Source organism: Pipistrellus hanaki (assembly GCF_964339955.1).
Source record: "Pipistrellus hanaki genome assembly, chromosome: 5".
Lineage (NCBI taxonomy): Eukaryota > Metazoa > Chordata > Mammalia > Chiroptera > Vespertilionidae > Pipistrellus > Pipistrellus hanaki.
Genome location: NC_140507.1, coordinates 47,315,813 through 47,459,991, shown reverse-complemented (window position 1 = coordinate 47,459,991; position 144,179 = coordinate 47,315,813). Strand labels below are relative to the sequence as shown.

The 144,179-nt window shown below is 41.7% G+C and overlaps 3 protein-coding genes across 6 annotated transcripts in view; all 3 read right to left on the bottom strand.

Annotated features, from left to right (window-relative positions):
• LOC311623284 (uncharacterized protein C4orf51) overlaps positions 1 to 8,793 on the bottom strand; it is a gene marked incomplete at both ends in the record, with an annotated part of 16,862 nt that extends 8,069 nt beyond the window's left edge. The window contains 3 exons of the mRNA XM_084885298.1: positions 4,908 to 4,984; positions 6,413 to 6,487; positions 8,561 to 8,793. Of these exons, the coding sequence (XP_084741424.1) occupies positions 4,908 to 4,984; positions 6,413 to 6,487; positions 8,561 to 8,793 (385 nt within the window). The remainder of the gene's footprint in view (positions 1 to 4,907; positions 4,985 to 6,412; positions 6,488 to 8,560) is intronic.
• A 6,246-nt stretch (positions 8,794 to 15,039) lies between these two features.
• On the bottom strand, positions 15,040 to 36,155 carry MMAA (metabolism of cobalamin associated A). 4 transcript variants are annotated; one of them, XM_084883916.1, is made up of 8 exons: positions 36,097 to 36,143; positions 31,650 to 31,781; positions 28,358 to 28,857; positions 24,322 to 24,444; positions 21,333 to 21,503; positions 18,520 to 18,605; positions 16,535 to 16,684; positions 15,040 to 15,394 (listed from the first exon to the last, which is right to left on the bottom strand). In XM_084883916.1, the coding sequence occupies exons 3-8, from the start codon at positions 28,797 to 28,799 to the stop codon at positions 15,098 to 15,100; spliced, it is 1,269 nt and encodes a 422-aa protein (XP_084740042.1). In that variant the 5' UTR covers positions 28,800 to 28,857; positions 31,650 to 31,781; positions 36,097 to 36,143; the 3' UTR covers positions 15,040 to 15,097. The 4 variants fall into 4 exon arrangements, with proteins under 4 accessions (XP_084740042.1, XP_084740041.1, XP_084740044.1 ...); XM_084883915.1 differs by lacking the exon at positions 31,650 to 31,781 and having other exon boundaries at positions 36,097 to 36,155; XM_084883918.1 differs by lacking the exon at positions 31,650 to 31,781 and having other exon boundaries at positions 18,520 to 18,536; positions 36,097 to 36,155.
• Positions 36,156 to 65,828: 29,673 nt separating this feature from the next.
• On the bottom strand, positions 65,829 to 137,943 carry SMAD1 (SMAD family member 1). The gene is made up of 7 exons (XM_084884281.1): positions 137,688 to 137,943; positions 107,382 to 107,968; positions 83,031 to 83,288; positions 79,986 to 80,102; positions 76,382 to 76,603; positions 70,592 to 70,848; positions 65,829 to 67,243 (listed from the first exon to the last, which is right to left on the bottom strand). Exons 2-7 carry the CDS (start codon positions 107,779 to 107,781, stop codon positions 67,100 to 67,102), a joined length of 1,398 nt encoding a protein of 465 aa, XP_084740407.1. The 5' UTR covers positions 107,782 to 107,968; positions 137,688 to 137,943; the 3' UTR covers positions 65,829 to 67,099.
• Positions 137,944 to 144,179: the final 6,236 nt, after the last annotated feature.

Genomic DNA, 144,179 nt, shown 5'->3' with positions numbered 1-144,179 from the left:
GGCAGACACAGGACCTGTTCACACAAGCCCACTGAAGTCACTGTGCTGCCCACCTCGGCGCTCCCTCAAGTGCCCGGGGAAGGGGCCATATGTAATACTTTCTACAGTAAGAATTTTTTTTTTTTTTTAAGATGCTCATCTTCGATTATAAAAGATATGGCAAAACTAAATTATTTTTTTTTTTAAAGAGAAAGTTCACATGCAAAGCACACGCAGCCACCTCCCTAGCAGAAGTGATGCTTGAACAGTAACGCGCTCACGGGAACAGATGGCATCTGGTGACCTTCTTAACAACAGGCTCGGCTGCCAGTGTCCCCTTGTGTCCAGTCTCTGCAGGGGATTTGGGAATGTTGCCTTAGACTTGGATATTTTCTGGCAAACACATTTAACCATTTATTAGATGGTTTCCCCTAATTCAAAATAGAGATTGCAAAACCAAGTTCCCAACCCCTGAGAGGGAGGTTGGTATTCCTGGGTCGGGGGGTTGAGGGGTTGCTTCTGGAATTCTCCGGAGCCTGCTGGCGGTCATCCGGCATACCTGTCACTTTAACGGGGTGAGGACCTCCGTCTCAGGCTGTTTATCAGGATTTCTAGATGTACTGGTGGCCAGTGGGAGCTTTCATTTTTTTTTTCCTGTTGTTTAAAAGAAATATATGCACTTCCCACAGCAAGGCAGGCACATTAGTCAGAAAACAAACTGAAGCCAGCATCCGAAGGTCCCTCCGCTGTGACAGCCCCCACGCCAGCAGTGACAGTGGGAACCCCAGGGCGAGTGGGGCTTATTCTAAGTCACCTTGTTCCCTCGCTGCATAGCCCGGCCGGCCACGATGCGTGTCAGTAGGAGGGAGGGGTGGGAGGGGGAGGGATGAGGACACGATCCCGTGAGGGCACTGGCCCATCTGGCCTCCCTCGTCCACAGTCATCCCACAGGAGCAGCTTTCCTCGGTGAGCAGTGGAAGGCAAACCAGTGTGGCCCTGGGAACAGACAGCGAAGGCACACATGCCGAAGCCTGGAGAGTTCTCTTCTGCCCTCACCAGAGCGCACTGGGAAGGCCTGGGCCAGAGGAGGTGGCACAGTCAGTGCCCACCAGGCAGCGGGTGTGGGAGGTGGCGGAGAAAGGGCAGGAATGTCCCTGACCCCCGGCATGTGGTGGGAGTGGGAAGTGTGGAGCCTCAAGGGAGAAACAACTCAGCTGACAGTGTGGAGTCACACACACACACACACACACACACACACACACACACACAGATGGATGACAGCTAGGTTTCTGTTTTGGGGGGAAGCGTCCATTTGGGGTCTTCCCTGGTCTCTGTGGAAGAGGTGAGTCTTTCCTGGTGACCCCACTTTTAGGCTTCATTTTCAAGTTATTAAAAGAAGCCACTGGAACCGGAACTGGAACAGAGTGAGTAGAAGGGAGGAAAGGCGCAACATGAGCCTGGGAAGGTCGGCAGGTCACATTCCCCAAAGGCCTGCAAGGCCGTGCTGAGGAGTAAGGGTTGATGGCAAGTGCAACAGGACACACAGAAGCCACATGGACGTGGCCAGGCCTTAAGATCCCCCTGTGTGAAGGCATAATTTCCGGGGTGGTCTGGCGAGCTCTTTTTGCTTTGAGAAGGCTTTCGAGGTTTGGAGAAGGCTCCACAGAGAAATAAAGAGTGGGGATAAAGGGAGGGAAGGAAAGGGATATTAGAAATGGACACAAATGCTCTTGAAGTGACAATGCAAACCATATTGATGCTGCCTCCTAGAATCTTGCTTGGTTCTCGTCCACATCCTCCTATCACTGTCATCCTTGTAAAAGGGTATATGCCGAGAAAACAGCTCCAGGGAGCTGCTTCAGACCCTTGGTTACCTGTAGTCAGGGACTCTCCCAAGGAGATCTTACACGTATTGTCATACGATTTCAAACCTCTTCCCCGGCACATACTACATCTCCTGGACCCACAAGAATAAAAGAGGCCCATGTATCCCCTTTGCAAGGGAAAACAGGGCTCGTCTGAGCGGGGTGCTGGCGTGAGACACAGGGATAGCGCTACGCACAAGAGAAGAGACGGGGTGGGCCAGTGAGTGCTGCCCCAGCTCCGCCACAGCCTGCATTGAGCCGCGCTCTTCATAAATTGCTCCTGCTGGAGAGAAGCTTTGGAAGCGAACACAATTTGCTAGAATCTATTTTTGCAATAGTGTAAATGGAAAGTTGAATGGTTTATCAATTTCTGTTTGTTGTACTACAGTTTTACGACACTTGGTTTTTATCGTTATTAGCTATGGCTTCATTCTTCTTTGAATATAAGAGATGAGCATGTGCTGGGGCCATAGGAGGGGAAAGCCACAAACAAATAAAAAAAAACTGGAAAGAAATCGATGGGATGCAAAAGGAAAGCCACCTTCATGGAGGCAGAACAAATATTACTGATTGTCTGGAAGGCAGTTGTGAGAAGGAATTTGAGAACTTTTTGCTATGATAACCTCGAGAATCAAACATAAGCCCTGCTCATCTGATTTGCATATCTATAGGAATAGAAACATTTCTACAAAGAGACCAGCAACAGACCACTTTCCACCAGTGGTTAGCAGATTTATAAAGTTGGCCTGTATTGATAATTTGACCCTTGGCTTCATGCTTTAACTCCTTTCATTAGATTCAAGTTGATCATCCAAACATTAAACAATGAAAATTGAAAAGAAGGTCAAGGAGCCCAGCCAGTGTGACTCAGTGGTTGAGCATTGACCTATGAACCAGGAGATCATGGTTAGATTCCTGATCAGGGCACATGCCTGGGTTGTAGGCTCAGCCCTCAGTGGTTGGAATATAGGAGGTAACCAATCAATGATTCTCTTTCATCATGGATGTTTCTCTCTCTCTCTCCTTTTCCCTTCTTCTCTGAAATCAATAAAAATGTGGTTTTTTGTTTTTTTTTTTAAAGAAAGGAAACAAACAAAAGAAGCACAAGGAGAAGTTATCTTGTGGCCAAATGACATAATTCTGCCTTGATACATGGTCACCTCTTAATGAAACGAGTACAGTAAGTCCTCACTTAAGTCTGTGGATATAGGGTCTGAACCTTTAAGTAAAACGATGTATAACAAAACCAAGTTTGCTGAAGGCTGATTCATATAAGCAAGAGTAAGTTCCTGCAGCATCTCATCAACGTTATAAGGAAACGACATTGACCGAAACATTATTTCAGGACCTGCTGTAGCTATCATTTAAGTCAAAATGACCATTTGAAGAGAGTGAAAAAAGTGATATGGGAGAAATCTATTAAGAAGTCACCATTATGAATATATACACTTATGTCATTTCCTCCTACCAACACTTCACCATAAAATCGGGAGAGGAGAGGAAAACGAAGTCATTCCTGTCATAGAGTGGTAAATTACTGCTTGTGTGACTACCCTTCTAATACTCTCCTCCTTCCCCCATCTGACTGTGGGACTCAGTTCCCAGGGCTCAGGTGATCAGCAGGTTAATCAGAATTCTGAAGGGCACAAATAGAATATAAATGTAATAGGATTGTACTTGGCGCTACTCGGATCAGATGCGCTGTCACCTCGGCTTACAATGAATGATGTGACCGGGCTGTTTAATTTCCTGGACCCCAGCTCAGTCTTGTCTCTCAACGATGTAGTGTGTTCCAATTTTATGTTCATTACCGCAAAGGGGAGGAAGTAAGTCTTTCCTGATTTTAACAACTGCACAAATGGTTAGCTGTCCTGTCCTTTCTTTTTTTTTTTTTTTTTTTTTTTTTGCCTCAACAAACCACAGAGGAATGCATAAAACCCATCTCAAACATGCTAGTCTCCTAAAGTCCCATCTCATTAGGAAAGCCAGCAGAACAATAGCCATCCCAGGCAGCCACTATAAACCTTCATCTCCATTACTTGAGAAAACCCCATAGGCTGCAGGGTAGCTCTTTCACACTCTCACCTCTCCCAGCACACACATACCTCTTCAAGCTTTAAATACTACAGCAAAAAAAAAAAAAAAAAAAAAAAAAAAAAATATATATATATATATATATATATATATATATATATATATATATTTCCAGAAAATTTCCTAAAGTGCTACACAATCCTCATTTGAAATGACTTTAGTCTTATTAAACCTTCAAAGATGTAACCCTGAGAGACGGAAGCTATATGAGAAAAGCCTCTTCCTCAGAATCAGAGTGTGTAGCGGGATGGCCAGCTGTTTCTGTGCGGTGTGTGTAGCTGGTATCAGGAGGCGCTGCCGAGGGAGGAATCCATTTCTGAAGTCCTTGGCATCTAGGATGAGCCGCTGACTACTTGTCCCATTGGAGTGTGAGTGAGAGATGCATGCCACTTCTACCTGCCAGCGAGAGACAAAGGACTCTGGGGCCCCAGGGGATGGTGGGACCCCAAGATGAATGAAGTCTGTACCCTCAAATCACCACGTGGAAGATCTGCCTGCAAAACCTCCACATTTGCCTTTAAGTAAAGAAAACAATATATTTTCTTGTTTTAGTCCCTGGAATTTGGAGGTTTACCTATTACAGCAGCCAGCATTACCCTAATTTAACTAAGATAGGGTGGAGGTGGTTATAAATGAGCAAATATCATTTACTAGCTGGTGGTGTATAGCTTTGGTTTCTCTTTTCCGTTCTCTGATGCAGCCAGGAAAGCTCAGATTACATTACCTAGAGCTCCATGCTCTGGCACAGTTACATTTGGGGACTAATTGGAGGAGGAAAAGGTTTCCCTAAAGTAACTGCCATTGTTTTAAGAGTGACAGACCCAGAGTAGAATACATTCGTTTTCCTTCTGAAGACACCTTGTCTGTCATCAGCAAATGGAAACCACATGGACTCAAATCAAGAACCTAGAAGTTACAATGAGAGCAGCCCTGTCCCAGGCTCTGCTCAGACTGATGGGCTGCACCTACCTTTACCACCTGCAGTGTCTTGGGGACCATCCCTGCCGAGTTTGGGACCGTAGGCAGAGGCCCTTGGCAATGATATCCTGAAGAAAGCAAATAGAAGAAACAAGTTGTAAGTTTATGGATTTATAAGTCACAGCCTATGGACTGAAAAGGGATTCCCACTCATCTTTTCATTTAATTTCTGAAACTTTTGCTTCCTCTCATCCCCTTTCCACACTCCCAACCATAATCCTGCATTCCTCTTAGGTCAACCCAAGTTTGACTTTTGTTACACAGGTTCACTGGTGCCTCATAATCAGAATTTCTAAAGGGAGTGGCTTAAAAGTCATCATTTTCAACAAATAGATCATTCTCATGATCAAACATGTGTAGGAACCATTATTCTCAAGAACTATTAAGGGGATGAGAGTGGTCAAGTTTCTATGCCAAAATCCCTGCTGTTTTTACCAAAGTTTTGCAGATTTCCTTGAAAACAGTCCTCAGATTGTTGCACACCTTTGGTTAATCTTTTTAAATTTCTTTATTGATTATGGTATCACATAATTGTCCTCATCCCCCCATCCCCATCCCAAACACTTCGCCACGTATTCCCCCACCCTCCCGTTGTCCGTGACCATTTTGGTTAATTTTGAAAGAGATGATTTTGACAATATTTTTTCCAAAGTTTTTCTGCTTTTATGGAGGATTACATTCTGGAAGTCCTGTTTTTCACAAGTTATTATTATTATTATTATTATTACTATTATTATTATTATTATAAAATGAACATAACATAAAACTTACCATTTTAGCCACCTTTAAATGTACAATTTAGTGGCATTAAGCACATTCGCAGTGTTGTGCAACCATTACTACTACCATCTGCAGAACTTTTTCATCATCCTCAACCGAAACTCTGTGCCCCTTGAATGATAATTTCCTGTTCCCTCCTTTCCAGCAGCCCCTGGTGACCTGTATTCTACTTTCTGTCTATATGCATGTGCCTCCTCTAGGTCCCTCCTACAAGTAGAAGCATACGAAATTTGTCTTCTGTGTCTGGTTCTTTCCTTTAGCATAATGTTCTTAAGGTTCTATAAACATGCAAGTGTAGGGTTTTGTGCAGACAGAATTTTACAAATCAGCGAAGTAAATGCCTAGGAGCAAGACTGCCAGATCTTACAGTGCGCCTGTGCGGTTTTGTGAGAAACTGCCACCCCTCTTCTATTTTTTAAAAAAATATATTTTTATTGAGTTTTTACAGAGAGGAAGATAGAGGGATAGAGAGTTAGAAACATCAATGAGAGGGAAATATCGATCAGCTGCCTCTTGCACACCCACCACAGGGGATGTGCCCTCAACCAAGGTACATGCCCTTGACTGGAATTGAACCTGGGACCTTTCAGTCGGCAGGCCGATGCTCTATCCACTGAGCCAAACTGGTTTCGGCCCCTCTTCTATTTTTAACCAATGTCCCCATTCTTTTCCCTCAAAGCACATGCGGTGTGTTTACCTGGTGGGTGCTCCCTCACCAGACTGTAAACTCCATGAAGACAAGGGCCATGGATGTTGTCATCACAGCCCCAGCCCCAGCCCCAGCATCCAGCCTAAAAGACCATACACAAATGTAGGATCTTAAAGAATATTTGATTTATGAATGAATAAATGAATAATTTAATAAAAAAGCATCAAGGCCTAAAAATTGATCCTGGTGCCATCCTTTTGTCTTAGGAATTCCAAAAGGCAACTTTTCCCTCATTTTAACCTCAGCAGACAACTAGAATCCATACCAATATTCCATAGCAGCATAAGTTTTGTACCACACTCACCTCCATGCTCCCAAAAAGCAGGAGCTATTTTTCCCCCTGCATGGTTATGAATTTTACATATTTGCTGTAAAAACTGGTTCAGAACCAAATGACCACCTTTCCTCCTTCTTGCACAATATGGGTATTCAATGTATGTGATGAAAGAAATAAAGTATTATGTATTGTATACTTTAATATATTCCTGACCTGACATTTTAAATGATCAGTCACTTCATATTTTATTCAGTAATCCCCCTTGGACCATTTGATTTTATAGCAGTGTAAAAATGTCTCTTCACGGCCTTCCCAAATTTTAATCAAACAGCTTTTGCTCCTAACTTAAGACATTTGTCTTTGGGTCTAAAATTAACCAAGAGAAAGATAAAAAAAAAAAAAAAAAAAAAAAAAAAAAAGCAAATTTAAATTATAACCAGCACTTTCCCAAATGAGCTGAATCTGCCCTCCATCTTCATTCATAACCTTGCCGTGGCTTAGCCTGTAACAGAATAAGCAGCCATGCTGCAAAGGATATATTTACATTTCTGAGGTTCCAAAAACAAATAAACCTCGTGAGCTTGTGTTCTTTGTGGTGTGCAATGTCACAGGGCACCTTGGTTGGAATGATTTACATAATGATCTCACTCTCAATAAGAAAGAAGTTCCAAGTTCTGGACATTTTCACCAGCTACTTCTGCATTTTTTTCTATTTATTAACTATTTCTCTCCTATTCTGATACCAGCTTTCAAACTACTTATTTTCAGAGAGGACCCCAGCAGTACTAAAAAGATTCCCTAATCTAGCCAAGAGATGCCTTGAAATTCATAGTTAGTCAAGGTGCTTCCCAAATTAATTGAAGTATTAACATACTTGAGAGCTACCGTATTAGAGACGCAGAGACTGTGGAATAAACCAGACAAGGACCCCAATCAGAAAGCATTTCTGAGACATCTGAGCTTTAAGCGTTGTTTTGATCATTTGAAGAGCCCTGGACGGCAATATCACTAATATTTATTAGGGGATTATGTGAGTGAGTCCTCACATCTCAAGTCCGAGCCAATAACCCAACTGATTTTTCAAATAGATTTCCAGAATTTGGACAAGAGAGCTGACAACACACAGAGGGTCATCTTTCATCATGAGTCCTCGTGTTTTCCCACATGTCCATGTGCGTTTCCTGCAGCTCTGATTACACTGGGGATTGAACACTCCTTACCCTCTGCCACCTTCCCTCTAGCAAATGCTTTCCCCACTTTCCAGACCAGCTCAGCGGAAACCTGCTTCACTGAGATCTTTCTCGCAACAGCCCCTCACTGATAGCATCTCCCTCCCATGTGCTAGTTACTAATCTCTGTGGTTTCAGTTACCATATTAAACTGAATATACTTCTATTTATTTATTTATTTATTTATTTATTTATTTATTTATTTATTTGTGGGCCTCAACATAGGGCTTGATTTATAGCAAACATTTGGAAACTGTGTTTTGGGCCCTCAACACTGCAATTACTGGTAGACGTTAGCAAGTGGAGAGCAAAGGAGGATTAGTCAACTTTCTTCCTGCTCTGGGGGAATTCTCAGCTAAAAGTGGTAGAACTAAGCACCTCTTTGCTGAGCACAGGACACTGTCTACAGTTTAATAAAATACTTATACTTTTATGTTTTCAAGAGTACATAGTAATAATTTTACAAGCACTAAGCTGAAGACAATCATCATTTCAGCTGATAACTGACATTTAGGCTCTTCTCCCCACTGACATTTACAGCAGGAAAATATGCAGAAGTTTCTCCCGGGTTTACAATACCCTCTTTTTCTAACAGTATTCTTGTCTATTGTAGTGACATATTCAGGTGCAAATTACAAAGAAATCTTACTGGCGACACTCAGGCCTCTGCTTTCCTGCTTCCGAACAAAATTGGCCGCTTGCGAATTTATCCAGTTCTTTCCTCCGGTAACTGCCCTTGTAGGTTGTCAGAGAAGAATCTGACCATTTCATTTCCTTCTGCCAAGATGCTCCAGCCTTGCGTCTGATCAGGTCAAACTCCTGAGAAGTAAGAGGGCTAAAGGGCAGAAGGACTTGTGGAGTCAAGTAGAGAAAGTGCGACATGGCTACGGATGGCCTGCTCTGGGTGACTTTTCAGGCCCTCTGCATTACGAGGAGTTAATTTCCTTTTAGTGGCAAGAGGTAATTGACTGGGCTCCTCAAAAGTTGCCAAGCAACAGATTCCACAGACACTCCTGCCCTCATGCCCCCCAATTTTAACTAGCAAATTTGTAAGTTATTTAACTTTCTGGCCTTTGTTCTTCCAAGCAATATATATCGCTGTAAAGTATGGCAAAAAAAAACCAAAAACAAACAAACAAAAAAAAAAAAACGGTGGCAACCACTTTTATAAATAGAACGGTAAATCTTAAAGCTGGTGCTGGAAGAGGTGGGAACAAGAGATCATAGGGCAGTGCCAAGCATTCATTTCTTCTAACGGGTCTGGAAGCAAACATGAACTGCTTGTGATGTAACAATAGCAGGTGACTCTAACTGTTTGTGTCACAGTGCGATGTGGTGCTTAGGCTGGCTGCACACAAGGTCGACCCAGGAGCTGTTAAGATAAGCAGCAGCTCAGGCCTCACCTCTTCCCAACCCTGAAGATTCTGATCTAATTGGTCTGGAGTAGGACCCTGGCATTGGTATTTTTTAAAAGCTCACTCCTGGAGGATTCTGAAGGACAGCCAGGGTTAAGAATTCAGGTCATTGAGATGTCACTGTGAACCTTTCTTAGGTAGAGAGGTCATGCCATTCAATCTTGTATTCACATGATTTCCTGTATCCATCATGAATAATTACTCTAAATTTGGTTAATATGTTTGCCTATCTTTCTCCACATTCACAAACAATCCACTGGCAAATAGGGCCTCCCTTCTTTAACCATCTCTTGGAGCAGCTCTCAACCTTTGTATTTATTCACGTAACCGGTGGAATTCTTATAAAGACAGATGTCCTGCCTCCCCTCAATCAGCCACTCTGAGCAGATCCGTCATCAGTGCTAAGAACAAAGAATCTCCATTGGGGATTGGATCAGCACCTACGGGGCACCTTACACATTTTGAGGATCATGTTACACATTTTGAGGACCGAGCCCTACCTTCACAAACCACAGGTCTGAGGAAAAGCCCAAAAACCAGCATATTTATATTGTTACACGTTCTGATGCAACTGATCTCTGAATATGAGGAATACTGCTCCAGGAGCTGAATCTAAACAGCCTTCCACAGAGAGGCTGACACACCATAGGGCATGTTTCTTTGAGAATAGCATTATTTGCAAATAATTGCTAGTATTTAAAATGAGGGCCGGAGCCGGTTTGGCTTAGTGGATAGAGCGTCAGCCTGTGGACTGAAGGGTCCCAGGTTTGATTCTGGTCAAGGGCACGTACTGGGGTTGTGGGCTTGATCCCCAATATGAGGCGTGCAGGAGGCAGCTGCCCAACGATTCTCTCATCATTGATGTTTCTCTCTCCCTCTCCCTTCCTCTCTGAAATCAATAAAAATATAATTTAAAAAATAAAATAAAATGGGTGCACTTTGTGTAAATTTTTTTTTAATAGGAATTTATTTCCTCAACTTTGAAGTTTGGCCCATGGCATCTTTGCCCTAGTAGGATTAGGTAGGTGTTGGCACGCCCAGCTGCATTTGCTGGTAGAGTTGAAGGCAGGGATTTCTTTAGAGATCTCTTGGAGGAATCTAGACGTAACGAGAAGAAGATGAAGAGTGAAAGAGGAACGAAATGGACTGATCTCTCTTTTTGGCCCACCCATTGTTAGGTAGCAACTGCTTGTGTGCTTAAACCTTTAGCCATTCGGGCAAAAATAATGGTTTTAAAGAAATCTCTTCTAGTGATATATATTGTTTTGAGTCAGGAAAATAAATAGAATACATTATGTAAGATTATTTGTAGAAAATATTTTAAAACTTTTTTTTCTTATATTGTGAGGTAGTTTATAAAAATATGTAGTGTAATAAGCTCTTTACAAAACAAATAACTGTACTTTACTATAACTTACCACATTTCTGGTGCTTTATATTATTTTTATTTCTTTTCCCCAAATCAATTACAATATCCTTTTTACAATTATAACCTCAAGAATCAAGAGTAGTAAAATGTAACAATTTAAGTGACAATGTCTAATATTGGGTGTGGATGGAATTATAGCTCGGCTCATCAGTCTATTAGATATTGAACAAGTCTATTGAAATGACTTACTTAGACTTCAAATTAGAGAACAGAACAGACTAAATTTATTTTCATAGGTATTTACTTTAGAATGTCCTAGAATGCTAAAGGCCTTTGTAAGTATATCATAGTTATTTACTCTAGAACATCCAAGAATTCTGAAGGCCTTTGCACTCATTCTTGGCTCTCATTCGATCAAATGCTTCTCTTCCTTGTCTTGGGCACTGGTATTCAGCGCTGATTCATATGGTCTGACTTCCAGGTTGAGAGTTTGCACTAGAAACTTTCTTTTGTAACTGAATATGGCAAGTTATGTTGCTGAGTCCCTGGTACGTTAAGTTTGGGGGGAAAAAATCTAATAAAGAACTCTGTATTGTGAGTACATTTAGTGAAAATAGAAGTTTTCAGAGTGAGTGACCTCATACCCAATACCACCAGCAGGTGGCGTACATATCACCTGATTGGGAGGAGGGGCCGGCAGGCCTTGACCAGGCTTCTGTCTAAACTCAAGGCAATTACACTAATACAGTGTTAAGAGATATTAATTAAAAGAGTGTCGGGGTTAAGTTTTAGACAGTTGGAATACACATGTTTCTTTGCTATGGGACTTACAGTCTTTACTATTTCAATGTTCACGGTCTTTTGAAGGGACCTAAAAAGTGCATCATTTCCTAAACTTACTGGACCACACACCCCTTTTGTGGGGTAGGGAGCATCTTGGGGTATTGCTGTTCTATGGAACAGTCCATGAACTGAAAAGGCTAGAGGTTTCTACCACTAGGACAAGGGCTGGTATGTCATCTATGGAATTTACTAGGTCTTGACCAGATCTCCAGCCATAACCACTGACAGCCTGGCAAGAGGTTGGATCAAACAGTATTCTTTTTTTTTTTTTTAACTGAGACGTAACATCAAACAGTAAAGTACACAATTACACTGATTACATGTGTGTACATCCATGTAACTATTACCCAGATGTATCATTCTGGTCCCTTTCCAGTCAAAACAGCATGTACACACACACACACACACACACACACACACACACACACACACACAAACACACTATTTCAGTTTCTATCACCACAGACTGGACAGTTCAGGCTGCAAGCTGTGGAGGCATAAAAGATTATGGTCATCAGGCAATACATTTTCTTTAAGAGCTGGTTTCTAATCCATGTAATAGATCACTAAGCAAAGAGTTAGGAGAAGTAGGCTTGAGTCCAAGTCACACTGGCTGCTTAAGCAAATCACTTCACCGCTCTGAAACCCACTTACCCACCCAGTAATTTGTTCTGTGGTGGAAATATACGTCATGCCTGCCTCACCCAGGAACCTGAAGAAACTTGACCCTACAAACTGCTCCTGCAGTATAAACTGTATTTATACTTCACTTACCCCCTGAAACAGCCCACCACAGATTTCCCTTAGTGACCTCTGTTGCTTCCCAAAAATAAACAGACCCATCCTATTTCTGTCATGAATTTGAAATTGGGAACCAAGAAACTATGAAGTATTGAAGTGCAAACTGGAGTTGTACAATATGGGACAAAATTGGAGCTGGGAAGGCCCTCATGACTTGTGTGTTTTGGTACATATTACCAACAATTAGGTTAATAATTAGTCAACCCTTTCTCCGAAGTTCACTTTTTTTAGTATGACAGTGATTTTTAACTGGTGTGCTGCAATGCAATCCCTGACTACTTAGTCAGGGGCCCTGACCTCTTTACCCTTAGGTTGGCAAATAAAAAAATGACAAAAACCAACACAACAATAGACATCCGGTGTGAATAAATACCTATTCTCCTTGTCAGATCAGCAAAAAACGTATTTTTTGGTGTGCCACAGAATTTTGGCAATTAGTTTATGTGTGTTTTGAGCTGAAAAAGATTGAAAATCGCTGGTATAACACATCAGTAACACCTATTTATTTATACCTTACCTTATTTCAAGTATTTGGAGATTAAAGTATTTGCAGTAGACGTTTGTTTTGCCTGCCTGGCATTCTACTCTATTCTGTGACTGACACCCCACCTATTTTGAAGACTGGGTCCTTCCCCAGCTCCAAGTGTTTCCTGTCAATCACAGCACCCCACACGCCGGCGGGGTGTGGAGACGGGCCTGTGACCTTTTCAGGCAGACCAATCGAGTGCTTCCCCGGCTGTGAGCTTACTTGTGAACCAGTGAAGAACCTCTGGAGCTTCCAAAAATACTTGGGAGAGGACTTTCCAGGGGACCGGGACCCTTTGTAATGTGAGGGAATCCCAAGCCAGCCAAATGTGGGTGTAAAAGCTAATGTGACTTTATTCTTAAGAAGAACGTGTTGATCATTGGGTTCCATATGTAGCAGGATTTGGTACCTGAGTATGAGCCTAATAAATAACTGTCGTGTCATCCATCATGAGATATCGCACTATAGAATTCTAAGATAAGCCAGAGCTCTGAGAATGCAATCATACAATGTCCTCTGTGTTAGTTAAAAGCAACAATAATAAGAATTTAGACTTGCTGAGAGTAGAATAGTTTATTGGTTTACATGTGCCCTCACCTCTTTCCATCAAGATGCTGAGGTCGCTAAGGAAAATAAAATACCCCAAGATTGCCTTTATGTACCAAAGTTTCAGGTATGTATTAACGTACTTTGACTCACACTAGCATCATTTACATTTTACAGTACAAAGTTCACTATTTTCTGGGGGAGGGGGAGAAACTCAATATTTTAGAACTACTTTTGTACCAACTCTAATATTTTGTCAGACTTACCACTAGTGCCAAAAAAGTAAACTTATATATGCCTATGGGTCAGGATTATCACCAAGCATTTATGTCAAATGGGTTTTAAAAAGTTCATAAATTTAGTAACCAATTAACCAAAATACTATTGTGGAAGCAAAGAAAGACAAATAGGCTAAAATTTCTTTCAGATTGTTCCTTTTTAAGAAAAATTTCAACTTCATCATTTTTCATTTTCCTTGCATGACATGCTACAACCACGAGTTCCCCAGCTTTTGTCTTCAGTGTAGCCAGGGCAATGGCTACAGAGCTCAGGGGAGGAGGTGAGCAGCCACACCTAGAGCAATGACGAAGAGAAAGTTCCTTGGAAGGCTGTATGGTGATCGCTAACGTTCCCGGCAGCAGTAACCATACAAGGAACAGTAGTCACTTTAATGGAATTTGGTATGGTTTTTAGCAACATGCCTGACAATTCTGGAGCTCAGTTTGGAACATAGCATATTTCTGCCTACCTACCTAAATTGGTGGTAATTATGCTTTTGACAAAGGCGAAGTCAACCTATGAGGTTTTCTTCAGAAAAGAATTATCCTTCTAAGCTGGAGGGAGACTAATTCATTTATCCTCACCATTGGTAGGGACTATTGGTAAATATTAATTTAGCACTATGTTATTTAGCATTATGTTAAATAAAATAGTCCTTTCAAAAACTCTGGGTGGACACTGTTGTCAACCCCATTTACCAACGAGGGAAGTGAGACACAGGGCGATTAAGCAGTTTGCCCAAACTAAAATTAAATGGTGCCAGTCTGTATTATAGGACAGAGACCTGGCAGGGGTGTCCAAGTGTAATATTTCTAGCAACACCTACCAATTATTGAGAGCTAACCATTTTATAATTTCTCCTTTAGTTATTCCAATAACCCTATAAAGTAGCTTTTCTTACCCTCATTTTCAGATAAGGAAACCTGAACGTTGTGCTCACATCACAGCACATTCCAACTGCTTTGTCATGCGTGTACATGGCCATTTCAGAAATGCTTGGAGCAGTCACTCATGATTTTCGGCTCTTAGAAACCCTCTGTGTATCGTTCTGGCCTCAGAAATGTGGTGACTCTTTGCTTCCAGATTCTCTTGAAATTCCCAGAGAACACAGAATCAAAGGAGGTACTTTAAGGTACACGATCTACCACTCAGCTTTCTCTGCTCCTGACTGATGAGAAGAAACTATTTTACAGGCCACCGTGCCGGGTACAAGAATAGAAGGGAATAGAAAAAAATGGAAATCAGTAAAATAGGCACCTTACGAACACTGTCCGACCACCTGACCTTGGCCATCCACATCTAACATTCTTCAGTTTTCAAGCACGGTTCACAAATAGGGAGGCCGAGGGCACCACAGAAGCATCACTTTTAATATTCATGACATGATATGTACAATTACCGTGTAGCCTACATCTCATTAGTCTCTGCTTTAAAAGCTTTCAGCAACAAGTCTGCTGCTAGCCCTGGGGAGAGGGCCCCGCTGAGCACCTTCCTTTCCAGGAGAGGAATCTGGCCCCGCACGGTGGGGTGGGTCCTGAAGTGTTCTAGCACGCTCTCCTGAATGAGGTTCCACATCCAGATTTTCTGCTGCTTCTGTCGTTTGGATGTCAGCTCTCCGCTGGCAAGCATCAGTTCCTGGAATTCTCTCATTTTATCCCACATCTCAGCGATCCCCTCTCCAGTTCTGGAAGAAATACGAACTACCTATTGAAAAGGGAAAAACCAGAACTGTGTTACTTAAAATGATAGACCACACTTTCATGGGACTCCAACACTTGCCAATTCATTCTTACAGTCTAAGGACCTAGGCAATGGCAAGGAGACATTTTATTGATGTCAAAGTTAATATACTGGGAAATACACCAAGGTAACTTACTAGGATTCCTGTGCACAGCAAAAATGAATTACTGATTCAAGGTCAAGTTTTCTAGCCCAGAGATTTATTTGGATATAGGATTGCTCAGATGATCTTCAGAGGCATCCTGGGAAACTGTGAGAGGTTCGCAAGGATGAGAAAGGCCTTGCTAGGTAGGTTTCTTTGAGGCCTGAGTGCCAGGAAATGAAACCCAGTTGAGCAACTCTGTCCAAGCTACCTGACTCAGCAAATGTTTAAGAGCAGAACATCCAGCACCTGACTGCTCTGGACCAACACACACGTGACTGGGGGAGGCTGGGAGCTAAAGGTAGCTATGTCATCACTGCTCTCACTACAGTGATTACAGCTCAGTCTTTTTTTCAATCCTCACCTGAGGATATGTTTTTATTGATTTTTAGGGAGAGAGAGAGAAACATTGATGGATTGTCTCCCGTATGCACCCTGACTGGGGATCAATCCTGAAACCTTTTGGTGTGCTGGACTTTGCTCCAACCAACTGAGCCACTTGGCGAGGGCTAGTTTAGTCTTTAATAACAGAATCCTCCTGCAGATAAAGCTGCCCACGTCAATATTATTGCATCACTTATTACAGGATTTCCCTTTTTCTTTTCCCTTATTGAAAACAGAACCCACCAAGCATAACGGGAAGTTATCACTTCAAAAGCCTTTTCTGTCGTACTCAAACTCTATTATAGATCATCAAATCATTAATTACTCCATAATCTTAAGGATAGTTCCTTTCGGAATGGATCTGCTATCACTTCCAAATGGCTCAGGTCAAGCATTAAGCAATCCAATCTATTACCTCACATCTAGTTGTTGGCATCTAGTGGTTAAGGAATTATATTTAAAATCATGACTACAGACTAATAATTTTACATACAAGCAAAGATTGATTATATGTCTAGCTGGGAGCTTCCAACCTCTAACATGCCCAGTGAAAAATGCAGAATGGAGTATAAGCTCACCCTTGGTCTCCAGACTTCTGAACGCTTGCGGAGTAATTTCAGTGCACTCACATACTCTGCTTGTATCCTCCGAGCTGGCACAACCAAGTCTCCATCAGACTTGGTGATAGCTACCAGATCTGCCATCTCAATAATACCTCTTTTGATACCCTGGAAAGGAGAAGAAAGTGATTTATCACAAGTATTTAATTTAACTGTAGCAAACAAATGGGACACCTATGGGTACTAAGGTTTTGAAAGTCCTACACTTCATTAACTAATGTCTTCTCTGCATCTTCCCAAGCCCTGGGTACCAGGAATCACATTTATTGACAGAAATTACTCAAAAGCATCACCTCTGGAATATGAAAGTCATCTGTAATGCCTCTCTTCAGTTTAGAGCCTCACCTGCTGAAATGCATTCAGAATTAGAGTAGATATGTCATCAAGACACATGGCAGGAGACAGGCACATTGTCTCGTGAAGGATTCTTCTCATGTGCTAATAATGCAAGATGCAAAAGCACCCATCATTGAGGTGCTTGAACAGAAAACACCTGTCACCACATCTGTTTCTGGAAACAAAGTCTGTGAAGTTTTCCTTAAATGTACACAGCGTTGTTGTTTTTTCTAATTTGCTGTTGAGGAAAAATAACCTGATGACTAAAAATGCCTCAATCTCTTTATTTAAATTACATTGCATAAAAACACTGGAAATCTAAGGCCAAACCTTATTTGAAAAATGTAGATTTTTCTATCTAATATCAATATTTCTTTTCAAATATTTTTAAATGTAAATTTCAATTATTAAATCTAAGTTAATGTTTCTAGTTTGCAGCATCCATAGTCTGCTGTCACTGTTTTTTAAAATTATACAATTCGGAGGGAGGTACTGTATAATAAAGAATTTATCTGTTCTTTGTCCAAGGTTCCTGAGAAGTAACCTCTAAGCCCTGGGAATTTCCTGAGTGACAGGCGTGTCTGTATTATTCCATGGGTGCCTGGACTATTCCTGAGTTCAGAATGGGAGCTGCCCACACGGGAAAGGGCAATCTTGTGATGAGAGGGTTGGGCCCTTGGGCCTGACCTCTGGGGAAGGATGGGGGTGGGGAAGGGCCTGGGGACTGAGATCAGTCATGTGGACAATGACTCGGTGAGTGGCGTGCAACTATATTAAAAAAAAACCCTGATAAGAACTCCAGACACCTGATGCACAGGTGAACTCCCTGGCAGGAGATACGCATTAATGTGCCAGAAGGGAATGTGTCCTGAGGACAGAGAAGCTTCAAGTCTGGGGACCCTTCCAGACCCCTCTCTGTGTCTCTTCGTTTGGCTGCTCCTGATTTGTATCATCATAGAACTGTGACTGTCATACAGTGCTTCCCTGAGTTCTGTGAGTCATGCTAGTTAATCATCAAACTGTGAGAAACCCCCCCTCCCCCCTATTTGTGGCCAGTTGGTCAGAGCCATGGGTGGGCCGGGAAACCCAAGCCTGCTGCTGGTGTCTGGAGTGAGGGCGTCTTCTGGAGGACAGTGCCCTCCACCTGGTAGGCTGCCAGCTCCAGGTGGTCAGTGCCGGATTGCATTGCAGCAGGAAAGCAAGAATCCTATTTTATAATCCATAAACCATGGTAGCGGGATCCCGATAAAAATCAAAGTGGTACCTCAGGAGGAACTTCTGAGCCAACTGTACTGCAAACACCATGTCACAGCGGTCCCTTCCTGTCGGAGCTGCCCATATACTACCTCACTCCCACGTTCCATGTGAAAACATCCACGTTACATCATTAGCTCAAGGTCATAAATTCTATTACTATGGTTGGGAAGAATGTACAGAATCTGCCTTTGACATGTATTTCAGCCAATGTGGATGCTGCTGTTTCTTTCCCCACACTAATATCAACTTAATTTACAAAAATAAAAATTAAAAAAAAATCCACAGTTGAAACTTGCACTTTCAGAGAGGTGAGCTTTGTGTTTTGGGGAGGAAAAAGTCAAAACAATTACCTGCAATTCATCCCCTCCTGCTGGTGGCAGCAGTAAAACAAACATGTCAACCATATCAGCAACGGCAAATTCCGATTGACCCACACCTGAAATTTTAAATCACAACCATACACTAAAATGTTCACAGTAATTTGACTTTTTCAACTACACTGACCATCATTTCCATTCTGCTTCATTCACTCATTCAATCAACCTCTCAACCCGATCCCCCTTAAACACCCACTTCTGCAGGACTTATTACACTCTCACCCTACAGCACACCTGTCGTCCTTCCGTTCTCCTGTCCTTCCCGTTAGTCTTAGTCTCTAAAAGAATGGGGAACCCCGAGGCCTCCACTCCCTCCTCACTCCTGTGGATCTCTCCTGGTTTCCCTTCACCAGTGAGCAGCTCGATCACTGTGATTCTAACCTGCACTGTGCCTACCAACACATTTTCTTGCCTTCTCATCTTTCTGCACCAGCCCTACAAACCCCTACCCGGGGTCCGTGCGGTTATCTGGCCTCTATGGCACGCTGGAGAAGCTGCTCAAGTGAGGATCTAAAGCACCACTCTAAGTTCATGGGTTCCAATGGCTCCTGCAGATTCCTACGGCCCTGTAAAAGCAATGCTCCTAAAAACCCTCAGTCAGCTCCTTCCCATTTCTCACAGTGGCCATACAGTGTCCCATAATCTCTCCATGTGATGACGACCCTCGCACCTACTGCACAGTGAAACGGCAGCAAGAACTTCCTCAGCTTCTCCCTCTCCCCTCCAGCTTCTGGCCTTCCCCTCCAGCTTCTGCCCCTTCCCCTCCAGCTTTTCAAACTTCCCCTCCAGCTTCTCCCTCTCACCCTCCAGCTTTTTCCTCCCTCCTCCAGCTACTCCCTCTCACCCTCCAGCTGCTCCCTCTCCCACTCCACAAATAAGCATATGTGAAACAAACTCTGCCTCCTGCTTCCTCTCCATTCCCAGCATTACAAGCACTGGCTGATAGGACCCTCTTTTCTGCCCTCCTCTGGGGTCACTCTGCTTTGTCTCTAACCCTGCCTATCCCTCTGCAGGAGCCTGTCCCTCAGCACATCATGTAAATTGTACTCAAGTCTTTCTCATTGGAAAACAAAACCAAACCAAACAAAAACAGACCAAATCTCTCAAACTCCTCCAATCATCACCAGATTTCCCACCTTCTCTATAGAGCTAAATTTCAAGGAGAAAAAAGAAGCAATACATGCTCATTGTCTTCATCTGACTACTTCACATTAATCTCAATCCACTTACATGGGATTTTCACATCCCCTGCTCCACTGAACTCCTCTCAAAACTCTCTCCTTCCTCAATGTGGCAGAGACTTGCAGTTGCCCATTCAGCATTTATTCTTCCCTACTTCCTGGCCCCAGTGTTACTAGGAGACCATGCACTTGGTGAGAGACCATATTCTCTCTCCAGACCCCCTTTCAGCTACAGGTGATAAACGTGCGGAAGCAAATCATTAGATGGGGTTTCCAGGAAGGTGTACATTCTTCTGCCTGCCTTCTCCCTTCCTTATCGCCTTTCCCCTTCCTTCTACTGGGAACATGGATGTGACAGCTAGTGCTTCATCAGCCATCTTTGAACCGTGAACAAGTGCTAAGAATGGGGCATTGAGAGCACAGTAGAGCCCCCACATCTGCTCAGAACACCTGCCTCCAAGCTTCTTTTATTTGCAAAAGAAATACAACTCTTTCTCATTTGAATCACAGTTATTTTGAGTCTAGGACAAGCAGCAAAATGCAACTTCAAGGTTTGGGTTTGTTTGTTTTTTTAAATATATTTTTATTGATTTTAGAGAGAGAAAGGGAGGTAGATAGAAATATTGATGAGAGAGAAACAATGATTTGTCAACCCCTGCATTCCCCCCACCCACCCCCCACCCCACAGGGGATAGAGCCTACAACCCAGGCATGTGCCCTGACTGGGAATTGAACCGTAACCTCCTGGTTCATGGTCCAATTCTCAACTACTGAGCCACACTGACTGGGAATTTTAGGGTCCTCTTCTCTCTGGATTCTCCGGTTACCACCAGGGCAACTTTCCCTCCATCCAGCCTCAGACGGTAGAGTTCCTAGCCTAGAGCCCCATCTCTAGTCACATCCAGTCTTCATTCACGCTGCTCTAAGCATCCTGAGCACACTTCCGTCCTCTGAATGGGCCACGTTCCCTGGCTCCTCTATCTTTGCAAACGCCCTTTAGCCCATACTTTATGTAACTCCAATCCTTTCTTCAAGATTGAGTTCAACAGTCACCTCCTCTGGAAGTCTTACTTGATACCCCAAATCTAAATCAGGTTGTGTCACAAACATTTGTCATACAGTAACATAATAGATGGTCTCTCCATAAGAATGTTAATTCCTTGGGTTTCTATTTCAGTATTTTCATCACATAAAATTATGCAATAGGGATATAAAAATGAAATAACCATGGCTCTGTATTCAACAGCCACCCAATTATAATAACTTTGTTAGTGGACATTGCAGACATCTGAAATGTGCTTAAACAAAATAGGTGTCATGTTAAAGTACAGTTTCTGTAGGTCATCCTGACACTTACAGGTCTTCTCTGACACTCATAGCCCATCAACTGTGCAACAGTTATTCAGATACATGGCTTATTTCTCTTTTCTCTAAGGGCAGGATTATAGCCTATATATTCATATCTCTATACAGTCTGAGATATCTTGAATTTAATTTTGCTTTTAGTAAATATCTGCTGAATAACCAATGAAATTAGTTGTCACTCATCTTTATACAGAGTTCAATGGAACAGAATTTTGTTAGGAAACAGAAAATCACACTCACCTACAGTTTCAATAAGAATGATGTCATATCCCCCTCCTTCACACAACAGAATAGCTTCATTAGTAGTCCTTGTCACGCCTCCCAAAGTTCCTCTAGTAGGAGATGGTCTGATGTATGCATTCATATCTCTTGATAACTCAGTCATTCGGGTTTTATCCCCCAAGAGTGATCCTAAAACACAGTTACAATCATGGAACACCTATAAGGGACAGTGATCAATGAGCCAAATGTTTTATGACGTTTCTCCCAAACCCTCAAATTGTATTTCATATCATTGAGCTTTCCCCCCACATAGTGTATACAATGCTCCCTTATTTATTTATTTATTTATTTATTTATTTAGCATTTCTAGCTCCTCAAAACCTATAATGACTAGAGCAGGGGTGGGAAACCTTTTTCTGCCCAGGTCCATTTGGATATTTATAACATCATTCCAGGGCCATACAAAATTCTCAATTTAAAAATTAGCCTGCTGTATGTGATCAAACATTTAATTAGCCCACCCCTAATGCCCTGGCAGGGCCAGACCAAATGATTTTGCGGACCGTATGCAAGCCGGACATTCCCTACCCCTGGATTAGAGGTTCAAATCCAGGTTCTCCAGCCTGACACGGCCTGTCCTATTTCAGCTTCCACTAGGCCCCAAACCAATCTTGCATTCCAGCCAGGGTGGTTTCTTTACTGTCATCTTAACATTATGCTTATGATTCTCCACTGGGGGTGATTTTGCCCCAGAGGAAATTTGGCAATACCTAAAGATATTTTTACTTGTCACAACCGGGGGTTAGGGTGCTGGTGGCACAGGGTGGGTAGAGACCAGGATATTGCTAAGCATCCTGCAACACAGGATAGCTGCTGACACCAGGAATTTCAGTGCCACGGTGGAGCAGCCTGGCTGTAAAGTCAGCTCCCTGCCCACAGGAGCATGTCTTACATATTTTGTATGCTGAATGCTTGTTCACAGGAGGCAATTAACTTAACTGCTACGGTGATTTACTGCAGTATTTTGGCAAACATCAATATTTGCAAATTCTGCAGGACAGAAAGCTCTGGAAGTACAGAAATCACCTTGAACATCTTTCTTTTAGCCACATATGAACATCTGAGAATGCAGTGCTGTTCTAATCTGAATTTTAATTTTCACTCTGCCTAAGAGCTAACTTTCCCACATAAAGTTGATGCTAAACATTAAGCACTTGCTGAAAAAACATGATCTTTTCCCTTATGGTCCCAGTGTAGAGTTCTCATAGGTTCTAATTCTGGAGCACAGACTCACCACATGTCTCAACTACCTTATTTACTGCACATGAAACTTCTTTCTAAAGTAATTTTCTGCATGAAATCCTCTCTGTAAGTCAACAATCTGCCAAAGCTATACCCGAAATCACTAGCCTATGGATCCTAACACACTGAACTCCACATTATGAAATTACTCTCCCATGTAATTGTCTTTGCCAGTGAATCCAAAACTGTGGGGTGCAGGCCCTTAGGAAGGTCTCAAAGCTACTGCAGGAGGTACATGAATGCAAAGCACCAGGTTTGCTTCTCAAATGTACATACTGTTGTAGTAATGAGGTAGAAATCTGTACTTATAGTATACTGTATATCTGTTTATTTATTTTTTCTTTCAACGTCTATATTTTGTTTTTGTGTTTGACAAAGGTCAGGTTATGCAACTTGGATCAGACTATTTTATGTCACCATTTCTGCTAGTATTTCCCCAAACTATTATTTTCTTCTGCTATTGTACGTATTCTAGAGTATTATTGGGGGGGAGGGGGAGGAGGAAGGGTAGCCTTCTCACCTATATGGAAATGAGGGCCACTCTAAAAAATTCTTCATTCAGGTATATACCTTTAACAAAGTTCTTAGACTGTAAAGAAGACACTACACTGATATGAATTTTATCTTAACCTCGTGAACATAAATTCTATTTTATAATTAACCTTTTATTATAGTGAATCAAAAACTGAATGTTCTCAGCCAAATTTCTCAATGGGTGGTAACATGAATTGTTGTCAACCTCTCTATTAATACAAAGCCCCAGAAATATGACTATATTCTCTTTACTTTTTAGCATTAGAACCACAGAATACAAAGCAAACAATTCCACACAAAGCACACGGTACTTCCTCATTCACAACACACACTACTTTGTAATGGCCTGTGTTTCTCTCATAAGAAATAAAGCTCCATAAAGCCAAGAGGACTGTCTTATTCACTGTTAGATGATACAGTACTTCCTTGCATAATGCCTCACCTAGAGGAGGCACTAAAATACTTGTTCTGTGGGTAACTATAATGTGAAAAGCTTAAATCATCAAGGGGTAAGAGAAGAAAAACCTTTCCTATTTATATAGAACGCTTTATGTTTTCCTTAAATGATCCTTTGCAGAACTACCTTTATTCATTTATCTCTGATGAGCTGCAAATTAAACTGAGTGACTGCATGACCTCGAGTCAGTAAGTAACTGCTGAGCGAGCACCCTGTGCAGTGCACTATGCTAAGTGCCGTAGCGGGACAGCGGGATACCACATGGGCCCTCTAAGAGCTTTCTGTTCAACTGAACATGTCATGTAAACAGGTGACAAGTTATAAAGCTATAAGGTGTGTTTTGTTTGTTTGTTTGTTTGTTTGTTTTACACTTGAGATGTTACAACAATAAGAGGAAAATAACAAATGAGGAAGGACCCATTTTCTAAATTGTGTAGAAGCTGATGCAGCCAGGAAAAGCAGGAGGGAAGCGGGAGCCTAGCCTCAGGCGTGATCAACACTAGTCTCTAAGTGCCCAGACCACTCCTGGCCTAACCTGGTCTACAGAGCCCAGTACCTCCTTCAGTCTCCACCTCACCCCCAGAACTCCCTTCCTTCAGTGAGGCCAAACTCAGCTAGAGGGTAGAAGTCACCTGACTGCCAATTCCCACTAACTTATAACAGGGAGCCCCCAAGCTCCTGCTCTGCAATTTAAGAAGAGTTGGCAATACTCACCACCGCTGGTACAAGAAGAAGGGTCCACAGCCAGCACAGACAATTTGTGCCCTCTCTCAGTAAGCATCTTTCCAAAATATTCTATAAAGGTTGATTTTCCAGCACCAGGGGGCCCAGACAGTCCTACAGTGAAAGAGATCTTCTGATTTAATAAAATAAATGATTTATATTAAAATGTTAACTTCCTTCTGTTTCTAATTTATTAAAACCTAATTTATTAATAAATTTATTGTATTTTAACATTTCCGAAAGCCGTAAACAAAAATCCATTTAACTATCTAGTTCCTAAGTAATAGAGATATGGGAAGGAAACCATTCTGAGTTCCCTATGTTCACCAAATTTGCTTTTTAAAATTTCAAAATGTGATCTCCTTTTTACTATAATGTAGATCTTTGGGACAGACTTCATCACCTATGTTATTAATTTGCTGAACTTCTACATCTGCCTACCTCTCATTATGATCAGTAGTTATTCCACCTACTTATCTTCCTATTAGAAAAAAATACCTCATTACTCTAGAAATTGCTAGTGATTGAGAAAATAATTTTCTACTTATAAATTTTTCCCATTTCGCCCATAATTCAAAGAATCCTATATAATAAAAGGCCAATATGCAAATTGACCGAACAGCAGAATGACCGGTCACTGTGATGCACATTGACCACCAGGGGGCAGACGCTCAGTGCATGAGCTGCCCCCTGATTGTTAGTGCACCAGAAGCTGGGCTCACAGCTAGCAAGGCAGCGGCAGCAGTGGGAGCTCCCACCTCTGCAGCAGTGCTATGGATGTCCAACTGCCAGTGGGGAGCAGGCCTAAGCCCTCAGTCAGACATCCCTCAAGGGCTCCCAGACTACGAGAGGTTGCAGGCCAGACTAAGGGACCCCCTCCCCCAACCCTGCGCTCAAGTGCACAAATTTCGTGCACCAGACCTATAGCATAATAAAAACTGAATCCTGAAAATTATTTGTCTTAAGAAAGGCAGATGGTATTATGCTAATTAAGTAAGTCAGGCAGAAAAAGACAAACACTATATGGTTTCATTTATATATGGAATCTTTAAAAATAAAAGTACAACAAAAAACATACACAAAACAAAAAAAACAAAACAAAACAAAACAGACTCATAGAAACAGAGACCAAAGGGATGGTTGGTTGCCAGAGGATGGGGGAATGAGTGAAAAGGGAAAGGGGAATACAGTCATTAATGTTGTGATAAGTTTACACGATGACAAATGATTACTAGAATTAAAGGGGTGATCACACTGTAAGGTATAAAATTATTGAATCACTACATTGAAACTAATATAACTACTATAAGATTGTAAACCAACTACATTTAAATAAAAATATATATTTATTGAATAAAAGGAAGAGAGGGAGAAAGGGAAGGAGGGAGGGAGAAAACCCCCCTACTTGCAGAGTTAGTAAAGCATGGCAGGTAAGAGCACAAACTCAGGAGCCACTGGGCCAGTTCTCTTTCTAGTTCTGCCTTTGATGAGCGAGGTAATCTTGGGTAAGTTACTTAACCCTTCTGTACCTAAGGATGTGCTGCAATAAAATGGATATAATAGCACCTATCTCTTCAGGTTGTTATAAGGACTAGATGAGTTAATATTGACAATATGTTTAAAACAGCTCATGGCATGAAGTAAAAGATATATAAGAGGATGTTCAATGAAGTATATAAAACAAACATTTAATTGTAACTATATTCAAAAGTATGTATGGCATATATAGCATGCTTGGTTCAGGGCAAGTTTCTGTCCTAAACCTCTATGGGTGCTCAATAAATGTTTGTTGCTTTTATTTATAATGGGAATAAAGTAACTGCAACAAAGACACAGGTTTATTGGGCTCATAAGGGCAAAATGGAAGAACCCAAAAGGCACTGAGAAATGGCAAGCTGCCAGTCACCTGTGAGTTACTGGTTAACACCAGATATTTCTGGGACATTTTTTCTTCAAAGACTCTTTAAAGCCTAAGAGATAAATACTTTGTCGTCACTAAAATTTCTTTAGGAGTTTGCTAGTTTGTCTGCATAAAGATTATTAACACCCTGTGTAGTATTCTCAAAGAAAGAGCTCCCTCAGTGAGGGCAGAAGAATAAGATGTAAGATGTGTGAAAAGTAACATTCTTTTTAAAATTATCTTTAAAGCATTTATGCCGTTACCCTAAAAGTTAAAAGGTTTTAATCCCCATATTGCCAATAAATTGAAACATAAAAGTGTAATGTAATGTCAGTCAATTTTTATGTATACTTAACTCATTCCTCACAAAATATCTGCACTTTGCCCACCACTGTAAATTATTTTTAGTGAGAGGGTTGGTTGGAATCACCTAGTTTGCCATCATGAACAGCTCTCGTGCCACCCAAAACTGACTTGCTTAAATCCTGATAAACATATCTAAATTGTTTTTAAAATGCATAATTTCAAAAATACAATGGGCTTATGTGCAATTACAGGAACAAGTGAACTATTCAAGAAATCAAATGAACATTTACTATTTTTAGACTGCAAATAAATATGGTCTCCCCTTTAAAATACATTTTGGTAATGAGATGGCTGTGCTTGGAGCCAAACCACTCCCAGAAACTCTAACAAAAGTACCTGAGAGAAGTGAGACTTTCCTAAAGAAAGACTAATGAAACATCTAAGAAGTATTGTAGAATTTTAAAATGTGACAAGGATGATTATAATTGATATAACCACAAAAATTGGGAATTCACTCTACACTAGTAAGCTGAAGGATTACCAAGACTAAATAAACTAGTTAACAGTTCTTCCTATTCATATTTCTATCTGGGAGACAAAACAAAATTTTGCTAATAGAAAACTTATATTATTATTATTTCTTTTTTTTTTTTTTTTTTTAGGAGAGAAAGAGAAACACGGATGTGAGAGAGACATTAATTGGTTGCCTCCCCTACTCACCCTGGCTGGGGATCAAACCTGCAACCTGGTATGTGCTCTGACTGAAAATTGAATCCACCACCTTTCGTTGTACGGGATCATGCTCCAACCAACTGAGCCACCTGGCCAGGGCCTTATGTTATTCTTTTAAAATACAGAGACTGGTTCAAATGACCAGAAATCTTTCTTCAATATACCAAGGCTAATATTTACAGTGCAAAAACATTTAAAATTCCTAACATCAAAACAACGAGATACCATCTCACACCTGTCAGAATGGCTATCATCAACAAATCAACAACCAACAAGTGCTGGCGAGGATGTGGAGAAAAAAGAATCCTCAGGCACTGCTGGTGAGAATGCAGACTGGTGCAGCCACTGTGGAAGACAGTATGGAGTTTCCTCAAAAAGTTAAAAATGGAACTCCCACTTGACCCAGTAATCCCACTTCTAGGACTATATCCCAAGAAACCGGAAACACCAATCAGAAAGGATATATGCACCCCTATGTTCATAGCAACACAATTTACAATAGCTAAGATTTGGAAACAACTTACATGCCCATCAGCAGATGAGTGGATTAAAAAAACTGTGGTATATCTACACAATGGAATACTACGCCACTATAAAAAAGGAGGAACTTTTACCATTCGCAACAGCACGGATGGACCTGGAGAGCATTATGCTAAGCGAAATAAGCCAGTTGGAGAAAGATAAATATCACATGATCTCACTCATATGTGGGATATAATGATCAACATAATTTGATGAATAAGAAAAGATGCAGAGACAATTGGCATGGGGGGGAGGGGGGTGTTAGAGAGCAACCAAAGGACTTTTATGCATGCATATTAGTATAACCAATGGACACAGACACTGGGGCGGTTGGGTCTTGCCCAGGGTGGGAATGGCTGGGGGGCGGGGGGTAGAGAGGGGTGTCAAGCGGGGGAAAAAGGAGACATATATAAAACTTTAGATAACAACAACAACAAAAATTCCTAACAAAATTCTGAAAAGAAAAATCCCCATTAGAACACAAATTATTTAGACTTTTTTTTTTTTTTTTAATATAAAACTGAGAAAAATATTTCCTGGACAGGTTAAGGAAAAGAAAAGACTGACCCACTCGAAATGCCCGTGGCTTTCCTTTATTTAATTGTTCTTGTTCTTTGTGGTAGGCCAATACTTTCTGAAGAAGCACCTGGGCCAGCTCTTTTTTCCTGTGGTGAGTTGATTCTATAAGAGTTATGGCCTCTGCTAAACAGGCCCTTTGCCCTTGGGTTAGACCAGTATAAAGTTTATCCACAAGTCTTTGTTCTTTATCAGAAAGTCCTTCTGTGTGTTCCTTTAAGGTTGTCTGTACACATAATTGTCTCTTTAAACCATTTGACAGCAGCATCCACTTTGTACAAGGAAGTCCAAGAGAATCAGATGGCCGAGCACATGGGCCTCCTAATCCGAGATGAGTTCTTGAGTGCAAGATGAAGTGGTAACGTCGGAAAGGTGTTCGCAAAAGGCCTTTCAGGAAGCACTGGTGAGGATGTAGCAGCACCGGGATATTCATTTTGTTTGCAGCTGAAGAAAACACTGGACTTTTTTGGCTCAATGTGATTTGAAACACCCTAAAAACAACAACAACATATTTTTGCCAGTTCAACATACAATTAAGATGCTCAAGTGAAATTACAAGGTTTAGTGTTTTTGCTATATTCTAAAACACACAAATCAGGGTTCTTGGTAGTACAAATGGGTGAAAGTTTCTTACCAATCTTGAGAGAAGATCCCTCCTTGCCTACAGTGAATATTCTGAATAACCCAAATCATGGAACTACTGCTATATGGTGAAGGGCAATGTACATACATATTTTATTTTAAACAGAAAACAAATTCATACACACACACACACACACACACACACACACACAAAAAAAAAAAAAAAAAAAAAAACAAACAAACAAAAAAAAAAAACACTTTAGGGCAGAAATTTTACATCATGCTTATTTTCTTCTGACTACAGATCTTATATTCACCTTAACAATTTTCTCAGATCATACCCTGTTCTGAAGGTTATTCAAAATATTATATTTTTAATTTTTTTGTTTGGATTTCTTTTTAGAAAGAGAGAGGGGGGGAAAAAAACACATCAAAGTGAGAAAGAAACATCCCTGACTGGGATGGAACTTGCAATGTGGGCATGTGCCCTGACATGGAATCTAAGAGGTGACTTTGAAGCGTGGGACAATGCTGAACCAAGCCACACCAGCCAGGGCCAAAGTGTTTTCTTAAAAAAATCCCTCTGATGAGAACTAGTCTCAACACAATATAGGTGACTAGTACTGCAGGCACTTGAGGTATAAATTTAGATAGAGTATGTATTTAATAGACTCACTCTGTAACACAGATATTTGCAAAAGATGGCCTAACATACACACACAAGACAAGCCTTCATGTGAAGTGAGCTGTGAGGACTATTCCAACCAGATCAGTGTATCTCAAAGTATAGTCAGAACCTCCTGGGTGCTTATTTAAAATGCACGTTCTCAGCCCCACAAATCAGAATCTCTTTACGTAAGCACACTATGGGATTAGTTGAGGATCCTTAAATTTACTGACCTTCTCCACTTCAAAGCTCAGCATGCTGAGAGTCAGGAAAATGCAGAAGTTGTGAACCTCAGTAACCGAGTCTCTGCCACTTACGCTATTATGATCTTGGGCATCTTAATTAACCACTCTGTGCCTCAACTTTCTCATAAGAGAAGAGGTAAGAGAATAGGATGGCTGTGAGAAGGGAACAAGTTCATGTAAAAAGCTTGGAACAGTGCCTAGCACACAGTAAGAGGTCAATAAATGTTAGCTTTTATTATTATTATACCAATTTACAAAACTTTAGTAAAAAATTAGGCCATAGACCAAGTTTGCAGTGGCAAACAAAAACTTATAGATTGCCTACCAAATTTGGGTTTATGATTATTTGAAAATTTTGGTTTTTAAGTACCTTATGGCACAATGAAATAAATTACTTTATTTTATTTCTGTATTTCAAAGTACCTCTAAATTGTATTTCAAGGCCAATCAACACAAAAAATAATTTTAGCTAAATAACATTCTATTGGGAAAAGAGAGAAATGTTTTACGTTTGTTTATTTGAACAAAAACTGCTCAACATTCTTTTGTTTGGGTGGGAGAAAAAATAATGTCTTCTGTTTGTATAAAATTAGTTTTATTTTAAAGGAATTATGTATTAAAAATGTGTAAAAATGTTTCTTAAAAACAATTTTAAAACAGTCATTACTACCCTTGACACAAACACTCAAAAGGACATTTAAAACAAACAAAATATAGTTATTTTAATAAAACTCTTTAAGATAAAATTTAGAATTTTTATAATTTTAATGAGAAATATTTAATAACTATTCATGACTCAATTTTTATCTTTGCCATCACATAACTTTCTTCATTCTGCATTTATATTTCTTCATTATATGAAAATCAAACTTGATGAGTCCCTAATTTAACCAGTTATTGTGACCATCAGTATCCAATCAAAGTATATTTATATGACATTTTCTAAATTAGATATAAATTAGCCTATATACTCAAACACCTAGTAAAAAGAAATACGTGCAAAGTTCAAAAAAGTGATAATCATGTTTTAGCTATGTCTCTATACACAGAGGTTCTATCAGAATCATTATCTTAACGGCTAGTAACCATTTTAAACCATGGTATTGGTTTTTTGTGTGTGTGTTTTTTTAACTATATGCTACAACAAAAATAGATGTCGGGGAATGCATATCTTCTACTTTCTTGCCTGCCAAATTTCTACCTAGTTCAAATATCACCTCTCCTAAAATAGTCTTCCCCACCTTACCTAGGCATCAATGCTCCAAAGCCTTTACTCACATCTCAGGTAGAGTATCTGTCATCTTGTGTCCTAATTTACCTATTTATAGATCTCTCTCACCAAATCTCATCCCTCATCCCAGCTGATAATCCTCCCAGAGAAAGGACAAGATCTTCTTGATTTCCTCGGGATCTAGCACAATGCTTGGCGCATGGTAACTGGTTAATAATTTTTGTTAAAAGGTTTGTGAACAGATATTCTATCTACTTTATGTTGATCTACTGTACCACAAAGAAAAATTTGAGTAATAATCTTAACCTGAGAATCTTGACTAAAAATATTCTACTGTCTAAATTCCCTGTTTTGAATCAAGGTATCTTTTACATTAGTTTTCCAAAATAGAAAGACAGGTTTATAAGGAAGAAAGTTCAACAAGAGCTTTACCAGGTGAAAATATGCCCACTTATGATAATGCAAGCAAATAACATTCCCTAAGTAAATGGGGCAAATAAAAAGCATTTAATGAATAGTATATAGATTGCTCTAACATTTAAGATAGTGATTTCTTACAATTTAATTGCAACCTTTGTCAGAAAAATCTGTCAGCCATCTGGCAAGTTCATGGTTTATACTGAAGAGTTTATCATAGTTTGGGATAGTAAAGTTCTCTGCCCTTTGATGCCAACACAAATCTTAAAAGGCCTGTAAGTGAAAAGAGACAGGAAAAGGATGATATCATTTTTTTTAAAAAAAAGTTTAATATTACAGTCCTAAAAATATGGAATACTTCAATTTGCATGTCATGAGCAGTGGCTATGCTAATCTTTCCTGAGGATGATACCATTTTACTCCATTCTTTTGCCCAAACCAAAAAGCTATCCAGATGTATTATATATAGTTCTAGGTTTTTTATACCTTCCAATCTCTCCCTGGGGACTGATTTTCTTGGTGCCCCCAAATCTGTGGACCATCTGAATGGCAGAGCAGCAGCTGCTGCCTTTTACTGAATGTGTGTTATGTGTGCGACATTGTGCATGCATTTCCTCAGCTAAGCTCACTACACAGGTGAGATTCTGTTTCACCGGGGAGGCTCAGGAAGGTCACACTGACTGACCAAGGCCTCTCAACTAATGGCAGAACTTGGGAAAAATCATGGATTTCAACTCAAGATTGTTGTATAAAAAAAGGAGTGGTGTCACATCACATCAAATAACCCTTTCCCTTTGAATATGGAATGATGATGGCAGGCTGTTTACATTTTCTGTGTAAACCTTATCAGTAGGAGATCTCAATAATATATTAGATGACAGAACGGGCCAAGTTTCTAAAAAATGTTGTGTTTTTTGCTCCACGAAGAGTAATTCACACTGATAACTAAGAGCATAACATATTTGAACCAATTAACCAATCAGACTTTGAAGGAGTCTATAATTTTTTTAAAAGCCAATTTAACTCAGCCTATATGAGCAATTTTCTAGCCTTATATATACATCACAGGCACAGCAGACTAAGTCTACTGGAGTGGCAAAATCATAGAGGTAGGGAGAAGGACTTCCCACCCGCTTGTGTAACTAAGCATCTATTCCTGCTTCCTTATAGGAACAAATCAAAGAACTTGGCCAATAATCAAATCAATCTGTTTCAATGAATTTCCAGGATCCCTGGGAATATAATTTCATCCTACCTGAGCACTACCAAAATACAAGAGAAATTCTGTAGCATTTACAACATTCAGTAAGACACCTCAAAGCTCTGCCATTCCTAATAAACCAGAATGTGAATGTATTAATACACAATAGAAAGCATCAAGTGGGCAAAAATAATGAAATGGGTTGGTAAGCGCAGCCTCTTCCCCTACAAGAGGGTTCTCTTGGACAGCAGCGTTTTAAGATTCACATTTGTTCTCCCCCAAAATATCTTTTATATCCATTCCCTTCTCTCCAACCTCATTCCCACATTTCTCTACTATAGTGGCTTTTAAACTTTGACCATAGTCCATAGCGAGAAATACACTCACATCAGTCAACAGAGAGTCATATAACTGAAACAAGTTTCACAAAACTTCACATACCCCTATTACATGTAACACACCTTGTCTTTTTTCTACTCTACTTTTTAAATGTAGACTGCAACCTGCCAATGGGCACAACCCAATCTACTACAGCCATCTTTACGACCGTTATTAACTCACCTTCCATACTAGCACTCCTCTACAGCAGTTCCCTGGCTCCTTTTTATGCCACTTCAGTTGTCACTCCTGTCTCCTGTCACCAAGTACCGGTCACATCCCTCTATTATACCGTAGCAATGATCTCACTATTTTGTGATCATTTTAAAAAAATCAGCCTTGCCTAGCTGCTCACTGAATGAATGAATGTATGCTATAATTTTGTACAGGTCAATAATTCCATTATGTTAATTATTCAGTCAACTGATGTCTGAATACATACATTTTTTTTCCTAGACTTTAAAGTAAATATATATTTATTCTAAGAACTTCCTTTTTAAAGTCTGGTTTCAATATATGGATATTTTCCTTCATTAAAAATTTGCTCAGCAGCAGCCAGTCTGACTTGGGATATTTGTCTTGAAAGGGATCCAATGAATATTTTCAATTCCAATAACTACTCTGGCAAGTCAAAGCATACAGGATTTCCAAAATCAATACATTAGGTCAGTGTCCGAGGCACAGCACAGTTCATACAGGCAATGCAGTGTTATACCATGTGTTTCCATTTCTCAATGCTAATCACTTTTGATTTGAAGATAAGCTGCCAGATGCCATTAATCTATTCAGCATCTCCCACCACCTCCAAAGAAGGCTCAAAGAAGGCTTTACTTTCTCCTTTTCATATAATTTCAGGAAATGTTAGTAGGGCAAGATGACTTTTTAAATAAGCAACTTTTAAATAGGTTATTGTTATATAATAAGAGTAACACAGGACACACACTGAACTCATGCAGGGAACATTCTCAAGTTCCCTGTCTATTTTACCTTTATCACTTTTCCCAATTTTTACTTTTAGGTTTCAATCTACTTGGGAAGTCTGTTTTTCTAAATTCCATCACCATTTAAATGTTTTCGTTTCTGCTGCTACTACCTTAGTCCAAAACTGAACTAGTTTTAGGGAGCTCCTAGATTAGCCTAGGCAACCTGGGCAACCTCTACCGCTCTCCACATGAAAATATCAAGATGAACACATCAAGATCACAGTGAGTATCACATGAAATAGTGTGCATGAGAGAGCCTGGCACCAAACAGGCTCTAACTAACTGTAAGGAACCTTCTCTCTCTCTCTCTCTCTTTCTCTCTCTCTCTCTCTCTCTCATCTCATCTCATCTCATCTCATCTCATCTCATCTCATCTCATCTCCAGGCTCCTGTGTTAGACTTCACAGTAAGATTCATATTGAACCATGAATGTGATGGATCTTATAATCCACATAAAATTCCTCCAAAGGTTCCCACGCCCTGGGAAGTCGTTCTCAAAGTGTGGTCCCAGACCAGCAGCATCTGCATCAACTGAGAACTGATGAGAAAGGGAAACCCTCAGGCCCTACCCCAGACCTTCTCAATCAGAAATTCTCCAAGTGGGGGTCTGCAATCTCTTTGCCTTCCAGATGATTCTGATGTATGTTCAAATGTGAGAAGCGCTGACCTAGAATAAAGTCCAATCTGGCACTGTAGTTTCCCAAACCAGTTTTCTTCCAGTTTTCTGTACTTGCTTTCTCAGACCTATTCCAAGGAAAGTTTACTCATTATCTCTACTTACTTTCCCAACTGAGATTTTACTCACTTTTTATGTCCTCTCCCCTCTAAGACACCTCTGCTGTCTGACCCAACTTAAATCCCACTGTTTTCTTAAATCCTTACCTGATCATCCATTTCAAGGAATTTTTTTCTTCGTTCAATACCAATTATTTCTGAATACTCTGGTGATAATCTACAAAGTCACAAATTGCCTGTTCCTGGCTCATAAAGGGGGTGTGAGTAAATTGATTGCCAATAACATTTTTTAAAAATTTTAATTACATAGGAATATATACTTTCAGCCTGTGTTGGGGATTGCACCCACATGGCAACCATCAGCTGAGAGGCAAATGTTTCAAGCACTCACCACCACTTCCCAAGGCAAGCACAGGTGTTCTTTAGGCAACGTTGAATATCTCAAACCATGATTCCCTTTTCTTATTGGTCATGTAACTTTTCACATGTTTATTTTTGTTTCTAATAGAATACAAGCCTTCAAAGAACTGAACTGTTTGTTTTTCTTTTCTTTCTTTTTTTTTTTTAATTCTTATTGCGTTAAACAAAAAATGATGTGACGTGCTTATTACATAGAAGAATATTCTGGGCATCCTGGACGACCCCAAAATGATTTAGAACCTGCACAGACACCTTCAGGAAACGTTTCGTTTTTCTATCTTCTTGAGAAAGAGATAACCTTTCTTTAATTTTGTTTTCTAAAAGTATGTGTACGAGGGCACAACTCTTAAGAAAGGTTTTAAAGAAATATCATTTGGCACAGGTGGTCTTTCCATTCCTAATGAGAAATGCAAATTATCTGACTACAGTATGCTTGCTGGAAGAGACTTAGCCCTGTTATGTTATATCCTGGATTTCACTTCTTACAAGATGAGTTTTCATTTTACCTCTGGCAGTAGCTACACTGGACTAGGGTGCTTTTCGTGGACTCATGCTACAGTCAACCCCTCGCCGGGTTCGGCAGCGGCAAGGAGCGAGGTTTGTGGCACCATGATAACTATAAACTCACAGACCTGCCCCAGGGATGAAAACCTGTGCACTGTGGTCAGAGCTCGTCCTTCTTAAGGAGAAACGGGGAACCTTCCCTTCGAGCGCACTTTGCCGACGCCTGCCGGTCCATACACCCGCACCCTCCCCACACCACCCCATTCAATAGCCATCTCTTCCTTCCCCGACCCCAGATCCTCCAGGGGGCGCCCCCGAAGCCGACTGGGCACCCTCCGGCCGCGCACAGCCCCCGCCCCATACTCACCCACCAAGGCCGCGGAAGTGCAGCCCCGCCCCGGCCCCGCCTCTTCCGCCGGCCCGGCTCGCCCCGCCCCTCGCTCTCCGCGGCGCGCAGGCGCAGCGCCCACTGCCGGGCGCCGGGGAGCGAGGGGCAGGACGGGGCGTGGCCGGGTCCCGGCGGACGTGGCCGCGGGCTGCCGGCGTGCGGCGGGGACGTGTGACGTGACGTCCCGCGGGACAGCGGCGCTAGTTGTCGCTGAGTGGGGCGGGGGCGGCGGCTGACGGCCTCTCCGGGGGCTTTTGCTTTGCTGCGAGCGCAGGTTGGCTCGGTTTCCTGCGGGGCTCCGGGGGCACGTTCATCCCTCCCCTCCGGGCCTTGGCGCGTCGCGGGGCCGGGGACACCGAGCCGGAGTCCGGCCCGGGCTTCCCGGACGCAGACCCCCGCCTCCCGCTTCCCAGAACCTTCACGTTCGGGGTCGAGGGAGGGACGTAGGACGTTGGGCTAGCGGATGAGCTTTTAAGAAGACTTAGACTCCGCAAAGCAATTTCCAGCCTGTTGGAAAAATCCTCAACGTGCCGCCGAAGTATAACTTAAACTTTTTTTTTTTTTTTAACCCTGGAGTGGTTTTTAAAGGGTTTCTGAAAGCCTCAGTTTTTTTCTTTTAAAAGTCACCCATTCGTATAGACTAAATGTCTTAACTTGCACCAAAAGCAAGGACCCGCGCTCACTTCCTTCGGATAGTCATCTGGGAGGAGGGGGGAGGAGGCTCTCTCGCCTGAAATGGAGATGAAAAGGAACATACTTAACATATTTGCTACCTCCCCGCGGGGTATAATGGTAACTAATATTTTGAAAACCTATTAGATGACGTAATGAGTAGTAAAACCTGAGTTTTACCTGAGTTCTGGGATTTTTAAGGAACACTGATGTCTCCAGAATGTTTGGTGTAATGTCACCATGACAGCACCCATGGGCAATAGAAAAGGTCATAAGTGGCGGCTATCTTATAATTAGTATCTGGAACCGAGACCCCCGTCTTCACATGATTTGCATAGTTGTATACATTTGTGAGGAGTTAGGCCTTCGTCAATTATTTGATATAGGTTGATTTTTATTGAATATCCTATCTAATAAAGAGGGAATAAGCTAATTGACCATCACTGCATACAAAGATGGCTGCACCCACACCTGAGGCCAAGTTCCCATAAGCAGCCTTAGGAGCAATCAGCAGAGACCTGAGGTTACTCCCTCCCCAGCCCCCGTGAGGTTTGACAGGGGACCTCAGGCCACACACCCGCTGCCCCAGCACCAGGCCAGGGGACCTGAGGCTGTGCCCGCCTGCCTAGCTGGGCTTGACAGAGGACCTCGGGCCATGTATCTCACCTGGCGGGGCTTGACAAGGACCTCAAGGCACGCCCCCCTCACCCCAATCTGGACTGGGGGACCTCAGGCCGTGCCCCCTGCCCTGTAGGGCTTGACACCGGTGGGTCTGGATCTAGCCCAATGGGGGAAAGGAGCAGCCCGGTCTGGGTCTCACAGGATTTTGAGGTGCATGTGGGTGGGGACTTGACATTGGATCCTGTGGTGAGCCCCAGACTCTGACAGGAAGAAGGTTTTTATATACATTTTACTAATTTTCTTTCATCTCTGACACTTCTATTATAGAGAAAGGGCAAATAGCAAAATTAAATTATTTTCTCTAATCCCCTTTTTTAATTTTTTTAATGTAAAAAAACAGTTTATTTCCTCATGTCATAATGACCAGTTAAAAGAAATAATTGCAAAGAAAATTTTAGAGGAAACTATTGAGAGAGGTTTGGTTTGTCAGTATTAAGTCATAGTGTATAATGCTCAAATAAAGGCAGGCCAATCAATAAAATGGCATATTAAAAAATACAAATAGCTCAGTGAGTTGGACTGTTGTCCCCATACACAAAATGATTTCGGCTTCAATCCCATCAGAGCATATATAGGAGGCAACCAATTGATATTTCCCTCTTACATCTATCATGTTTCTCTTTCTCTCTCTTTCTCTCTCTCCCCCTCTCTTTTTAACCCCCTTTTAATGTGGACGAATTCCGTGCACCGGGTCACTAGTAGAACAATAAAATGATTTCTTAGTGTCTTCATTATTATTTAGATTAAAAGACCACCACCTTTATCCCAGAGTAATTGTAGCACCAAGAATAGTCCATTGTGCCCCTGAGTCCATTGGCTCAGTGGTTGAGTGTGGACCCATGAACTAAGAGGTCACTGGTTGGATTCCAGTCAGGCCACATGTCCAGTTGTGGGCCCCTCCCCAGTGGGGGCATGCAGGAGGCAGCCTCATTGACATTTCTATCTTTCCCTCTCCCTTCCTCTCTTTGAAAATCAATAAAAACATTTAAAAATAGTCAATTATAAAAAAATTAAGTCCAAATGAAGCAGAGAGTCTAATGGCAAGAACATGGAAGCAATCAGACATGCTTTCAAATCTCAGCTCCTGCACACAGAAAATATAAAAAGGATAGAATTTGGGGAAAGTTAATTTCCCCTAAGTTGGGATTGCTTATCTGTACAATTGGATTGTTGTTGGTTTGTGGTGTGTGTATGTGTGTGTGTGTGTGTGTAAGTTTTGTGGAAGCTCGGTTTGATTTTTAATCATTACTTGCTTTTTAGTCTACAAACTCTTAAACACTTCAGTGCATTTACCTTTTTTTTTCTTGTACAGGTGTTCCCTTAACTATGTTCCACAGAACAGTAGTCCTTTGAAAAATGTTATTAAGTGTTTCATGGGAAATTTTTCTAGCATCAAAAATGGGGAAAACACAAACCTGTTGCTGTGAGTTAATTGGAAGTACACCTACGTAGCATTCTTGCCAAAAACGTTTAGTCTGAATCTGTAAGGAAACAAATAATTTTTTAAAAGATTTTTAAAATTGAGTTTAGAAAGAGAGTAAAGGAAAGAGAGAGAAAAAAAAAAAACAAACAGTGTGGAGCAAAACATTTATCAGCTTGCACATCCCCTACTGGAGATCAAGACCACAACCTGGTCATTTGCCTTGATCGGCAATCAAACCAGCAACCTTTTGGGTGTGCGGGACCACACCCAACCAAATGAGGCCAGGGCACTCAGATAAACTTAGAATGTGATTTGTTTGGACTTTTCAATAATGTCAATATCATGGAAGACAACAAAAAAAGATAGGACTCATCCATTAAGGCAACTGTGAGCTGTATAGGATTATGAATTCTGCAGGACAATCTGTGGACAATGGGAAAATTTGAACATAAAAGCATAATAGATATATTGATGACTTACATTTCTCGGATATAATAATGATATTGTGGTTATTTTAGAAGAATGCTGTTGTTCTTAGTTCTTAGGAGATGTATGCTCAAGTGTTCAGGGGTGAAGTCATGATACTTGCAGACAGCTTTCAGATAGTAAAAAAAAAAAAGTGTGTATGTAGAGAGAAAATATGGTGCTATTTTAATTGTGGTTCTGCGTGAATAATACAGTTGACTCTTGAACAAGGCCCCTGCATAGTCAAAAAACCCCGGAGTAACTTTTGACTCCCCCAAAACCTAACTGCTAATAGCCCACTGTTGACCAGAAGCCTCACTGGTAACACAAACAATCAATTAACACATATTTAATATTGATTTCTTCCAGGCCCAAAGGTACCTATATTATGTTTTGTTTCATGGGATGGGCAAAGTTTTACAACTTCCAAGGTCATCATTCTTGCCCTTTAAGGAGGCTAGAAACCCATTTCTGCCTCCCAGCAGGTGGCAGCAAACCAATACTCCATAAGGTGCAGTGAACTTGTAATTTTTGTGTCCTGGTAAATGTTCTGCAGGTTACAGATTGTGGCTTTCCTCAGCTAGAAGAGCAAAAAGAATACTGCTGCCAGCATGTAGGAATGTATATCAACTTATCAACTAGTTGGGAGAGTGTATTTAATTTATGTGACTAAATTTTATTACATAGTTTTATTAATATTGTTCTTCATTGCTTGCCTCTCACAGAACCAAAAATCCATTTGTAAGAAATTCTGTTGGTTAAGAAAAAAATGCTCACTTGTTATCTCCATAGATAAACAAACAATACTCTTTATAGCCATTCTTTGGTTAATATCCATTAACACACAGCATTTCAAAATTTATGGGATACAGATAGAGTATTCTTAGAGGAGAATTTATAGCTTTTTCATTCCTTTGTTAGAAAAGAAGAGTTGCTGGGGTGGTGTGGGTCAGTGGTTGAGCATAGACCCAAGAACCTGGAGATCATAGTTCAGTTCTTTGTCAGGGCATGTGCCTAGGTTGTGGGCTCAATCCTCAGTAGGGGGCTTCCAGGAGGCAGACAATCAATGATTCTCTCTCATCATTGATGTTTCTATCTCTCTATGCCTTTTCCTTCCTCTCTGAAATCAATAAAGATTTTTTTTTTTTTTAAAGAATAATCAGTGATCTTAGTCAAAGTTAGCAAGATGATCCATGGGCCACATATGGGCCATAGCCTGCTTTTGTTTACTCTACAAAGCTCTTAACAAAACTAATTTAAAAATAAACAGATGACATACCAGTATCTGGAATGAAAGCTCACTACAGATTCCACAGACATTAAAACAGTGGTTCTCAACCGGAGGCGTTATGTCCCCAAGGAACATTTGGCAATGTCTAAAGACATTTTTAGTCGTCAGGATTGGGGAGGCTGCTATCAGCATCTAGTGGGAAGAGGCTGGGACGCTGCTATTCTACAGTGCACACAGTCCCCCACAGCAGTTTTCTGAGGTTGAAAGATTCTAATTAAAACCATAAAAAGAGTCCTAACCGGTTTGGATCAGTGCATAGAGCATAAGCCTACGGACTCAAGGGTCCCAGGTTTGATTCTGGTCAAGGACAAAGGTTGTGGGCACATACCCAGTAAGGAGTGTGCAGGAGACAGCTGATCGATGTTTCTCTCTCACCGATGTTTCTGACTCTCCATTCCTCTCCTTTCCTCTCTGTAAAAAATCAATGAAATATATATTTTTAAAAACCATAAAAAGAAAATGTTAAATTTAGGTCAATAAGATTTGATAACTTTAAAGAAATGAACAAATTCTTTGAAAAACAAAACCTACCAAAATTGAGTAAAGAAGAAATATAAAATCTGAGTTGTACATATATTACAGAATTTGAATTTATAATAAAAAATAAAACACAACATTTTACAAAGAAAAGTCCAGGACTTCACTGGTGACTTCTATCAACATTTAAAGAACACATAATGTCAATTTTATAGAAACTGAGAAAACTGAGGAGGAGAGAATATTATACAACTAATTTTGTAACAGCACTAGAGGCCTGGTTCACGAAATTCATGCAAGAGGCTTGGTCCTCGCAGCCCCAGCTGCTTTGTGGTGAAATATTCAATTCTAGAAAGTAAGAATGCCTACTCTTCTATTTAACTTTGCATCAGAGGTTGTAAATAGTGCAGTAGGCAAAAATTAAAGTAAAAGGTGTAAATATTGGAAAGGAAGAGTAAAGCTGTGTACTCACAGTTGTCTATATACAAAGTCTTTTAAAAAAGAACTTTTAATTGCCTTTTGATGAATAAATTGTCCATGTAGAAAAAATTTTAAATTTACTAGAATTAATCCTTGAAATTAGTGAGTTCATAGGATGAAAGATCAGTATATATATAAGAATCAATATTTTATAGTATTAGCAAGTAGCAATTAGGAAATGAAATTTTAAAATATATCTATAATAGTATTATAAATATTTAGGGATGAAGGAGCTATACTGAAAACTCCAAAGCATTGCTGGAATGAAAAATTAAGTAAATGGAGAGATATACCACATTCATGTACATAGAACATATGCCAAGAAAGACCACACTGGGCTAGAAAACAAGTCTCTATACAAAATATATTCTCTGACCACAATGAAATAAAAATAGAAATCCATAAGGGATGTCTGGGAAATCCCCAAATATCAATAATTAAGGGTATAGATTGTTTAGACTGTTGGCCTGAGAAGTTCAGGTTGACACTGAATACATTTTTCTTCTCTGCAGAGCCAGTTGACTCACATAGGAATTGATTATGGACATGTTAATGCCACATCCTAACCAACTGCACTAACCTGGCATCGCACAAGATTGGGGTATGCTGTGAGCAATCACAGATGGCTGTTATGTAGTTGAATATTGCACTGAAACAGTTATAGCATGTTTGAAATTCATTAAATCATGCCCCCCCCCCCCCCTTCTTTTCCCCCTATCACATTCTGAAAATACTGATGAAAAAATCTGGGAACAAGACTGGGTGTAGTTGACAAAACAGAAAATCTGTTCCTGGACAGCTTTTGATGAATTTAATAAGTAGAAAGATAATGAGCATAGACTACATTTGCATAATGGCATAACAAAAATTCATTGAACGATGCTAACTGTCTGGGGAAATACAGTTTGGAAACTGAATGTAAGATTCTGGTTCTGGCAAGATTACCCATTCCATCTAATGAAGATGCATGGTTTTAGAGGGGATAAATAACCCCACATGCTTTATTTTCACTGATTTTATTATAAATACCTTCTCATTCTATTTCTCTAAGAAAATCATTAAAATTCATTTTCAAATAGAAAAATTTCTACCAGATTTGTCCAACCTACAGCTCTTTCAAGGACTTTGCTCTTTAATAGACCTTTGAAAGAATTTGGCACTATCAACATTTTTTAAAATATATATTTTATTGATTTTTTACAGAGAGGAAGAGAGAGTTAGAAACGTCTGTTGGGAGCCATCAGAGTTGAGACAAGCAACTCCGTCTTAAGGAAATAGAATTAAGTTCCTTCTAGCAGAAGTTATGCGGTGCCCTGAGGGTTTGGCCAGAAGATAAGATTAACCTGCCGCTTAACATCTTTGCAACTTCCCCTTCCTGATCCTCCCCCATAGCTAGCCCAGCCTTGGAATGTTACACCTTGGAATGTTACGCCGCCCTGGCAGTTAGCCAATCCTGTGTTGCCAGATACCTTACCACCTTGCCACTCAGTGCCTAAACCAATTATACACTGCCAAAGACCCCTCTGCATAGGCAACCCTGCCCCCCTTTGTTTCTGCTGTATATATACAGCCATTTCAAAAAATAAAGTTGAGGCTTGATCAGAACCTTGTCTTGCCTCCATTCTTTTGCGTTCCTTGTTTGTTTCATTCTCTTAGGTGGTTCCTGCGTACCCCCGTTGTTGCCCCACGGGCTGGGACAAACGTCAATGAGAGAGAAACATCGACCAGCTGCCTTTTGCACACTCCCTACCGGGGATGTGCCCGCAACCAATGTACATGCCCTTGACTGGAATCGAACCTGGGACCTTTCAGTCCGCAGACCGATGCTCTACCACTAAGCCAAACCGGTTTCGGCACTATCAACATTTTTAATATTAAAAAGTTTATTCCACCCTCAAAAAAGATTATAAATTATCATCTCCCATAATTACTTATTTGCCTGTCAATTGTGGTTAATTTAGCCAGAGATTTTCAAATTTCATTTTGTAAGTAGTTTAGAAAACCATTCTTTCCAGAAGTTTTCTTCCTTTTTTCTAAAAGCAAAACAACAACAACAAAAAAACAAAACAATTAGCATTTTAAGTGTTTTTTCAAAGTCTACTTTTGGCAGGTTCTTTTTTAGCTACATGCTGCTTCTGATCATTCTGAAAACAATTTATCATTTTGGTATAATTTTATAAATCCACAGGGGATGTCTGCTCTGATAGTCTTTCTATTCTGGATTTGAACATAAAAGGAAAACCAAATATGATGGTTTGTTAACAGTTAATCATAGCTGATATTATGGAACTATTTGATGGCCATTGTGCTATGATCATGCAATTAATCGTTCCTCTCAACATGCCTGGGAGATAGATTTTCCTGGTATCCTTGTATTTATGAGGAAACTGGGCTCAAGGATATTTACCAATGTGCCCAAGTTATATAAATAAGTGGGAGAGCCATGGTTTGAGTTCATTCATGTAACCAAACACCAGTGTCCATGTATTTAATCACTGGTGTTTACTAGCCCCCATTTCGCTGTGCAGTTACCAAAGTAGTCGGATTATTTCAGATTCCCCAACTTTGTATGACCTCTCCAATTTCATTTTTAATCAGGGGTATGGGAAGAGTTTGGTGGGGGTATGTATTGCACCAGAGTTTGGTGGGAATATGCACTGCACTGTGCTTAGCTACGCCTAATTCTACGTTCTCATGAGTATAAGGGATACTCAATTATAGAAGGGGTACACATATGTCAAAGGTTTGGGAAACATGATTGTATAAAATGTGATATCATGGCAGCCTGCCTTAAATATGCAGCCATTTTCCAATGTGATACACAATTTTACCACATGATGGTGCCAATGAGGTGAGAAGCCCTGTGCTTCTAGTATTTGACATTGGCCTCAAACCTAAATATAAATGTCAACAGAATGTAATTAGAAGTGTTAAAAAATAAAATGTTTTTTTTTAAGCAGCCATAAAAAATTACAATCTAGAGGGTCTTTCTTTAAAAACATATAAAATTAAAAGATCACAACTACAAAAAGGGGAAGATTAATTGACTAATAAAAGTTAAAAATAAAAGATAAAAGATGAGACTTTGTGTTCATAAAGAAGTATGTGGGACAGATGTCAGAGACTTCCCACAGGAAGGAAAGCACCAAATGAAATGAATTAAATGAGAGCAGGTAATGTATAAAAAAAAAAAAAAAGAAAAGAAAAGAAAAAAAAGAAAAAGAAAAAAAGAAAAAGAAAGAGCAAGAGAGAGAAAGTGAGACCAGCTGTGTAGTGATGTAGTTCCAGGGTCAAATGGATATCAGGGTAAGTGTTTCAGTAAGATTCCCCAGTAAGTACAAATGGGTTAGCTACAAGCCAGTTACTAAAAGATTGTAGAGAACATTTTAGTAGACATCATTGTTTCCTTTCAAACCAGGATAAGCATCACTGTTTCTTTACCCTGCAATAGCAAAGGCATAAACTACTATGAAAGGAAAAAGCATCATTTTTCAGAAACAAAATTCTAGAAAAAAATAGAAGGAAACAAGCAAAACTGGTTAATAGCAATTGCTTGGAGTTATGAAATTAGAGCAACCTTTTTTTCCTATCCCATATAATAAAGAGGTAATATGCAAATTGACCATCACTCCAACATTCAAGATGGCCACCCCCATGTGGACACAAGATGGCCACTACAAGATGGCTGGCAGGGGAGGGCAGTTAGGGGCGACCAGGCTGGCAAGGGAGGGAAGTTAAGGGTGACCAGGCCATCAGGGGAGGGCAGTTGGGGATGACCAGGCCTGCAGGGGAGGGCAGTTAGGGGCAATCGGGCTGGTAGGGGAGCAGTGAGGAGGTAATAAGCCTGCAGGCAGAAGTGGTTAGGGGCAATCAGGCAGGTCCCTGGTGTGGGATCAGGCCTAAACAGGCAGTGAGACATCCAGATTGGAAAGGGTGCAAACCGGGCTGAGGGACAGCCCTTGCAGCCCCCGTGCGCCCCCCCCCCCCCCCCCCCCCCGCCCCATGCATGAATTTCCTGCACCAGGCCTCTAGTTTCTTTATAATGCAGATGATGTGTTTTCAAATTTTCCATGAGGAGCTACTTTACTCCTATTAAAAAATGTATTTGTTTATATGAAACTCAAATTTAAGTAGCCACTGTTTTGTCTGCCAACCTAACCAAACAATTAACATTGGAATGTCTAGGATTTTGATGATTACATTACCATAATTCGTTTTTAGGACACTAGTTCTTAACTTTGCTGGCAGATTATAATCAACTAGGAAGCTAGAATCTCAGGTGGGTACCAGGCATCAATATTTTTTATAAAATATATTTTTATTGATTTTAGAGAGGTAAGGAGAAAGAGAGAGAGATAGAAACATCAATGATGAGAGAGGATCACCGATTGGCTGCCTCCTGCATGGCCCCCACTGGATCGAGCCCTTGGCTACAGGCCAATGCTCTATCCACTGAGCCAAACCAGCTAGGGCAAGACATAAATATTTTTTAAATTGACCCTTCCCTCTCTCTCTACTGTCCACCACTGTCCCAACCAGTGATTAAAATGTGAGGTCAAAGTTTAGGGGAAAATATCAATATTTTCAGGTATTTAAATATTCTCCAGCTTATACAGAGCTCCATAAAATTAAAAAAATTAATTTTCAAAGTAATTACCATAATATAATCTGATGTCTCTAAACACATTGTCTTACCTTGACAGTAATATGTGCAATATATCTGCCATGACCATATTTCTTTAGAGGTACCCTGTGTTTTGCTATATTTCTTCAGAAATGTTATGCTTCCTTTTCTCTTATTAAAGAGAAAATTTGCTAAGGATGATGGCATAAAAGCAAGCAAAAGCTGTTTTCTAAACTGAAATGAAAAGCAATGCAATGTATTTTCTTAGATTGTATTTGGTGATGGACTTTTATTTCAAAACTAGAGGCCCAGTTTTCATACACTGCAGGGGGAGAGAGGGTCCCCTCAACTCAGCCTGCACCCTCTCCAATCTGGGACCCCTCAAGGAATGTCTGACTCCTGGTTTCAGACATCCCTCTCACAATCCAGGACTGCTGGCTCCCAACCTGCCTGCATGCCTGATTGCCCCTAACAGCTTCTGCCTGTCAGCCTGATCACCCTCTAACCACTACCCTGCCGGCCGATTGATGCCTAACTGCTCCCCTGCCTCCCCAATCACCCCCAACTGTCCTCCCCTGCTGGCCTGTTTGCCCCCAACTGCCCTCCCTGCTGGCCATCTTGTGATGACATGAGGGCAGCCATCCTGTACAATGGTGTGATTATCAATTTGCATATTATCTCTTTATTATATAGGATAGAAAGAAAGAAATTTTAGGGAAAAAGGCAGATATTAAAGTATGACCAGTTGCCTTGAAGCATAATTCAATATTCATCAAATTCTGTATTTCTGCTGAATTTGGAAAAAGCTTTGGGCTCAGATGACCAATAGTCAATTGTTTATGATAAATATTCTTAGTCTATTTAAATAAAATTCAAATATGTTTCTTTCTTTTCAGCTTCATAAGAAAGGGAGACAAGACTGAACAGTTGAATGATGTTCTTTGATCTTCCATATTATTTCTACTTCTTAAGATGAATGAGAAATGTCTGTTTATTTAAGTGGAAGAACTTCATTGACTGTGTTAGCCTGTGTCCCTACTGATAGAATCAGAAGTTGTGAGTTCAATTGCCCCTACATTTTTCCAGTCTATTTTGACAGCTCTTTGGAATATCAGTGAATTTTTTAAATGGTTTATTATAAACCTTGAAATAACCATTTTCTACCTCACATTCTAAATTGTTTTATTTCTAGGAATAGTTGATGAAGTGCCTCCCAGATACCTCATCATTATTAATCAATGAAAATTACTGATTAGAAAGAGAATTTACCCTAAAGCTGATAGTTTTAAGGGGAAAGCCTGCTGGTCACTCTGACAGGAGTTCTGGGGGCAGTACCTGGGGGCTGATCGCTCCATCCAGAGCCAGCCTTTAGCTACGCAGGCTTGATTTATAACTTCTCAGGTAAAGACTCATGTTAAACACACTCTTAGAGACTAATATGTGTGACCAGATACCAATTTATTGGTTGTTTATAAAAATATAACATATACTTATCAATAATTTCCTGTGTAGGTAAATTTCCACTTAAGTCTTAAGGCCAAAATATCAATCAGAAGAGAAGATGATACTAATGGCTGGTGTGATCAATCTATAATACCTGACACACCAGCTCCATTTTAGGCTTTTATATCTTGTACATTGCTGATTACCAGTTGTGATTCATACCAGTTGTTTTTTCACATAGGAGAAAACATTCAATCAGATTATAGTCAAGAATTATTGGGCAAAGGTGTATTTCTTATCCTCATGTTGCTCTTGCATCACTGATGAAATTACACTGCATAAGCTTTTTAAATAGTTTACTCCAGGGTTTATCTATGTTTTTCTCTCTCATGGTTGGAGGAACATCAGCAGAACAATAGCTGCTTGAGAACAGAAATCTTATCTGTCTCATTCACAATGGTACCCAGAGCCTAGAACAGTGCCTGAAACATAGTAAGCACTAACAATATTAGAATGAAAGAAAAAAATGGATGTTGTCTTAAGGCCTTCCTATACTACACAAATGTTATTAGAAAAAAGAATATATGCTAAGAACCCATGAATTATTCCCCTTTTTGAGGATATAAAAGGAAGTTGTTCACAAAGCCCTGACCTTTGACCCACCAGTTTAAATTAGATGTCCCCACCTCCACCCACCACTTTATTATGCCTCTCATCTTTGTTTTCCTTCAGCATTTTCACAGCTGGTAATTTGCAGTTTATTTATTTAAGGTCTGCTTTCTGAGCTCCAAGGGGGCAGCTGTGTCTATTTTATATACAGACAATACCTACAGCCTACCTGTATGCTGTGAGCTTCAGGATATTTAATGAAATTCACCTTGAAATTTATGAGCCAGAGCTATCTTGAAGTCATAGAAGGAATGCCTAATGACATGGGGACTTTAGGTATCAGGCTAGTTGGACGATGAGTTATATTGGACAGTAGGCAACTGTCATCCCGACACCCCAAAATCACACCCAATGGGGCTTCCTGCTCACAGGCAAACCCGGGATCATCGGTGTAACCAAGGCTATCTGTAGCACGAAGGAGCAAGAAAACAATTTAAGTTCATGTTCATTTTTAAATTGGAAAGTTTAGATTAATTCACTGTATTTTATAGAAATCTAGTTGCATATTTGATAATCACTATGTTCCTTAGAAGTTGTCTATCTCAGCGAACATTCAGTTAATGGTTCACTTGGCCTTGACTCTTGAGTTTTATATATAGAAATGCTATATACGTCTGTTAATATGACATTTTTTTATTGTGTGTTAGGCTAGCCAACTCGGAGAAATAAATCAGGTGCTTACAGGTAGTTAAATAAAGTGTAAAATGGTCATGTGACTATCATAGATCAACACTGTAAATGTAAACCGTGAACAGGAGTCCAGTGTAGATATTGCATGTGAAGCTGTGTGCTAGACCCAGTGAATCCTGATGAATATGTGAAAATTGGATTTTATCAGACCAGCAATCAATTTGCCTCTAGTTTCTATTGCATTGTCTCTTACAAAACTTTGTTAAAGAATGGCAGGAAGCCACCGGAGCTTTTGCATTGCTTTCAAAGGACCGTGACCTTTCTGATAAGCCAATTGAGTTTTTCCTGAACAAGCAAAAAATAATGCTTCCTAATATGAAATTGATAAATGTTGTCATTTAAAGGTGGAGAAGAGACCAAAACTAAAGAAACACTAGTCAAAGTGTTTCATGCATGCACGCGCACACACAGACACACAAAATACAAGTCACCCTATTGCTAAAAGTTTATAAATCCAGCTATAAGGTTAATGAATAATTACCATGCTCAGGAAGAAACTTTAGCCACTAGGAGTTTCATAATCAATGTGGACTGTTGTTCATCATATAATATTAATGGCACACAGCACAGAAGGGCAATGTCTATCATGAGTGCATGCTAGCAGATATTTGGCTTACATGTGGAAAGAATCACAGATGTGCACAGTATCAGTCCACACTTGGCAGACATGTGCAGGAATAGACAATAAGGAAATGCTCAGTGACTTATTGGTCAGTGTGTAGCTCCACCCCCACGCTAAAGGAGATTCCCCCCGTGGTTAGCAATTATTTTCTGAGCCATGAGGTAGGTTGCAAAGACGGACTCCTTCACTGCATGCAGTGAAGGAGTATTTACTTATTTGGGAAAAAAATCCTGTCCCTTCTCCCATGGTCTCATCATCCCCAGAACATTGTTGGTGAAAGTAGTTTATATGTTCAAACTGTGGTCAACAATCGCGTGTTTATCTTTGAAGCATGCTTTGTGAAGAAACTGGCAGGAAGAACAAGCCTTCTAGTCCACACAGAAGTAAACTGTTTATCGAGGTGAAAGTGGTTAACAAGTTTTTAAAATTAGGGAATGAGATAAAAGCATTTCTTCATGACACTAGCAAAGCCAAATTTGTAAAAAAGTTGTTTTTTCAAATAGCATATTTCAATTATATATTCTGTATTTTGGTATCCTCTGTCTATCATGTCAAAGTATAAATTTTGTTATTTTAAATATTGTGGCTATTAGAATTTCTTAAGACCAAACTATGGTTTAAATATATGAATCAACAAAGTTGATTTTAACACTTGATTTTTTTTCCTTCATTGTAGGAACCCAAGACATTATGGAACATACTTCTATGTCATGTTTCCCTCCTCCCCGCCCCCGCCTCCGCCTCAAAAGATAAGAGAAATGAATACAAATGCTGTCCCCAAAACTGGAGAAGCACTTTCCAAAGCCAATTAAATAAAAACGGAGTAGGACCCATTTACATAATCTCTGAGATTGAAACATTCCACGTATTGTGATATGTACCTATTTTTTAACCTAGTGCCTGACTTAATGTGGAGAGAGAACTGGGTACATGTTTGAGCCATATATTTAGAATTATTAGACATAGTCCTAAACAACTTTCCCAATCCTGATGACCAATGATCATGATTAGGACTTTCTGTTTCAGCAGAAATCAAGAGAAGAAACTCAACCTGTCTGTCCCGTGGAGTTACAGAAACCTTGGTGAAAGATTACAAACAGCATCATCTCTTTCACAGATATGACATATTAATAATTATTATTAATTGAAAACTATTTTGGATGAACCTGGAAAGCATTATGCTAGCTGAAATAAGCCTGACACAAAAGGACAAATATTGTATGATTCCACTTATATGAATTACCTAGAATATTCAACTTCATAGAGACAGAGTAAAACAGAATTTACCAGAAAGGTTAGGGTAGGGTACATTCTTGAGGGACTGAGCTCTTAACCTGTGGGATCTGACTCCTTCTCAGGTAGTATCAGAATGCAATTAAATTATGGGACAGCCAGCTGGTATCCGAGAATTGCTCAGTGGTGGGGGAAACCCTACACATTGGACTTGGTATCAGAATGAAAGGAACCCTTTATATTATTATTTTTTTCTCCTTACTCATGTTTTATGTGATCAGTGAAGGTTAGCAGTGGCTCAGTTGCTGCCAAGTGACCTTAACACTTTTTGTTATATTAAAGTAACATTTATTATTTTTCTTATTAGAAAATACAGTCAGCTAAAGGAGTAAAACAAAACACCCATGATCATCCTACTGTCTAGGATAATCACTGTTAATAACTTCTAGATATCAATTTAGCTCCCTTTCTTCATTTAAAAAATATATATTTTTATTGATTTCAGACAGGAAGGGAGAGGGAGAAAAACATCAATGATGAGAGAGAATCATTGATCAGCTGCCTCCTGCACGCCCCACACTGGGGATTGAACCCACAACCCGGGTATGTGCCCTGATCAGGACTCAAGCCATGACCTCCAGGTTCATAGGTCAACGCTCAACCACTGAGCCATGCCAGCTGGGCTGCTCTTTTCTTATTATAAATTATACACATGTATTTACTACAAAAAGACCATTCAATACACATTGTTTTTTTAATCTAATTTTAAGTTGTCTACCACAATCTTCTTCCCATGCCAATAAGAATTCATCCATAGTCTAATTTTTAATAGCTAAAAATTCCTTATTTGTAGATATGCATGTATAATGTTAAAACGCAGTCCTGAATTATTGGCATAGACTCTGCAGATTCAGGAAATACATCGATGTCTTCATTTTATCTCTTCTGAGTTGCACTTTAATGTAATTTTTCAAAAAGGATTTGGTCAGCCTTTCCTAATCCCTCCACAGCTGCATTTTGAGTCTTTAGATGTAGCCACAGCTGATCAAGGCTATGTGTGTTGTTCACATATTTGCCTGTAATACATATAGCTCCTAGTCAAATCTCGAAAAAGGGCTATAATTTCTAGACAGCTGTTAGCCACTCACCTGGGCTTATTTATTCATTGACTGTCATCTCATTGTGTGCTCTGGACTATAAATGGTGGTTACCAACTGAAATGCAAAGTTTAATATAGAAAATGGAGAAGGCACAAAACTTTTTCCAAGGAAGGAATTTGGCTTTTAATTGAAATCTGTAGAGAACACCACTCTTTTCCTCAGATGATGCGACCTAAGTATTTCCATGTGCCTCCCACAACCCGATTTGTAATGAGGTTCCTATATCAAAGGCCCTTGGAGATCAAAAGGGGTTGAGGGCTGCATCCTGCTGGCAGAACCACTGTTCCTCGGGGAGGAAAGAACGTGTTGGTGAAATGGAGACATTTCTCCTCAAGCCTTTCTCCCCGACCCCAATGAGGCTCCCACCAGCCTGTTGGTCATGTCTCCTTACTGCCTCCGTATCATCCAAAGTAGAGCAGCATTTCCTGTGAGTTTAGCTAAACACCTAATTTCTTACCCTGTCCATGATGAGAGGGACTGCTCCTCTAGTGAAATAACAAACTCCCTTAAATTTGAAGACCCAGTGGGTCACTGGTGCAAAGCTCCTGAAGGCTGGAGAGTTGATTTCAAAGGAGGAATTTAAAGTATGAATATAATCAAGGATACTTATGAAAATAAACTAAAATAAAAGATGGATGTCCATATTTTTATTTTTTAAATATATAGGCAATTGATTCACTTAGAGGTATGACAGTTGTCAAACCAAACCCATTTCTAATCAAGTATAAGAATAATCACAAGCTGGAAAACAAAGGACTGAAGATGACACACTTTGAGAAAAAGAGCTGGTAAAATTCTTACACCGATGTTGGTTTAGTGATCATGTATACGGTTCCCCTTTCAATTTGTCAAATCGCTCAGACCATTTCTAAGGATATTTATATGGATTTAGAAAACAGACCTTGTGTTTTTTCCAAAAGAGGGCTTTGCTAAAAATAAATGAACTATACACTCTGAGATATATTAGCTAAAAGAAGATAGTATAACCATAAAATAAGAATAGAATCCTATAAAAAGATATACATTCAAGAAACAATAGTTCTTGGAAATTGAAGCATGCTATCTGAAATAAAGCGTTCAACTAAAGGAATGGATGATAAATATGAATACATCTCACAAAAAAAATCTGTATTGGTTTCCTATTGCCACTCTAACAAGTTATCACAAATTTAGTGTCTTAAAGCAACACAAATTGATTGTCTTAACAGTTCTGGAAATCAGGAATCCAAAATGGGTCTTCCTGACAAAAGATCCCAAAAGCTTTCAGTGGAAAAAACAACAACAGGTCATAAAAAACTTATAGGTTGGCATCAGTTTTTCACCAGTAATCCTACATAGCAAAAAAATAACAATCAGTACCTTCAAAGTTTTTGGCACAAATTATATTCAACCTGGAATTCTGTACCCAAACTATTCCTCAAGGGGGACAGCAAAATGTAAAGCATTTTTTCAAAGTTAACCTTCATTTTTCTAATAATATATTTTTTTATTGATTTCAGAGAGGAAGGGAGAGGGAGAGATAGAAACATCAATGATGAGAGAAAATCATTGATTGGTTGCCTCCTCACAACCCCTATTGGGGATCCCACAGCCCCAGCATGTGCCCTGACCAGAAACAAACCACAACTTCCTGGTTCATAGGTTGATGTTCAACCACTGAGACACACCAGCCAGGATAACTTTCATTTTTTGATTAATTAACTATTTTGTGGATATTTTTCCATTGATTTTTTTCAGAGAGAGTGGAAGGGAGGAGGAGAAGCAGAGAGAGAGAAACATTAATGTGAGAGAGACACATCAATTAGTTGCCTCCCATATGTGCTCCAACCAGGCCTGGGCATCAAGCCTGCAACCAGGGTACACTCCCTTGACCAGAATTGAACCCAGAATCGAACCTGGGAGCCTTTAGTCCGAGGGCCGATGCTGTATCTACTGAGCCAAACCAGCTAGGACTAACCTTCTTTTCTTCTAAAAGGAAGTAACTTTTAGCTGCACTCTGACAAAATGAGGACCTAAACCAACAAAGAGGATGATATAGAATCCAGGAAGTAGAAGTTTGCTCTATGAGAGCAGAGAAGGTAAAGTCCTGGGAGAGTGCCTGTTCAGGCCTGGAGAGTGACTTCTGTAGATTGGAGGGAAGGGGAACAGCTCCATGAGGGAAGGCTCCAGAAAAAAAAATGTATGATGAAGACATTGGTAAAAGTTGAAAATGTAATAAAGAGACAGAAGAGTTGAAGGAGAAAATCAGAACCAGTTAGAGATGATAGAAGATAGATAAGTAGATAGATAGATAGATAGATAATAGGTAGATAGATAGATAATAGCTAGGATGATTGCTTTGTTACAAGGAATTGGTTCACATGACTATGGGGGCTGACTCTTGCAAGTCTAAGATCAATAGGCGAGGTTATCAGAGGTTGGCACGCTAGACCCCACAGGCACAGGCTCAAGCTGTAATATACAAGACAAATTTTTCCTTTTTCTTTGAGGAACACTTCAGCCCACCCAGTTTAATTAGCCTTACTTAGAATCAGCTGATTAGGAACTTTAAATCTTCAAAATCCTCTTACAGCAACACTAGAGTTTAGGAACAGGTCTCTCCCTAGCAAGTTGACATATCAAAAAACTCACTGCATGCAGACAAAAGAAGAGGAATCAGAAACTACAAGAAAAAAAAAATCCCATTGTCAGGGAGTTGGAAAGGAAACTAAAGTTAAATGTAATTTTGATGTCATGGTAGAACCCACAACAGGAGAATCCACTTAAACTTTACTCTCAAATCATCTTCCATCGAAGGACACAGCTGTGATTGTGCACCACAGAAGAGGCTGGGTGACCCGAGCTCACCAACTGGCTCTAGATAGACATCATTGTAAATGCATATTTATGATCATATAAATGGAGTATATTGACTTGGACTACTTAGAATCAACCTGTGGGCCCATCACAGGAGACTTGACTCTATGAAATACAGTGTAAATGCCAGGAACTTCAACATTATACAAACAGAGGTTCAGGCTACAAGGTTGGGAGAAGTTGAGGGCAAATTGATAGAAGCAGGAATCCCTGTGTAGAGGCGTGAAGGGGATGTCAGAAGAGGGAATCAACAATATGAGGCCTAACATAGACAAGTCAAGAAACAGAAGAAGCTTGTTATTTAGAGCTGTGGAGGTGGCCACCAAAGCAAACCCAATAACAGCAGATGGAACAATAGCTGCCTCAGGGCAACAAAATTAATAGAGTCCAGGATTTTTGCTTTGTAATTTTATGATTTTCTCTTTTCTTTAACTGTTAATTAATCATGTGCATGTTGCCTTTGTAAAAAAAAAAGTTAAACAATTGTATTTGTAAGCAAAAATCTTAAAAACAAAGGACCCTGGGAGATATGTAAAAGATGAAAGTCAGACAAAAGAGAGCACTGTAGGAATCATGTTGTTTCCAATGAGAATGCAGGATTACCACCCAGACTTCTGCCTGTGTTCTCAATGAAGGCCCCAAGGTAGCACACACAGCTGGCTTGGAGACTGGGGAAGAACGGTGGAAAATGGGTCAAGAATAATGAAATAACGCAACGACCAACTCCTGATCAATATCACAGGGCATTTCTCCAATTGCCTGGCATCCAATTGTCCACTCACACATACAGTCTAGTCTGTTCAGATGAAACAGCCGGCTTGACAACCATGGGAAGGAGCCTGGGGAAAGGGTGCCACGGAGCCAGTGACCCCAATTCTATTAGGATGGAACCGCACACTGCAGGTGATTAAGGCTCTTGGAACGGTCCCAGGTTTCACTTTCTCATCGCCATTTCCTGGCAGCCCTGCTCCAAGGCTAGATAGATGAAGTCATAACTCTTGCCAGAAGCCATTCTCAATGAACGTTAGCTGAACAAACGCTCTCATACATGAATGAATGATTGGAAGCTAGAGGAATACGTTTCCAAGGGGAGCTTGGAGGGGCAGGGCAGCAAATGGGTACCTTGGGTATCTTTGCAGGTGCAGGATGAGCTGAGGAGTGTCCAGTGGGAGAGTGGGGAGCGGAGGGCAGACAGCAGAAAGCTGGCTGCCCCTCCCATTCTTCCTGGTCCTCTTTCGCCATCAGCTCTGAACCCTCCTGCTGCTCCTCTGCCCTGTGTTGCTTTGCCCTTGGTCTGGGCTTTCATGCCTCCTTCAAGCCTGCTCCTGCTCCCCTGGGTTCTATTCTGCATTGACCGTGTGCATACATTTGTCCCTACTGTGTACACAATGCCAGTGCTTTAGTTCTCCGAATTTATATCATGTGTCTAGCATTTTCCTTCTGGCCTTTCTTCCTCTGTACGAGCTAGTCTTTTTTAGGAAATCCTAGAGAGGGACAGGTCTCAACTCCCCATCCAATACCCCCTCTCCCCCCACCCCCCCTCCAACTCAGCAGTCTCATAATGATAGTGATACATGCCACTGAGCTCTTCTGCAACTGGGAGCTTCCTCCCCTCACCCCCGCCATTGAACACTCCAGATGAGGCTTTTTCAGCAACAACCCCAAGCTTTACGTAGAATCACCATCACCCTAGGCAGCTGTGCGGCCTTGGAAGAACCTCCTGCTCCCCTTCAGTATTATTTAAGAGCCAAGAAAACAATCCTGGATGAGAGACTGTTCCTGTCACGTTTGTCAGCAATTGCATGAAGGCATGAACTGAAGAGGAATGAGTTCCACAAGAAACAGAAACAGAAACAGCCCCTCTTTCTCACTCTTCCAAACCAAAGGGCCTGAGAAGCATAAAAATGGAGTCAAAATAAGAATTTTTCCAAGGAACTCAGTCATTTCCAATAGAGAAAACAAAGTTACAAATTACATAGACCCTTTAAAGGAGTTCAATAACTTGGCTGATCTATAATAATAATAAAAGTGTAATATGCTAATTAGACTAGACAGCCAAATAGGCTTCTGGATGTCATTCCAGATGTCCTTCCGGACAAAGCTGCAGCAGCAGCGTGTTGAGGCAGAGGTGGTTAGGGACGATCAGGAAGGCAGGCAGAGGGTAAGCAGGCAGAGGGGTTAGGGGCAATCAGGCAAGCAAGCAAGCAGTTAGGGGCATCAGGCAGGCAGGCAGAGTGGTTAGGGGCAACCAGGCGAGTGGTTAGGGGCAATGAGACAGGCAGGCAGAGTGGTTAGTGGCAATTGATCAGGCAGACAGGCAGACGAATAGTTAGGAACCAAAGGTCCTGGATTGCGAGAGGATGCAGGCCGGGCAGAGGGACACTTCTTCCCCCAACTCCGACCCCTGAGCATAAATTTTGTGCACTGGGCCTCTAATGTAAAAATAAAGCAAGTCATGACCATTTTAGAAATGAAGAACCTACAAAACTGCAATTTTAAAAGCTCCAGCACAGCTCAGTAATTTTATTATAAAATGTGCATTCTGACCTGCAGTACAAATTTAAACTAAATTCAGAGGTGTTTTGGAGTGTGTGTGGAGCAAAAAAATGAAAAGTATCAAACAGCATTTCATTGTAGCAGTTACGTAATCTGGTGTAAAACGGAGATCAAATGCAATACGCATATTACTCACCCCGGTTCTGAAAGGGTACCCTTTGATATGATGTTTAATTTAGGACATATGGAACGCTGCCATCAGTTTAAGAAGCCTTTCTGAGGAAACTGCCAGAAGCATCAGGCTTCTCTGATGGGTGGCAACTGGGCCACGCCGGGGAAAGATCCCTGGGAACTGGGTGCTAGACACAGGCCACCCAACCGCCCAGGCCTCAGTGTTCTTCGTAAAAGCAAGGGTTGATCCTGGGCTACATCTTAACCTTTTATTGTTCTCAGGTGGTTTTCAGGCTTTAATGAAAGCTATGGCCCATCCACCCCCAGGGAAAACACACCTCAATACTTAGATAAAGCATGTTTCGTGCCATTACAGGGGCTCAGCCCCCCGCCCCTAAAGCCCATGCACAGACCATCGAGGACCTGTGGGCTGCGTGTTCCCCCTGGTCCCTCCAGTTCTCTCCTCCACAGCTGTCTGCTCAGCCACATCCTCCGCTCTCGGAAGCCCCATTGTAGCATTATGTCCCACATAGCCTGCATAAACCTCATTGAATTTAACGTACGTAAATATCCACCTGCCATCACGCATCACCTGCGTTTTTACTGAGCAATATTGTGAAGAAGTGGAACCTACGTCTACGAGGAAAGAAAGTCCAGGTCTCACATTCCGGCTCAGAGTGAGCCTCCTCTATGGAAAAAGTGAATTGTGTCCAGCTCTAAAATGGTAAAAGTGATACTTAAAATTGCAGTTTCTGGATATCAGTTTACCCCAGCAAGAAGAGTTATGAAGCTTTAGAGTCATTCCTTCGTTCACTCAGACCAGCATTTTACCGGGTGCCTATCCACTGCAAGCCCGCGGGTATACAGCAGATCCTAAGATAAATGAGTTTCAGTCCTGTAACAAACAGCTGCTGCTTGAATGGAGGCAAAGAACAAGAAAAACTAGACTAGAAATGATTATGGCTTACCATGGGGGTATGTGGAGAGTGCTGTGGAAGCATGATGAAGGGGACACCCCGAGCTGCCTGAGACAGACATCGGGAGGCTACCCAGAACAGGTGATGCCGCAAACACGTTTTATGAAGCTAGAATTTTCTAGGCCACAGCGGAAGGGCCTCTCAGAAGAAGGCTGTGTGAGGCCCAGTGGTTGATGTGGGTAAGGACGACAGGTTTTCCAGTGTGACTGGAGGTTGGGGCCTGTGTAGGGACACACTAGGAGACAGGCAGCCATGTCACATATGCTGGTAAGGACTTACTGAGGGGTTTTCATCAGGGTTGAGGAATAGGATGGTATTTTAGAAAGAGGGTGTAGGATGCATTAGAGGGGACAGAGGGGGGAGGCAGGTTAATTAACACTCTTTACACATCTCCCTTTGTATGATATACTAGTATATGCTCTCTAGATAAAAGTTTATCTAGTATATACTAGTATATATAACCTATATATACTAATATATATATTCTAGCATAGTATATAGTATATGCTTTTATACCATTTTTTTGAAGTTTTTTTTTGTTTTTGTTTTTTTTAATTGGCTTCAGAGAGAGGGAGAGGGAGAGAGAGACAGAAACATCTATATATATAAAAGGCTAATATGCAAACTGCCCCCTCAGGAGTTCGACCAGGAGACCTGGAGTTTGAACACTCACTATGATCTTTGTTGGCCACCAGGGGGCAGCACAGAACATGGTGGGCAACCAGAGGCGGTGGTGGTGGTGGGATGCTGAGGGAGCTAGGTTAGGAGGGGGCGAGGAGGCAGGGGGTGGGGGGTGGAGGGGAACCAGATGGGCCCTGATTGCCTGCCAGGCCTAGGGACCCTACCCATGCATGAATTTTGTGCAGAGCCTCTAGTCAATGATAAGAGAAAACCATTAATTGGCTGCCTCCTGCACGCCTCCTACTGGGGATCAAGCCTGCAATCTGGGCATATGCCCTGACCGGGAATTGAACTCTGACCTCCTGGTTCTTGGGTCAATGCTAAACCACAGAGTCACACTGGCTGGGTTTATATGCCAATTTTTGATGCTGATAATTTGTTTTTTTAGTAACCAACGTTTGCTGGGAGTCATCTGATCTTTTATTATGATGTTTCTTTTTAGCCCCAATTTGAGCTGTTAACCGCCACCCCAAATGCCAACATTAGACTCTAACTAAAAATACCTCACCTAATTGGAAAAGAAGAGCTTGTCAAATATTGTCAATGTTACTTTCGGTCAGCACTAATCTGCAGTCTCTGAAATGGTGAGTATGGGTACCACCCATATTGGTTCAAATATCAAAACATTTGATTTCATAATGCAACTATTGCCAGTTTTACATGCTCTCGCATTAGGAATGTTATTTACATATTAGCACCAAGACGCTTTACCTGGCCTCACCGTACCCATTCTTTCTTTCCATGGATTGGAGAATGGAGGCAGGAGCCTTGGGGGGTGGGGGCCTGGAAGAGAGAGGGCAGCAGGAGGGAGCCAGGGCGCCAGTACTTACTCCAGCAAGAGGAGCACTGACGTCTCACATCCATTTGAATGGGGCTCCTTAATGATGGATGATGACATTGGTTTTGGCTTATGGACCCAATTTTTGGAACAAATTGTACTCATTTGTCAAAGCAGGAGGATGTACTTCTTCATGAATTTCAAACTATTTCCCAGGGCGTATGATGATCATAACAATGATACAAAAGTAGTAATTAATGTTTGGATTAAGGACAGGCCACATAGTGTTCTCATAAAAAAAAAAAAAAAAAAAAAAACCTACAGACGAAGTCCATTAATCAGTATTTATCGGTCACCTTCAGAATACGCACTGAGGCTTTTCAGCTTTAAAAAGCCACTTTTATATTTTCCTAAGGGAATTCGATAGATTCCATTTTTCTAAATTAAAAATAAAATTTAGTTTTATTGAGATATAACTTTCACACCATGCACCTTTAATGTCTTTGAATTTGAAGGCAGTTGTGATGACTTCTCAAATAGACATATGTTAATTAAAAAATAAATCACCGTGCCAGCTTGACCAAACATAATAATGGCAACCACTATGTATTGGGCATCAACTCAGCTGACAGCTGGCACTTTACGTAATGGTTCCTCATCTTCACATCCTGCCTGAAGACTGTCTCCCATTTTACCATGAGAAAATCCGGCCTCGCGGGATCTGGAGAGTCACAGAGATCATGTGGGCAGGAGTTCAGGGCCTGGAATATGGACGCAGGTCTCTGACTCCGAGCCTTCCTGTCTTCCTTCCTTCATCTCACTCCCAGTCTCCAGAAAGACAGAAGCTAGGGTCTGGAATGTATATAAACACCCCCTCCCCCCGCCCCAATTTTAAAGGTAGAGCAATGTCACAACCCATTGGGATTGGGGTTTTTTAGTTTTATTTTATTTTTTCAATTACAGTTGACATTCAATATTATTTTGTATTAGTTTCAGGTGTCAGGCTTACTTGTTAGACAGTTGTATTATTATTACAAAGTGACCCCCCTGATGTTTCCAGTACTCACCTGGCAACATGCAGAGTTATTACAGCATTATTGACTGTATTCCCTATGCTGTACTTTACATCCCGGTGACTATTGTGTAACTACCAATCTGTACTGCTCAATCCCTTCACCTTTCTCACCCAGCCCCCCAGCCCCACCTCCCATCTGGCAACCATCAGTCTGTTCTCTGTATCTATCAGTATGTTTCTGTTTGTCCATTTAAATTGTTTTTTACATTCCTCCTATAAGTGAAATCATGCTGTATTTGTTTTGCTCTGACTGGTTCTCTATCTCCCCCCCCCCTCCCCCCCCACTTACTATAATACCCTCTAGGTCCACCTTTTTTTTTTTTTTTTATGGCCGAGTAGGGATTGGAATCCCTATGGTTCAAATTTTAAGGCATTTTACTGTCCTATGGGGATTAGCTCAGAAATAGTTCTTAGTGGTGTTACATTTAATGCCTTATGTTTAAGCAGAATTACATATCCTATAAAGATTAAGTGGGCTTTTCTTGTCTCCTTCCTCTCAAAAGTACCTATGCTAATTAAAGTTCCTAAGTATATTCAGGCAAATGCAGGGGTGGAGTAGGAAAATTGGTAGGGATGTGAGTTAATGGCTTTTACTAGATACAAATGAGTGATTAATATGTGATGACGTGTAATAGTAGAATCTGCTGTGTTTTAGGCAGACGCCCAGGGCAGAATGGCTGCCAGGTCACCTAGTATGTCCAAGTCCTGACCAGAGGAGAGAAAACTACGCTGCCCAGTGAATCCTCGCCTGCAAAGAGATAAACAAGAATTTGGAATGTGGATTTACACAAAAAGACAACAGCTAACGTTGTGGCGAAGGCATACCCTGCGTGAGAATTTCCAGTGGGGTGTCCTTTCCCCAGATGAAGTCAAATGAAGAACTGGAAAATAGCTGGGATCCTTTGGGGTTAATAGCACTCTAAGACTGGTGTTGGGTGCTGGTCCGGGTCTGGGATCAAGTGTGGCAAACATCCAAGGTAGAGTAACCCATGATGGAAACAGGAATAAGTGAATTATTTTACTTCCGGAAATCACAAGGGTAAGAGCAGCTAGTCTATAAATTAGAGGTGGCTTAGGGAGTAAATGAAAAAAACAAACCACAAACAAACAAACAAACAAAAAAACACTCTATATTTATAAGCCCCCCTAAAAGCATAAGTACTTAGTAAATAGGATAAAACTTGTAATACAATCCAACCAAGATTCTTCATTAAGGAGCTGCAGAGGGGACTCTTGTTGGAAGCATCTGGGGAAATGGACAAGGCTTATGTTTTATTACCATTTGCTAGGCTGCACCCTGAGCACTGCTTGTTTGTTTTTTGCTTGTTTGTGTGTGTGTGTTTATTTGTTTTTGCCCAACTCACTACATTTTTCTTTTCTGAATTGACTATCATTGCTGTGGGGGTTTAAAACATTCTTACTGGGTTTTGAATCATCTACCATATCTATCCAACGTTACTGAGGATCCTTCCACCTCTGTTCATTGGAAGGTCACTAGACCTGTATTTCTTAAGCCCTCTTGGTAATCATCATTGCAACCAAGCCACTATTAAGTGCTTGGCTCTGTGGCAAGGATTTCGTACGCAGCACACCATTACACACCTAGGAGAGCGTGATTGTATTTTCTCACTTTGCAGGTAATGAGACTAAAGCTCACACATTAATTCACTTGCCTCAGATGACACACCTAAAAAGTGATGAGCCGGCGTGAAAAACAAGTCTGGATGACATGTACCCAGACTCTTTTAACTATCACACCAGCACGGCATGAAAATGCAGTGGAGATGACTCTGTTCTAGTCTCCACCTGACCCACAGCCAAAGGAAAGAAAAAACATTCCTCTCATGCTCCCACGGCTGGTGTCTAGACGTAAAGGGTCACAGTTTCCTATTTTTCCCTTTTAAAACTTACTCTAACTTTATGGATAATAGGAGCTGTGTTACTCTATTTCTTTTTGGATCAAGGGGAGGAATTTGCAAATTGCCTGATCTTTACGAAGGATTTCTTAGAGAAGTCCCTCCCAAGCCTGTGACTACAATAGGGCCCTGGCTTTTACTTATCATGCTATCGATACATTCAGACCCAAATATATTGGGGCCTCCCAGGCACGGGCACTGAGCTTTCAGATCCATCCAAGGTTCTCCGTTCCAGGGCTTGGACCCGGTCTGAGGTCTCCCAGCAGCACCCTCCGAGGGGACAACAGCCTTAAGAACCAGGTGACAGTTATACAACTGACCCCGCTACACAGTCACCAGACCCAATAAAAAACGGGCTTTTCAGTAAACGGCCTATAATTTGTACCATCCCCAATTCTCCCCAAACAAGAAATGTATTTGTAGCAAAGAAACCAATTAACCACACGGCCCCTCCCTCTGCGCCCCCCACTTCCCTCCTCCCGTCTGCCGGAGGCCCCACCGCGGCAGCTCCCAGGGCTTGGCAGAGGCTGGGAGAAGGAAGCTCTTCACCTTTCACATTCTGCCTGGTACACATCTTCCCCCTCCCGTCCCTTGCCTGTAAGATTCCTAGTTAGCACACTAACCCTTAGCCCTGAAGTCTTCCCTTCCTCTTCTGGTCTGGTTTAAGTTCCCTTCTGGGCCCTTGCGGACAAACAGCAACGTGTCACTGTCTAGTCTCATGAGAGCGCAGGCTCCTTGAGGGCGGGTCTGAGGAGTTCTCACTTTTATCACCTTGCATAGTGGCTGGCATGGGACTGGTGCCAACAACTGCTTAACCAACGGAGCTACTAAGGCTGACCTTTGGACCCGAATTTCCTACAGCACACCAAATATCTACACTAAGTTGTCATAATCACCTGGTTCAAGGATAAACTGATCGTAGAAGATTAGTACAGGTGGCTTTTAATTTCTTCTTTTGGTTTTTCCTGGACTTTAAAAATCTTTAGTAAGCGAGTATTGTTTTGATTAAAAGAAAATTATCTGTAGACATTATCTATATGGAGTCATAAGATAGGCTTTATTGCCTCTAGTTTCACAGATGAGGAAACAGGTGCAGAAAAGTCATGAAACTTGTTCGAGGTCAACTACTACTAGCTGACAAAGTGAGGCCAGGGTGGCTCTAGAACTCTCCACTTCTTAACATTCTGTCATTTATTAGTGGCTGATAATACATGTGCTATGAAACAGTTCACAGTGCTTGGTTTTGTTTGAGCTAGCTTTTTTTTTTTTTTTTTTTTTTTCCCCTCAAAAAGTTGCTCTTTTTCATTCCTTTAATTGAAAACTTCCAGACTTAATGGCCTCCTATAGCTGATGACAAAAGTCTTCACTAAGATCTTACCACATATACAAATAATTGCCTTTGAGCATAAAGGGCTGATTTATGTGCCATGCTGTAAGCTCCTAAGGCTCAATCTATTATGTTTCAATCTACTGGATGATCTTGGAGTTTATCTGGTAGATCTATAAGCTACCAGCATTGCCACATGCCATTAACTGGCATCACTATCCCATCAAGGTCGGTGAAATAGCTGTTCACTAGGGAAAGGGTGAGAAATCTTCACCTGAGCTCTTTATTTTTAGACAATTTCCAGTTACACTTAATTCCAATAGTCTTAATTTATAGATTCTTCTTTTATTATATCTCACTAATCACCACCATCGAACCATATCCCCTGTAGCAGGTAAGTGGGAAAACAGAGTACAGGGGAGGGTTCAAGAAAAAAGTGACCCCTATACTTACATGCAACTGTATTTCCAACGTATTTCCACACATATTTTCCTTCCAGCAGATCCTCACTTCAACTTTGTGGTAAGAACACAGCATCGTCTCCATTTTACAAATGAGGAAAACGGAGGTTTACGGGCACTGAGTGACCCAGCAGAGACACGCATGTGTTATAATGTAGGTCTTCTATTCAGGCTTTTCTCCATTTGCACCATGATGTTTTCGTAGACAGTAAGATGCAGTGGACATTTCTACCGAGTCACAGTTTAGGGAATAAGGGGGGGGGGGGGGGGGGCTAGTTATAATTCTGGGAAAGAGACATAAAAATGCCAGGGACAACAAGTTACATCTATATGGCCAAAGAATAATTGAAGTCTTCACATCTGTAACCTTTGTAGGCAAACTCTGTTTAGGGGGGTGAGGTGGAGGATGGGAGAGAGAGGATCCCAGGGCAAGTAGATTGCAAAAGTACAAGTCCTCACTTCATGTCAATAAGTCCTGTGATGTCAAGCAAAGTGGCATAAGATGAACACAATTTTACCAGAGATTAATTGACATAAACAAAAGTTAGATTCCTATAGCATTGCATCAACATTATAACAAAGCGACGTGAACAAAATGACGCTGAGGACCCACTGTGATCATTTTGGTTTGTTGCTGTGTTGGCCCTCATTCCTCCCCAGTGTTACCTATGTCCTTTCACAGCCACCTTTGCATTTCACCTGAAGTTTAGAAATTGGGAATACTATTGGTTGACTGAATGGCATCCACCCATAATTGCTGCTGCTATAATTCCTCACATAAAAAAGTTTATACATTTAGATTAGGAATTCCAGGTTTTGCTAATTTGTCTTTCTTAATTTTTAAAGTTCCACAGGTCCTCTCTTTTCTGATTTAAAGCAACTCTGTTCTCTTCATGATTCAATATCCCTGTCTCCATGGCAGTGATTTAGTTTGTTATGTTTGACAAAGAATCTTTGAAAAAAATCCCTCCAAAGAGTAGTGAATCTTATGGATCGTAAAATCTAGTGTGTGAAAAAAGGAAACAACAAATGTTTAATCAAAGTAAGCAATAATGACAGGTTTATTTAAAATTTCCAGTAGAGAAAACCCACTAGTTTTGGAATAAAAGTACTCAATGTACGAGAGCATAGTGAATATAAAAGATTAGCAGAAGGAAATAAAACCAAACATAGTACAAAAAAGTTTTAAAAGTCTAACATGGATTTAAGCAGGGATATTCTTTAAATCTTCTAAATAGTTAACAGAGTTACTAGGTTTGGCAAATAATTCGCTTGAGAATTAAAGCCTATTTTTGAACTGTAAACTCCATAAAAACTGTTTATTAAATTCAAGCATTCCATACAATTGGTATTGAAACATTTTTGCAGTCAATTTCAGAATAGCAGGAATTATTCATTTGCTCTCACAATTATATGAATTAACCAGCTGCATAACTGTTTTTTGGAGCAAATGAACTAGAAGATGAAAAAAAAAAAAAAAAAAAAAAAAGAGAGAGAGAGAGAGAGAGAGAGAGAGAAAAAGAAAGTAGGATAAAAATCTCTAAAAAATTGAAACACAGCAAAATTCAGATATCAGTTTGTTTCTATAAAGCAACAAACTGAATTTTTATAGTATATTCTACATCTGTAGTTGTCATTTCCCTCGCCCCCGCCCCCTCCAATACTCCTAAAGCCACTAGTCTAATCAATTCTTAGCTTCCAAATATTCTGTACATATATATTTAGCAAAGAGCATATGCCTAATATTATTCTGACAGCAGTATGGTCAGCATACAATTTTAGAAAGATTACTATGTATATCATCAAGATTAACCATTACTTTAAAAAAAATTACTAAACAAGTATTTTTAAAATGTTATGAAAACCCATGAAAAGAAGACTCCACATGGGCTCTAAACCTGATAAAAACACACTTCAGAAAGACTATTAATGCTAATCTTCTGCCGAACGATGACCTTAAAGTGCCAAACACAAAAGAATCTCTTAGGACCAGTTTTCCAATTGATTTGTCCCGGGCTTGGCCATCTCTCCTTTAACTATACACAAAGTCCTGCTAAAAGTATGCATTTTAGGTGATTTTTACAACAGAATGTTACAATGTAAACTAAACAGATTCTTGATATCAACAGTATATTACCAAGGTGTGTTTTTTTTTTGTTGTTGTTGTTGTTTTAATTTCTGAATCCAACAGTTGGTCATAGAGGTCAAGTATTATCGAGGCTCCTTTGTCAGTTGTCAATCGTGTCTGACTCACCCATCCTTCAAGTACATGCAAGGCTCAACAGTTTTCAAAGAGGCAGAAGCCTGAGGCCGTTTAAGACACAGATGAAATAGGATTGTGAGGTGAACCCATTTGGGTGAGAACTTTATCCAGCCACTGGAGGGGGCCGTGCAGGTGGATCTCAATCCAGCAGGGGGTGCTAGTAACATCTTGGCGGTGGTATTCTGCTCCCCAACCCTAGAAACAACATGTGGGAGGTCATTTAACTTGCTTAACTCAGTGGTTAAACGGATTAAGTAAAAAGAGCTCACATAACCAGACAAAAATTCGGGTGCTTTCCACAGGACAAATGCTTGGGCACACAAACACACACACAACTTAGCAGGCACTGTCAGGGAATGGGTGTGTTCCCAGCTCCCCATAACCCATCCGTAGATTCTGGATTAATAAGTCGTGGTCTTGGGGAATAAAAGTTTTAGAATACATTATAAGGCTGTTTTAATAAGTTAGTGTTAACTTTCATTTTCATTGCCCATTATATTACTAATAGTATTGTAATAGATATTAAATTCTCACTTTATTGCCCCCCCGCCCCCCCCAAAAAAATAAGAGGTAGTATGTGACAGACTGACATTCTGTTCCTTCTTATTCAACCCCTGGAGGTCCTCCTATCGACACAGGGCGCTTGAGCCTTTAATCTCTAAGCAAAACTGGCGGGAGCATGTAAGTATCCAAAAGCTATTATTGAAACCTAATCATTGCCTTGAATGTATGGATTTTCATTTTCAATTGTACAGGAAGGGATCTTGTCAGATATCTTCAGGATTACTGCACCAGGACACTAAGGCTGCAAAGAAGAAAGTCACTCTGCAGAAGGGAAAAGTGTTTTGCTGTTGCAGAGGTGAGTGACTCACTGGTGTGGTGGCCAACAGAATGTGACATTCGGATAAACCCTGGTTTCCTGAGGAACAGCAGAAGAGCCTGGGTTCTGTCTTTGAAGGTGGGAACAGATCTTACTTATCTTCTGTGTCAAATACCCATCAAGTGATTGGCACAAAGCAAAAGCTCTAGAGTAGGGGTGTCGAACTCAATCAGAGAAGGGGCCAAAATCTAAAATCCAGCCTAAATCGCGGGCCGAATGGTTTACTGAACAGTCATAAACTGACAATGTCATAAACTGACAGCGGAGTGCAGTGATGACAGCGCGGTGCGGGCCACATTGCAAGGCCTGGCGGGCTGGATTTGGCCCGCGGGCCTTGTGTTTGACATATGTGCTCTAGAGAAACACCTGTTCACCTGAGTGAACTTGGATTTTTTAGATATGGGGAATTTACTATGCAAACAACTTATAAAAAAAAAAACACACATGTTTTGTGTAAAGTCCAAAACTGGTCACCTTAGAAATAGTACAAGACTGGCTATTGATATTAGCAAAATGTCCCATTTCATTCCCCTAAGATGCTAAGTGTGAGAGGGCAAAGTACACTGTCCTTATGATGATAAAGAACAAGGTAGTGAACATTTTTGTTGTTGTTGTCGCTCATATATAAGCAGCTGCCCTTTATCATGTCAGCAGGAGTTCTGAAACAAGATTTATTTATCCTTAACTCTCCAAATCCAGATTCCCAGTTATGTCCATTATACTTGTATAACTCTCCATTCCAGCACTTACCACATTATAATTAAACAGACACCAGGCCATAACCATCTGGAAGCTAGAGACTTTAGGTACTTTTCCATCTCTGTGTTAATTCTCTGGATAAATGTTCAGAGTATTTGCTAGATGAATAAATTCTAATGTATTTTTAAGCCATACCCTGTGTTATAACACTTTTTATTAGTGTGAAGGTTGTTTTGACATGTGTAAAGAAAATAATTAAAAACATGTAAAAGTAAAATAATTAAAATTGATTGGGTAATCAACATGAAATGAGTTTTGGGGAAAAGTCAATTGAACAAGAGAGTCATAAATTCTTAAAGAGTGATCCTTCAGTAATAACAGACTCATCCAGGGACCTCAGCAATGACTGCCACAATGCCCGACTCCATGCGCCCATTTTAAAGATGAGGACCATGAAGATCAGAAAGAAAAAAAAATCCCTGTGCCTGAACCATGTCGTTAAAGTGGCAGACGGAGCTAGAATGCAGATCGTCTCCACTCGAGAGGGATTCTTTCCTCCATGTCAACGAAAACATTAAGCGAAAAGCACTGCCCTCATTTCAAAATTCATTTTCTAAGAAATAATATAACAAAGTCTCTTAAAACTCAGTAGCAGGGTGCAGCGATTTTATTCCAGTAAGTGTTTAAAAAGGTAAAAAACAAACAAACAACCTCTTTTAATACTAAAAAGGCACCAGAATTAAGTGCTGTGGAATTGTTTCAAAAAAAAAGAAAAAACACCAAGAGAACACACTGAAAGTCTGTGAATATAACTCGAAGAAGTAGGAAAAGAGATATTTGGGGAAGGCTATCTGTGATCCACAGGATGATTACCACAGTCAGGTTCGCAAATTGCCCTCTGTAATAAACACATTACAGAACAGGTTTAACAACAAGTTAGATGAGCTTCTGAAGAGAGGACATGAAAGGTGGTTGCCTCACCCAAATATATAATTAATTTTGTTTCTCAGGGTAACAGAGGATAAAAATTTATCTTTGAGAATTCAACAACAAGGCAGGCAGAATAAGTATTGACTCATGAAATTGAATCAGATACGTAAATGTTTTACATTTCAATGGCATCTGAATTTTTTTTTTATTTCTCGGAGGTAAAGAGGAGGCAGCAAAGAGATCAATTATTGTGAGCAATGTCCTAACCTTCTCCCTCCTCCTACCTTACAATACGGTCTTAAAGCCAAGGCATCTATTTATCTTTGGGCACAGGCCTTGTTAACTTTTGAATTAAAAGAAAATGCACAGGGTTCACTGGAACCACTAAAAAAAAACTGACCAACCGAAAATAAATCCCAATGTGATGAACTTTTACTTTTACAGAAACACTGCTTGCTTATTGTTAAAACAAAAGCAAGAGGTGTTACCATCATAAAAAACATAGAATGAAAAGTAAAAGAAGGAGGTGTGTTGATTGAACTGATCTTATAAGAATACCAAGCATTTAAACTATGTACATTAAGTATAATACATAACATACTAACAGTATTACGACAGGTAAAATAGTGTTATTCAAATAAGAAAAAGGTGTTAAAGCCTGTTACTATTGACATATAACACACATACACACACACACACACACACACACACACACACACACACTCCTATAATCCAATGATACAGGCAGTCCTCTCTTAATGTTCTGTGACTTTAAGTGAAATGACCAATTTTTCATAGGGTTAATTGATATAAATAAGAATTAAGTTTCTATGGTGTCTTGTCAATACCATAACAAAATTACGTTGAATGAAACGACATTATTCGAGGACCTGCTGTACTCTCCTAATAACTGACACCCTTGTTTAAGTCTAAAAATGCCTAGATAACAAGTTGGGCTCTTTGGACATGCGTGGAGAAGAGACAGACTGATACACTGGGGGAGAGCACAGCACAGGTGGAATCAGAGCTCTCACCTTCACAAAGCTCATGCGTATAGTACACATTTTTGTGAGCTCATAGACGGTCTCGAAGCCATGGTTCACAGACTGTGCCAGTAGCTGAGCGAATTCCTGGTTATTGAAAATCTTCAAACTGCACCCACTCGGGATCTTGCAGACAGTCGTGGGATGGAACCCGTGATGGTAGTTGCAGTTCCGGCTTTGCACAAAGATGCTGCTGTCGCTGAGGCATTCGGCATATACCTCCCCTCCAACGTAGTAAAGGTGGACTCCTGAGGGGAGACAAAGCACGGAGGCCATTGTTATAGCTGAAAAGCATGTGAATTTATGCAACATATGAATACAGGTGGGTGTGAACTTTGGCTAATGAGATAAATAGGTATTCTCCAAGTCTTGCACAACTGATAGAATCTTAGTTAACTATATTAGTCAATATAGTGCCCATACGTCAACATGCCAAACGTCTAGGTTTCTAAGAAATAATATAACATAGTCTCTTAAAACTCAGTAGCAGGGTGCAGCGATTTCATTCTAGTGTTTAATGCCCTGTTTGGCCATGGATTGAAAGCACAACCCTGCTTTAAAAATATAGCACAATAAAGCTGGACTTTATTACAGGATCCTGCACAGATTCACCACACCAGCTTGTTAGCATTTGTTTTGCAGCTGAACTGTTTGAAAATGTTGAGGGTAGGAGAAGGGAGGATGGAGACATAAAAGAACTAGGAAGCCACAGGTGGAGGAAGTATGGCTGAGAGCTGTAAGATGTAAGGTCCCGGAAAACACACACACACACACACACACACACACACACACACACACACGAAAAATAATCCAAACTGTGTGGAATCTGATCTCACTGAATTACCATCTGCTCCAAACCTTTTCCTGTGAGATCCAGAGTGCCAGGAGTGTAGGAAATTGATCTTACCCAGCCTCGAAAAAAAAAGGAAAGGGGGGGGGAAAACCATCTGACGAAGCCCCACACAGGTTAGGGAGATGATGACCGGCCACCCAGAGAACAGAGTCCCATCCCAGGTGGTTTTAAGTGATCTAGCTGCCTTGCAGGTAACTCTTGCATGGTTTAGTCAATGCTAAAACTGCCGTCTCACGGGAATTATTGTGTGTTGTGTGTACATGTGCACACAACGGCTAAGACTTCTTGCAACAATTCAATAGCGGCTGGAGCAAAAGTCCATTTTTCTGTCTGATGCAGAGAAAATTTAAGTGGGTGTTCTGTGGGTTTGTTGTTTTTTCTTTTCTTTTTTTCCCTTGATTATAAAAGTGACAAATATTAATTTTAGAAAATTTAGAAAGACAAAATATAAAGCAGACGATAGTTTCATTTCTTTAGTGACCCAGACACAAGGATCGTGTGACACACTGTATGAGGGTTTTAGGCTCATTAAACTTCCTTTGCAGACATGAAGTATCTACATGACTGTAGGGATACAATCATTTCATGATTCTCCCATTACTGGACCACTGTGTTCACACTAATTTTCTGCTATTATAAGAATGCTATGATAAATGTCTCTGGATCGTTTTTATAATATCCTTAGGAGAGAATCCTAGAAGTTAAATCATTGGATTGAAAACTTTGGATTCACTGTGCCAAATGAGTTTCCAGAATGCTTCCATCAATTTACACCTTGCTCACCCGCAGTGTATGGGACCTTTCTCGTCTCACCCGTGCCAGGAATGTCCGAGTTTAAAACAAAAACAAAACTTCCCTAATTAAGAACTGAAAGACAATATTGTTTTAATTTACACGTGACGCTGATATGATGATTTCATATGTTTATTAGCCACTTATGTTTCTCTTATGAATTTACTGTTCATATTTCTCGTCTATTTATCCTGCCAGGGCTCTAGTATTTTTATTTTTTATGAACTGCACATATAACTTAATTGTTTCCCCATTAGTCCTTTGCCTTTTAATTTTGTCTATGTTTATTTTTTTTTTTAACCTACGGAAGTTTGAAGTCTTTAAGTAGTCAAACCTCTTGTCGTCTTTTCTGTTGCTTTATATGCTTAGAAAATTTCTCTCTCTCTGATCAAATATATTTTCTCCTAACTTTTTCATAGTCTGTCCTTAAAAAAAAAAAAAAAAAAAAAAAAAAGTTCAGCACATTAATCTATTTGCATATATGGAATGAGGTCAGAGTTTCTCCCTCCAGCCTCACCCCAAAGTTAGCATTGTTAGTGCAGGCCCATTAGAAGAATACTCTGCTGAACTTAACATACATTAAATTTTAAAATACTGTGTAGCCTGAGTTTAATTTATTCCACTGTTTTGTCTACACACTGATTTAATTGTAGTTTCATAATGTTTTATTAACCCTAATATCAAGTATATTTTCTTTACTCTTCCACTAAAAAAAAAAATTAGCTATTTTCACATATTTATAATATTCAGAAAATATTTTCCAACTTTCAAAAAACATTACATTGTGATTCTGACATAGATTGTTTTAAAGTATAAATTAAATTAGGAAGAATGAATATCCTCAAAATATTTTCACAATATTAGGCCTTTTCTTTAAGGAACACAGAATGCCTACTTATTTGTTCAAATTTTCTTTCTCTTGCAATAACATTTGATTTTCTTAACATAAATCTCATATATTGCTGGTTAAGATTATTCCAAAAAATGTGTGTTTTCTGTTGCTATTGGAAATGTCATTTCACCCTCTAATGTATTTTTTAACTGATTATTGTCAGATTAAAGGAAACTGACATATAATTTCTAAAAACAGATTTATTGGAAGTTTCTAGATAAACAATCATATCATTTGAATTGACACAATGATCATAAGTAATACTGACAAACGGGCAAAGGAGGAAAGGCACTCATTAACTTATGGTTCAAGTGGAGATTAATAAAAGATTCCTGGAATGTAATTTAGCAAAGTATATCGAGTTTATGACCTCCTAATTTACTTCAAGAATTTATCCCCCCAAATCTATCCTAAGAATATCAGCAATCAATTAATTAATCATATCATCTGCAAATAATGATCATTTTGGTTTATTGCCATGATCTGTAATTCCACAATAGTCAAGGCATCTGGAACAATTTTAAATAACAGCATTCCCAGAATTCTCATCTTCTTCCTAATTTTTAATAGGAATGTCCCAGAGTTCAATGGCTTTTTACTACTTTGGGGCAATGGCCAACTTTACAACATAATGAAAACTATGTCCCTCTAACACAAATGTATGCTAAATTGTGTTTGTGTTTATCTACAATCTTAGAGGTTTACAGACCATAGAAAAGAATTTGTATGCTAAGTTCTAGCATTTCATCATTACATGTGTAGCTTAGGGTATCTTATCCCTTAAGGAACTATCTATCAATTCCTGCTTTGAGAGTTGTTGCTTTTTTGGGGGGGGGGGGGGGGGATTGAATGTTAAACTTTATCTCAAATGTCTTTTAAGCATCTATTAAATAACCTTTTAGTTTTATCCACTGTTCTAAATTTTATAGGTCATTTAAAAAAACTTTTACTTTGGAAATAATTTCAAATGTATAAAAATAAAAAAAATAAAAAAACAGATCAAAGAACAGCCATATAGCCATCATCCAGATTTATCTATTGTGACAATTTACTCCACATGCTTTATCATCTGTATGTCCCTCCATTCTATTCTTCTTTATATACCTACTCATACATACATGCATACATACATACATACATATACATACATAAATATATGTATTCTAGCATAGGACTGTTTTAGATCGATACTATACACAGAATAAGGCAAAAAGTAAGTTTACAGTTATGAGTAAAAGTTTATTCTTATATTATTGTTTTTTAATTATTGTTGTATTTAATTGTATTACCAAGGTAAACCTACTTTTGCTGTATCGTGTGTGTGTGTGTGTGTGTGTGTGTGTGTGTGTGTGTGTGAGAGAGAGAGAGAGAGAGAGAGAGAGAGAGAGAGAGATGTGTGTGTAAATAAAACTTCTTCCTGAGCTTTCTATTTCATCATGGCCCTTTACACCTAAATACCTAAGTGTGCATTTCCCCAGCATAGGGATATTCTCCTACACAGGCACAATACATTAGCAATGCCAGCACATTTAACACTGATACACTACTTTAATCTACCACTCATATTCTAATTTTGTCTGCTGATCCCCATAATGTCCTTTATAATATGTTTTCCCTGGATGGTACAGGATCACATCCAGGGTCAGGTTATAACATTGAGCTATCGTGTGTCCCTTTAACCTCTTTTAATTTGGACCATTCTCACACCTTTGTCTTTTGACATTGATATTTTGGGAGAATACAGTCCCTCCTCACCCTTTTAACAGGATGTTCCTTATGTGGGATTTGTCTGACATTTCCTGATTATTAGATGCAGATTTGCAGTCTCAGCTGGAACTCTGCATAGGTGAGGTTTCCTTCTTAGGGTATCACATCTGGAGGTAAATGACACCCATCTGTCTCTCACTGGTGATGATCATTCTGATCTTCCCATTCAAGATGTTGTCCAATTCCTCCACTCTGTAATCACTGATCTTTATTTTCCCTCGAAACAAATGTCTGTGGGGAAACACTTTAAGACCATACATATACCCTGATTCTCATTTTAAAAATTCTCTCTATGGATGATTGTTACCTGATGGCTACCAAATGGTGACTGTGCAACTCTTAGCACTCAGTCTACATTTACCAGTCAGCCTTCCCCGTTCATTCATTGATTCATTACTGGCATGGATTTCTGGATTACTATTGCTTTTCAGTGGATTAAAACTCATTACTGTACTTGTTATTTTGGTGCTCAAATTATTCCTAGAGTTGGCTCCTGTGACATGCGCCCATCATCTTCATCAGCATTTCTTTACTTTCTGACACAACAAAATATCCCAGGCTCACTTGGTGCCTGTCTGTTCCAGCCTTGGAGTCAGCCCTTTCTCCAAGGAGCCTTGGTTCCTCCTAGTAGGAAATGGTGTAAGAGGTGTCTCACTAGATGTGTTTATCGCTCCTGGGTATCTTTGCCTCTTGGTCCTTTCAGCAGACAGGTTAAAAACTATCTGCATGTACAGATGCACACACTCACACATACATAAATGAGATCATAAACATCATGAACACATATATACACACATAACGAAAATCATGATTTCACACTGATACTTCCACAGGGTCCATTTCTTTGCCATCCTCCACACGTATATGTCTCTTATTTCCCAGTGAAAACCCAGGCTCTCAATATCACACAATCAGTATTAATCTTATAATCGGATCTGAAAGTTTCAGAACTGTTTTATTCATACTGCTACTAAATGATCAAGTCTACTACAAACAGTTCAGAGTTTTCTTACAATCACGCTACCCTACCTGGCCCAGACTGAGGACATATAGCTAGGTACTACATATTCATAAGTTTTTAAGGATTATTTCATTCTTTTCATTTCCTCAGTGAGTTACAGTATTCGTCTGAAATACATTAGGTTTACCCTTTTTAATTTGCATTTCGTTTCAGGTGGTAAGTAATTTTTTTTTTTAACAGCGATCCTATTCTGCAGCAAAACACAAGATAGACCAGTGCTCCCGAACAGCAAATCACCATTTCTGCTAGTGACAACTAATTACCATGCGTTGGTCGGCCACAGAAACCGCTGACTGGAAGGTGGACTTCCTGGTGATGCGCGTTGGGAAAATATTTACAAACCGAAGCAAGTACACATTACCCGGCGTTGCTACACTAGTTTTGCCACAGGAAAAACTACGCGGTTCTGGGGGGACAGGAACACAAAAGACAAAAGAGGTTAAAGTGGACACTCACCTTTTCCAATGTGCCGCCTCGTGTTTTCAATGGTGGAATTCCGATTAACGTTGGAGAGCAGCCCAAGGCAGAAACGGTTCTTGTTGTTGGAAGGGTCGGTGAAACCGTCCACCAGCACACTGGTGGAGGAGGCATGGAACGCTTCTCCCACGCGGTTATTGAGCTCATAGTAGACAATAGAGCACCAGTGTTTTGGCTCCTCATAAGCAACTGCCTGAACATCTGTGAGAAAGAAAAGCTCATAGTCAACTGAGGTGAGTGCCCCGGGCTCTCAAAAAAACTGAAACTGTGTTGTAACATTGGCTCAGGACCATGGAATGAAGATATGGAAGAGCAACTGCAATTTTAGGGCATGGGTTGTATCTATGATGTCTTAGTATTCCTCACTGAGTCCAACTTTATCCTTTCGCTGGAAAATAATTTTCTCTAATTGCTGTTGGATAACCAAAATGCCAGCTAAGCAGGCATACCCACAGTGTGCGCGGAACACTCACAATATGCTCTGTAATATGCCAAAATGGAAATTACCCCCATTACAGACCCTGGCTCGCCATCTAAAGAAAGGCAACAAGTGGTAAGTGAGCTGAAAAAAAAAAAACAGGGGGGAGAGAACAACAGAGGATGGGAAATATGCCAAAGGTGCTGGCACGAAAAGGAATTACTTTCAACCAAGCCTTAGCATGCCGATGATTTTTCGGAGCAATGGAAATCAGTTTCTAATTATTGATAAGAAGTTCCTTTACTTCACGTTAAGTTGCCAATAATCATCACAGCTACAGCTCTGCTCCCGTCCTCAAACTCAGGAAGAAACCGTGCCAGCTGGCCAACTCGCACAGAATGAATCATATCTCTCTCATCCAGATTTCATGCTAACTTCCTTATATTTGCTTTAAGTCATGCAGAGCAGGTGTGTTTTGTCTCTCCATTCCCAGAATGGGCCAACAATGGAAATTACCCAACTTTACTGACAGGATGCAGCTTGTTAAGTCAAATCTCTTAAGACTAACAAATCTCCAAACAGAACATGCTTCTAAATATTTGCAACTAGAAGGTTCTAAAGATAAGTTCCTTCTGTAGTAAAACCTCTTATACCACTGCGCTACAGATTCCAGGAATACAAACCATAGATAGCCAGCATGCCAGTACGTAATGCTCTGAGGTTTATGGTCTTGAATATATAATCATTTTTTTAAAAAAAAGGAAAGAAAATCTGAATTGGAGGCAAGCACTTCTGTGTTCTTAACATCAACCTCCATAATATTAAAATGCACTTTACTTTAGAATTCGGTATAAAAAACAAGGAAAATGATCATTAAGAAACCACTCAGCCACAGAAAAGAGGAAATACTGCCATCTGTGACAACATGGATACACCTTGAGAATATCATGCTAAAGCAAAATAAATCAGACAAAAATGTTAAGAACCATATGACTTCATTCTTGTGCAATATAAAACTATAAGCAACAAATGAACGAACAAACAAAAACTCATAGACAACAGTATACTTGAAATTTATATAATTTTATTAACCAACGTCACCACAATAAATTTAGTAAAAAAGAAAACCACACAAACATTAACTGCTTTATACATTGAAGCAGGTGAGCCAAAAACATATTCCGTCTTCCCTGTTTGCTAAGCAACTATCCCTTGTCAATTTGCTATATTTCAAAGAGCAAAATTCTAGTGATTTATAAGTGTTAAATCTTAAACAGGGCTGCAACATCATTAACAGAAGGCTTTATCAACTAATATCAGTGTTGTTCAAAATACATTCATCTAAGTTGGAGATTGACGATTTTTTCCCCCCTATAAAAGGCCAGAAGTTTTGTAAGGCAGGTGATCTCTATGGCAACTACTTAACAGTACCCTAGTAGTGCAACAGCGGCAACAGATAATATGAAATGAATGGAGACAGTGTGTCCTAATAAAACTTTATTTATGAAACAGGAAGAGTCTGAATTAACCTGTAGAATGCAGTGTGCTGCTCTAGGAAAACCATCCCAAATTAAACAACAACAACAAAAAGGCCAATGTTCCTTCCTCATGAAAATATTAACTATAAACTTATTCTAATGGGGAAAATGTTTAAAGCTATTTAAAGGAAAAACTTTTAAAACAACTTAAAGTCCAGTTTCCTGAAATCAGACATTTTAGACTTAACAATAACATTTACAGGTCAGCATGCTCCTAACTGTATATGCCACCCTTTCCTGCAATCCTGTTCCCCAAATAAAAACCCCAAAGATGTGTGAGACAAAAGTTTTTTTCTCCAACCAGAACCTTTGTTGGCCCATCATCCTAAGTCTGTGAGGACGTTCTGGAGATCATCAGAGCCAACAAAAAAAGGTGTACATTCCAGCTCATCACACTGCATATCTAAGAAAGGTTGAGTTCATCACCAAATTTTAAGAACTTCAAAAAATACAAACAAGTCTGACAAAGTGTGAGCTGTCCTCAAGTTTAATATAAAAGTTGATGAGAATGATCTAAGACATTAATCTAGTCATCGAACTGCATTTCCACTTTAATTTGTGTAAAGTCTGCACAAATTCGACGACCCAGGCCATGTGCCGAGTGCACCTTGCAGCAGTGTCCTCTATGAGAAGTTGTGGAAGCGGCTTGACTCAACAGCGTGGCCGTGACGACTTACTGATGCTCGGAGATTCTCCCAGCACTCCTTGTCCTGGGCTCCCTGCTCCCTTAAGCCACTCAGCCCTGGAGGAAGGATGGCCTCCCCTCCATCATGGCCACGAAGTACTCAGAGCTGCACACAGACCCGCCCTCTACCAGAGAGGGAAAGAACACTCGTTCTGCTCAGAGCTGTTCCGGGCGAGGACAGGAAAGACATGCGCCTCAACTCCTCTGAGCAGCGAGGTTAGAAACAGACGCAAACAGCAAGCCAGAAACAAGAGCGCTGCCCCTGTGCCAGCTGCCCCTGTGCATGGAGGAGGGTTGGGAAATAGATGCGGTTGATCACTATCTACCCTAGCTACAAAAGAACCTTCTTCTCCAGAGCCTTGTGACATGAACTTACAACTTTGGAAATCACCCGTGGAAATTCCACTTTGGTACTGTTATGGTCGTCATTTCTCAATGCCCCTTTGTCCTTTGCTTTAAAATATTTTTTCCCCCCACCAATTCAGAATTACTAAGTATGGAAGCTCTAAACAGACGATTGCTCAATTACATGTAGGCCTTCATTAGTTAAATCAGTGTGTTTGTTCTTCACGGAAAATACTTATCTGTAACCCAAGGAATTGTTTCTACAGAGCTTCTTATTGTGCTTTATCTTCCTCAAATAGCTTTTTTAAAAATATATATTTTATTGATTTTTTACAGAGAGGAAGGGAGAGGAACAGAGAATTAGAAACATCAATGAGAGAGAAACTGCTTCCTGCATACCTCCTCCTGAGGATGTGCCCGCAACCAAGGTCCATGCCCTTGCCTGGAATCGAACTTGGGATCCTTGAGTCCACGGGCCAATGCTCTATCCACTGAACCAAGCCAGTTAGGGCAAATAGCTATACTTTGTGAGAGAAAGCCACGTTTGGGCAGATAAACCTGAGACCCTCACAAGGGAATCAGTGGCAATTCATTTACCTCCTCTGTGGATTTCGGGGGGCAGTGAAGGCGCCATCATGTTTGTGTCCATTGGCTGAGAGCCATCCTGGGTCATGGGGTCTTCAGGAGGCAGGTAAGCAGGTGGGGGCGTATCAGCTACAAAGTAAAAAACAAACAAACAAAAAAAGAAACCAAAAAACACGAATTTTAAATCCTTAATAAACACACGTAAAATATATATATCCTCTTCTGTCCTAAAATGCGTGAGAGATTAAGTTGCTGTTTCCACCTCCCTTTCCAAAGATTGGAGGCTCCAGACACTGGACTGCTGTGCACTTTCTGAAGATTACTACCCATGTTTCCCGGAAGATAAGACCTACTTACAGGTTTCCTTCTGAGTGAAATATAAGGCATCCCCCCAAAAATAAGGCCCCCCCCTAGGCTAAACATGAGAGATTTGGTCCACTGATTCTGGAAGAAATGGAGTCACAAGAAATTCACCAGGAAATTCAGGAATTGGATTGTTATGATGATGTTCCAGAAGATGATGACATGATTGTCATTGAATAAATGAGTAAATTCTTGATACTGTAGGATTCAGTTTGTCTGGTTTGTGTTGACAACTACCATACTACCGTACCGTATACAGGTAATAAATTTCCTTTATTTTCATTTAACAATAAATGTGTACCGTATTCTTCTTCATGGAAAAATAAGACATCCCCTGAAAATAAGACCTAGCACATCTTTGGGAGCAAAAATTAATATAAGACACTGACTTATTTTCGGGGAAACAGGGTACCATCTTGTGATCTTACACAAGTTTAGTCAAAACTCCAGGGGAGGAAAAGCACTAAGTGCCAGTTCCAGAAGTGGCCTGCCAGCCCGGGACGGTGCCACTGTAACACAATCGGATGAGCATTGTACAACGCGAGCTGAGAGGACCTCCGCATTCCCCTTGCGCCGGTGGATCGAAACCCTCTCAAAGCTCCAGACGACTTCTCAACAAAAGGGGCTTCGAGGTCTCCTGCAGGAAACCTGTGGGCTCTTAGGAATCACCACTGAGTTTCATTACTCAACTTCCAGACTTAAACTTACTTTCTCAAGACTTTAGGTGACCTGTCAGGACTACCTTCTCCCCACCCTCTTCAATAATCACTAATTTTAAGATCCCTAATAGTGGAAGAGGAAACAAATCAGTTTATCGCAGCTATCTTTTATTTCAGAATTTACATACATGTTTCCTCTGGAAAATCAAAGCCAACTGGCAAAGAAGAGGCAGCAAACAATGTTGACTTCGGAAACAATGACCCTGACACAGGTGTTCTGTATTCTTAAATAAAATAAAGAGCATGGTTTCCCCCAAAAACAAGTTGCTCCCTGTCTTGCATGAGCCCATGGGGCACGCAGGGCAGAGCAGGAACGAAGTCTCACCCTACGGAAGCACGCTAACTTAGGTAAGTCCCCTCGACCACTCAGGCAACCATCAAACGCAAGTACTAACTGGGCTCCACCACAGTTCTGTAGCGATTTCCAAGAGTGACTGTTCAAGATTGAATCACCGCATCTAGTGACTTCCCACGGGCCAGCTGTTAACGAGCAAGGGCTCGAAGCACAAAGACAGGGCTGTGGGGACCTTATCCGGCTGCCTTTTTCACCCTTCTCCGGCTTCTTTTAATCCGGCTTCTTCCCTGCACCTGGAACACAGGCTTGGCTTTACTTCCACTCAGGAAGGAAGACAAAGAGCCTCCTCTGAGACCAAAGACAACACATTTCTTCACATTCACAGGTGAAAACGCCATGGGCAACCCATGGCATCAGCACCACCGAGAGGAACCAGATACCACCGGTGGTGCCCACCATTCCCACAAGTCCCTCCTCCCACCTCCTCTCCGTCATGTTTCCCCTCCCGGGCCTGAGGCTTAGTCCCCTGGCCACCGGGAAAGAAGTGTCCATTCAAGTCATCACCTTCAGGCTTTTCACCCTTGGGCCCACCCCGGTTTGCCGCTGCTCAAAAGCCTTCCGAAGTGATCTCCTCCCTGTTGTCTGGTTCATCACACACAAAGGGTCTGAAAGGGAGTGGACAGGAAGTCCACCGGAGGATATTGGCTTGATTTTTAAACGAGTCAATCTCCCACCCTCATCTGAAACAGTTTTGGATTGAAAAACAAGCAACCAGGCTTAAAATAAAAGGGAGCAACAGATACACAAACTAAAGAGAGCAACATCAAGTGTGGACACTTTTCAGTTTTTGAGGACATATCCGCACTGATGTCGATTTCAAGTTTACTTTTAAAAAAATTTCAGTGGCCCGATGAACATGCTTGCCCACTCGTTCACAGAGGCCAAGTAAACAGACGCCGAGGATATCTTTATTTAGACCGTGTTTCTTGAGGTCTACTGGCATGAAATTTGTTAGTAATCATTTTTGTTCTCTGAGGTGCTGGCTTATTAACCTATTAACTTGACAAACAAAATGTCCTAATTAATCATTTATTCTGATAAATATTACACCATCAGTTAAGTCTGAAAGGAGGATAATTGCTTTCTGTCTTTGCTAGGTTAAACAAGCAGATGGTTTCCAGTACATCTGTTGCAATTCCTTTGTTGTTAAAGTATATGTTTCTTGGGATTACATCACCCGTTAAATGAATTTAATTAAGAAGGGGACTGCGATCCCTCAGGAAATATCTTTTCTGAGGTTGCACTTGTAGCAGGGGTTTTTATTCCACGTATGAAACAATGCTGATGGAGGAGGCTGTGTTTCTCCCAAAGCAAATGTGTGCAACACACTATTTTCTCTTTCTTTTATCAACGACTGTTAACAATGATGCCACACCCAGAAAGATGCAGCTGTTTCGAAGCCCTTCAGAATTAAAACATCTGTGTTTGGCGAATAAAACAAGACATGTGCCTATTGCTTAGCTACGAGGTCTTCTTCCAACCGGTCCAGTCCTGAGCCCTGGAGCACAGGGCCGCATACCAGAGCGGACACACTCTCCCTCCAGGCACCCCAGCTTCTCCCCACACCATGGTAACACCCTGGGAACTGACCGCAGAACAGCCCCCAGCGGTCCAACCTACCTGGCATCTGGAAAGGGCTTCCTGGGTCCGAGCTGGTGGGAGAGTGAGGGTAGGTGCTACTGCTGCTTCCGGGGGAGTTGGGGTAGCTGCTGTTGGGGGAGTGAGGGAACGGGTGGCTGTTGGGTTGCTGGAAAGAATCCGGGAAAGTGGCGTTGAGTGGCATGTGAGGCTCATTCTGTCCCAAGTTGCGGAACTGAGCTAAGAGGCTGTGCTGAGGGTTATATTCGCTGTGTCTTGGGACCAGCACCGGAGGAAGAACTGGGGGGAAAAAATAAGAAAAAGACAAGAATGAGAATGATGGAAATCTGTAAAAACATTGCAATAAAGTCTCAGCATAACCTGTACGCAACAAATTATCTGAACCCTGCCCTGCTGCCAACTCAAAAGCGGCATCCAAGTGAAAAGCCATTTTTCACTCAGGAACAAATCGGGTAAAAAAAAATAAAAATAAAAATCCGTCCCTTTAGAATCACTGGAGACTTATGCTGAAGATGAGCGGCAGTGACAGATTGCCCAGGGAAAGTCTGCAAAATACGTCCACATAGGTTAACAAGTTATGGCTCCTCTATTCTCAATTGTTTCATTTACTAAGCACAATTAAGAGCACACATACGTCATCACTGATGAGTTGACTTTATAGCCCTGGCTGATGAGATTTGACATTTAAGAGTTAATAATACCTATTAATGATATGAATTATTCACCATACATGTTTTAAATGGGCCCAACTCTCTTTAAACCAAAAGGAAGTGGATAAAGGTGAGAGGGTAAACGCAGTGAACAGTATAAACCCAAATGCCAATGTAGACAGTTAATTGGACAAAACAGGATATTTTGTGGGACAGACTTTATGTTGTGTCCTCCTAGTCACATAGTCACATGCCGCTTAATAACAGGAAACACTGTAATGGCATGTGCATTAATATGACTGGCAGCCCAGTAGGTTTGTTGACACCAGCATCATTACAAACATGCGAGGAATGCGTTTTGCTACCACATCACGACCACTGTGATGTCACTAGATGACAGGAAGTTTTCATCTCCATTATAATCTTACACTAGAGGCCTGGTGCACAAAATTAGTGCACTCAGTGGGGGTGGGAGGGCGTCCCTCAGCCAGCCTACACTCTCTCGCAGTCCGGGAGCCCTTGGGGGATGCTGGACATCCTTAGCACTGCTGCAGAGGTGGGAAAGGCTCCCAACACCGCTGTTGCGCTCACTAGCCATGAGCCCAGCTGAGCGGTGCTCCCTGATGTGGGACCGCACTGACCACTAGGGGGCAGCTCCTGTGTTGAGTGTTTGCCCCCTGGTAGTCAGTGTGCATCATAACGACCAGTAGTTCCACCATTTGGCTGATTTGCCTATTAGCCTTTTATTACCGTGTTTCCCCGAAAATAAGACATCCTCCAAAAATAAAGGCTAGCGCATGGAAAGATAAGACATCCCCTGAAAATAAGACCTAGCGCAACTTTGGGAGAAAAAATTAATATAAGACACTGTCTTATTTTCGGGGAAACAGGGTATATAGGATATGCGTGATCTGTTGTTGACCAAATATGTTGTGATACATGACTTGTACCTTAGGAACATCTTTTCTCTAAGGATCTTCATGTATTTACCTATTTATCAGTTATCCTATTCACTACCTGGTAAGTTAAAAAAAGAAAGACATTTTATGCAATCCACATTTTGCTAGGTGAATACTTAAGACCAAAACTGTTTATGCCAGTAGAGAAGGAAAGAAAACAAGCCATGCCTCAAGGCTCTGTGTGTGAGGAGCCTAAGGAGTTAATAATTAGCAGCAGAGCCTGTACAGTGCAAGGAGAGTCCAGGGGAAGGGCTGGCAAGCAGAGCCCTCACCAGGGTTAGAGCCTAGCTTCCTGCCAGGGTCACCAGATGGCTCTCCCCAGTAACAAAGGCCCTTGGAATCCCTGCTGCTCCGTGGCCTTGGCTAGGAAGACAAAAACAACCCATTTGGTAAACTACATGGGAGGGGAGAGGAAGACATTTAAAATCTGTTATTGTTGCTGGGAGTTAGGATTCAGAATTTATTTTCCCAATGAAACAATACTTAGAGGCTTTAGGAATTAAGTAGATTTTTGAGGGCTTTCCAGGGAATTTATCCATAATTTCTAACATTTGTACAGGGTGGGGGGAAAAAAAAAGTGCTCTTAACACTTGGATCATCACTTATTCATGAGCTGAAAAATGTTAAAAGTTTCTCATACGCTGCATCTTAAATTTTACATCATCCTGTAGCAATGTGATTCCCCTTAGAAACAAACCTTGTTAATACATGTATTTTCTTTTAATCACAGCGATGGAATCTGCCCAAACCAAGTCATTAAAAGAAAAATTCCTCCTTTTGCCTTTCAATAGCCACCTGAAGTGTCATCTACTTTTGTTTTGTTGAAAAACAAAAAATTTCCATAGTCTTAAAGACTCCCCCTACACCAAAAGAAATCTACATTCCAAAATAAACTCATGCTACGAAATAGTGTACTGCCTTATGCAATCAAACATTCTCTTTTTCTTTTAGTTGCTGCAGCCTAAGTTACCACTTTACAACTTACCTTGTTTGGTCATCTAGCTATTGCCTCATTTCTGATTGGTACACCTTCAAAAGGGGGCAAAAATTGGCCTCTGTACACCTCCCTATGAAGGTAGTACCAGATAACAATATGAATCAATTCTCCTCAAAGGATCTCTAACCCCCAACACACACACACACACACACACACACACACACACACACCCTGGACCCCGAGCTGAAACTCTGCACAGTGTTCCGGTAACTCTGATGTGTGGTGTGCCGAGTTCTGGCTCTCGGGCATATTGCTATCCTTAGTGGACATTACAGGTGAGACAGACCAGCTTTTACTAAAGACCTGGGAGAAGTGAGCCACCAGCTACAACAAATCAGCATCCTGAAGAGGAACTTGACAAGATAAGTAATGTTTTTCCTCTCCTCTGACTGTTAGGATGATTTTGCCACTGCTGACATAGGTACAGGTATCTTTTAATAAACTTAAAAAGTGTATTGATGTATCACACATCTATACTTAAACACACAAATCTTTATATAAATGGAATCACATAGACTCGTGTATCTATCTAGCTTCTTTGGTTTAGCATTAGGTCTGTAAAACCCACCCATGGTGTGTATAGCATCTTATTATACTAGCACATATATATTACAATTATTTACTCAGACCCTCCACCTAACCTCCTCAGAGGATAATCAATTTCATTTTTTTTTTTCTGATTTATCCTTCCTTTTAAAAAAATAAAATACAAAAATATATGCTTTCTTTCTTTCACTTTTCTTTGTTTGTTGTTAATCCTTACCCAAGGCCATTTTTTCCCCCATTGATTTTTAGAGAGTGGAAGGGAAGGTGGGGGTGGGGGGAGATAGAGAGAGAGAGAGAGAGAGAGAGAGAGAGAGAGAGAGAGAGAGAGAGAGGGAGGGAGGAACATCAATGTGAAACAAACACATAAATTGGCTTCCTCATGCATGCCCCCCCTTCCAAATTGGGGCCGTGGATCAAACCTGCAGTCCGGGTGTGTGCCCCTGACTGGTAATCAAACCCAAGATCCTTTGGTGTGCAGGCCAATACTCCCAACCACTGAGCAACACCAGCTAGGATAAATATATGCTCTCTTTGTTTTTATTCCTAAAAAAGTTTTTATTCCTACTATGCTTTTTTCCACTATATCCTAGAATTAACTTCACTCTAGTTTATAAAGATCTTCCTCGTTTGTCTTTACAGCTAATAACACCATCAACCAATCTCCCACGGCTGGGCCTTTACCTAGATTACAACATTTTACCATCAGACATAATACTGCAATGAATAAGCCAGCACATATATATTGTTCAAGGTGTGCCTCCAGGATAAGTTCCCAGACATGGAAACACTGGGTGAAAGGGTAAATGCAGGTTATTGTCGAATCCCCTTATTAGGGTTGCAGCATTTTGCATTGCCACCAGCAACATATGAGGGTGACTCTTTCCGCGCAGCTTCTAGGACAGACTATGTTGTCAAGCTTTTGATTTTTTTGGATACTCTGATGGGTGACAAATGGTATCTTGATGCAATTTTAATTTACATTTCTCTTAATATGGTGAAAGTTGATATTCAGAGGACATTTTAATATCATGTGTGTGTGTGTGTGTGTGTGTGTGTGTGTGTGTGTATGAGTGTAAGTGTGTGTACATTGTCTGCTTGTGTCTTTTGCCCATTTTGGGGTCATTTTTCATTTAAAAATATGTATTAGAGATGTCAACCCATGATATATTTATATGTTACAAATATTTTATCACAATCTGGTTTGATTTTGCTCCCGTACACGTTTATTTTTTGGCTGCAAATTTATCAATAATTTCTTTTACTGTACGTGGATTTTGATTCATAGAAAGCTCGCTCCTACACCCAGATCGTAAGGAGGAATTCATCCACGTATTCTTGGAGTGCATATAAAGTTTCTTATTTTACTTAGAGCTCTGATCCATTTGGAGTTCAGTTTTATTTATAGTAGGAGGAACAGATCTAATTTCATCTTTTTCCAAATGGTTAGCCAGTTGCCCCAACACCATTAAAAAGTCCATCTTTGTCCCAGTGACTGGAGATACCTCTTTTCTCATAAAGTTCCATACATGTTAGGATCTATTTTTAGGCATTCCATTCCATTCTATTCTAGTCTGTGCCCCAGTACCGCTCTGTTTTAATTATAGAGGCTTCATAGTATGTTTTAATATAGACAGGGCTAGTCCCCTCTCACAGTTCTTCCTTTTCAATGCTGCATGCTTACTTTTCCACATGAACTTTACTTATCACTTTGTCTACTTTCGGGGGGGGGGGGGAAGTATTATTGGTACTTTAATTGGGAACATATTATATTTATATATTAACTTACTAAGAATGAGTGTCCTGAGTATGTTGAAGTGTCCTCATCAAGAACTAGGAGGGTCTGCTCAAGTCTACTTTTGTGTGTTTCGGGAGTGTTCCATAGTTCTGGTCTGTATGAGTTTGTGAGGGGCTGCCGTAACAAAATACCACAGACTGAGTGCTTAAACAACAGAAATTTATTTACTCAAAGTTCTGGAGGCTGGAATTCCAACGTCAAGGTTTCTCCAGAGGCCTCTCCCCTTGGCTTGCAGATGAGCACTTTCTTGCTGTGTCCTCACATAGCTTTTCCCCCATGTCTCTCTGTGTGTCCTAATCTTCTCTTCTTATAAGAACACCAGGCAGCTTGGATTAGAGCTCACTCCAGTGGCCTGATTTTAACTTTTTAAAGGCCCTATCTCCAAATACAGTCACACTCTGAGGTACTTATGATTGGAGCTTCAATATATAAATTGGGGGGGGGGGGGGGTCACAATTCAATCTATAACACTGACTATAGGTTTTAAATTTCTTGTTAAATTTATTCTTTTAAATGGGGTTTTCTCTTCCATTATATCTTCTAATTGGTAATGACATATATGGTTATTGATATTTATGATATTTTTGTTACCTTTTTATATCCTACTACCTTGATGACTTCTTTGTTGTCTGAGTTAGTTTTACCATTGATTCATTAGAGAGCTCTCCAGGTAAATGATCATGAAGGAGACTTGACTTGGGGTGATGAACACACAATACAATATACATATAGGGCTGGAGGGAGAGATTGCAAAGGTGCAGAAGTGAACTTGTGTGGGTGATGAGTAAGTCCATGATCCAGATTGTGGTGATGTTTTCAGAGGTAGACACCAATACTAACCACACTGGATGTTTTATTTTTTTTTTTAATTTAATAAATCTTTATTGTTCAGATTATTACAATTGCTCCTCTTTATTCCCCCATAGCTCCCCTCCACCCGGTTCCCACCCCATCCTCTATCCTTACCCCCACCCCACTGTCCTCATCCATGTGTATGATTTTTGTCTAGTCTCTTCCCGCACCCCCGACACTCCTTTCCCTCTGAGAACTGTCAGTCCACTCCCTTTCTATGCCCCTGATTCTATTATATTCACCAGTTTATTCTGTTCATCAGATTTTTTTATTCACTTTATTTTTAGATTCACTTGCAGATAGATATGTATTTGTTGTTCATAATTTTTATCTTTACTTTTTTCTTCTTCTTCCTCTTAAAGAATACCTTTCAGCATTTCATATAATACTGGTTTGGTGGTGGTGAACTCCTTTAACTTTTTCTTATCTGTGAAGTTCTTTATCTGACCTTCAATTCTGAATGATAGCTTTGCTGGGTAGAGTAATCTTGGTTGTAGGTTCTTGGTATTCATCACTTTGACTATTTTTTGCCACTCCCATCTGGCCTGCATAGTTTCTGTTGAGAAATCAGCTGACAGTTGTATGGGTGCTTTCTTGTAGGTACCTGTTTTTCTCTTGCTGCTTTTAATATTTTCTCTCTGTCTTTTGCTCTTGGCATTTTAATTATGATGTGTCTTGGTGTGGTCCTCTTTGGATTTCTTTTGTTTGGGGTTCTGTGTGCTTCCTGGACTTGTAAGTCTTTCACCACGTGGGGGAAGTTTTCGGTCATTATTTCTTCAAACAGGTTTTCAGTATCTTGCTCTCTCTCTTCTTCTTCTTCTTCTTCTTCTTCTTTTTTTTTTTTTAAATATATTTTATTGATTTTTTACAGAGAGGAGGAGTGAGGGATAGAGAGCTAGAAACGTCGATGAGAGAGAAACATCTACCAGCTGCCTCTTGCACGCCCCCTCCTGGGGATGTGCCTGCAACCAAGGTACATGCCCTTGACCGGAATCAAACCTGGGACCTTTCAGTCCGCAGACCAACGCTCTACCACTGAGCCAAACTGGCTTCGGCTTGCTCTCTCTCTTCTTCTGGCACTCCCATAATTCTGATGTTGGTACACTTGAAGTTGTCCCACAGGCTCCTTACACTATCTTCAACATTCTGCATTATCTTCTCTTCTTGCTTCTCTGGAGGAGTGTTCTTTGCCTCTTTGTATTCCAAATCTTTTACTTGATTCTTGCAATCCTCTAATCTGCTGTTAGATCTCTGTGTAATATTTTTTATTTCAGTCAGTGTATGCTTAATTTCTAATTGGTCCTTTTTCATATCCTAGAGGGACTCGCTAAATTTATTGGCCTTTTCTAGAAAATTCTTGAAAAACCTTATAAACATGGTTTTGAACTCTATATCCAGGCATTTGTTTTCCTCCATATCTTTCATTTGTGATCTGTTTCATTGTCTATGCATTTTGGCTGCTTCCCTGAGTTGATAAAGTGGCTTTGTTTGCTAGGTGTTCTATAGGGCCCAGTGGCTCAGTTTTTCAAGTTACCTGAGGGGGACACTATTGGTGCACCCCTTGTGGGTTGTGTGCACAGCCTTGTTGTAGTTAAGCCTTGATTGTTGTTAGTATCAATGGTAGGAATTGACCTCCAGGCCAAATGGCTGTGAGGATCAGCTGTGTCTATGCTGGGAGAACTTCTGTGCTGGAGACACCCTTATGAGATAAGACTTGCAAAAGCCTCTGTGCTCAGTATGAATGGGGCAGAGTCTCAGGGCAGAGCAGACAGCATTGGTTTCCTGTCAGCTCTGCCTTAATAGGCCCCTGTGTCTCAGCATCCTGTAGTAATAGCTGCAAGCACCTCTGAGAGAAAGCTGTCCTTGAGTTCCACCCACTGCCAGACAGTCCAGTTTCTCCCAGAATGAGTCTGGGTCCCCAGAGTCTCGCACAGAACTGGAGTTGAGTGCAGCCGGGAGCTTTTGTCTTCTTCCCTCTTGAGAAAGCCAGCTGCGCACTCAGTTGCCAGTCCTCTCCACATGTGCATCTCAATACTTCTGCCTCCTGCAGCTCCTCTGAGTCTCAGTGTGCTTTTCTCTTTCCTTCTAGTTGTAGAATTTCCACTCAGCCAGCCTTCCTATGGTTCTGGAAGATGTCCATTTTCTCTTTTAGTTGTAGTTTTGAAATTGTTGTGTGAGGCAGCAGTTTAGATATTTACTTATGCCACCATCTTGGCCTCTCCACAATGGATGCTTTAAACATCTGTTTTTTTTATTCTATGCCAAGCATTCCTCAATAAAACATTCAAAAAATAAATGTAAAGAGGCAATTTAAAATTGTCCTTTACCATTTTTTTTTTTAATGGCTAAAATGTCCTATTATCTATTCCTTTTCCAATCCCATCTTCAAGGTTCGAGATCCATTCCACTGAGCTCTCCATAGTACACTCCCAACTAAAACAGGGTTTCCTACTAGCTCTTCTCTGGGGGCTTTAAATGTACGTTTCCCAGCTCAGAATCACCATCCAGGAAAGGAATTCCAGTTTGTGAGCACAGATACACCAGCTCTTACAGTGAAAACCAACTGAAGACACTGAAGGTGAAGAGCTGCAGAAAGCCTCACGTTAAACTGGAGATAACACTGGAGACATACAGGGTGTTAAAAGTTAGTAAGCAGAACAGAAAGATACACAGTCTTTCTGAGAGACACGTCCCCAAGGATCTCTCAACATTTTCCACCAAAGTAAATGTCAGTGACCGAGGAGAGGACCCCAATCAGGGGTCCCAGCAGCTCCCCTGGAATTATGGGATGGCATTGAGATTTTGCTCTTTCTCACCAAAGTCACATATATTTTATGCTCTACTCCTATTTACTTCTCAAATGCAAAAATATTTTACATAACTTACAATCCAGTAAAACTGGCACTCCAGGAAGACGGTCCATGTTACCCATGGCTTTGGGCATGCAGTATGGCACACTGCGTTGGGAAGGGTTACCACCCTGGGTGCGATGTGTGCATTTCCTATTTCCTCAGTGTCACAATTCTCAGAAAACCACAGTAAAAAGTGGCTGGTGATGGCAAGGAGGGAGAGAGATAAGCTATCAAACTAAACTCTAGAACTAAGAGGATTTATGTGGAAGCAAGGAGAAACATATCAGGTTGATTTCAGGCGATCACTGTATTACACAAAATTCATATGCACACGATTACCATTATTTGCTATAAGCCTGGAACCATGCTTAACACATCACACCACTTTGCAAATAAGAGTGCCGAGGGGAACTCACTTGAAGTCACATAGAAAGTTTCAAGAGTTGGGAAGGCAATGTGTGCTCTCAACCATGATGTCCTACAGCCTCAAAGACTCGAAGTGTCTAGGAATGCTGCACTCTGTTCTACGTAGCCTGCTTAAGAGGATGGATGACTGGAACAAATTTCCAGAACGTCTCTGGACAAATTAAAGTTAAGGTCACTCCGTTTAAAGGAGGAAAACTCTGATTTAAGAAGCTCAGTTCTGAGAAGTATCTAACTAAATCCCTAATGATGGGTAATACATGAATCATTATCAAACCTGATCTGGGCCATTTGACAACTTCTCTAAGTAGGGTGTCTCTGTGTTCTGGTTTGCCTGGGACAGTCCCAACCTGTACCTGTTGTCTGATGGAATGACTCACAGGTGACCCTTGTCACGCTCAAACGTGTCCTTGTTTGAGCAATAAATTCTATGGCTATTCAAACTACAAACAATAACGAAGTCATTTCCAAAGAGGGACGAGATGGGCCTGGGATCTGGTGCAGCTGCCAGCCCTAGAAAGCAGCATTACTGTGGAAGAGGTACCCAGAAGCTGGTGAGGCAGAGGTAAGGCCCCCTCCACACACACACACACACACACACACACACACACACACACAAAGCTGCTCTACAATATCAAGCCCAGACTCCTCTCACCTGTGCAGCACCTACAGGACAATGCAGCTGCTCTCTTAGACATTTCTCTTCACCCCACCCAGTGCTTGTTCCTTTCCCTTCAGCAATACTTCAGGGGAGAGATCATTAAGGCATCTGTTTTCTACTGGTGGACAAGGAAAGAGTGAGCATCCAGACTAATCATCCACGTTTAGACACACCTATGTGGGATTCTTATTCCTTGGGGAAGGGGAGTGGGGTATGGGGGTGTGGGTAGGGGGTGACAATCCTGCTCAAAGAATGAGGATTTAGGTACCACGGGGTAGCAGCTGGCTATTTTCCATTAGGTCTGTGTCGATGAATACAGCAAGGGCCAGGCACAGTACAGCACAGAGAATACGGTTAATAATAGTGTAATAACTATTTTTAAATAATAGAAGGAGGATCTGCAAACTCTAGGCCTGACTCAGATCAGAAACAGGAAGACAGGGTGAGGAATGCCTTCCTCTTACTCTTTTCTTTCCGTGTGTCAGGTTATTTCTATTTTATGGAAACAGAAATCTGGGAGCGGGGAGTCTCCTGGGGCCCCTGTCTTCAGAGCCCTGAGCAGGGCCACTCTGCCTGGCAGTATCAGAGAAGGACCGAGGTGTGCGGCTCATCTGAATGCAAAGCATCTCCTTTGAAAGAAGAGGCCAATATTAAAACACTTTCTTTACACTCGTACTTTTTTTTATTTATTATTTTTATTTGGATCATTTTAAAATCAGACTGTGTGTGTGGCTCTTATATTTTTGGGAGCTCTAATCCTGATAAAACCCTAAGCTAGTTCCACGCCCCCTCCGCAGCGGGATTCTGGGAAAGGCTCCTGCTCGGGGGTTTCACCACTCCTCCCTCAGTCCCTTGAAAACCTCCAATTGCTGCTGTGCCTTTACAAGGAGGAAAACGTTCTTCCTTTCTTCCCCTGGCCTCTCAGGAGGGGGAAATCAGAGTTCTGCCTTTCCTCGGGAAGGCACCGCTGCTTTTCAAAGTGTTGCTGCATCTCATTCGGTTAAAAGAAAACAAAACCCCTTTTGGGTTAGGGGGGGGGGGGGGGAAAACGAAGAAAGTTTCAGGAGATATTTTCGTTGCAGGAAGCGAGTTTCAGGAGACATTTGTGATTCTGCTGTCGGACTCGGCTTTTCCGCGTTGCCAAGGCACAAGGAGGAGGAATGAGAAAGAAACAGCTAAAGCTGGAAAGAGGGGCTGAGCTCTGGAGCGCATCCACACACCCTCTGGGTCCTGGAGGGCATCCGGGACACCGAGCCTGGGGAGCTTTCTGGAGATTGGGAAGTCCTGTCTGACATGGGGTCACCACGCTGCCACTGGTAAAGCTGTCCCAGTAACCAGACTAAGGCCCACAGGTGACCCACCAAATGTTTACGGACACACTTCTTTTGAACACGGGAGAGAGTTTTGTAGCAACGTTGCCAGACATAACGGAAAAGAGCTGTCTGCTACCCAGGGGTACATGAACACCTTTTGGTTCTGAAGACTCGGAAAAAAGCATTTAGGTAAGGAGTCAAGACACCCGCGTTCTGGTCCTGGCTATGGTAATAATCACTTTTGTGACTTTGAGCAAATCGCTTGACTTCTCAGAGTCTCAACTTCCTCGCACACAAAAGCAAGGGGCTTGAACTCCAGGGCCCTTCCTGCCCAGCTGTACAAGTGTCCCCGCTGATGATGCTGCTGCCCCGCCTGCATCGGCAGCTCCATCCCGCATATGGAGTTCAGTGCCCACTGGGTCTCGGCTGGGCCTCACGTCACACCACTGAGGTCACCTAAGAGTGGAAGGTGGCCCGGGGCTAATCCAGAACGGCCCGACAGCCAGTCCAGCTGCAGCCGTTCTCATCCGAAGACAGGTTGAAGGGGAAAAGGCACCAAGTGGGCAAAGCAGCGGTGCCCAGTGTAATATCGATACCAGACAGATGGCCCCAGACAGCCTGTGTCCAGTGACAGGCACAGAAACATTTCAAGTAGGAAGTGGGCGAGAGGACAAGACCACTTAGATGTTAACAGCATCACAGGTAGCATATGGAGGAAGTAAAATCCGACTCAGGATATATCAGAAAAATTTTACACCGAGATTCTCAGAACCTTTAAATTAAATTAAAGCTTAAATTAAAAATATATATCTGAGTGGTATCACTTGATCTTTTTGCTTATTGGTGGTGAGGCGACAGCAGGGGAGATCTGAAATAATCTTATATAATAAAAGCCTAATATGTTAAATGTCTGGTCGTCCAGTCGTTCGTTCAACCAATCAAAGTGTAATATGCTAATGATATGCTAAGGCGGCTCAATCACTCGCTATGACATGCACTGACCACCAGGGGCAAACACTCTGATCAGTAAGTTAGCTTGCTGCTGGGGTCCAGTTGATTGGGACTGAGCAAGAAGGGCCAGACATACCCTGAAGCCCTCCTGCAGTCAATCCCGGCTGGACAACCTCCCGAGTCCCTCCTGACCCCGATCGTGCACTGGTGGGGTTCCTTAGTCTGGCCTGTGCCCTCTCATAATCTGGGACCCCTTGGGGGATGTCAGAGAGCCAGTTTCAGCCCAATCCTGCTCAACGCAGGAGCTGCCTCGTGGTGGTCAGTGAGCTCCCACAGGGGGAACACTGCTTTGCCAGAAGCCAGGCTCATGGCTGGCAAGCACAGAGGCAGTGGTAGGAGCCTCTTCCACCTCCAGGGCAGCGCTAAGAATGTCTGAATGACATCCCCTGAGGGCTCCTGGACTAAGAGAGGGCATAGGCCAGGTTGAGGGAACCACCCCCCACCCCCACCCCACCAAGTGCATGAATTTTGTGCACTGGGCCTCTAGTATTAGATAAAGTTCACTGAGCATGACACATACACCCACAGAACATGGAGTGTGGGCAAGGCGCTGTGCAGGGGACCGCAGAGGGACAGCCACTGCCCCTCCCCACGTGGAGTTTCCAAGAGATGGCTGAACCCTCACAACCCAGGAGGAAGCTGACTCTGCCCAGCTCAGTACCCTGTTTCCCCGAAAATAAGACAGTGTCTTATATTAAATTTTTCTCCCGAAGTTGCGCTAGGTCTTATTTTCAGGGGATGTCTTATCTTTCCATGTGCTAGGTCTTATTTTCGGAGGATGTCTTATTTTTGGGGAAACATGGTAGCACAGCCACAGTTACACAGCTGCTACCCTGAGGGCCAGGGTTTGAAGCAAGGTCATAACTACCAGACTGCATTACTCAGTGCTACAAAATGGGGAAGAGATTGTGGAAGTTGTTTGTAAAGTTCTCTTCCAGTTTTTTGGTTGGGTTTTCTTTGGGTGGAGGGCATCTTTTAAAAATTTACATAGTTTTGCCTAAATGTAGCAACTTGGTAGTATTTTTTTTCCCGGGCAACCATCCATTACTCCTCAGCGCAAATACATGAATAGAAGACAAACGTGTGAGCACAATTTGAACATAAGCAGGTAAATTGTATTCAGCAACAACAGCTTCTTGAGGCTTTAAGAAAGCCAATTCAACTTCTGAGAGCCCGACTTTCTAGATCATTCCAGGTCCTATTCCTCCTTTGTGTACCCCATGGAAGGTTTCCTCGAAACAGCTCTTGTCTGTGAGCTACGCAACCACAGTCTATCCTCTACGGCCTCACAGCCCACCCAGATTCTTGCCCCAACCTCACCCACTCTTCGCCCAGCCTTCCCACGCCTCTCGCAGCTTCCATCTGCTAGTGTCATACTCCGTATCCTTTGCTCGCTTGGGCACATTCCCAATTTATTCTTTAAGCCTCACCTCTCACTAGCATAATGGAATAGTATTTTCTCAGATTTTTTTAATTTAACATTTATATAGTGCTTATATATGCCTAGTGCTGTAGCAGATATTACCCCCCTTTAATCCTCCTAACAACGGTGACGAAGGCACTCTCATTACCTCCATTTTATAAAAGTGGATGCTGAGGTATAGAGGTGACGTGACTGGCCTATGTATATGTAACCACTGGAGACAGGATTCAAACCCGGGCAGTCTGGCTTCAGAGCCTAGGTGCTTTAACCACTGTGCGATGCAGTCTCTCCCAATGTCACACAGGTATGTTTTAACAAGTTCCTTAGCCCTGATAAGCACAGAGGGATAGTTACTATTATACTAAGACGACTGATATGGAAATAACCATCCCCAGGAGTCAGACCTGGCAGCGTGGCTTAACTTCTAATTGCAGTTGAATGTAATTAGTTCCCATTCGGAATTCAAATTGGACTCTGTTAAATATATTCTGTGAAATAGACACTAGTTGTCAATGATAAAGTTTGACCAATGGGAAATAAATAAAGGCTCCATGAAAACTTGAAGCACAGGTGTGGACACTCTCAATTTACCATGATCAACCCCAAATTCGTGCATTTCAGATCACATGCTCCCCTACTAAAAACTATAGCTACCCTGCCCCTTTGGGAAAGAAAAAAAAAAAAATTGGATTAAAGGGAAGCAGCACCGTGTGGGATTAGAGCATGGATTTTGAAGTTAGACTTGAACTTGAATTCTGGATCTCCAGTGACAAGTTGTGTGACAACTTAGCTGCATCTCAGTGGTCCTGTGGGTACCTCTACCTCGTTCAGGTCAGGATTCAGTGAGAATACCTGGAAAGTGATAAGCACGGTGCCTGGCACGTGGTAAGCAGAAAAAGTTGCTATTCTAATTGTTATCCTTACTATTATTTATATTATAACAACTAGAGGCCCGTTGCACGAAGAGATTCGAGCAGTAGGCCTTCCTTCTCTTGGCTTCCAGCACCATTTTTCCTCTGGCACCCAGGACCCAGGCCTTTGCTCCAGCCAGAGTCTGCTGCCTATGCTGTAGACTCAGGTCAGAGTCTGCCTTCTCTGTCTTTCTGCAGGCTCCGGAATGTGCAGTCTTTATCTTTGCAGTGGCCAGAGTGCTGCTCCTGTAGATCCCTTCACCTCCCACCCTCCCTCTCATAGCAGGCGTCCTACCACACCTGGCCACTGCACCTGGAGCAGCTAGGCAGCCACTATCTTTCTCCTGATTTGCATATTCCCTCCTGATTGGCTGGTGTGTATAGCGTAGTGATGGTTAATTTGCATGTTTCTCTTTTACTAGTGTAGATTACCCTTAGTTTTCTGAAGATTTGTTTAGTGAAAACTTAACATTATAAATTTTGTTTTTATTCTAAAGAAAATGTATATGGAAGTTAAATTTCTTATCTTCCTGTTTTGGCCACATTATGTTTCAGGAATGCGTGTAGTCTTTTCACATGCATTATTGAATGTAATCCTTGCCACAACCCTGGGCAGTAGGTATGTTCTCCCCCATGTTACAGGGTAGGAAACACAAGCTCAAAAGGGACAAGAAACTGGCCAAAGATCAAAGATATGAAGTGCCAAAATTTTAACCCAGGCCTTCTGACCTGAGATTTTCCAGACCATAGTTAAACTTACAATGAAAGAGAAATATGTATCTCCTTTAAATAATTTTACTTGTCCTGAACTTCCTAAAAGCTCCACATTCACCAGTTGGCAACCAGCATTCTACAGTGAGCAAGAATTCTACAGTGCCTGTCCCATTTACTTATTACCAGCATGGATTCTTACTGTTATCCCCCAAGGGTTTCTAATTCATTTCTGTCCTTCATTATTGTGTGGATCAACCGTCTGATTTAGCCAGGGGCTCACCCCTGAGTCCTTATGACATGCTTTCATCAGTTTTTATTTTCCCAAAACAACTCATTTTTAAATTAGTTGTTCTTTTTTTCCTAATTAAAAGCTACAGATTACATATTTCAACAGCATTTGCCCACAACTGCTTCCTAACTTGATCTTTACATAAATACCTGTCTGGAACACCACTAGACCTTGGGTGAACTTTATAGAAGCTCAAAGAAAGATACAGTCACAGGAAAAAATACTGCTGAATCTGCTACAGAGCTAGTTTGATGTGATTTAGGGAAATTACAGGGAAACATAAAGGAAAAAAACATACAAGACAATTTCACTTTGTTGTTTTATATATGTTTACTTTTAGTTTATTATACAAGAAGTTGCCCAAATCTCCATATAAAAGGCCAGGGGCCATCACGACCAAAACAACTGGATTGATAATCGAACAGGCTGTGTGGGGTGACCAAACCAGCAGGGGGGTTAGGGAGGGATGACCAAGCAACTGAACTGCAGGCTGTGTGGGGTGACCAGGCTGGCAGAGGGGGCAGTGAGGGGTGATCAGGTCAGCTGGGGGGGGGGGGGAGGGGAGGGAAGAGTTGGGGGCAACCAGGCTGGCAGGGAGGGCAGTTAGGAGTGATCAGGCAGATGAGTGGTTAGGAGCCAGCCGTCCAGGATTGTGAGAGGGATGTCCGACTAACTGCCAGTTAGTAGGACATCTCTCGAGGGTTCCTGATTGGAGAGGGTGCAGGCTGGGCTAAGAGGACCCTCCCTGCCCCCCGCCCCATGCACAAATTTCATGCACCGGGCCTCTAGTCACTTGTAAGAAGCATAGGCTCTCCTCCTGCCTTATTGTGATGGAAGATTCCTGACAGCCAAGCAGGCAGATGGTCAGGCGATAGTGATGTGGCTACATGAGCCAGACCACTTACTCCTTAGGCAAGAAATGGCTTTTTCGTGCAAAAGAGTCAAGAACGGAGAACAGCAGCCTGCCTCGGAGAGCTGTTTTACAGACGAGGCAGTGATGTGGTACGCAAACCGGATCTTCCATTGTTTAGGTGAGCTAAGATTCCGGAGCATAAAAATGACCCTTCGAAGAACTGGAGGGGGAAAATTGCTCGACAGCCCTTTGTTGACTTAGATCTCTGTATTTAGACACAGTCTGTGCTTCCAGACTCCGGATCTCTTATCAGGGAAGGTGCTTACTTCTGGTTGCCGAACCCGTGGCAGCCCGGGCAGTGTTGGGAAAGGCAGACCTGCGCCGAGGGGCACTGCAGGCTTCAGAGCTGGAGGTCACGGGGATGGAGAAGTCCAGCTGATGAAAGGGGAAGGGGCGAGACGTAGGTACGTGCTGCTCTCCCATCTCCCACACACCAGAAAGACTGCTGCTGACATTGTGGAGGCCCAGACCCATGGCAGGGAAACGGGAGTCTGCAGCTTCTCAAACTAACCCCAAAACCAGCACCTAAGAACTACGCTAGTCCACAGCCACACTGGCAAATTAACACCATTTGGGCTTTTTAACTCTCCAGAGCATTCTTCAGGCCCTTGGAGACTATTAACGCAGTGCTCAGGGGACCTTACAGCGGCCCACAGTCCGTGAGCTCAGCTCTTTGCAATCAATGTCCTCTCTTTTCTTCCCTGTACCCTCCCCAAAGGAATCTGATTTCCCCAAATATCAGAGCAAGAGGCCTGATGCCGAATCTTTCACGGGAACATATGCATTCGGAAATGGAAAAAGACAAGAGGTGGACATGCCTTTCAGAGAAAGACCTCTCCAGTCTTTTCTGTGAGCCCTTTGATATCTAGTACAAGGAGGCTGGGCGGAAAACCGGGATCCTCAGCCTGAGATCCCCCATAAGCCCGCCTTGCTTTCCCTTTCTCTCACTTTCCCAAGTGTCCATCAAGACCATGGGCGCTGTCAGCACGGGGCAAGTCACCTGTGACTCTTTCACTCCAGCCACATGAGACATTCCCGGCCCACCAGAAACCACCGTCTGAGGATGATGCACCTGTGGGCAAAATAAGCCCCAAAGCACAACTCATAGGTTTCAACCGTATCTCACCCAAAGGTAGACTTGGAGGTATCAGACAGGCTTTTCCTTTATTTTTGCATAAGTGCAATCAGGGTATAAACCACTTCTTTCATTTATCATGACAAATACTTTTCTATGGTTTTCAAAACTGTTCCTTTTCATCGTGTGTGTGTGTGTGTGTGTGTGTGTGTGTGTGTTCTGCTTCTGACATGGGCTGTGGTTCCTTTGACACTATACACCAACAGTGGTGGATGGAAGAGTAATGAACTTTAAATAAACCAGCAAAATCTGAAAATAGCTCTCTTGTCCACGTAATGTTGCAGAGACAGAAAAAAGAATGAAGCAGAGGATAAAGGTCAGGAAAGCAAAAGTAGAAGAAAGATGCTTAGCATAATCTGTAGCAAACAGTCTTAAAATTTCAAAATGGAGTTGATATAACAACAGAGAATTTCAACCCAGAAACAAATCACATAACTGTCTAGATGTCCACTTCTATGTATGTAATTTATGTAAAAGTACCAATTAGTAACTGCTAAAACTTTCCCTATGTTCATCAATTAATAAAATACACAAAATCAATGCCCCAAATAATATACTAAAAAATTAGAATAAACTTCATATTCTGCCTTAGGTTTAAAATATGAAATCCACTAAAAAAAAAATCTGGGTATAGCTCAGTGGTTATTGTTGACCTATAAATCAAGAGGTCATGGTTCCATCCCCGGTCAGGGCACATGCCTGGATGGTGGGCTTGATCCCCAGTGTGAGGCATGTGGGAGGCAGCCGATCAATGATCTCCTTCATCACTGATGTTTCTATCTCTCTGTCCCTCTCCTTTCCTCTCTCTGAAATCAATAAAATGTTAAAACAAACAAACAACTCATGTTAAAAACAAAAACAACAAAAAATCCTACTTGTGATTATATTATCTCATCTGTTCTAGTGTTATTGTAAGTGACAATGATGAAATTATCAAACACAAGCCAAACACCAATGATAGTATCTAGGAGAACAATTCACCATCTAAACTCCATGTCCATGCCCTAAACGGTTTGGCTCAGTGGATAGAACGTCGGCCTGTGGACTGAAGGGTCCCAAGTTCGATTCTGGTCAAGGGCATGTACCTTGGTTGTGAGCACATCCCCAGCAGGGGGTGTGCAGGAGGCAGCTGATCAATGTTTCTCTCTCATCGATGTTTCTGACTCTCTAATCCTCTCCCTTCCTCTCTGGAAAAAAAAAAAAATCAATAAAATATATTTTAAAAATAAGTAAATAAACTCCAGGTCCACTTGGCTGTGTGTTGAGCTTGGATAAGAGACATAAGTAGTTACTAAACGCTTTGTGGAAACGGAACTTCCACCTGGATGGAGACTGGAGTGCTGATGGCTGTGCAGGAGTCAGCGCTCGGGTGGGACATTCCCCTCGCGCAGGCATCCCTCCCCAGGAAGCCTCTGCAAACAGCCTCTGAGGCTCCTCCCCTCCACCCGCCCTGCAGGCACCATGCCTGGGTCCGAACCTCTTAGGAGCTTTTAAAACATTCTTCCTTCATCTCAGTGTCATGCACACCTCCCTCACCAACAGTCTTAGAGAACCAGCCAGGCTGGGACTGGGAACCTACTGTATCTACCCACAGCAGTATATCTGCACCACAGTAACTTATGCAACACACACGTGCTCATTTTCCTCTTAGCCTTGACTTTCCATTTTAATTTGTTTTCCCTGGTCTACTTTATTGGTAGTACTTTCTACTTTATTGTATATTTTCTTAGAAACCGATTTAAATCCTCTGTACAATGAAACATACATGAATGTCTGCACCACCACACAGACTGGAACAGAGTGCCCAGATGTGTGAGCTGAGTGAGCTTTCTTTGCGGCCACTCTCAGGCTTATAACAGTTAACCGCATCTCCTGTCCATGCTTCTATGACACAACGTGGCACACTGGGCTGTGGTTACATGCCAGGCGTTCTTGGGCAGACTCAGTAGAGGTGCCATAAATGTGTGAAGAGACATTTCGATGCAGATGAGCACAGAGTGATGGTTAACTGTGGGTGTTGCCTTGCCGGAGCTAAGGGATGCCTACAGAGATGGTAAGTGCTGTTTCTGGGTGTGTCTGTGAAGGGTCTTTGGATTGCAGACTGAATAGAGAGGCTGCCCTTACTAATGCAGGTGGGCATTAGACAATCTCTGAGCAGCTGAAAAGATCACAAAGGCAAAGACAAAGAAAAGGCAGATTTGCTTTTTCTTTTTGCCTGAGCTGAGATATCCATCTTCTCCTGCCCTGGGACATGGGTGCTCCTGGGTCTCAGGACTTGGACTAGGACCGGGAGTGACACCACCAGCTTTCCTGGCTCTCCAGCCTGCAGACAGCAGATCGTGACTGCCTCAGCCTCCATGCTCATGTGAACCAAAGCCTAGAATAAAGCTCATCTGATCGATCTATCTACCTGTATCTGTATTTTGTATCCTACTGATTATTTTTCTCTGGAGAACCCTAAATACACATATCATAATGTTTTACTTTAATTTTTATAGTTAAAATTGTTGCTAACTAACCCCAAATCTTCAAAGCACTTGTAGTGATCCTATCTTGGTATCTGAATTACAACTTCAGTTATCAGGATCCTAGATAGCGCCACTCAGATAAACTAATACTTCTCCAAATGGACGTACTAACACAAGACTTAAACAAAAACACAGGAAAAAGAAAACCCCAATCACTTGAGTAAAATAGACATTTCTGTCACCACTGGTTCAGGTAAAACCATTCCCGATATAAAGAAACACATTTTTTTAGAAAAGATATTGACTTTTGTTTTTAAAAAAATACTAACTGCACTACATCTCGGTCCTTGAGCACACAATGCCTTTTTAATCTTCTGTGCGTGAAAATAAGAAGCTCGCACAGAGCTCCTCTGCTGCGTGTCCAAGCACAGTGCTGTCGAGAGGAAAAGCAGGGGTGTGACTGCTGGAGTCGTGAGCTGAACTACCTGCTTCTTCCCGAACCACTACTTGTTAAGTTGAGATAATTGTGGATTCACATGCAGCTGTAAGACATAATACAGAGAAATCCAGCCTACCCTTTGCCCAGCCTCTGCCAATGTCAACCCCTTGCAAAACTACAGAACAACATCAGGTAGAATACTGACACTGATGACAGTCAAGACACAGAGAATTTCCAGCAACCGAGGGATCTCTCCTGGTGCCCTTGATACCCACCCCCACCCACCCCCAGCCCCCCACACACCCCACAACCCCCGCCTCAGCCCCTGGCAACCACCAATTCCTCCTCCATCCCTGTAATGTAAAGACTTCCTTTTCAAGGTAAAATTCACCGAGTGACAAGTGACACAGTGACTGAAGCATCCGGAGTCAGAAACCCACATTCCGGCAACAGGTGAGGAGGATTTTAGGTGCATTTCATTTCCCCAACAGCTGGGAGCCATTGTGCTGAAAATGAAAGCTCCTGGAAGCTAACTGCAGGGTGTTCCTTTAAAGATCAACATGGAAATCTCAGAATTTCAAGCTCAGGTTCAATGTGGCCTTTCAAGTTAATGAAGTTCAAAGTACAGAAGATAATTTTCAAGAACCATGTGAAACACATAAGAAAAAAGAAAAGAAAAAGCAAGCCAAATGACAGGAAGTCTCCGTGAAGCCATTTTAATAGCAGCAGATAGCAGCTGAATGGTCTCCTCACAACCACAGTCAGATGACTTCCTTAACCGCTGTCAGCATTTCCTTTGGTAAAAAAAAAAAGAAAACCCACACTTACCCCGACCACTAATGAGCAGCCTTGATTCTACAACTACTCAGCGTCCAAGGAAAGAGTCACCTGTTACATCAGCAGCAGGGCCAACGTCTTCAGAAGCTGCATGAACTTTCTCTTTCCTATAACTGTCCAAGCACTTGCAGAAAGAGAAACTCTTAACATCACGGGCTTAAATAATCTCATTTGTACATACAGTTATGTCTCACTTCATGGCGGGTCTACATCCCGAGAAACGCATGGTTGGGAGGTCCTGTCATTGTGTGAACATCACAGAGTGCACTCACACTGACCCACATGGGACAGCCCACTGCACACCTAGGCTATGTGGCCTAACCCAGTGATCGGCAAACTCATTAGTCAACAGTCAAATATCAATAGCACAACGATTGAGATTTCTTTTGAGAGCCAAATGTTTTAAACTTAAACTTCTTCTAACGCCACTTCTTCAAAATAGACTCACCCAGGCCGTGCTATTTTGTAACAGAGCCACACTCAAGGGGCCAAAGAGCCGCATGTGGCTCTCGAGCCGCGGTTTGCTGACCACTGCCCTAACTGCACTAAGGCTACACTAAATTTATTTTTAAAATGTTCCTTTTTTCCATAAGTGAAACATATTATAGCTTACTGTAACTTTTTTACTTTATAAACATTTTAATTTTTTTTAACTTTTCAACCCTTGAAACAATGTTTAGCTTAAAAGAGAGCACATTATACAGCTGTCCAAAAATATTTTCTTGATTTATGTCTTTATTCTATAAGCTTTATTTTTAGAGTTAATTTTTTTTTCCCTTGTAACCAGATAATGCACCACCAAACCTTTTGGTGTTTGAGTACAAATCTCTTATGGCACCTGCTGAGGTCTGCAAATGCATCTGCTAAACCCTTCACTGTGAATTTTCTTGGAGGTTCTTCTTTTTTCTCCTGCAGTTTTCTCTTTTCTTGCTTCTTCTTCAGCTATGCATTCCTGTTTCGCTTCCAACAACTCCTCATTAGCCAATTCCTCCAGGAGCTCCTCAATGTCACCCTCATCCGCACCCATGTTCAGGCTGTTTGTTTACCCTCTCAACCACAGCCTTGTTGATTCCTGCAACTACCTCATCCTGGGCAAATCCTTTGAAGTCATGAATGAACCTCTTGAGTGTCTTTCTTCCAGATGCCATTCAAGACTCCTTGGTGACATCACCCTGAACCCAAGCAAGGTTCTTAAGCAAACCCTGAACATCACAGATGTAATCTTCCCAGAACTGCATCAGTGTCTTCTCAGTGTCTCCTTCAGTTTTAGCAACAGCCCGGACAAAGGTCCTCCTCAGGTCGCAGGCCTTGAAAGCTTCTGTAACTCCTCGCTACAATGACTGGGCCCAAAGAGTGATGTTTGGAGGGAAATACACCATTTTGATAGTGAAATGACAGTGGAGTTCTCACTAGGTGGCAGGAATTTTTCTGCTCAGTTAAAATCTTATGAGACCACTGTCATAGAGGTGGTCTGTTGTCGACCAAAACATCGTTATGTGGCACGTGACTGTACTCCTTATACACTATTGTTTACTCTCCAAAACTCCTCATTCCATCTCAATTTCTAGCTAAAAGAAGACCATGTTTCTTTGAGTTGAGTTTTGTGTGTGGTATTTTTTAAAATGAACATCACAGCAGGTATAACAAGCAGTAAGTAGTGTGTTTATGTTAGAATAAGGGGAATTCCAGTAAGGTTGTTGGCAAAAAGCAAGTGCAGTCCTAACAACAGCAACTAGAACAAAATATAACTTATAAAAGGATACACTAGAACCCAAACAGTGATTAGAAATAAACCTAAGAAAGGATGTACAATAACTTTATGGAAAAAAATTTTTTTTTAAATGTCCTACATAACTTTAGAAAAGATTATGCACAGGGTGTGGCTCTGTTAGTCCTGCCCCAAATGAAATCAATGAAATTCCAATAAAATCTCCAGGGGATTTTTCACAGAACTCAAAAGAGTAACCCCACAGTGTATAAAATAGAAGTCATAAAAATCTAATGGTAAATGAATATAACAAATTATAGAAGGATCCTCCAATATCTTTATATAACTAGAGGCCCTATGCATGAAATTCATGCAAGAGTAGGCCTTCACAGGCCCTGCAGCCTCGGCCCCATAGCCCTGGCTTCGTCTGGAAGGTCGTTTGCTGTCCGGTCTAATTTGCATAATATGCTTTTATTATTATAGATAATCTTAAGTATACAAAATAGATACCGACATGGATTCATATGTACTAATACTGTTACTTATACTTAAAAAGCATGCATAGGAATCTATAATAATAAAAGTATAATATGCTAATTAGACTGTGACAGCAGAACAGCGGAATGACGGTCCAAATGACCTTCTGGGCAACCTTCCGGACAAAGCCAGGGCAGCTGCTGCGGATGTGAGGGGTGCACCCCCTTGCAAGAATTTCATACATCAGGCCTCTAGTGATAACCATAAAATTCTATCAAATTCAAAATAGTAGTTACTGAAGGGAATGGGATCAGAGGGGTATAAACTATAATTTCAGTTTTATTTGTAATCTCTTATTTCTTAAACTGGGTGATGGATACAGAGATGTTTATTATATTGTTCCCCAGTCTGTAAACTCTGTTTGTATGTCTTAAATACTCCATAAAAAAAAAAAAAAGAATGACTTTTATTTGAGAACCATGTTATGACATGACCTAGCAAACACAATCTAATAAACTACATCAGCACCATCTAGTTAAAATCATGGATTACTAGGCTATACAAGAATCAGGATTTCTGGGAGGGAGGTCATGTGACTCTAATGCACAGACTCATTTTGGAACTCTTGCTAACCATTAATCCATCAATAAATTCGGTTCCAATCTGACGATGAGATACTTACGTGCTCACGATTGCCTAATCACTTTCCAATTGTAGCAGATGTCTACAATGTGGCCTCTAATTTGAGAGCAAAACCGTACACATTTTAAAGTAGTGCATCCTTTACTATAGACGCCCCACCCCCTTAAAAGGTAAAACACGTAAAAAATTAGAAATATCTTATAAAGTAATCACATCAAATGATTCCATAGCAGAGCATAATTCATACACAAACTCTAAGGGAATATGCCATAGCAAAATTCCACTGAAGAGGAATTATTCTGACATCTTAAACAACACGAATCTGCGGAACGCATCAACTGGAAAAGACTCACTCACCGGGGCTTTCCACTCTCTTGTAGTGGTAGGGGTTGATGCACACCTCCTTCTGCTTGGAGCCGAAAGGGAACTCGCAGCATTCCAGTGGTTTCAGTTCGTGGTGGCTCTGGAGGTCGGGCCAGCGCCACACGCGGCAGTAGATGACGTGGGGCAGTCCCTTGCGGTGGGAGACCTGCAGCCTGCCGTCCAGAGAGCGGGGGATGGTGACACAGTTACTGGGCTGCCCCGGGCAGCTCAGGGCCTTCTCCAGTTCCTCCATGGCCCCTTTCTTTTTCTTCAGCTTTTTCACCAAAGCGTCCACAGCTTTCTCCGCCCATTTTTCTTCCTCGTCGCCCTGCTTCCACCCAAGAAGTCTCTTCACGGCTGGACTTGTGAAGGAAAACAAGCTTGTCACGTTCATGGTGATGGCACCGGTGAGAAGACGCTCCTTGTGTATGGTAAAATTCGGGAGCCTCCAGATGCAAGAGGCCCAGAGGGGGGGATTTCCCTTTATTTACATAGGACTCTCCTTAGCTTCTCGGTCTTGAGGTGCTGAAAAGTAGACAGGACCATTCCTAGGGTCTCCAAAGGTAAGCCAGAGTCAGTACCTAGAACAGAAAAAAGAAAAGAGAATGTTTAAAATCATCTCTACCACAAGCCACAAGTTATTAAAGAATTACTATGGGCCACGTACAATGTTAAGTGCTTTTATGTATTACCTATGTAATTCTCATGTAAAAACCCTAACCTCCAACATCACTATTATTTGGAGAGGAAATAATGAAGGTTAAGGGAGATGATGAGGGTGGGGTCACATCTGACAAGGATGGTGGCTTTACAAGAAGAAGGGAGAGTATCCTTCTCTCCCCCATGCCCTGAGGGAAGGCCATGTGAGGACACAGAGGGAAGGCAGCCACCTGCAAGCCCAGAAGAGAAAACCAGAAACCACATTGGCTGGGACCTTGATCTTGGAGTTCCCAGCTTCCAGAATTGTGACAAATAAATTTCTGTTGTTTAAACCACTCATCTGTAGGACAGTAAGGCCTCAGGTAACGTACTCGATTAGGTTCTGCGACTTCAAGCGAAGCAATGTATAAGGAATCCGATTTTTACCATAGGCTAACTGACACAAACAAGAGTGTGTATGGCATCTCATCAACGTTATAGCAAAACACTGAACAAAATGATGTCGTTCAAGGACCTGCTGCACTTTGTTATGGCAGCCCAAGCAGACTAATACACAGCATTTAATCCTTTAAATAACCGTTTCAGCTGGGTAATAAAAGCACTGTCATCTTACAGATGAATAAACTGAGACACAGCTTAAAAACTGTGGCCAGCGTGGCTCAGTTGTTGAGCACTGACCTATGAACCAGGCCACAGTTGGATTCCCAGTCAGGGCACATGCCGGGGCTGGTGGGCTCGAACCCCAGTAGGGGAAGTGCAGGAGGCAGCCAATCGATGATTCTCAATGGTTAAGTGTTGACCTATGAACCAGGAGGTCATAGTTTGATTTTGGTGGTGGCACATGCTGGGGTTTTCGGCTAGATTCCCCAATGGAGGGCATGCAGGAGGCAGCCAATTCATGATTCTCACTCATCATTGATGTTACTTTTACCCTCTCCCTTCCTCTCTGAAATCAATAAAAATATCTACACTAATAAAAGAGAAATATGCAAATTGACCATACCTTCATGATGCCCACCAGCCAATCAGGAGTATGCAAATTAACCCAACAAAGATGGCAGGTTAATTTGCATACACAGGCCCCGAGCAGTTGGGGGTGGGGCGGGATGCTTGCATCGTCGCCATGGCAATGACATAGGCATGCTGTACCACCCCAACTGCTCCTAGCCTCTGGGCAGGTGGGAAGGTGGAAAGGTGGCTCCAGCCAGAGTGAAGGCGGTGCCAGCAACCAAGGGAAGAAAGGCCCATTCTTGCTCGAATCTCCATGCATCAGGCCTAGGATATTTCTTAAAAAGCAACCAAGATGCTCAGGACCAGAGTGACCAAGATATTAGAGAAAAAGAAAAAAAACAATGAAGTGGGCCCAACATTCTTCATTGCTTTTCTTTTCAAGGCATTTGCAAAGTCTATTCTATAAGTAGCAAGAAGCCTACTAGCTATACTAAAAGAGGCTAAAGACCCAAGCAGAGATTTCAGTAATCTTGTGGTAGAGACAAAAAATAAAAATAAAAAACTGGCGTTGAAGGCCTGCTAAGAATAAGAAGGAGGCCTGGTGAATGCACTAGGCTTTTAGTTCAGACCCATAAGGGCAAAATTGACATGGACCAGTTTTTATAGTAAAACACAACTTAGAATCATCTTAATACTAAAATGGATCAAGGTGATGAGAAAAGAGAAGACTGACAGAGGCAGTATTTGTAGATAATGGCCAAGGCTTTTCCAAAACTGACAATAGATATCTAGCCACAGATTCATGAAGCCCTATAAATCCCCAGAAGGATAAATACAATGAAATAACATCCTTAGCATGCCAAATGTACATAAAGAGCTGATAACTCAGAATTCTATACTTAGTAGAAAAAAAATCATGCAAAGAAATTATTGTGAAATAAAAATGTTTTCCAACAAACAAAATCTGAGAAAACTGGCTTCCAGCAGGAACTCGTCAGGCAGAAGGAAAAAGTTCCTAGAAAGAAACAAGGAGCTGCGGGAAGGAATGAAGAGTTCCAGAGGGTAAATAAGGGTAAGTCTAAATTAATACTGATGTCACAAAACAATAATAGGAATCGCTTTGCTATTTAAAACATACAATTAAGATATATAACCCAACAAAGCAGAAAGGGCTAAATGAAGTTGGTGTTCTAAGCTCCCTTTATTACCCCAGCTACGGTAAAGAATTAGATTATTATTGATGTGAGTTTTGAAGCGCCTCTCTCTCTCTCTCTCTCTCTCTCTCTCTCTCTCTCTCTCTCCCTTCTCCCTTCCTTTTTGAAATCAATATAAATATATTTAAAAATAAATACATAAAAAATAAAAAGTATTATGTTACTGTTTGCATGATTTCTTAGAAAGCAACCACTGAAAGAATAATTTAAAAACTATAAAAAGGTAATAGTAGCTTTAAAATATGTAATTATTTTTTAAAATTTGACTAATACAAAGAATATAAAAAAGGGGGGAAAAAAGAAAATAATGGATGGGAACAATAACAATACAATTTAGATCTAATCCCCAAAGTATCAGTAATCACTTAAATATAAACAGATTAGATAGGTAAGTAAAAGACGGGGGTGATAACAGGGAGTTCCTCTTAACCACAGTGTACTTATCAGAAACACAGATTAAATATAAGGATGGAAAAAGATTGATAGGAAGGATGGGGTTAGTCTTACCAAAATACTGGCAAAATAGACTTCAAAATAGAAGCATTATCAGAGATAAAAAGGGACATTTCATAACGTTAAAAGACTTAATCTGCCATGAATATATCATAATCCCCACTATGAATATATCAAACTTTTATGCACCTAATAAATCTCAAAATATATAAAGCAGAAACTGACAGAATGAAAATGATAAAGAGAGAACCCACACTCTAGTGAAAGATTAACACAGTAACTGATAACACAAATAAAAATCAATAGAGAAGATTAACAATAAGTTTAAAACTTAATCCAATTCACACACACACACACACACACACACACAAAAAAAAAAAAAAAATTTGTATCCAAGAACTGTAGAGTGCAAAATACCTTCAAATACACATGAATTTTTACCAAAAATGACCATATAATGAGCCGTAAAACAAATCTCCATACAGAGTAAAACCATACAGAATATATCCTTTGATCATAGCATAACTAAGAAATCAGTAACAAAATGTTGTTATTGAAAACAATTATACTTTTTAAAAATCCATGGGTCAAAAAGAAACCACAATGGAAATTAGAAACCCTTTTTGACCTAATGATTATGAAAATATGACAAATCAAAACCTGTAGGATATGGATCAAGCCATGCTTAAAGGGAAATGTATAATCTTAAATGCATATATTGGAAAAGATAAATAAAGTTGAAAACCAACATTCTCTATATCCACCACAAGAAAAAACAACATCAAATTAAATCCAAAGAAAGTAGAAGGAAATGACAGTAGTTATTTAAAAAAAAAAAAAATAGAGAAAACCTATAAAATCAGAGTTAGTTCTTTGAAAAGACTAATAAAGTTGAGCAAACCTATAGAAAAAATGGTTAATAAAAGAGAAGGCACTTATTATCAAAAACAAATAAAAGGGGAAAATCATTACTGATCCTCAAAAAATTAAAAAAGATAATGATTATGAACAGTTTTCACAGCCAACTGTGCATGCCCATAGCTACACTGTGGTCATTTACACATCGTTCTCATCATAATAAAATAAGGAATTCAATCTTCTGTCTTCCTGTCTTTGGAGTGCAGCACAGTGCCTGGCACAGAGCAGATTCTCAACCAATGTTTAGCTCCCTGGAGAAATCAGAAGGCCAAGTGTGGGGCTTCCACTTTATTCAATATTTAATATGGATAAATATTACCCAATATAAACATTATTTAATAGGGTACAGCAGTCGGTAGTTTCCTTTTTTAAAGTAAAGAGTTTTACCCAAATTTACCAGTTCTTTTCACGCTGGTATTATTTTCTTTTAACAGGAAAGGAAACAGGAAACAAAACGATGCTATTATCAAAAGTCACGCTTGGTCAGAGTGTACCTATTGGCATGATCATTTACTAAAAGTTAGTTTTGCAAAAGAACAAGAAAGACAACTTCTGTCTAGTCCTCGAGTCACAATTTATGAAGGGGATATAATTCTTCTTGTTCTAGATGTCGTTTTCTTCTCTTCCAAAAACTGCTTCTTTATAGTTTAGCCAATGATTTTCAAGTAGAGGGGGTGAGTTATTGAAAACTTACTTGAGGTTACTTGAAGCTCTATCCCTGAAGGGTTTGTTACACTAATACATGTGTTGGGGGTGGCAGGGGATTAAGAACCACCATTTCAGACCGTGTTTTATTTTATTTTTATTTTTTTTAAATAGTGTGATTTTTTTTTTTTCTTTATTGATTTCAGAGAGGAAAGGAGAGAGATAGAGAGATGGAAACATCAATGATGAGAGAGAATCATTGATTGGCTGTCTCCTGCCCCCTATTGGGGATCGAGCCCACAACCCGGGCATGTGCCTTTGGCCGGAATCAAACCTGGGACCCTTCAGTCTGCAGGCCGATGCTCTATCCACTGAGCCAAACCGGGTAGGGCTCACACCCAAGTTTTAACTATTCAAATTGACATTCATCCAACATCGCTGTACTGAGCGCTGTGCTTCTCCAAGGGCAGAGATACAAATGTCTACATACTGAGGGAGCTCACATTCCAATGCAAGAGCCAGTGCCTGACTATGATGCTATGCAGTGAATGCTCTAAAACAGGCATCAACAACGTAGAAAAGCAGAAAAAGAAAGGACAATTAATTCCAGGATTTCAGGAAGTTCGTCAATGAGGAGGGATCAGACAGGCCTTAAAGGATGCGTAGAATTGTCTGAAATAACAGAGCTAACATTCTGAGCAATCATTACCTGACAGGATCTGTTCCAGGCACTTCACATCTATTAACTAGTTTAATCTCTGCAATAAACCCCCAAAGTGAACACTAATTTTACAGCTAAGGAGAGTGAAATGTAGAAAGCTGTATGACTTGCCCGAGGTTGTTTATGTACACAGCTGTATGGCAGAGTCAGAGTTTGAACCCGTGCTGTCTGGCTAGGCAGCCTCGATTTCTTTTAACCACATTTTTGTTGTTGTTAATCCTTGCCCGAGGATATTTTTCCATTAGGTTTTAGGGGGAGTGGAAGAGAGAGGAAAAGACTGAGAGAAACATGGATGTGAGAGAAACACATTGATTGGTTGCCTCTGCAACCCAGGTACATGCCCTTGACCGAAATCAAACCCGGGACCCTTCCGTCTGCAGGCTGATACTCTCTAACCACTGAGTAAAACTGGCTAGGGCTAACCACATTTCTAAATTACTAGTTTTAACAGACACATAATAGAAATGCTAGGGTTCAAGGTGGTGGGAGACAATACGAGACTGATAAGAAGGGCAGGGGCAAGGCTGTCAAGGGCTGGTGATACATCTCATTCTGTGGACTAGTGGACGGTTTTAAATGAGAGCATCGACATGACTAGATCTATGCTTTAGAGACAGCTACGGTGATATCCTCAATACAGGAAGTCTTCTCTATACAGAAACAAACAAAAACAGAAACAAACATACCGCCTCAAAATTCTGCAGGGGCCAGTTGGGCGGTGAATGTCTTGATGTCACTCACAAATTAAAGGGCCAAGACCACAACCCTTTGCATATAAATGCACAAATGACCCAAAATGCAGGCTGATCACTAATTTGTGCGTTTTTGAGGTAAGCATTTTTCTCAGATATACAATTCAAACAGGTCATCTACCTCCCATTAGGAATTCAAATGAGTCCATGATACTCTATCCTTGGCAAGACAACTCGTTTTTTCTGCCCCTTTTTGTACTTCCTGCTTTAGTTTATGTCAAAAGTTAAGTGGCCTTATCAGTTTAAAGTGCAAAATAAAAACATGAGTCAGCAAACAGAGATTTCCTTCCCGAATCTCTAAATACAAACATTTCACACTGACAAAAAAAAAAAAAAAGCATTAATCCAGCAAAGAACCCCCTAGCCTTAAAATTATTGAGATCTTTGTTTCACTTTTAGAAACTTAGTCTGAAATATTCTGAACTAGAAAAGGTAAAAAGTTTTTGCACAAAGGTTTTCATCAGAGCATTATTTATTATGGGGGGGAAAAGAAGTATCTAATAATTGAAAAAATAGTTATGTAAGCTATAGTACAATTCATTCAATAGACTGTTACACAACCCTTTAAAATTATGCTTATAAAAACTACGTAATAACTGGGGGAAAACCCTTACGCAGAATGCTAAGTGATATCTGTAACATAAGCAACTACGCAGAAACACCAAAATATGAACAGTGGCTGGTTTGAAAGGTTAGTATTCTCTCTCTCTCTTACTTTTCTAAGCTTTCCAAACACTCTCTAATGAAAAACTATAGCTTTAAAATCAATGTCTAAAGCCTCTATGTGTGACTTGCTAATTACAAAACAACAAAACTCCATCTCAGGAGCTCAAGCCACACACACTCTCTACTTGCATGTCAGGCTGGACCTGTAGTGCGATCTGGTTTCAGAAGTAATGAAAATGGAGTTTAAAACGGGATCCTCAATTCAGAGCCCTGCCCTGTGGGGTCCTATTCCTGAGAAGGGTTTCTCTGAGCCCTGCCAGAAGCCCAATGAGGAAAATACGCCTTTTGACTTGGATATTTAATTTTGCAACTTATGTGGTGCTCCTTAATGTTAAAAGGAAAAAAAAAAAAAAAAAGCAACAACAACAACAAAAAAGGAACAAGCCTTTAACTGTTGTGCAACTCGCTTTATATTTAAAGGAAATCTAAGTAGCCAACTGGACCACAGTGGGCACTTCATCTCATCGTCTTCCAGGGAAGACACCCGTAATTATCCGACTGTGTGAATAGCAACAAAACACACCCTCTGCCACTTCTTATCGCTCAGATCCCAATTTCCCACAGAGACTATTAAAAGGAAATTACTTTGATCTGTATCTGAAGATATATTTTTTAAGAAGGTGGGGGGGGGGTGGGAGGGTAGCCACCAAGTGTTAACAAGCCAAGTATCTTTAATAAAAGGATGAGAAGGAGAGAAGCCAGATAATGACCCAATGTCCTCTGTAGCTTCAGACCAGTGCCACTTTACACATCTTGCATGGGCATGGGATTCAGTGAGCTAGACAAAATCAGTGATCCCATTAAATACTGAGAGAATTAGATTAGTCAATAAAAATAAACATAAAATATAGGCTCCAACATGTGACTGGGGTGGGGAAAAAAAATCAGAATCCTACTACCCTGAAAACAGAAGATAAATGATCTATTTCCAATGACACAAGCAACTCACTTTTTAAAATTCTTGTTCTTTGGTTCATTACTCTATCTTAACTCTAATGGTGAAACATCAAAGCATAAAGATCAAAGGAACCAAGAAACTAAAATCACAGGGTATTGATTAACTTTACCTTGAAAATGGTTAACAGTTGGATGAGTTGTTTAAGAAAAAAAGACAATTTTATAAAAATTATCTTTCTATAAAAATATCTGATCCATTTTGGGGGGAGACGAGTATTTCCATGTAAGTAAATAAATCGTGTGCACATTTCCTGACTCATACCACTAGCTTTCTTCTTAAATAGATGATTTTTTTTTTTAATCTTTACCCAAGGGTATTTTTTCCATTGATTTTTACAGAGAGGGAAAGACAGAGAGAAACATCAATGTGAGAGAGACACATTGATGGGTTGCCTCCTGCACTCACCCCGACCAGGGCCCAGACCGGGAGAGCAGCCTGCAACTGAGATACATGCCCTCGACCGGAATCAGAATCGAATTCAGGACCCTTCAGTCCACAGGCTGACGACCTATCCACTGAGCAAAATCGGCTTGGGGTTAAACAGATAATCTTATGAATAAACAGAAAAAGTAAGATTTCAGTTTCCAAAGAAGAGCTACAGCAGGGCTTCAGAGAAATCATAAGCAAACCATGTGATTTTTGTAGTTTAGCATTTTTATATCTACAACATATCTCCACAGGGAATGCTAAGAAGATGGAAAAGACATGTTGCATAAAGTGACTGGTGGCAATATTAAGTAGTATAATGAAAAGGTACCATATGTGTCATCTATCCTAACATCCAAGTTTGGAGAGGATTCAAGGCCCAATGAGCATGCATAGCTAAATTAAACATCAACAAGGGTAGAAAAAAAATGAACATGCCAGAAGATCTGTAACGTAATTTTTCATTATTCCAAAATGGACTATTTTTTAAATATGTTTTATTGATTTTTTTACAAAGAAGAAGGGAGAGGGGTAGAGAGTTAGAAATATCGATGACAGAGAGACATCAATCAGCTGCCTCCTGCACACCTCCTACTGGAGATGTGCCTGCAACCAAGGTACATGCCCTTGTCAGGAATCGAATGGGGGACCTTTCAGCCCACAGGGCTGACACTCCATCCACTGAGCCAAACCGGTTTCAGCTAAAATGGACCACTTAACTTACTTAATTTCTCTTACTGTGCCAAATTATATATTAAACTTTATCACAGGCATGCATGTACAGGGGGAAAAACATAGTATATACAGGGTTTGGTACTACCTAAGGTTTCAGGCATCCACGATGCAGTGGGTGTGTGAGTCTTAGAATGTATCCCCCACGAATAGGTGGGGACTACGGGATTACTATAATGGAGACAGGTACTGACAATACTCCGGAACAAGAGGAGTACAACTGAAAATGGTGCCAACGCGAAACGGTTCCTAATAAAAGCATGAAAGATTACTCATTTTACAGATCCTTAAGGAAAATGATACATATTGACACAGCAGACATGAAAAAAAAAAAAAAAAAGTTAAAATTTGCTACACAGGATAATGCCATGACAATGAACACAAAATCAGAGATGGGTTTTCTCTAGCTATTTCAATCTCAGAAAACACCCCAAAGTAACAATGCTCTCTGATCTGTTTTCGACAATGTTTCTTTTCCCCAGTTATCCCAACGCCTGACTAGCCCGGTTGTGAAGTATTGGTACTATAGGGGAAAACAGGGGAAGCACCTCTGCTCCTTTCTCCCGTCTTAAAAGCGCTCTTGACCTTTGACATTTCTCCATTCCAATCCGGTGACACGAACCCCAAAATAACCGAAGGTAGCCCATCACCAACCAAAATGAGGGGTGGAGGACTTAGAACAAGGGGGGGAAAATGAGGATGGATAAAATCGCTCTCCATCTCTTTTACAGATTCCAAAGCACTTTTCAAACAACCCACTTCATGGGTTGGCATTGGGCTAAAAGGAACTACTTTGATAGAGTCCTCAGAAGGAGAAAACGTACTTACACGAGTTTCCTATGCGAGAAGGCAGTATGAAGATCCACTGCGGATCACAGAACCCCGCCCGGTTTCCCATCAAAGCGTCAGCGAGGCTCTGCTGGCAACAGCACCAAGGGCCGAATATCACCTCACGGAACCCCTGACTGGCGAGCCTTGTTTTGATTCCTGCCAAACATTTCCCAACTTTCGAAACATGTGATTGATGGCACAAGAACTAGTTTGCCATGTTCTCACGCACGTGTTTTTTTGTGTGTTTTTTTTTCAGAGAGTAATTTCCCAAATCTGGAGAAATGGGGGGTTGAAGGTGGGAGAGAGGACAAGCCTTTTGAAAGCCTTTTTAGTGAAGCAATTAGGCAGGTACTGCTGCCTTCACAACACAGCTGCCAGCCTCCCAGGGGTGACTGAGTGCCATGCTCGCCAGAGCTGCCATGTGGTCTCTCAAGAGAGTGTTAGGTGAATGGGGATCCCAGGAATCGAAAAGCAAGGGAGAGCCACGTGGACCCTGAATTCTAGCTTCCCTGCCGCTTGTCCGCTTGTCCGTTCATCAGCAGCTGTGGCATTCCAGTCAAATGATTTCAAAAGCGGCGCCCTCTTGGTGAAAACCAAGCAAGGGATGCCGCAATCACAGGAGGCTCCAAGGTCAGACCTGCGTGTGGCTTAGAGTGTAGGCTTCTAGTTGAGGTGTGTGCCAAGGATGCTTATTCAATACATCTCATTGTGTTAGACAATTCTTTACAAGAATGCTTTCGGGTCCCGCTCTGCACACACAAGTCTGTCTGTCCATCCTCGTAAAACTGGCCTGTGTGTAGGGCAACTGGTCAATTTTTCTTAGCCAGAGAGATTCCATGTAGAATAGCAAGTGTCAGTTCTGTTCTGTTTCATTGCAGAACTAGTTGTTTACTTAAGGAGACTGAAGGCGCTTAAACGTTCTCTTCCTGTCCTCAAGGTCACCTAACAAACTTGGCTTCTTTCTACAGCTCCTTGCCACTTCTTCCAAAAGTTGTGGGACATTCCTTGGTCCCCCTGAACCCCCTTTCTCAAATTCAGCCTTGTCGTGCGTGGGACAACTGTCCCTTAGCACAGGGTGGCCTTCGAGAGAGCCAGCCCCCAAGTGCCTCACCCTGACAGACTTCTCATTCACCTCACACACTGCTGAGTCACTGCGCAGCAAAAGCTCACTCCTCCAACACAGGACATGGAAGACCAGAGGCATTTTAGGGTTTAATTGCACTGGCTACAAGAGGGGAGCAGTCTACAGTAGCTGTCTCTAAGAAAAAAAGAGACTCCTCTTTGAGTCACTGTTATCATAGCACAGCAATTCTACAGAGGGCGAAGCATGCAAAACGTGGTAAATTTCCACTGAGTGGCCAGTTATGAATGGTGCATCCTTAGCAAGGGAGTGAAGTTAGTTTAATTGCGCTATTAGTTACACAAGCATATTACTGATTGTTTTTACAAACATCTTCCTGACTCCTTACAGGAGTTCTCTAAGGTCTGTGTCGTTATCTCGGCTTTACTAATAATCCTGAGTCCAGAGGTTAAGGAACTTTCTCAAGACCCATGTCTTAGCAAGTGGTTGATGTACATTTTAAACCAGAACAGATACGAATGCCTATTACTCAGGGTTTTGTTTGTTTGTTTGTTTTTTGTTTTGTTTTTTAAATGTGCATGCCAAATTCACAGGGAAAATGGAATGGGTGGGGAAAAAAAAAAAACTAGCCGTTGTTTAAAAAAAATAAATAAAAAATCCTCCTGTTTCATTTTTTTGGAACATTTGTCTCTTGTTCCACTGAACTCACAGGTGCTGTTTATGACAACAGGCTTGCACATCTGTAGGGGTGAGCGGACATTCACGAGGCAGGACAGCCTGAACCCTCTCCCTATATTTAGATCCTTCAGCGCGGAGCTAATTGAATAATTTAATCTGGACCCTCTAGAAGGGAAACACATCCATATTCATCACAGGCATCAAAGGAAACATCTTTACAAGTTATATCCTTTTACAAACCAACATATGGTCTCACACCATCCTCCCAATTGTTGGACTCCTCCTCTGGGAAGAGCATGGAATTTTATTTCTTTTTTATCACTTGAAAAAATCACTTCCCTCCTAATTCAGTAAAACTGGGTGGAGGCCACTTCCTCCACAGGTGAGAGAAATAAAACTTGTTGCTCTGTCATTGTCAGGAATGTTAAAGTTAACCATTTATTTTATGTACTTCCAACATGGGAACAAAAGGCAGGCTAAATCCGGAGCGAGAAATCGGAGCGCCTTTCTCCAGGCTTTCAAAATAAAACCCCGACCGTGTTCCTGTCGTTTTAAGATGTCCCTAAATGAGAAAACAAGAGTCCTGCCCTCGGAATCGGGAGCAGGTCGCGAGGGCAACTTTCCAAGTAAGCTGCTCTGCTGGGAGCAACACTCTTCTCTGAGCCCACAGAACGTTGATTCCACTACCTACCCCCGCCCCCCCCAGGAGGTTAAATATATATGTGTGTGTGTGTGTGTGTGTGTGTGTGTGTGTGTGTGAAACTGGCTTGGAAATTATAACATGCTGAAAAATGTGACATTTTATTGAAAGCAGTTGCACAAATAGGAAAGCTAATGTTAACATTTTGCATATACAAAAAAAAAAAAAAATACCCCACAAGAAAAAGTTTCTTAGTTTTTATCTGTTCAGTGATTCTAACTTTATTTTTTTTTTTAAGTGATAAAAAGGAAAACCGATAAGCACTACAGTCATTCAATGCATTTGACAGACACCGATCTTGTGCCAGCACTAAGCTAAGCACTGGTACAGAGCACGGAAGGAGAGAGACAAAAGCAGTCCTTTTTGGAAAGGCCGTGCCTTCAGGAGACCACCCACATTCCAGGGGGGGTGGGAGGCCTCCCCATCGAGGCCTGGAGGGTGAGGGAGAGCCATGCGGGTCTCCGTGGAAGCACACGGCCAGCGGCAGCGGGACGGCACGTGCAAAGGGCCGGCGGCAGTCGTGCGGCTGAACTGCTCAAACAGCGAGGAGCCCGACGGGACAGCCGCACAGGGAGGAGGGCCTGGGAGATGAGGCCGCAGAGGAGAGGGGAGCAGACACAGGAGCCCGCAGGGACTGGTTAGCTTTCCCTCTACACCGAGCGCAAAGCCGCTGGGAGATGGGAGGAGAGAGCTAAGTCACGCTCTGCCTGACAGTTTAACAGGACGGCGGGGCTCGCCGGGCGGAGAAGGGACGGAGAGGAGGGAAGTAGGAAGCAGCATGGAGACCCGTTAGGAAGCTGCGGCCATTGTTGCAGTTGGAGATGATCAGGGTTTGGATGGTGACCGCAGAAAGGGGTCAGATGCTGGAGATAGTCTGCAGGCAGAGCCACAAACGCGTACACTTTCCTGCTTACGTAAATAAACAAAAGAATTGATGCCATAAACTTGGAGAAATCCGTGTAATTGTTAGAAGAACTATGGGACTGAGTATCTTGAGGTGGGATCCAAGGTCACGGGAGGGGTAGACCAAGAGTGATCAGAGGAGCAGCACGGAGGGAGTCACAACAGAAGCTAAAATCTCGTAGGAATGAGGGTGAATGATGGGGGAGTGAGGCAGTCCATGAAGGGAAGGGAGTGGTATAAGCTGACGGATATTCAAAGCTGGGTGTTTTCATGGAGGCTGGTGGGAGGAGGGTTGGGGTGACAGTGAGGAGGATCCCCACACCTCCAAGCCCACAGCATGAGGTGGGAAGAACACAGGTGGGACCTACGAGAGCTACAAGGGAAGCAGCATCCTCAGATCAGCTTCATCGATGCTCAAGATTACGCACGTCCCAGATAACCCAGATGTCTAACCAAGGATGGTACATCCACCATGATGTAACTGTTTAAAAAAAAAGAAAAAAGAAGACATACTTTCATTTCTAACATGGAAAGAAAACCATACCATAATTGTTCAGTGGTTTTTTTTGTGTGTGTTTGTATGCTTTAATTGATTTCAGAGAGGAAGGGAGAGGGATAGAGAGAGAGAAACATCAATGATGAGAGAGAATCATTGATTGGCTGCCTCTGCGTGCCCCCCCCCGACTCCCCGCCCCCTGAGCTTGCAACTTAGGCATGTTCCCTTGACATAATGGAACCCAGGACCCTTCAGTCCACAGGCTAACGCTCTATTCACTGAGCCAAACCAGCCAGGGCTTTTTGTTCAGTGTTTTTTAATTGCAGAACATCATATATCGTATGATCTCATTTTACAAATAGAAAAAAACCTGCACATGTACAATATATGTGCATCTTTAAAGGCCTGGAAGGAAATAAACAAAACTGAATGTGCAGTTACCTGTAGGAGTGAGATAGGAGGGGAGTGTAAGAGAGCCGACTGGTTTTTTAAATAATCAATTACCGTTTTCAATGTTAAAACCCCAATAATAAAAAGAAATAAAAACTAAACAGAGGTAAGAGATTTAGTCTACAGGGCTCCAAAAGACATACCATTTTATAAAGACGTACCATTTTATAAATAAAAAAAATAACTGAAATTGTTTCTGTACAGAATGGAATAATTTATTTATGTAGATAGGGTTGGAATATATGACCTAATTCTGAGTGAATATGATATGGCTGAAAATGTACTTTTTTATTAAGCAATTCAGGCACAGGATAATAAAATTCGATTTTACAAAAAGCCATGACATAACAAAAAAGTAAATTTCCATTAACAATTCAAACATCCTTCCAATTTTTCAGTGCATGAACCTTACCCAAGAAAATGTTCTGCGCTAGTTAAATATCTCAAGAGCAGTTTGGCCGAGTCCCTTATCCCAATACAGAAATCTGTTGCTTAGAAAAATAAAATAACGCCTGAAAATCAAAGTTTACATAATCCCTGAAACAAACACGGGGATCAGCCAGGTTTCACTCTCCTCCACATGACAATCAATGGCATCCTGTTTTCAACCTGCCGAGCAGCGGACTGGCCTTCCCCACGTCCCCTTGGCCACCTCGGAGCAGAACTGCACGGCGATGGCAGCCTCCTCCAGAGCCGGCCGAGCTCCCACAGCGAGAGAGAGCCGGCAGCAGCCACGGCGACCTCCTTCGCGGGTTAGGCAGCTAATGCTGCGGGCACAAGCGAGCGTCACCTGCAGAATCCTAACTCCAGACCTTGGCTGCCTCCCATCACTTGCTCAGCCCCCGGCTGGCCGTGCACCGCTCCACAGGGGCTCGCTTACCGATCGGAAGGGAAAACCCTAGCAGAGTGCTCTTAGGACACTTCAGAAGCCCAGGCCTCCGTTACACGCTCAGCTACTAAGACAGCTTTCGTCTCCGCTACTTCACGATGTAATGGAACAGTTGTTACAGTGCTTACCACCAACAGAAAGGTGCAGCGGGAAGAAAATGAGGACGATCTAATAGTTCCCACCACCACCGAGGTCACAGCTGTACAGGGTGTGGGGGAGGGACGGGAGAGCCATACGATAAAGCGGGCGGATAGGAGCCGCAGGACAAGTTCAGGCTGTTTAAGGAAGAAGGCACGTGCAGGGAGAGTGGCAACAGCCCGTGCCGTTTTCTTTGCCACAGCGACCTCTCCCCTGCATCCTGGGGTCTGAGGTACCTGCTGTGCCATGGAAATCCCAATGAGCTCAACTACCGACCAGTGGCATCAATGGGTGTGAACTAGAAAATGGATAATCCAGAGCAGCCTTTAAGAAAAATCAGCCATTGCTTTTGGAATATATCTTGCTTTGTCAGAGAAAGCTTTCAATCCCTTATCGCATTTTGCTAACACTAATAATAAAACTATTATATGCCTGAGAACACAATAAATCTAAAAAAAACAAAACAAACAAACACCTGTTTAAGACTCAAATATATTTCTGCGGAAAATCTTTTAGTGGGTGACAGTTAAAAGTAATTATTTTATTATGAAAACTTACATATTTTATCATATGTCACTCTATCTTCCCCTGGAAATTCAGACTAAATGCAAATGAGCCTTTACAGAACACCTGAAACATTCGTTTGAAGACCCAACAGACTCTCATCACCATCATCGCCAACTTCAACGGGAGAGTGTTGTCATGCAGGTGGTTCTAGGGGAGACCTCTCTGTGGGAGATCACCAGGGGTCTCCATCAATTTTCAGACAACTCCAGTGTTCAGAGAGAATCATGTGCCATTCGCATGTCACCACCACCACCACCACGAAGCACCAGGCTCTGTTCTGAGCACTTTATACCTGTTAACTCTCTTAATCCTCACAAGAATCCTAGGCGGTGAAGACTGTCTCAGAGATGATGAAATTGGGGTGCAGAAAGGTTAAGGAGCTTGCCAAGGCAACCCCTCGACCACCCAGTTTCCCCTAAATAACCTCCTCCTTTGTCTCATGCGTAGAGCAGAGGGGGTAACAAGCAAGGATTTGTTTATGGTTTTATTTCTTTTTAAGTTTTTATTTATTGATTTTTTTTAAGTTTTGTGTGTGTGTGTGTGAGAGAGAGAGAGAGAGAGAGAGAGAGAGAAACATCGATTTGTTGTTCCTCTTACTCATGCATTAATTGGTTGATTCTTGTAAATGCTGGGACTGGGAATCAAACCCACAACCTTTATATAGCAGGAGGATGCTCTAACCCACTGAGCTACTGAATCACGGTTTATGGTTTTATTCCAATGCACCCAATTCCTTCCCTCCCAAATTTACTTATTTTTCACTGCTGTTTCCCTTCTTAATTTACTCACACTTTCCTAGAACATAAAGAAAAAACCAAGAGTTTTTTCAGAGCAGCAATGACACAATTAGGTTCGTTTTAATCTAAAGAACCTAGTCTACAGATAAGAAGTATTAAGCTATACCTCAACAAGATATATGGAAAATGACATCATTGCTTTACAACAACAGCTCATAATATTCTTTTCTTATGATGAGTCATGGAACATTAAAATTAAGCTCCTTTTAAGAAATCCACTTTCCTTACATTCCCACCAATTATTCTTAGGATTCCTTATGAAAACATAAACAAAATGAAACAAAAATTACTACCTCGTTTATTTATATTTTTTGAAGCAAATATAGAGATAGAAAAAAAGTTAAAGAACTCCAAGTATCATGGTTATTACAAGTAATATATTTAAATATTCACTTTAATGGCTCCAATATTGCTGGCAACCTCCATGCTATCTACAAATAATGGCAAAAAAATAGTTCTCTCAATTTGAGAGATGTGGGTGTCCTGGTGTGGCAGAAACAAGTCAGTGACGCTGCCACTTCTATGTCCTATCTGCCTCCAGACCCCCTTGTCACCTCTATTCCAGGCTTTCTCAACCTCAGCCTCGCCCTGGCCTCTCCCCACTAATGCCTGAGTAACTCCTCTCCTAATTTCATATCGCCTGATGGACCACTGCTCTATTCTTCCCCGCTTCCCCTCTCCTTTTCCTTGTCCTCTAAGTGCCTCGGGCCTAACTCCACTTCTAGACTCCAGGACACAAGGAATTGGTGATTTCTACAAAAAGGAAAACATGTCAAACAACAAACCTGTTCTTCCTATCTCTTTTCTCCTCTAAGGAAAAAAAAAGGTGGGGCAAAACAGCTAACCCTAATATCACTAGTACGTCTGGGTATAAAAGACACAGTGCATAATCACGGTGAACTTGCAACATACCACTTTCCCTGGCATGTTTTAAAAACCATCAAAATGAAAAAAGTTTATTCATCAAGTACCTACTGTGTGTCAAGGCTATATATATATATATATATATATTTGGTATGGCAATATTCATAATACTGCTATACATGAGACTTACCTTGGTACTTTTTTAAAAGATCTCCATTAGAAGAAAAAAGAAAAAAGAGAAAGAGAGAGAGAGAGAAAAGAAATAAGCTCTCCACTGTAACCCTTGTATAATGTCTCCTACAGACAGGCGCAGTCGTTTCTGAGGTGGCTGTTCAGGTTCTTCAATGTGCCAACAGGTGAGAACCACTGTGCTAACACGAAGATCATAAACACACTGTCCATATGCCTTCATGGAACTCAGTCCAAAGAATGAATAAGGAAAGTGTAATAAAAGCCATTCAAACTGACGCTGGACGAGACAAGCAGGTTTGCATTGTCCCTCAAAGGTACAAGATCCTCAGTGCAAGTCCCACACTTATGGCCCCTGATCCCAACTTTATCAAGCTGTAGGAGAGATACACTATGAACAGAAGTATAATTATAAACACACTCAAAAACGTACTGAAAGAATTAACTGAGGTAGAAATGGGCAGGAAGCAAGAGCTCTACCAACCACATCAGGCTTCTTTCCCCATCCCTTGATTTTGAAAGACTATCCCCATTGTAAGAAAAATACCCTCCAGCTGGGATGATATAACATTAATAACAACGGCTTGTCATTTAACTTTTCATATCATGGCAGTCTCCCCTTAGGAGTAAGCGTGCTTCTTCAGGATGGAAACTGACACACTCTTCTCTGTCCCTCCCCAAACAGAGCCCGGTGCTGGGCGCACAGGAGGAAGGCACGAAACACCTGCTGAACGGGATTCCCAGCAGCTCAAACCAAGGCAGAGCCCCCACGGTGGGGATGCACCGTTTTGGAAGGAGGCTCTCTGGCAATACAAAGCAATGTCCCAACCTGTGCAACGTGACAAGACTCTTTGGTGTAAATAAATACAGTGTGGGGTGCCAGTCGTTTAAATAAGTTAATTTGGTTCACAGTGAACAGAAAAACATTTAAAACCAATCAAACATTCCCTCAAGCTTGCACAGACTTTAATAGAAGTCCTGAGCACACAAACATGAGCGACGGGGAAATAAAGAAGAGGTTGTTATTAATTAGGCCAGACTGCAACGCCAGCAACGGACAATAAGCAAAACAGGAAGCGGTACTGGATGAGCTGGCAAGCTCTGCACAATCAACCGTCCTGCGCTCCCACAGGGCTAAAGGTCTACTTTCCCCGGCAACACTCCCTGCGCTGCTCTCACTCCCCTGCACGGAAAACCACTCTCTCCGGTCAAACTAGGACCAATTTTCCCCCAACGCTCATCCTCTCTCTCCAACTCAACTCAAAGAGTTTGAGGAACAGCTTTAACCAATGCATTCCTGTTTAGGGGCCCTGCACCAGTCAATCCTTCAGAGAGGACTTAAGAATGGAGGGCCAGAGGGCATGGTAACAGGCCAAGTGCTGAGCCTGTCGATAAGATTTAAAAGTCCCTCACACCCCAAAACTTTGAGATATTTGCAGATCATTTACAAGAAATAAGATGGTGAGGCAGAAGATGCTGACAAATTCAAATCTGTGCAGCGGTTGGCAAACTCATTCGTCAACAGAGCCAAATATCAACAGTACAACGACTGCGATTTCTTTTGACAGCCAAATGTTTTAAACTTAAACTTCTTCTAATGCCACTTGTTCAAAATAGACTCTCCCAGGCCATGGTATTTTGTGGGAGAGCCACACTCAAGGGGCCAAAGAGCCGCATGTGGCTCATGAGCTGCAGTTTTGCCGGGTCTAGTGGCTAGGCAAGAACTCGGTGCGGAGGGAAGACTGAGTGTACTTAACTTGGGTAAGGGTCCCACCATCAACCACTTGTTTATGGCAGCATATGCAATGCCTTTCTACCCGCCCCCCCCAACTCCTTCATAAGTGGTTTTACTACATGGGGGAACTTGTCTCACTTTATTTTAATACCTTAAAAACGAATCCATCTCAATCATCAAATCCATATTCCAACACCAACACTGTGTCTCCTACGAACGAGGTTTCCCTATAAAGAAACTCCAGCACTGCCCCTCAGGTAGGAGACGGAGGCCCGTTTCCATGTGCCTCCTGAAGCTCTGGTGTCTCCCAGGTCCACCGTTCTGCGAGCTGACTAAGAAACCGCATATAACCGATAGCCCCGTGTTCCCAGGCTGCGACTTCCTGGTCCACAGAGAGGAATCCACTGACGGGTCCGATACAGGACACAGCAGCACATTTTATGGTTATTAGCAGCTTGCATTTTGTTTGTTTGTCAATCGCCTGTCCATGTCCTTTACCAGTTTTTCTCTAAGAGTGGTGTTTCCTATTCATTGAAAAAGTTTCTTACCAAGAACAGCAACTTGCTGCAAATTTGTTACCTGAAAGACTATGTTTGTGACTGTGGGCTTTGTCATCTGTGGTCACACAAACGCTGTCAAATGCGTAAGTTTTTCCTCTATCGTTTCTGCCCCGGGAGCCACGTTGAGAAGGGCTCTGCCACTGGCTATTACTAATACCTCCCTACCTCTGGAAATGGCGCAAACCAATCCCTCTTTCCTTCCGACACTATGACAAGAATCCATGCCAGAATCTTTCTGCACTGACCATACATTACTCTAATGAAAAAAAAAAATTTTTTTTTTAACACTAATGAATGCTGTAAGAAAAGCCATTGGTAAGTTCAGAATACTTAACTTTTTAAAGCTCTCAGCAATTTAAATAACTTAAAAATCATTAACAGGCAGTCATTCAATGTCTACACTTCTCTTTACCTACGATTGTCAGGGAAATGTTCCATCTACAAATTCCCAAACTTGGTATTTCACAATTTCATTACCGGCATGCCCGTTGCTTCACCCTTCCCAACTAGTGTAGTCCACTGGACTCCGTATAACCTGTGACCTGCTGATCTAGACTGGATTCAATACGGTGAATTAACATTCTAGACTCATTAACATTCTAGACTCTAAAATCACAGTGATTTTTAGAAAGAGCTAACATTTTCTGAGTGTTTATTACTTGCCACGTCCCATTGTGTAGTTTGTATCTCAGCGACTGAGATGAACCTCCAAAACCAGGAAAGTGATCATCAACGGTACATCATGTCTAATGGGCAGTTTTTTCCTCAGGAGCACATGAAATAATGTCTCACAATTGGCGGCGTCTTAGATTGAGTGAAATATGAAAGTATAACTCATTTCACTCGCAATCAGTCCTGAGGCTGGTGCTATGGCCACTCTTTTCCCAATGAGGAAAAGTGAGGCACAAACACTGATTTAAGTAGCTTTCCCAAAGTTACAAAAAAAAAAAAGCAAGGAAGTGTTGGGGCTTGGACTTAAACCCAAACTTCCAGATCCTAGAGCCTCATTTCTTAACCGATTTGCTACCCCTAGGCCAGAATCAACTCTACCAACATTTCCCTCGGATCTTACTATGGAGCCACCAAGTTACCGCAGAAGCAACAATTACCTGGTCTTCTCTACAGCCACAGCAAGCTTTTCCCAGATTTCCCCCTGCTGCTTAGACTTGGAGTTCTCCACAGACCTCCTGGTATACCACTCACAAGGGTTCTTCCAAAACATCTCCATTACTCTGAGTTTCCAATGCCACCTGCTGAATCCCCCCACCTCATTGTCCCAACGAGGGGACTTGCCTTCCACGCTGCTGGGAAAAGCAGCACAAGCTGTCATGAGCTCCGCCATCTGCTTTCCTCTCAACTGAGCCCCCATCCTGCTTCTTTCTCAGACAACTCTCCCTCCTTACCACGGCTAATATTTTGTCCCCTGTTGCTCTAGATCACTGACTCCACCAATCTTTGTTTTCCATCCATTGACGTCTTTCCCTCAGCCTTCAAGTATCAAGAGGTCCCATCTTTTTGGAAATCTAAGTCACTCAAGAGAATTTTCAGAATCTAGTTCTCATTTCCTAGAATACTGTCTATTCTCCTCAACTGCATTCACGTGATTACCCGACCTTTTCTCCTTCACCAGGAACCATGAGACACTTCCCCTCTGACCCTAGTTCTGGGACCCCTCTTTCCCCAGCTTCCTCTGACCTCTGAACTTTCTTCCAGTTTCTTCTTTCTTTGACTTCAAACATACCATTCCCTTCTCCTTCTCCAAACATACCAAACCCAACTGTGGGTTTCAATGGGAGAGTCAGCCTGCCAGTTCTTTGTTTCTGTTCATGATTCTCTCAAAACACCTGGGAAGTGCAACCGTCATTTCCAACCATCTGTACTTCATGTCCTGAGCCCTTCCCTAAGCTCCAGCTTAGTGTGTATCTCCAACCTGCCTGAAGAATACCTGGATATCCCACCTTAAGTTCAACCCGTCAATTCTAATGTATCACCCACACAAACTGTACCCCTTCTAAAAGGAGTCCTTCCCTATCCTTAAGTAAGGGGCTTTATTCATTTTACAGTCACTCCGGGTGGAAACTTAAGAATAACCTCTGCCTCCTCTCCCTCCCATGAATCTAGAGCCAAATAACCACCAACTGCATTTTTACTCACAAACCCACCTCATCAGACGGATAGCTCCAATAGCTTTCTTCTTCATCTCCTTGCATTATGGGCTCTATACCCTCTCCAATCCAAACTGCCTTCAGCGATTTCCAACGTGCCCTTGTTCTGGCACTCTAAGGCCCGAAAAGTCTCACCCCAATTTAACTTTCCTGAATCTCTCTCCCACCGCACCACACTGGGCCCCATCAGGAATGCCTACTGTGGTCAGGCAGAGCTGCTGGTCACCAGCCTCGAGATCTGTGCTGTCCAATAGGATAGCCACAGGTGGCTATTTAAACGAAAGTTAATGGACATTTAAAATGCAGTTCTCTGTTGCACTAGCCACATTTTAAGTGCTCAACAGCCCCGTGTGGCTAGTGGCTGTGATCCTCACTTGAATTGTCTGTACAACTTACTTCTATATTACCTGGCCACAACTCTTGCAATGTTGTTGCATTTGATTTTTCCATTTTATGTATCTTCTCACCAATGACTGAGCCACTCAGAACTAATATTCATTGAATAACGAAGCATATACTTATGAAATACTGCATCAAAATTACTGAATAAGAGCATATTTTAAAACCCCTCTCCCATTAAAATGACACGTTCTAAGATCGCACATTTAGCTAACTAAATAAAGATTTGATTTTATAATGCCTAATGATAACACTTAAAAGATAATTAGTTCCCTTTTCTCTTGTGGTGTTTGAAACTGAAAGAAAAAAGCTATAAAGGTCTGAAATACTTCCACTTTGCAAAAGAACACTGCAAAGAAACCACAAAAGATAGGCGACAGGAAAATGAATCAATAGTTTCAACTATACCCTAACTATCTGAGATTGCAGGGGGGGGGGGGGGAACAAGTCTATAAAACAGCCACCCTAAAATTAAGGGGAAACTACAAATAAGCACTAAAAATTATGTATATAAATACATTTTTAATCCAAAAGTTAGACTCCTCTATCTTCTTCCCAAACATGACATTGTATTTATTTGCATTTTGAACTCAAAAAGCATACAGATGCATAATTAGCTGTTGGATGTGCATGTGTTCCCTTAAATTTAAGCTTACTGTCAAGAAAATTAGTTTAAGAAACCAACCTACCACACCACAGACCTGGATTCTTAGAGGGAATGAGTCTCTATATCTGAACATGAGAAACTAAGCAGAGAAGAGAATCGCCAGGTAGGGATTCCCATGAATTGTAGAGGGTTTGATGCTTTCTTTTAAAGAGGGAATCATCCCTAAGTTCTGATTTTAGCTTAGAACAACTATTACAAAGACGTTAAACTGTTAAAATAATGCAGTTTTTAAGTACCTTCCTATCAAGCTGATGTAGTCACTGGAGTTGAACTATTTATGAACATTTTGGGTTTTCCCATCTGAAAGTTAGCTTCCCTTATGTAAATGACTCTCCCACAGAATCTGCTGATTTTTGCAAGTCAGCAAGCAGCAGCTGTAAATGCTGTATTTTTTTACTATAAGACTAGCTAAATACCATCTTAATAATGTACACTAAAATGAAGATTTACATTTAGATTTTAAGTACATTCATGCTAACTAGCTTAGCTATTTTCTTTTTTAAGTAAGTTGCTCCAGAATAAGTATTAAAAATATTTCAGGCGTTTTTGTGGCAAATCCGATGACAGATCACCAGATCAGACTGAAAGTTTCCCTACTAGGTAATCATAGAAAAGAAATATAAACAGTCAAAAGAGTCCAGCCAGGGTGGCTCAGTGGTTGAACATTGACCTATGAACCAGGAGGTCACGGTTCGATTCCCGATCAGGGCACATGCCTGGGCTATGGGTTTGATCTCGTGTGGGGCTTGCAGGAGGCAGCCGATCGGTGAGTCTCGCTCATCTTTCTCTCTTCCTCTCTGAAATCAATAAAAATATATTTTAAGAAAAAAGAGTCAAGAGGTTTCAGTGTGGGGCAAAATGCCTTCATCTGTTATCAAAGCATTCTCTGCTAACCTTGGGAGCAGAATGTAAAACCAGGTCTTCCTGGTTGTTGGCCACTTGCAGGTGCGGTGACAGTGGCGTAGCCGGAGAGGGCACAGGAGCCCTGCACCCCTTCCTCCAGACCTTGCCTCCGCATTTCTTCCACCTGGCTCTTCCTGAGTGGTTACCCACTATTGTAAATCGGTAACAGTAAGTTTTTTAAAAAAAGAGAAAAACCATATGTAGAAGTTCAATTACAGAGAACACTTCATTCGCCTCAATGTCATTTTATAATTTAATATCAAACTTCTCTACCTTTTTATATTTACATTATCCTTTTTCTCCTCAGATCTTTGCCATTCTCTCTCTAGTACCCTAAATATCCAAAACTTTTAGCTTTTGGTTAAGAATGTGATTTGTGTTTTAGTGATGATAGGAGATGTATAGAAACTGCCTGACTTAATAGGAATTTTGTAAAAATCTGGAATCACCCATTTTCTGGTAAGGCCCTGCTGATTAAATCAGATAATCAGATGCAGGACTTTTCTTTTCCATTTCCAAAATGAAAAAAAAAACAAAACAAAACACCTCTCTGAGGTTGTCAGACTTGATTCCTACTCAGCTCAAACAATGCTATGTACAAAAAGTCAACAACATACCAAAAAATTCTTCTTTCTCCCCTCCCCAGATTGCGGAACGCTGGATATGCTCAGAACAAAGCTGCAGGAGCACTGCGCGTGCAGTAAGAAAAAACCAATAGCCCTCGCCGGCTTGGCTCAGTGCATAGGGCCTCTCCCTGCAGATTAAAGGGTCCCGGGTTCAATTCCAGCCAAGGACACATGCCCAGGTTGCAGGCTTGCCCAGGTTGGGGGCGTGCAGGAGGCAGCGGAATAATGATGGATGGATGGAAGGAAGGAAGGAAGGAAGGAAGGAAGGAAGGAAGGAAGGAAGGAAGGAAAGAAAGAAGGAAAGAAAGAAGGAAGGAAGGAAGGAAGGAAGGAAGGAAGGAAGGAAGGAAGGAAGGAAGGAAGGAAGGAAAGAAAGAAAGAAAGAAAGAAAGAAAGAAAGAAAGAAAGAAAGAAAGAAAGAAAGAAAGAAAGAAAGGAAAGAAGGAAGGAAGGAAGGAAGGAAGGAAGGAAGGAAGGAAGGAAGGAAAGAAAGAAAGAAAGAAAGAAAGAAAGAAAGAAAGAAAGAAAGAAAGAAGGAAAGAAAGAAGGAAAGAAAGAAAGAAGGAAAGAAAGAAAGAAGGAAGGAAGGAAGGAAGGAAGGAAGGAAGGAAGGAAGGAAGGAAGGAAGGAAGGAAGGAAGGAAAGAAAGAAAGAAAGAAAGAAAGAAAGAAAGAAAGAAAGAGGGAAAGAAAGAAAGAAAGAAAGAAGGAAAGAAAGAAAGAGGGAAAGAAAGAAAGAGGGAAAGAAAGAAAGAAAGAAAGAAAGAAAGAAAGAAAGAAAGAAAGGAAGGAAGGAAGGAAGGAAGGAAGGAAGGAAGGAAGGAAGGAAGGAAAAGGAACAAATAGACAAATAAGAACTTAACAAGAAGAGTGATCCAGGTCCTGGCTCTCCCTTCTTCTGATCACTAGATGGGTGACGTTTAGGTAAGTCAGCTATCTTCTCTGAGCCTACGTGGCTCAACTTGATATGAACCAAGTGGATTAGAAAATCCTCAAAGCAACTTTTTAACATTAAATAGCTCTATTCTCTGTGAAGGAAATCACAAATCTGAATGTTTATAAATGCACTTGGCACTGCAGTCCCATGATGTCCTTCACCTGAAATGTCATGCAATTTGTACTTAAGTGTACACACAAGCTTACCAGAGCATATGAGCATTTTTGGATTGGAGAACGGGAGTGAAAAGGTATAAAAAAAAAAACACACCCTGATTTCATCAGATTCTTAAACAGCCTTAAACCACCACCACCACCACCCAAAAAAAATAGTTAAGAACTGAAATGTAAAACTACACAAAAGTAGATATTACATATTAAAAAAAAAAAAAAAAATTCCCCCTCCAAAGGAGTTTGCAATGAACTATTTGTATCTCAAAGTGCAGTGTTTACCAGCTAAGAGAAGGAAAATATTGATGAGATAAACTGAACTATTAGAACTTTCTTCTTCAGTACCAGCAGCTTGTGATTATACAAGAAAACACACAAGGGGAAAGTGTCAGGAATGATGTAGAAAAGCAGAAATAAAGCTAATTTGGTTTTTACATCAGATTTACTCATCCAATGACGATCTGCTTCCATGCGGATTAACACTGTTTCCCTTCTTCCAAACACTAAAAAGGAGATGGTCAAGAAAAGCACAAAATTTGTCTAAAGGCCTAAAAATAAAAGCAAAGTCCCATCTATACTGGAGTAATAAAGTCCAGCAGAACCGTGGTTATTTGGGAGGCCCTAGAGTCAGACTTGCCTTGTTCACATCATAATCACCAGCTATGGAGCCTGAGGCAGGACAGTGAATCATTTTGAACTCAGTTTTTCTTTTCTTCACATCAGTATTTAGTCAAGTTTTGTAACTTAAATGAGACAGGAGTTTTAAAAACAAGGAAACAATAAAAACTCAGGAAAAAAAAATAGCTATAATTATTTCTCCCACCCAAGGCTCTAAATGAAAGAAGAACCCAGGACATCAATGATAAATGTAATCCACAGAAAAGTCTACATCATTTTATCCAGTAGCTGCCACTGGCACAGCCAAACAAGTAGCAAATATGGACATGTCTCTTTCTCTTTTTGAACCCACAACCTCATCAGAAGTGACAAGCACAGAAGTAACTGAAAGATGAATAGAGGAGAAGGAAGAAGAGAAGTAAAGTCCCAGACCAGCACTATCCAATGGGACCTTCTGCCATGATGGAAATGTTCCATATAGGTATTCAATATGGTAGCCACTGGCCACATGGGGCTACTGAGCATGTGAAATAAAGTGCTACTGAGAAGATAAATATTTACTTTTATTTAATTTTAATTAATTTCCATTTAAATACCCACATGTGGCTAAGGCTACCTTATTGGGCAGCACAGACTTAGATGACCCATAAACTGAATAAGGACTGCCAAGAATCTAAGAAAAAAGACTAGGGTCTTTTTCTGATTTATTCATATGCTCAATTCAAATATCTTTTGTTTTCAGTGGAGACCTCGTCACTATGACTAGTTAAAGAAATAACATGTCAGTGGATACATCAATACAGAGCGACTCAGTAAGTATGTGGTCCTCTGATATTTTAGAAGGTCCCCAAGGCCAAGTTAAATTCAAGCACACACGAAGCATGATTCAGGAGAAGGATCAGAGCTGCCAAGGTCCTAACATCAGCACCTCCAAGGCATTTGCTTCCCCACTAAGCGAACGAAAAGCTACTTACACGATGCAGACTAAACACCCTGCATTTGTCTTCAATTTCTTCAGAAATTCAGAGCTCTGTAAGCCTTCCCCTCTTTCAAAAAACACCAGCATTCCTGGCTGGTTCAGCCTTTCCACTATAAACAAAAATCCATGTACCACCCATATCTGAAGCATAACACCAGACTCCTGCTTAGCTGCCCCTGTAATATGGTTTAATTATGATGACTGAACTAATAGGCTGACATCATAGACTTTTACAGGCTGACCCCATGTCATCCTGATGTATCATTTTGCACCAGTTCAGTGCTGTAAATCAATTTAAGATCTCAAGCAGGTTGAAAAGGCTGGTAATGATGCTTTCTCTGCTGCCTCTGGGGACTCTACATTATACACAACTTACATTATTTATAAAGCCTCAATGATGCCTCCATTAGCCTTGTAAGACTACACAAATGAGATCTTTTATACACACACACACACACACCACACACACACAACTTGGCCCTGATTATGGAGGCGACTGCAGCTTAAATATTACATTCATTCAAGTTCATTCCTTCCCCAATCCAACCAAGTTATTTTTATCTTTAACCCAGAATGACCAGAAATCAAAATTACAACCTGAAATTTACTTTTTTAACTATTAAGTGTATTTGGGGGGAAATGAGACTTACTTCTTCCTAAAATGCTTTAATGAACTTACCAAAACAAAACTAAGTTTCAAGCGGTGTTAGAGGTTAACATTTTTAATTGCTTAAAACTGTCATTTCCCTAAGGCAAAAGGTCATCAGTGCTTCAAGGGCATAAAACCAAAGGATACAGGGGAAAAAAAGAAAAAGAAAGAAAGAATGAAAGAAAGAAAAAAGAAAAAAAAGAAAAAAAGAAAAGTGGATTTGGTTACATACCTATGGTTAGAGGGGTCAAAACTAAAGCAAGGACAAATCTCCACCTTCAGGAGAAACTCGATCTAGCCTGGATCCCCTAGGCTCTGGCATCACCCACCTCTTAGAAAAATCATCTCCCTCGACCCTGGTTACAGTTTCCCAAGAATTGCACTATTCCACCAATGCACACCCCCTGCACGGTAATATCAAATAACTGCGAATGCGAACGAGGGAGGGGCCGCGGGGAGGACAGACACTTGAATCAGAACAACCTATTGAGGCCTGGCACCTACCTACATGGCAGCAACACGGATGCGCAGTATTGACGGCACACTACCTGCAAACGCTGGGGCAGGGAACGCTGCTTCCGCCTCGATGCTTTCCCAGTGGCGGCGGCTGCACCACAGCTCACCTACCTCCCATAGTAATTAGCAGCGAGGCGAAAAAAAATCCACCTGGGCAGAGAACAGTTCCCCCTCCTTGTGTTCCTGAACGCGGTAGGCAGGCATGTTATGCACACGACAAACAGGCAGCTAGAGCGAGCAGTGGTTCTGACATCAAGGCATTACTGCCCTTCGTCCGCAGCAGGAAAGACACACACAGACACCGTGCAACCTCTGAATCATTCCACCTACTCTGCAAGTTCCCATACGCTGGGAAGGCTGGTGGCCACAGCACGCAGCGAGAACGATGCCCTTTTTCGGGAGACGTTTCCAGCAAGAAGGGAAGCGCCTTCCCGGCCGCCAGCCTCGCGCAGCATATTAAAAAAAAAAAAAAAAAAAAAAAAAAAAAAAAATCCGTCTGCGCCTCCAAATAAACAAAAGCCGCAGCTACTGCAGTGGGGAGATCCGGCCGGCATCTGTCCCTCCTCCCTGCCCAAGGACCTCCAGGAAACGCTCTCCCTTCAGCCTTCCTACTTATTCAGCAACTAGAAACGCAAGCCCACATCCATCTCCCCGGGTCTCCCCCCACCATCACCCCCTCCTTCTACAGAAACAACCCCGAGGAGCCCCCCAAAGCCGGGGCGCGGAGCAGAGGAGTGGTGGTTCCACGGCGAACTCACACACACACTGGCAGTGAGGCCATCGGATCCGGTCAAGGGAAAGGAATGAGACGACACTTGGAGGCGCACGGGGTGTAGGCGGAAGAGAGAGAGAGAGAGGGGGGAGGAAAAAAAATTACGCGCCGCCGCCGCCAAACCTTGGAATACATTAAGAGGGAATTTCGGAACGAACTTTCCTTGACCTCGATCTCCACCCCAACCCTCCCCCAAAAAAAGGCTCGTTGGGGCAGAGAAGGGGACCGATCTGGGACGCCGAGGGACCCAGGGCACCGGGGTCCTCCGCTCCCCGCCCCCCTTTGCCCCCGGGCGAGACCGGCTCCGAGCGCGCAAAGGGCAGCGCCGGCGGCCGCCCCCCAGCTCCCCAAAAGGGGGGCCCGGGCCGGCGCGGACACAATGGGCCAGCGGGCCGCGCGGACGGGCCGGCCTCGGCCGGGCTGCAGAAAGGGAAAGAGAAACGGGGATCGGGCGGACGGGAAGGCTGGCCGGGAGGTCCCGCCGCGAGCAGGGCCAGGGGCGAGGCTGTGGCCGTGGATCGCGGCGGCTTCCCCACCAACCGACCCAACAAAGACGCGAGGGGAGCCCCAGCGGAGCCCCGCCGGCTAGTTGGGGCGAAAGGGGGAGAGAAGGTGGCAGGTTCGCTCCTCGGAGCGGCCCGGAGGCGCCATCACGGAGGGAGAGGGAAGAGGGAGAGGGAGGGGGGGATCCCGATCCGGCCCCACGCGGGGAAAAGCCCCCTCCCCGCCCGCCGCGGCCCGCGCCCGGCCCCGGGGACAGCGGGAGCCCCGCGGCCCGGCGGCGGCGCTGGAAGTCCGGGGCGCTGCAGGGAGAGGGCGGAGACGCGACCGAGGAGAAAGTTGGGTTCGGGTCTGTTTCGTTTTACCGGGTTGGCGGCGCGCCCGTCCTCCCGGGCGTACAGGAGGCCGAGCGAGCGGGGTCCCGGGGCCCCCGGTCCGGGCGGCCGGGCGCTGCCCCGCGCGGAGCTCGCAGGGTCCCTCCCCGCGCCGCGGCCCGGGCTGAGCCGCGCGGCTGCTCCTTCCTCCTCCCGCCGGCCCGCCCGCTCGCTCCCGGAGCCTGGATTGATCTGGTCGCGCTGGCGTCAGGGAGTCGGAGCCGCCCAGCCTCCACTCCGCGGCTGCCAATACCCTGCGCACCCGCCCGCCCGCCGCTCACACGCGCACCCGCGCGCCGCCGCCACCAGGGATCCTCTCCAAATTCCCGGCCGCGCCGGCCCGAGCGCGGACCCGGCGCGGGGGGAGCGGCCCCCGCCCCGCGGGGCCCGGGGATTAAACGCTGTTGGGTGCGTCCTGACTTCCCTCCCGCCGCCTCCTGCAGTCCCCGCGAGCGGGCTCTGGCGCATTATCTGCCAGCCAAGTTCTTTGTCAGTGTTTATTTTCTGAAATGCGCATCCACAGGTCCACCGCGCCCAGCGGAACCTCCTGTAAACGGGAGGCGCATGCATGGCAATGATCTTTCCAGAGTCGCCTTTTTCTGTCTCCTTGTCATTGCCCTCGCCTATTCCCAGATGACTTGCAAGTCCCAGAAGTTGCACATAATCCTAGTAATGATTGAATGTGCTTATACGGAGCCCTGAGTCCATACATTTGTTCTGTGCCATTTCGGGGGGGTTGGGGGGGGGGATCTAATGATTCCAGTAGGTAACCTCGTTGCTTCAATAAATGACAGATGCCACAAGAGCACTCTAAATTTTTTATCTGATTTCTACAGACTTTTGGATGATACCTTCCTCCTCCTGGTTAAAAACAAACTCTCATCTACCTGATGAGCATAGACACTGAAAATACCTTTTTGTTAAGACTTGATTTCTCTCTTGGCCAGCTCTCTGGAAGCTGGCATGAAATCTTGGATAGTTACCATAATGTTGAGTTATGTTTAGAGACGAAGTATTATTCTGAGGAATAAATTTTACATGAGCCACAGGAATTATTACCACGCAAACAAAGAAAATATCAGACATCTGCAAATGAATGGTACTCTCCAGTTGTTGATATATGTTTCCATATCCACATTACATTTGAAATTCTTATTTATTGGCTACTTTGTTATTTCTTTTTTCCTTGTTTAATTATCGAAAGAAAATGCAACAAACCCCATAAAACACAAATACTGCTTATAAATTATAGATCAGAATATTTCTGCTAATTCCTTTGTTAAACGGTTTGAGCGCTTACTAGTCAACTCTTAGGCCTCCTCTTATTTTTCCTAAAAGCAACATTTAACACAGTTCACGCTGCTCCTCCAACAACAGCTGGAGTGAACCTTGTTAAATGCCACTTGGATCAGGTCACGCCTCTGCTCAAAACACTCCCTTGATAAACAGAAGGTGCTATCTCCATGCAGTGGAGCGCTATTCAGTCATAAAAAAGAATGAGGTACTGACACATGGTACCTTAAAAAGGTTATGCGACGTGAAAGATGCCAGTAATTGTATGCTTTCACTTGCTACGTATACAAAATCTAGAACAGGCAAGTCTATAGAGACAAAAAGAACGGTGGTTGCCTGTGTTCGGGAGAATGGGGGAAGAAAGGCTATAAGGTTTCTTTTGGGGGTAACAAAATGTCCTAAAATTAGTTTGTGATGATGGTTGCATCATCCTGTGGATATACTGAAAACCATTGAATTATACACTTTATATGCGTGAATTATATGATATGTGAATTTTAGTTCAATAAAGCTATTTTTTTAAAAAGGTATGCCAGCTTGGCCAGCATGGCTCAGTGGTTCAGCGTCTACCTATGAACAGAAGGTGACGGTTCAATTCCCAGTCAGGGCATAAGCACAGGCTGCGTGTTGGATCCCCAGTGTGCGGGGCGTGTAGGAGGCAGATGATCAATGATTCTTTCTCATCATTGATGTTTCTATCTCTCCCTCTCCTTTCCTTTCTGAAATCAATAAAAAAAATATTTTAAAATAAATAAATAAGGCGTGACATCTAAATGCACTGTATGATCCTTGAGTGGATCATGAATTGAGGGGGGAAACTATAAAATGACATTATAAAACTGTTAATTTTTAAACCAATAGATGGTCTTTTTTAGTGCAATCCTAGTAACACTCCAAATGCTATGAAATTTGATCTTGCCCCTTGTGCAAGTTATTTCTTTTTTAAAATAAGTATATTTTTATTGATTTCAGAGAGGAAAGGAGAGGGAGAGAGAGATGGAAACATCAATGATGATAGAGAATCATTGATCATATGCTTCCTGCACTCCCCACACTGGGGACTGAGCCAACAACCTGGGCATGTGCCCTGAATGGGAATTGAACCGTGACCTCCTGGTTCATAGGTTGACGCTCCACCACTGCCACTCTGGAGGGGCTAAATAGTAATAGAAAACTGGACTTTAAAAAAAAAAAAAAAAAAAAAAAAAAAAAAAAAAAAAAAAGGATATTATTGGAACAATTGTGAAAACTTGAAAGAGGGTTGTATATTATATATCAAAACAATAAAATCTTCCCCTGGCTCCCCATTTCACTCAAAATATAAGTTCTTATAATGCATTAGGGCCCTACATGACCTTTCCTTCTTTCACACTCTGCCCTGGCCTCCAACTGTCTCCCTTGCTCACTTCCACACGTCACCCTGGCCTCTTCACAAGTCCTGGAACAACCTGTGCACACTGCTTTCCCCCTGCAAGCCCTTCCCACGGATGCTCACACGACCCCTGTGCCTTTCCTCTCTCAGGTCTTCACTCAAACGCTCCTCTCTCTATGAGCACTTCGCTAGTCACTATATCTAAAATTTAACACACCCACACACACACACACACACACACACACACACCACATACCCCTCAAAAACATTTATACTTCATATCCTTTTTCCCTGCTCAGCATGGATGTTTCACATATCACTACCCAACTACTTAGCCAAAAGAACAGAATTCTGGATCTGTCCTATTCATTGCCATATCTCAGTGCCTAGAGCAGTATCTGCCACCTATAAGAGCTGATCAAACACCTGCTGGATGAATGAATCAAGCACTGTTTAAGACATAGGGGATATGGTGGCCATCAAAACAGATAAAAATCCCTGCTTTCATCAAGGAAGACAAATAATGAATAAATACAGCCATGAACCACATAAGGACATTTCTGTCAAGAAGGAACTGTATATACAACAGGTGGTCCCATAAGATTATAATGGAACCGAGTCCTGGCTGTGTGGCTCAGTTGGTTGAAGCATCAACCTATATACCAAGAGGTTGCAGGTTCAATTCCCATTCAGGGCTCATACCTCGGTTTCCGGTTTGATCCTTAATCAGAGCACGTATGGGAAGCAACCAATCAATGTTTTTCTCACATCGATGTTTCTCTCTTTTACCTTCCTCACTCTCTAAAATTCACATATCCTTGAGTGAAGATAAATATTAAATTAAAATAAAGATTATAATGGAACCAAAAAATTCCTATCCTATATAATAAAGAGCTAATATGCTAATTAGACCAGATGGTAGAATGACCTTCCAGAAAGACCTTCCAGAAAGACCAGTGAGTGGGGGCGGGGCCACAGGACCACGAGGCAGCCTAGGCCACGAAGGCCTACACTTGCACAAATGTCCTGCATCAGGCCTTTAATTGCCTAATAATGTCTTAGCACAATGTGTGACATTGGTGTAAACAAATCTGCTACACTTTGGTCAGATAAAAGTACTAGAGATCTGGTGCATGAAATTCATGCATGGCAGGGGGAGAGAAGGAGGGAGGGGCTCAGCCCAGCCTGCACCTCTCGAAATCTGGAACCCCACGGGGGATATACGACTTCTGGCAGTCATGCAGTCGTACATCCCTCTCACAATTCAGGACCACTGATTCCTAACTGCTCACCTGCCTGCCTGCCTGATCACCCCTAACCCCTCTGCCTGCCTGATGCCCCTAACCACACTGCCTGCCTAACTGCTTGCCTGCCTGCCTGATCGCTCCTAACCTACCTTGGTCTCGCCACTGTGGCTTTGTCCAGAATGATGTCCAGAAGGTCGTTAAGCTGTCCAGTCTCATTAGCATATTATGCTTTTATTATTATAGATAGCACTTACAATCGTCTACAGTCCAGAATACTTGATGATAATAATAAACTCTATTACTGAGGTATGTATTTACTATGATATACTTTGTCATTATTTTAGAGTGTACTCTTTCTTAAAAATAATAAATAAAAAGTTTGCTGTAAAGCATCTCATGTTTATGGTGTCTCTTGATTGCACCACTTTCTCTTGTGCTTGATTTAACCTCATGCTGTATAGTAACGTGCTGTACAGGCTTGGAGCCTTAGGGCAATAGTCTAGATCATATAGCCTAGTTGTGCAGAAGGCTACACCAACTAGGTGTGTGTACCTGTGCTTTGTGGTGTTCGCACAGTGACAAAATCGCCTACGGATGCATTTCCCAGAAAGTATCCACAACCTTAAGGGATACATGACTATACACAAATATGCTACGTGGTGGTACACATGGTGGCAGTGGCAGGGTGAGAGGGGCCTGGATGGGGTAGGTTGGTATTTCTATAGGGGCAGGGGAAACCTCCCTGGCAAGAGATCCCGAAGAAAGACAGGGAGAGTGCCACGTGACCTGGGAGGGGGCTTGCCAATCTCCGGAGCAGAGGGGGAGCAAAGGTGAAGACCCTGGAGCTGGCTCTCCTTCATCCCTTCACAGGAGAGCCAGGAGGAGCCAGCCCCCCGCCTCAAGAGGAAAGGCAGAGTGTGTGGGCCTGGGTGCACACAGGTTGGTGGCTGCAGAGCTGGAAACACAGGGCCGTTCCCCTCTCTCTGCTTCTCTTGTCTTGGTGACTTAGCCACAGACCCCCTGAGAATGGTGAGGGTGGGAGAGATATTGGAAGCTGGAAGAGAGGAGCAGATATGAAACAGTCTTCTTCTGGGAGAGTTTGAGAGCATATGAACCTTGGAAGCATGGTCAGCCTGCCAGGCAATGCTTTTAAATGTCTATTTGAGGTTAGTGGTCATGAATGTAAAGCAAGACCAGCCAGCATAGTTGTGGATTTTTCTCCAGACTCCTCAGCCAGAGTGGGTAAGGCTGGGTTTAACCAGGGCTGGGTTTTGGCAGGAGGGCATCATAGAGAAAGAGTGATACAGAGCAGAGGGTGTAAGCAAGGGAGTGCCCTTGGGGGACTGTGATAAGAAAGGAGGTGAGAACAGAAAGGAGTGGAGGACAATGGAAAGGTGATGGGATCAATGGGTTGAAGGTCCAAAACCCTAGCTGGTTTGGCTAGTGGATAGGCTGTCAACCTGTAGATTGAAGGGGCCTGGGTTTGATTACTGTCAAAGGCACATGCCCAGATTGTAGGCTCAATCCCCAGTAGGGGTTGTATAGGAGGCAGTCGATCAATGATTCTCTCTCATCATTGATGTTTCCATCTCTCTCTCCTTCTCCCTTCCTCTCTGAAATCAGAGCACATACAATTTATATATATATATATATATATATATATATATATATATATATATCAACCAACAATATATATATATATATATATATATATATATATATATATATATCAACCAACAATTTTATATATATATAATTGCTGGAGTTGGGAACCACTCCCAAAAGCTGGGGAACAGACTGAGAATAGCATGCTTGAAATTGAAATTATGGAGCTGGGACAGTTTGGGATCATGCCAAGATCTAGTGGTGTGACCAGAGAAAGCTGGATGGCTGAGATAGGGAGAAGACAAGTTCCTGGTACCCAAGGTCCCTCAAGTACAATGCTACTCACATCTTCTCCTGGTCTCCTTCATACTTTCACACAAATACTGGCAAACTTGCAATAATATCCCCCCAAAGCATTTCAATATTGTAGCCTTTGTTCACATTGGTATAGGATCCTGCCATCTCCAGTTTTCAAAGTCCTATCTGTTCTTTATGGCCCAACCAGCCTCATCTTCCAGATAGAAAACAAACAAACAAAAATATGTTTTAAAGCTGGGATGTATGGGTTTGTCAAGCTCAAAATTCTCTTTTTAAAAAATGAGGGAAATGAGGTCTAGAAAAGTTACATAATTTTCCCAAGGTCAAAAAACTGCTAAGTGGCGGAATCAGCTCCAATTCCAAATCTCCAAATCCAGAGTTATCTCTTCTCTATCCTAAAGCTTCACCCTGAGGCCCTCTCAGATCCCTTCCCCTTGCTGTGCCCTGTACACCGCGTTTGTACCTATGACCTGTCACATAGCACTCACCACTTGACCCATTGATTATGCACAGGGTGTCCCCCAAAATGTGTACAAACTTTAACAGCTGACAGCCCCATTTTGAAAATGAAATGTATTTTAATAAACACTGCCTTTATAATCATTCAAAGTGTGTGTATACATTTTGGGGGTACATCCTATATTATCA

What these genes read in the sequence shown, in the direction of transcription:
- MMAA (XM_084883915.1), bottom strand. Translation starts at nt 28,799, where the DNA reads ATGAATATCCCGGTGCTGCTACATCCTCACCAGTGCTTCCTGAAAGGC. An exon ending in TTCTTCTTGTACCAGCGGTG is followed by an intron (nt 21,504 to 24,321) that starts GTGAGTATTGCC and finishes ACTGTGTTTTAG; the next exon opens with GATCACTCTTGGGGGATAAA. An exon ending in CATTCTTATTGAAACTGTAG is followed by an intron (nt 18,606 to 21,332) that starts GTGAGTGTGATT and finishes TTAAAATTTCAG; the next exon opens with GTGTGGGTCAATCGGAATTT.
- SMAD1 (XM_084884281.1), bottom strand. Translation starts at nt 107,781, where the DNA reads ATGAACGTGACAAGCTTGTTTTCCTTCACAAGTCCAGCCGTGAAGAGA. An exon ending in CCCCGAAATCCACAGAGGAG is followed by an intron (nt 76,604 to 79,985) that starts GTAAATGAATTG and finishes TCTTTCTCACAG; the next exon opens with ATGTTCAGGCAGTTGCTTAT. An exon ending in TACGCATGAGCTTTGTGAAG is followed by an intron (nt 67,244 to 70,591) that starts GTGAGAGCTCTG and finishes TGTTGTTTCTAG; the next exon opens with GGTTGGGGAGCAGAATACCA.